The 107,589-nt window shown below is 46.4% G+C and overlaps 1 protein-coding gene across 2 annotated transcripts; it reads right to left on the reverse strand.

The window, feature by feature from the left end:
* Positions 1-29,538: 29,538 nt before the first annotated feature.
* LOC138663612 (zinc finger protein 84-like) lies at positions 29,539-88,908 on the reverse strand. Of its 2 annotated transcripts, XM_069749881.1 has the most exons (7): positions 88,862-88,908; positions 58,226-58,375; positions 57,917-58,096; positions 57,719-57,842; positions 57,540-57,637; positions 33,773-33,863; positions 29,539-31,716 (listed from the first exon to the last, which is right to left on the reverse strand). In XM_069749881.1, the coding sequence occupies exons 2-7, from the start codon at positions 58,301-58,303 to the stop codon at positions 30,026-30,028; spliced, it is 2,262 nt and encodes a 753-aa protein (XP_069605982.1). In that variant the 5' UTR covers positions 58,304-58,375; positions 88,862-88,908; the 3' UTR covers positions 29,539-30,025. The 2 variants fall into 2 exon arrangements, with proteins under 2 accessions (XP_069605982.1, XP_069605983.1); XM_069749882.1 differs by lacking the exon at positions 57,917-58,096 and having other exon boundaries at positions 58,154-58,375; positions 88,862-88,901.
* Between the last annotated feature and the right edge of the window lie 18,681 nt (positions 88,909-107,589).

Below are 107,589 nucleotides of genomic sequence, written 5' to 3' on the forward strand. Positions count from 1 at the left end.
CAATGCACAGTACCACTGCCCTGTATATATACACTGCACAGGACCACTCCTCCTGTATATATACACTGCACAGTACCACTCCTCCTGTATATATACACTGCACAGGACCACTCCTCCTGTATATATACACTGCACCGTACCATCACTCCCCTGTATATATACACTGCACCGTACCACTGCCCTGTATATATACAATGCACAGTACCACTGCCCCTGTATATATACACTGCACAGTACCATCACTCCCCTGTATATATACACTGCACCGTACCACTGCCCTGTATATATACACCGCACAGTACCACTCCTCCTGTATATATACACCGCACAGTACCACTCCTCCTGTATATATACACTGCACAGTACCACTCCTCCTGTATATACACACTGCACAGTACCACTCCTCCTGTATATATACACCGCACAGTACCACTCCTCCTGTATATATACACTGCACAGTACCACTCCTCCTGTATATATACACCGCACAGTACCACTCCTCCTGTCCTGTATATATACATTGCACAGTACCACTCCTCCTGTATATATACACCGCACAGTACCACTCCTCCTGTATATATACACTGCACAGTACCACTCCTCCTGTATATATACACCGCACAGTACCACTCCTCCTGTATATATACACCGCACAGTACCACTCCTCCTGTATATATACACTGCACAGTACCACTCCTCCTGTATATATACACTGCACAGTACCACTCCTCCTGTATATATACACTGCACAGTACCACTCCTCCTGTATATATACACTGCACAGTACCACTCCTCCTGTATATATACACTGCACAGTACCACTCCTCCTGTATATATACACTGCACAGTACCACTCCTCCTGTATATATACACTGCACAGTACCACTCCTCCTGTATGTATACACTGCACAGTACCACTCCTCCTGTCCTGTATATATACACTGTAGAATTTACAATAGCTGTCACTCATATAAGAAGTGAAATCTGGCATTGGACTATACCTAGATTTCTCTGCCGTATCTGGGCATCATGAATCGTGGTATGTGTTAAAGGGGGGGGGGGGGGACCCACTGAGACTCTTTTGCCCGGGGCCCTCAAAAACCTGGAGCCGGCCCTGGGGGTGGGTCACCGGGCTGCGGCCGGCGCTGCAGCTGTTTAACGCTATTGACGTGTGGGCCCGCGCCCGCACGTCAATAGTTAACAGCCGCCAGCCAATCTGAGGCTGGCAGCTGACGTCAGTCCCAGTGTGCATGTCGCCGGCGTCTGACATCATTGTCAGTCGCCGGCGAGTGCACGTTTCAGCTGCATGGAGAGAGCAGGAGCGCGGTCAGGTAAGCAGAACTTGGTTATTTTTGCAGTCCCGATCATGTGATGGTAACATTCACCGGCGAAACAATTAAAGTTCTACATCTGAGGTCTTATTCCTGCGGGGGGGGGGGGGGGGGGGGCGCCAAGCTCGGGACCAGCCCCGGGCGGCAAAAGCTCTAGCTACGCCTCTGCCTGATCCTCCTTCCTCCCACCATGCTGAGTGCCCTGAGACAACTGATCCCACACTGGGACACTCCGAAGAGCTGTTCTCTTTTCCATTGAAATATTCCAGACTCTCGGCAGGTCAATTTGAAGTGGAGCAAGATGAGATCGCATATGGTGATGGCCAAAGAATTGAGCAGCCACAGTCACATGAAGGCGATGGTGGGAAAGTGTCACAAGAGGTGGATGATGATGAGACACAATTGGCAGAAAGTTAGGAGGATGAGCAGGGTGCGGACGTGGAAGATGAGGTGGTGGATGACATAGTAACTGACCCGTTGTAGTGTAGGTGCCAGGAGAAAAATAGTCCAATATTAATTATAGTAGAAACTCCGGCACTCAATGAAAGAGAGAATTTTCACTTATTCATGAATTTTTATTTCAAAGAAAAATATTAATGTTTGTGGGATTCCACATGCAAATTCTCTGTAGACTTTTTAATAAACAGTTTATGCACAATTTTCATTAGTGTACAATTCTCAACGTTTCGGCTTGTTTTAAAGCCTTTCTCAAGAGATTTCTGTCTGCAATATATACAAATACAAAGATATATAAATGAAAAAAATGTACAATTGAGATATACAAATAAACAATACAAAAGATGATATATGATATATAATATGAGATACTATAGTGCACCCTAAAATCAAGGATGTGCTGAATGTGCTCTATTTCATAACTGTAGGCACTTTTTGGATCCGCCAACTTATATCATATCAGAAGGCTGCAAAAATAAACTCAAAAATTGGTTATAATAGTAATAAAGGTAAAAAATGAAACGACATAACTCCTCATTAATATCAAGAGAAGCGAAAAATGGATTTCCACATGACCTCAAATGAAAAAAGAAAATACAAAAAGAAAAAATAAAAATAAAAATTCTCACAGGCCAGAATCCGGAAAAGAGACATACAGTTCAAAAAGAGCAATATCAAAGAGACATTTCTCCATTAGTGTCGGGGAATATCTAGTCCCGTAAATCTAATGACGCTAATAAGTGCGAAATAACTAATAAGTACGCTACCGCAGAGATATACTGTTATAATGACACAAAGGCCATATAATGAATTCCCATACCTCGATGGAAAGTGCAAATGCCCACTTCTAACCATGAATATTAACACCACATAGTGTGCGAACGAAAAGAAAAAAGGGGGGACATTACTTATCAGCATATGGAACAGGGGTGGAACTCCCACTGTAAAAGATAAAGAGGGGACATGTAATAACACCTTAGCTTGAAAAAAACAAAGGAGGAAGCTAGTGAGAGGTATACCTTCAAGACAGACGCCGCAAAAGTATCCGGTGTGGAGGTCCGGGAGGCTGTGACCGCTTGATATGGAGGTAAGTGATACCTGGTGTGTTGTCGGCTTTTTATCCGGTGCAGTGAGCGTGCGAGTCTAGGTACTTCCGGGTGAAGAAATGACCCCATTGTGCGGAGCGCAAGAGAGAGAGTGAGTGTGTCCCGGCTCGGAAAGAGCCGAATACCGCCGAACAAAGCCGAAAGCCAAAGGACCGCGCATGCGCAGATGTAGTGGTGCTCTAGTTTTAGTTCCTGCCTGTATGCTGCAAGAAAAAAGAAAAGGAGAAGAAAATATAAGATACATTTGTGCAAATTATAGAATTAATGATTATTAACTATCTCATTGCGGTAGAGCTATAGATGTACCAATAAAAGAGAATTAAGAATAAATGACCAATGGAGCATATGTATAGAGCCTAATTATATACTAGAAAATGTTAGTTTCTAGGATTAACAGACCCAATATTAGTCAATGAATACCTATGAACAGGGTAATGGGATTATCCACTACAGACAATAAAAAATGTTAAAGGTATATTTAAGGTGTATTTAATAATCCAAACTACAGGTTACACATTATTCAATGGTATATTGGGAACATGTTGAATAAATTGAATATATGGAATATATATATTTTATACATTGAATATATGAGGATCCGGACCGGGGAAAAGGGATTTAGTATGAGACCTCATAATCTCTGTTCTGCCCTAATGGAGTGAGAGTTTGGAGAGTATGAATCGAAAAGGATTCCCTCTCTTTCAATCTCTTAATCCTATCACCACCCCTTCTAGCCAATGGAACATGTTCTATGATCTGATATCTCAATTGGGCTACAGTATGATTGTTTTGTGCAAAGTGAGCTGGGATAGGTAGTAAGGTCTTACCACACCTTATGGTTGATTTGTGCTGTGAAATGCGATCTCGGATATGCTGGGTGGTCTCGCCCACATATCCGAGACCGCATGGGCATTGTATCAGATATACAACAAATGTAGAATTGCAAGTAAAATGGCCCTTAATTGGAAACCTTTTGCCAGAGCGAGGATGTGTAACGGAATCCCCTTTAGTTATATTAGAACATTGGTGACAGCTTAAACAGGGAAAAGTCCCATTACGGGGTGTAGAAAAAACTCTTTGTGATGATTATCTCACCGAGGGGCCCACATCTGCTCTAACTAACTGATCTCTTATGTTCGGACATCTTTTGTTGCTGATTGGTTTAAAGGTAAACTCTTTGACCTGAGGGTAAGCGTTTCTGAGAATATCCCAATGTTGGGTCACACATGAATTAATTAAATGATTAAACGGATGATAAGTATTCACAAATGCTATCCGGGGTACATTCTGCCCTGCACGAGATCGTGTCCCATTCCATTGTGTGCGTAAAATGTGAGTTGGGTAGCCCCTAATTGTGGGCATTTGCACTTTCCATCAAGGTATGGGAATTCATTATATGGCCTTTGTGTCATTATAACAGTATATCTCTGCGGTAGCGTACTTATTAGTTATTTCGCACTTATTAGCGTCATTAGATTTACAGGACTAGATATTCCCCGAGACTAATGGAGAAATGTCTCTTTGGTATTGCTCTTTTTGAACTGTATGTCTCTTTTCCGGATTCTGGCCTGTGAGAATTTTTATTTTTATTTTTTCTTTTGTATTTTCTTTTTTCGTTTGAGAACATGTGGAAATCCATTTTTCGCTTCTCTTGATATTAATGAGGAGTTATGTTGTTTCACTTTTTACCTTTATTACTATTATAACCAATTTTATTTTCGCAGCCTTCTGATATGATATTATAAGTTGGCGGATCCAAAAAGTGCCTACAGTTATGAAATAGAGCACATTCAGCACATCCTTGATTTTAGGGTGCACTATAGTATCTCATATTATATATCATATATCATCTTTTGTATTGTTTATTTGTATATCTCAATTGTACATTTTTTTCATTTATATATCTTTGTATTTGTAGATATTGCAGACAGAAATCTCTTGAGAAAGGCTTTAAAACAAGCCGAAACGTTGAGAATTGTACACTAATGAAAATTGTACATAAACTGTTTATTAAAAAGTCTACAGAGAATTTGCATGTGGAATCCCACCAACATTAATATTTTTCTTTGAAATAAAAATTCATGAATAAGTGAATAATCTCTCTTTCATTGAGTGCCGGAGTTTCTACTATAATTAATAGTAACTGACCCAACCTGGCAGGAGGACATGCAGAGCGAGGACAGCAGCACACATGGGGAAGGAGGCATAGCACCCCAACAGGCAGGAAGAAGCAGTGTGGTGGACGCAGACAGAAGGCGTGCATCCGTTCCCCGTAACACCAACATGATGGAAGTTGCCATTCCAACTGTTAGATCTTCCCGAGTCTGGTAATTTTTTTTAAAGACTCTGATGATAACTCCAAACAGGCCATTTGCATCACCTGCCATTGCCCGCATCAGCAGGGATAGCAAAACTACCAGCCTGAGAACCACCAGCATGATCAGACACATGGCAGCAAAGCACCCGACTTTTTGGGCCGAACCCAAGGCTCCAGGAACACTGTCTGCAGGTGACCACTGCTTCTTCCACTGTTTTGCATACAAGCCAATTCCCAGTCCACGGTGCATGTGAAAATGCCTCGTGCCCTGCACCTGTTGTTGCCCACAGTCAACTAGCACCATCATCAAGCCCGTCCACATCCTTGTCCCAGTGTAGCCTTCAGTTGTCTATACCCCAGTCATTGGAATGCAAGCAGAAATACGCAGTCAACGCCCCACAGGCCACAGTAGTAAATTCTCGCATTTCTCATCTGTGCTCGAAATGTTGCCTTTTAGGCTCGTTGAGACAGAAGCTTTCTGCAACCTGATGGTTTTGTTCGCCCCAAGGTACTCGGTCACCAGTCGCCACTAGGGTTGAGCGAAACGGATCAGACAAATTTAAAAAATCGCCGACTTTTGTCAAAGTCGGGTTTCGTGAAACCCGAACCGATCCTAGTGTGGGATCGGCCATGAGGTCAGCGATCATCGCGCCAAAGTCGCGTTTCATATGATGTTTTCAGTGCCATTTCTCAGCCAATGAAGGCGGATGCAGAGTGTGGGCAGCGTGATGACATAGGTCTCGGACCCCACCATCTTAGAGAAGGGCATTACAGTGATTGTCTTGCTTTCTGCGGCGTCACAGGGGCTATAAAGGGGCGTGCACGCCGACCGCCATCTTCTGTCGATCTTAGCATAGGGAGAGGTTGCTGCAGCTGCATCAGAAGAAGGGATATAGTTAGGGAGGGAAGATTATGCCCCGAAACTGCTTGTACTGTAGCGATTTCCACAGTCCAACACCACCTTTTCCTTGCAGGGACAGTGGAGTTTATATTTTTCTGCATCAGCTCTGTAGCTTATTAGGCTGCCCTTTAAGGCTCCCTGATAGCTGCATTGCTGTTTGTACGCCGCTATGCAAACCAATTGCTTTTTTAAAAGCAAAAATCCTGTTGCTCCTTTCTGCACAGTTATCTTGTTTATTTGTCCACACTTTTGTGTGCTGCAGTCCTTTTTATTGCTGCCTGCCATACTTGTCCTGAGATCATTGTAGGGAGATTGAAATTGTAGTACAGTCCTTGTATTTTTTATTCCAGCCACGTTCTGCCACTTACATTGTGTAGTGTAATACACTGGGCCTGAGTTTAGTTGCAGTCTCCTCCCCAAAAAAGGGAGATTTAAATTGCCACTAAGTGGATCTACGTCAGTTCTGTTTGTCGTATATCTTCCAGCCACGTTCTGCCACTTACATTGTGTAGTGTAATCCACTGGGCCTGAGTTTTGGTGCAGTCTGCCCCCAAAAAAAGGGAGATTTGAATTGCCACAAAGTGTATGTACGTCAGTTTTGTTTGTCGTATATCTTCCAGCCACATTCTGCCACTTACATTGTGTAGTGTAATACACTGGACCTGAGTTTAGTTGCAGTTTCCCCCCCAAAAAAGGGAGATTTGAATTGCCACTAACTGGATCAACGTCAGCTCTGTTTGTCGTACATCTTCCAGCCACGTTCTGCCACTTACATTGTGTAGTGTAATACACTGGGCCTGAGTTTTGTTGCTGTCTGCCCCCAAAAAAAGGGAGATTTCAATTGGCACTAAGTGGACCTACATCAGTTCTGTTTGTCGTATATCTTCCAGCCACGTTCTGCCACTTACATTGTGTAGTTGTAGTGTAATACACTGGGCCTGAGTTTTGGTACAGTCTCCCCCCCAAAAAAAAAAAAATGGTAGATTTAAATTCTCAACAAGTTTATATACACCTTCTACCTTGTTTTACAGTAACATATAATGGTTGTTATTTTGGTTACATTTTCCCAAAAATGAGGAAGTCTGGTGGAAGAGGCCGTGGGCGGGTGTTGCCAGCTGGTAATGATGGTGGTGGTGGAGCATATGGTGGTAGTGGGAAAAGCAAAATAGCACCTAAGGCTCGAGGTGTTGAGCCAGCGTCATCGTCTGGCTACAAAAGGCCTCGAAGGCTCCCTTATCTGGGAGTAGGAAAACCGCTTTTAAAGCCGGAGCAGCAGGAAAAAGTTTTGGCTTTCCTTGCTGACTCAACCTCTAGCTCTTTCGCCTCCTCTTCAGAAAGTTCGAAATATAAAAGCAGCGAGTCGTCAGTGGATGCACCCGGTCAGGAACAAGTCGCTTCCTTGTGTCCTTCACCCAAACCAAAAGTGAAGGATGCGGCAGGCGACACTACAGGTTACTCCATGTAGCTCTTTACACATACCGTGCCTGGGTTAGAAAGGGATATTGTAAACTGCCCATTACAAGAAGAATCGGACATGGAGTGCACAGATGCACAGCCACAGCTAGATTACTATGCTGTTCCATTGACTCAGATCACTACATTGCCCTCGCAGTGTACTGAGCCAGAATCTGACCCTGATGAGACTATGGTGCCCCGTCCCGAACACTATAGCACATTACACGGTGACACAGAGGAAGGTGCACATGACATTGAAGAGGAGGTGATAGATGACCCAGTTGTTGACCCAGATTGGCAGCCATTGGGGGAAGAGGTTGCCGCTGCCAATAGCTCAGAAGCGGAGGAGGATGATCCGCAGCAGCCATCTACATCGCAACAGCTTTCATCTGGCAGGCCCGTACCTGGCCAAAAACGTTTGTCAAAACCAAAAACACTTTAGGACACCGGTGAAAGTAGCACAGCGTGCAATGCAAGAAAAGTTGGAAGAGTGCAGTGTGGGAATTTTTTAACCAAGCTCCGAATGATCAGTGCAAAGTTATCTGTAAGAAATGCTCAAAGACCTTTAGCAGAGGGAAGAATCTCCAAAATTTAAATACAATGTGCATGCTTAGACATTTAACCAGCATGCACTTGCACTGGACTAACTACCAAACGTCCCGCTCATAATGAAGGTAGTCTGCAATGCTACATTGCTTCCCTCACTGTAAGCCCACCGGTTAGGACTCCACCAACAGCAAATGTGGAGGTATCGTCGCAAGGCCAAAGCAGTCAGGGAATCACAAGTTTCTTGGTAGGAAACACTGTATGTAGGCCAACATCAAGAATACAAACACCAACCCGCTCTCAATCTGCCATGTCCACCACCACCCCCGCTAGTTCCACCATATGCAGCTCTCCAGTCCAGCTCACCCTACAAGAGACTCTCGTTAGGAAAAGGAAGTACTCATCTGCGTACACAGGGTTTGAACACCCACATTGCTAGACTAATCTCGTTAGAGATGATGGCCTACCGGTTGGTTGAAAGTGAAGCTTTCAAAGCCCTGATGGCTGACGCAGTACCACGCTATGACCTACCCAGTCGACACTTCTTTGCAAGAAAAGCCATCCCAGCCCACCACCAGCATGTCAAAGACCGCATTGTCCATGCACTGAGGCAATCAGTCAGTGGAAAGGTGCACCTCACAACAGATGCATGGACCAGTAGGCATGGCCAGGGATGTTACGTGTCCATCACGGCACACTGGGTTAATGTGGTGGATGCAGGGTCCACAGGGGACAGCCATATTGGGACAGTTCTGCCTAGCCCACTGTCTAGGAAACAGTTGGCTGTAGGCGTTCGCCACCCCTCCTCCTCCTCCAGAAGCGAAAGCTCGTCCACAGAGCGCAGTCACATGACCATTCCATCCGCAGCTGCCAGTGTTGCACACGAGGTGTCCCATTATGGAACAGCTAGTGGTAAGCGTCAGCAGGCTGTGTTGGAAATGAAGTGTTTGGGCGACAACAGACACACCGCGGAAGTACTGGCCGAGTACTTGCAGCAAGAAACTCAGTCATGGCTGGGCAGTGTACATCTTGAGGCAGGCAAGGTAGTCAGTGATAACGGAAGGAATTTTATGGCTGCCATAGCCCTTTCAGAACTGAAACACATACCTTGCCTGGCTCACACCTTGAACCTGGTGGTGCAGTGCTTCCTGAAAAATTATCCAGGGTTACCAGCCCTGCTCCTGAAGGTGCAAAGACTTTGCTCGCACATCCGCCGGTCACCCGTACACTCCAGCCGTATGCTGAACCATCAGCGATCACTGAACCTTCCCCAGCACCGCTTAATAATCGACGTTGCAACAAGGTGGAACTCTACACTGCACATGCTTCAGAGGCTGTGCGAACAGAGGCGTGCTGTTATGTATTTGTGGGAGGATACACATACATGGGCAGGCAGTTGGATGGGCAGACATGGAATTGTCTGGTGTGCAGTGGTCGAAGCTACAAGACCTCTGTCAAGTCCTTCAGTGTTTTGAGGAATGCACATGGCTGGTAAGTTCAGACAACGCCATCATAAGCATGAGCATCCCACTAATGCGTCTGCTGATGCAAAGTTTGACGCACATTAAGGAGCAGGCGTCTGCAGCCGAGGAGGAGGGAAGCCTTGATGACAGTCAGCCATTGTCTGCTCACGGAACTCTCCTGGACGAGGTGGTGGACGAAGAGGAGGAGGAGGATGATGGGGATGAATATTTATGGGAGGAGGATGCTTGTCGGGGCAATAGGAACCGGTGGCATTGCAAGGTCAGGTACAGGGTTTTTGCGGGACACAAGTGATGTTGATTTGCAAGAAAGTGCTCCTCAACCCAGCACAAGCAGTGAATTGACCTGTCAACCTGGAACATTGGCCCACATGGCTGAGTATGCCTTGCGTATCCTAAAAAGGGACCCCTGCATTATCAAAATGATAACCGATGACGATTACTGGTTGGCCTGCCTCCTGGATCCACAATATAAAGGAAAATTACAAAATATCATGCCACACGAGAACCTTGAGCAAATATTGGCTGCCAAACAAGCAACTCTTGTAGACCATTTGGTTCAGGCATTCCCAGCACACAGCGGCAGTGATGGTTCTCACACGAGCTGTAGGGGGCAACATGGCAGAGGTGTTAGAGGTGCACAAATCCGAAGTGGCGTTGGACAGAAGGGTTTTATGACCTGGTTGTGGAGTGATTTCGCAATGACCGCAGACATGACAGGTAGTGCTGCATCGATTCAAAGTGACAGGAGACTGCATTTGTCCAGTATGGTTACGAAGTATTTTTCCTCACTTATCGATGTTGTCCCTCACAGGTAATTCCCCTTTGATTACTGGGCATCTAAAATAGACACCTGGCCTGAATTGGCAGAATATGCATTACAGCAGCTCGCTTGCCAAGCTGCTAGTGTGCTATCAGAAAGAGTCTTCAGTGCTGCTGGTTCAATACTGACCGAAAAAGGACACGTCTGGCTACCCGAAATGTTGATGATCTAACCTTCATTAAAATGAACCAATCATGGATTTCAAATTATTTTGCCCCACCTTCCCCTGCTGACACGTAGCTTGCCTGAAAAATGTCTTGCTTTTGGCCTCCTCTTACTGACTGCTCCAATTCCTCCATTTGCAGCTGCTGAATGTCCACCATAAGCCATTTTTATACCTCCCTAAATGGGCTGACTCCCCCCACAGGGCTGTGGTCACCACTTGGCGCAAGCACCCGTGCGAGTGCCATTTGACTGGACAGGTGGGTGTGCCCACTCTTGGTCGACGGCACTGGCACAGGGTCCCTCATAGTACAATGAAGTGTCTCTGATGGTGGTGGTGCACAACCAACGTCAGACACACCGTCGTAATATGAGGGGCCCTGTGCCAGTACCGCCGCCCACGAGAGAGTGTTCCCCCAACTGGAACAGTGCTCTACCACTTGCTATACTTACCTCTCCCTGCTCCACCACTGTGTGGTATGTGCTGTTAAATCCTTCAATGCCACTGCCAATACAAATTTGTTGAAATGATAGATGATAGTAAAAATATACAAGGGCCCTGGCCTCCATTTAGACCAGTTAATACTTTGCGCCAACTACCACTGTCTGCTACTCAACAGAGGAGCCCACCCCTGTACCTAGCTATGCCACCTGTTTATTTATGAACATTTTTTGGGCAGACATTTAGCCCACTTTATTATTTTGGCCTACTAACTGTGTCAGCCACTCCTTACAGTTGTCCTCCACTGAACAAAGCTAAGCCGCCTGTGTACTCCTGTTACCAATTTTGAACTGCATATAGCCTACTTAACATAGTAACATAGTTAGTAAGGCCGAAAAAAGACATTTGTCCATCCAGTTCAGCCTATATTCCATCATACTAAATCCCCAGATCTACGTCCTTCTACAGAACCTAATAATTGTATGATACAATATTGTTCTGCTCCAGGAAGACATCCAGGCCTCTCTTGAACCCCGCGACTGAGTTCGCCATCACCACCTCCTCAGGCAAGCAATTCCAGATTCTTACCGCCCTAACAGTAAAGAATCCTCTTTTATGTTGGTGGACAAACCTTCTCTCCTCCAGACGCAAAGAATGCCCTCTTGTGCCCGTCACCTTCCTTGGTATAAACAGATCCTCAGCGAGATATTTGTATTGTCCCCTTATATACTTATACATGGTTATTGGATCGCTCCTCAGTCGTCTTTTTTCTAGACTAAATAATCCTAATTTCGCTAATCTATCTGGGTATTGTAGTTCTCCCATCCCCTTTATTAATTTTGTTGCCCTCCTTTGTACTCTCTCTAGTTCCATTATATCCTTCCTGAGCACCGGTGCCCAAAACTGGACACAGTACTCCATGTGCGGTCTAACTAGGGATTTGTACAGAGGCAGTATAATGCTCTCATCATGTGTATCCAGACCTCTTTTAATGCACCCCATGATCCTGTTTGCCCTGGCAGCTGCTGCCTGGCACTGGCTGCTCCAGGTAAGTTTATCATTAACTAGGATCCCCAAGTCCTTCTCCCTGTCAGATTTACCCAGTGGTTTCCCATTCAGTGTGTAATGGTGATATTGATTCCTTCTTCCCATGTGTATAACCTTACATTTATCATTGTTAAACCTCATCTGCCACCTTTCAGCCCAAGTTTCCAACTTATCCAGATCCATCTGTAGCAGAATACTATCTTCTCTTGTATTAACTGCTTTACATAGTTTTGTATCATCTGCAAATATCGATATTTTACTGTGTAAACCTTCTACCAGATCATTAATGAATATGTTGAAGAGAACAGGTCCCAATACCGACCCCTGCGGTACCCCACTGGTCACAGCGACCCAGTTAGAGACTATACCATTTATAACCACCCTCTGCTTTCTATCAGTAAGCCAGTTACTAACCCATTTACACACATTTTCCCCCAGACCAAGCATTCTCATTTTGTGTACCAACGTCTTGTGCGGCACGGTATCAAACGCTTTGGAAAAATCGAGATATACCACGTCCAATGACTCACCGTGGTCCAGCCTATAGCTTACCTCTTCATAAAAACTGATTAGATTGGTTTGACAGGAGCGATTTCTCATAAACCCATGCTGATATGGAGTTAAACAGTTATTCTCATTGAGATAATCCAGAATAACATCCTTCAGAAACCCTTCAAATATTTTACCAACAATAGAGGTTAGACTTACTGGCCTATAATTTCCAGGTTCACTTTTAGAGCCCTTTTTGAATATTGGCACCACATTTGCTATGCGCCAGTCCTGCGGAACAGACCCTGTCGCTATAGAGTCGCTAAAAATAAGAAATAATGGTTTATCTATTACATTACTTAGTTCTCTTAGTACTCGTGGGTGTATGCCATCCGGACCCGTAGATTTATCTATTTTAATCTTATTTAGCCGGTTTCGCACCACTTCTTGGGTTAGATTTGTGACCCTTAATATAGGGTTTTCATTGTTTCTTGGGATTTCACCTAGCATTTCATTTTCCACCGTGAATACCGTGGAGAAGAAGGTGTTTAATATGTTAGCTTTTTCTTCGTCATCTACAACCATTCTTTCCTCACTATTTTTTAAGGGGCCTACATTTTCAGTTTTCATTCTTTTACTATTGATATAGTTGAAGAACAGTTTGGGATTAGTTTTACACTCCTTAGCAATGTGCTTCTCTGTTTCCTTTTTGGCAGCTTTACTTACTTATTTGGACCTAGTAACTAGGTCAGCCAGTGCTTACAGTTGCCCTCCACTGAACAAAGCTATGCCACCTGTGTACTCCTGTTACAAATTTTGAACTGCATTTAGCCTACTTACTTAGTTGGGCCTAGTAACTAGGTCAGCTAGTGCTTACAGTTGCCCTCCATTGAACAAAGCTATGCCGCCTGCGTACTCCTGTTACAAATTGTTAACTGCATTTAGCCTACTTTTTTATTTTAGGCCTACTACCTGTTTCTGTCTGCACCACTCCTTACAGTTGTCCTCCACTGAACAAAGCTATGCCGCCTGTGTACTCTTGTTCCCAATTTTGAACTGCATTTAGCCTACTTACTTATTTGGGCCTAGTAACTAGGTCAGCCAGTGCTTACAGTTGCCCTCCACTGAACAAAGCTATGCCGCCTGTGTACTCCTGTTACCAATTTTGAACTGCATTTAGCCTACTTACTTATTTGGGCCTAGTAACTAGGTCAGTCAGTGCTTACAGTTGCCCTCCATTGAACAAAGCTATGCCGCCTGTGTACTCTTGTTACAAATTTTGAACTGCATTTAGCCTACTTTTTTATTTTAGGCCTACTACCTGTGTCTGTCTGCGCCACTCTTTACAGCTGTCCTCCACTCAACAAAGCTATGCCGCCTGTGTACTCTTGTTCCCAATTTTGAACTGCATTTAGCCTCCTTACTTATTTGGGCCTAGTAACTAGGTCAGCCAGTGCTTACAGTTTCCCTCCACTGAACAAAGCTATGCCGCCTGTGTACTCCTGCTACCAATTTTGAACTGCATTTAGCCTACTTATTTATTTGGGCCTAGTTGCTAGGTCAGCCAGTGCTTACAGTTGCCCTCCTCTGAACAAAGCTATGCCGCCTGTGTACTCCCGTTACAAAGTTTGAACTGCATTTAGCCTACTTTTTTATTTTAGGCCTACTACCTGTGTCTGTCTGCGCCACTCATTACAGTTGTCCTCCACTCAACAAAGCTATGCTGCCTGTTTAGTCCTGTTACCAATTTTGAACTGCTTTTAGCCTTTTCTATTTTGGGTCTATATCTGTGTTTCCTCCTCATCCTGCCCATTGCCCAGCCATTGCTAGATGAGTCTGCTGGTAACTTGACCCAGACCACTACGTTCCCCTTGCACTCTACCCAGCCAGAATCTGACCCTGCTGAAAGTCAGGTTCTCCTTCCTGCATACTATACCACCTTACACGTGGACAAAGAGGAAGGTGCAGATGAAAGTGCAGGTTCCTTCATCAGGTGGGGGGGGGCATACTCGTTGGCACTGGCACAGGGCCCCTCATAGTACGCTAAAGTGTCTCTGGCAGTTGGAGGCGCCGCCTGCCGTCAAACACACCGCCGTACTATGAGGGGCCCTGTGCCAGTGCCAACTAGTGGGCCCCCCTGCTTGCTCAGGGTCACAGCACTTGCAAAGTTGAAATACTTACCTCTCCCTGCTCCACCGCCGTGACGTATTCCCCGTTTCCTGGGCCCACGAAAATATTGAGCCAGCCCTACCCCCCCAGAACTTTAGCCAAATGACCCCCTGTTTTCATTGCCTAACTATTATTCTAAAGTAAATTAAGATTGACAAGCTTCAGTAATACGAATTGATATTTTTGGCATTAAAATGGGCACTGTAGGTGTTTTCATGTCCTCCACTCACTGCCGACTTTGATTCCCCATTGACTTGCATTGGGTTTCGCGTTTCAGTCGGCCCCCCGACTTTTCGCAATAATCGGCCGATTTCACCTGACCCGACTTTTGAGAAAGTCGGGTATCGCGAAACCCGACTCAATCCTAAAAAAGGAAAAGTCGCTCAACTCTAGTCGCCACTATTTCTCCTGGTGTGCCGTAGCGGCATTACACTAGTACCTGTCCCACATTACCCGTGCCCTCAACAATGCTGCTACTGGGAAAGTCCACCTAACCACGGACACGTGCACAAGTGCTTGTGGGCAGGGAAGGTACATCTCACTGATGGCACACTAGGTAACATAGTGGAAGCCGGGACCCAGTCGGAAATTGGGATGGAACACATCCTCCCAACGCTAAGAATTCCAGGCCATACATCAATCAGGGTTGCCCCCACAGTCTACAGCTCCTGCACCTCTTCAGCCTCCATCTCTGAAATGAGCACATCAGTCAGAAGCTGGTAGCACTGCAGCACTGCCTCTGCCAAGCGGCAACAGGCTGTGCTGAAGCTAATCTGCTTAGGCGACAAACCGCACAATGCTGAAGAGTTGTGGACAGCGCTGAACCTACTGCCAGGCATGGTCGTGTGTGACAATGGCCGGAAACTGGTGGCAGCTCTGAGGCATAGTGAGCTCACACACGTACCATACCTGGCCCATGTGCTTAACCTCATCGTTCAACATATTCTCAAAAGCTACCTGGAGCTGCCGGATCTGCTAATGAAAGTACGCCGCCTGTCTGACCATTTTAGAAAGTCAGCTACAGCTTTAGCTGCCCTTGCCATGCTTCAGCAGCATTTGCAGCTTCCGGCTCACCGACTGGTGTGTGATGTCCCCTCGCGTTGGAACTCTACACTGCATATGTTGGAAAGGAATTGTGAGCAGAAGAGGCAGTTATTGACTACCAGCATCAACAAGGTCGTCGGTATTCTGACTCCACACATATGACCTCAGGAGTGGACATGGATGTCAGACATATGTACCATCCTTCAAAACTTTGAGGACTGAACCAAGATGGTGAGCGGCAATGATGCCATAATTAGCATCACCGTTCCGCTTCTCTGCTTTCTGAAAACCTCTCTGCTCACAATTAAAGAGGATGCATTGCAGGCGGAGCATGAGGACATGGAGCAAGGAACCATACAAGGTGATTACACACAGACCAGCCTTATGTCATCCCAACGTGGATTTGTAGACAATGAGGAAGAGGAGGAACAGGAGCTACTTTCATGCGCTCTAGATGGTACTACAAGCACAACTGTCATACCGTCTGTTCAGGGTGGATGGCCTGAGGACAGAGAGGAGGAGGTGGAGGACAGCATGGTCAGTCATCCTGTTGGTGAGTACATGGAAGTCTTGCCTGTTAGCAGTCTGGCACGCATGGCTTACTTTATGCTGTGCTGCGTTTCCTGTGACCCTCGCATTATTAAAACTTTCAGTCACACTCATTACTGGTTGGTGACACTTCTAGACCCACGCTACAAGGAGAACTTTCAATCTCTTCTTCCAGATGCAGAGAGGTGTACTAAAATGGTGCAGTACCAGAGGGCCCTTGTAGTGGAATTACATAGTTAGTAAGGCCGAAAAAAGACATTTGTCCATCCAGTTCAGCCTATATTCCATCATAATAAATCCCCAGATCTACGTCCTTCTACAGAACCTAATTGTATGATACAATATTGTTCTGCTCCAGGAAGACATCCAGGCCTCTCTTGAACCCCCCGACTGAGTTCGCCATCACCACCTCCTCAGGCAAGCAATTCCAGATTCTCACTGCCCTAACAGTAAAGAATCCTCTTCTATGTTGGTGGAAAAACCTTCTCTCCTCCAGACGCAAAGAATGCCCCCTTGTGCCCGTCACCTTCCTTGGTATAAACAGATCCTCAGCGAGATATTTGTATTGTCCCCTTATATACTTATACATGGTTATTAGATCGCCCCTCAGTCGTCTTTTTTCTAGACTAAATAATCCTAATTTCGCTAATCTATCTGGGTATTGTAGTTCTCCCATCCCCTTTATTAATTTTGTTGCCCTCCTTTGTACTCTCTCTAGTTCCATTATATCCTTCCTGAGCACCGGTGCCCAAAACTGGACACAGTACTCCATGTGCGGTCTAACTAGGGATTTGTACAGAGGCAGTATAATGCTCTCATCATGTGTATCCAGACCTCTTTTAATGCACCCCATGATCCTGTTTGCCTTGGCAGCTGCTGCCTGGCACTGGCTGCTCCAGGTAAGTTTATCATTAACTAGGATCCCCAAGTCCTTCTCCCTGTCAGATTTACCCAGTGGTTTCCCATTCAGTGTGTAATGGTGACATTGATTCCTTCTTCCCATGTGTATAACCTTACATTTATCATTGTTAAACCTCATCTGCCACCTTTCAGCCCAAGTTTCTAACTTATCCAGATCCATCTGTAGCAGAATACTATCTTCTCTTGTATTAACTGCTTTACATAGTTTTGTATCATCTGCAAATATCGATATTTTACTGTGTAAACCTTCTACCAGATCATTAATGAATATGTTGAAGAGAACTGGTCCCAATACCGACCCCTGCGGTACCCCACTGGTCACAGCGACCCAGTTAGAGACTATACCATTTATAACCACCCTCTGCTTTCTATCACTAAGCCAGTTACTAACCCATTTACACACATTTTCCCCCAGACCAAGCATTCTCATTTTGTGTACCAACCTCTTGTGCGGCACGGTATCAAACGCTTTGGAAAAATCGAGATATACCACGTCCAATGACTCACCGTGGTCCAGCCTATAGCTTACTTCTTCATAAAAACTGATTAGATTGGTTTGACAGGAGCGATTTCTCATAAACCCATGCTGATATGGAGTTAAACAGTTATTCTCATTGAGATAATCCAGAATAACATCCCTCAGAAACCCTTCAAATATTTTACCAACAATAGAGGTTAGACTTACTGGCCTATAATTTCCAGGTTCACTTTTAGAGCCCTTTTTGAATATTGGCACCACATTTGCTATGCGCCAATCCTGCGGAACAGACCCTGTCGCTATAGAGTCCGGTATTAAATATAGATTACGGTATTAAAAAAATTCCCATCTGACAACGCTGGCAGCAGACATCAGAGTTTGTTGTACAATAAGGGAGTACAGGCGAGAGAGACAGAAGTACAATCCAGCACAAGCAGGGGAACAATGGCAAAGTTCTGAGACAGTTTTCACAGAGGCAAGGGGTGCTGTCACAAGAAGTGCAATGTTTGGGAAGATGCTGAGGGAGTACCTTGCTGATCGTACAAACGTCCTCTGTGCCATGTAATTATTGGGTATCCAAGCTGGACACGTGGCATGAACTGGCTCTTTACGTCTTGGAGGTCCTGGCCTGCGCTGCTGCTAGCGTTCTGTCAGAGCGGGTTTTTATTGCCGCTGGCAGAATTATAATTGATAAGTGCATCCGCCTGTCACCTGAAAATGATGACAGGCCGTATTGGGCAAGACTTCTGTACACCATCGAATTAGGGAGGTGTATTCTCATGCACCTCTTCACAACTACACATGGGTATACACTTCCTGATTTTGTCTATTTGGTGTTATCCTCCTCCTTATCCTCATCATCCACAACCACTATAACACTAGGGTGAACGTATTCCGTTATGCAAAAGTTACTCAATTTTATGATGCCCATTACTAATTTGAAACAAAAAAAGTTTACTCCCCCAGGAGGAAATGTTTGGCAGCCAATACACTTAGTGTATGGGCATTCAAAATGTAGGATACCCACTCCTTTAAATTGGGAATAGAGACATATGAAACATCCTCCACGTCTCTTCAGGCACCACCACTAGAACATGAGGGTGAACGGATTCCGTGATGCTATAGTCACTGAATTTTTGGGCAAGGGTGTTATGATGCCTATAAATACTTACCAAAAATTAAAATTTTGTAAGGGCAGCACGGTGATGCAGTGGTTAGCACTGCAGCCTTGCAGCGCTGGGGTCCTGGGTTCTAATCCCACCCAGTACAACATCTGCAAAGAGTTTGTATGTTCTCTCCGTGTTTGCGTGGGTTTCCTCCGGGTACTCCGGTTTCCTCCCACATTCCAAAGACATACTGATAGGGAATTTAGGTTGGGAGCCCCATCGGGGATAGTGATGATAATATGTGCAAACTGTAAAGCGCTGTGGAATATGTTAGCGCTATATAAAAATAAAGATTATTATTATTACCCCATCATTTGGGGTGGAGATGTATTTACCGTACCAGATTTCATTCTTTTCTTTCAATGTTCTTTTTATTGAAAACATGTTTATACAAACATTTTCAGTGAGTTAACGAAAACATAAAACAACTTTAGAATATAGAGTATAATACAAGAATATTGCTTGTTACAAATTCCTTAAGTGCTATTTGTCAGGTATATATATACATTCAAACATATATATAGTGTCATTTTGTCTAATCTAGTATACTCTATTCTTGGTTTAAATTTAACCGAAATTCTTGTAAGAAGAGTCAACTTGTACATTCGAAGACAGGAAGGGTTAAAAGAAGAAAGGGAATGCAGGGGGGGGAGGGGGGTTGGCACCTGGGATGATAGTATAATGGCTTAAGGTGTTGTTTCTGCTATCTTCGAGAGGAAAGCTTGTTGTGTCCTATAGAGGGTCCAAGGTTTCCAAACTTGGTTAAAGTTTACTAAATTATGATTGACTCTGGCAGCCAGTTCCTCGATATGATATAGTTGTTCTATTTTAAGATGAAGTTGGGTGGCTGTGGGTATTGTCTTGGTGTTCCAGTGCAATGGTATCAAGGATTTCCCAGCTGCTATGATGAATTGAGCTAATTTGTCAGCTGCTCTGTCATTTGTCCAAATTGGAACGTGCAGGAAAATATTTTCGGGTTTACATGTAGTGCACTTATTTAGTAGTTTATATATCATAGAGTTAACCTCTTTCCAGAGGGGGGCTAAAGACGGGCAGGACCACCATATGTGTAAGTAGTTGCCTTCTTCAATGCCACATCTCCAGCAGATAGCGGACGCAGCACGATGCCATCTTTGGATCAGCTTGGGCGTGATATACCATCTAGTGACTAGTTTAAAAGAATTTTCTTGGATTCTTACACATTTTGAATGACCGTGTGAGTTCCTATAAATGTGTTTGATTTGTGAGTCAGAAAAGGTGCAACCCAAGTCCTTTTCCCATCTGGCCAGGTAGGTGCGCTTCAATGTTATGTCTATTTTAATTAGAGACTGATATAAAGTTGACAGAACCTTGGTAGGAGGTCTCAGTCCTGCACATAGACTTTCGTAGGCGGTTAATGGTCTGTTGAGATCGGCTTGTCGGTTATATTGATTTGTTATATGAGAGTTTTCTGTGTTGCAGGAAAGTTAGGCCAGAAAGACCTGGGATTTTGTGTAAATTTTCCAATGGTATGGGGACTCCGTCTTCCAGTATGCGCTCTAATGGAATTTGTGTAGCTTGTTTTGGGAGGGAATCCAACAAGTCTGAGATTTTTGCTAAGGGGGATAAAGGTGGAGCTAAATTATGGCGATATTTTTCCCATATTTTAATTGTGGCTAAGGTGTGGATGTTTTTTATTTTTGTTGGGGCAAGGTCATCATTTTGTCCAAGTAGTATAGATCGTAAAGGGAGAGGTGACATTTCTTCTTCTATATTTAGCCATTGTTTGCTTTCAGTGTTTCTGATCCAGTTAATTGTTCTTGAAATGTGTGCTGCATGATAGTATTTTATTATGTCCGGAGCGCTCATTCCTCCCATCTCCCTTGGCAATGTTAGGGTTTTTTAATTAATCCGCGGTTTACTTTTCCGCCAGATATAACCAAAAAAGAGGGAGTGCACTTTAGAAAGGAAGGATGAGGGGATTTGGATTGGAAGCATGTTAAATACGTATAGAAATTTTGGCAAGATTATGCTTTTTAGTATGTTTTTTCTGCCTACCCATGACAGATGTGTATCCTTCCAAGAATGAAGGGTTTCAGTTGTGTTTCTCAGTAGTTGATTGAAATTTAGTTCAAATAAATCTTTGTCTGACGCGCACAACCGTATACCCAAGTATTTAAGGCTTTTCGGTTGCCAAGGGAATGAATATGTTAGTTTAAGCTTATTTACTACATGTATTGGCAGACCTAAATTTAAGAATTTGGATTTTGTTTCATTTATTTTGAAGTTTGAAAACTCACTAAACCTTTCCAAGATAGCTAGTATGGCTGGGATACTCCTCAGTGGTCTAGAGATTACCAACAAGAGGTCGTCCGCAAACGCTGCAGTTTTATAGTGGGTTCCCTGTATTTGTAGGCCTGTTATTTCATTACATTGTTGGATGGCCTGTAGGAGTGGTTCGATTGATAGTACAAATAACAATGGGGATAAGGGGCAGCCCTGCCTCGTGCCATTGTGGATCTGAAACGAGTCTGTCAATGATCCATTAAGTTTAATTTTAGCTGAGGGGCATGAATACATTCCCATGATGGCAGATATTGCCGATGGGGGAAAGCCAAATTGTGATAGTGTTTCTTGCAGGAAAACCCAGTCGACCCTATCAAATGCCTTCTCGGCATCAATACCCATCAGTGCGATTGGTAGCTTTTTTAGTTTAGCAAATTGCATTAAATGTAAGATTTTGTAAGTATTGTCTTTCCCCTCTCTTCCTTTGACAAATCTAGATTGGTTCGGGGAGATTAATTGAGGGAGCACCGCCGCAACCCTGTCTGCCATCATTCTCGCATATATCCTCAGATCCGTATTTAACAATGATATTTGTCTATAACTGCCACATTGTTCCGGATCTTTCCCTTCTTTGTAGATCAGTGAGATTCTGGCTTCAAGCAGCTGCCGCGGTGCCACCCCCCCCCTCCCGAAGACCATTACACATGTTGAGTAAATAGGGGAGCAAGATCTCAGAATTGGTGCTGTAATAATAAGACGAGAAGCCGTCTGGGCCTGGTGGACACTTCGACAGGGCCGACCGGAGCTCCGCAAGTGTGAATGGCTTTACTAATTGTACTTGTTGAGGTTTAGATAGGGTTGGGAGTTTTAAGCGTTTTAAGAAGGATTGGATATCTTGTTTCTTTTGTTTTTTTTCTTTTTCTCCTTCTTCCGGGTGTAATTGATATAGTGATTTATAGTAGGATAAGAATTCTTTCTCTATCTCGGAGTAATTCTGAGTCTTTAAACCTGATTTTGTTTTAATAAGATGAATGAATGTGCGGGCCTGTCTTTTTTTTATTAGTGATATAGTTAGTTTTGAGGCCTTATCACCATGCACAAATATACGATTTTTCCAAGAGGCAAAGAATTTAGCTGATTGCTCCCTTAAAATGTCTTTTAGTCTTTGCCTCCTGGCTGTGAGTTCTGTCAGGGTTTGTGGCAGTAAGGTTCTCTTATGTTGGGATTCTAAGTGTCCTATCTCTTCGTAAAGAGAGTCAATCTCCTTGCCTTTCATTTTATTCAAATAGGATGCTATTGATATAAATTCTCCTCTAATCACCGACTTATGTGCCTCCCAAATTATTAGCGGTGATGTTTCCGCATTATTATTTATCTCAAAATATGTTTTTAAGGCTTTTTGGATACGTATTTTGTTTGCAACACTATCAAGTAAGGAATCATTTAGTTGCCAAGTTCTACAAGGGGAAAATTGCTTGGATAGTATTAGTTCAGTTGTTACATATGAGTGGTCAGAAAATAGGGAAGGGACTATCTCCACATGTTTAATTTTGGGTAATAAGGTTCTTGGCGTGAATATGTAATCAATATGATGGTATGAGCCATGCGGGTGAGAATAAAAGGTATAGTCACGTGTTGATGGGTTCATGTAGCGCCAAATGTCTATTAGGTTTAAGGAGTGTAAGGACTGCTTCAATCTGGCTAAGTCTCTTAAGGAGATCGCACTTTTTTTTTTTGTAGTGTCTATACTTGGTTCTAGGGCTAGGTTGAAGTCACCTCCCAGTATGAGGATGCCTTCTCTAAAGTCTCTTATTTTTTTGAATATGGCTAACAGCCATTTCAGCTGTTTCTTGTTCGGGGCATAAACATTACATATGGTTACAACCACTCCCGCTAGAATCCCCTTCACAAGTAAGTAGCGGCCATTTGTATCTATCATCTGATCATGGAGTTGAAAAGGAATATCCTTGGCTATGGCCACCGATACCCCCTCTTGACTTTTTTTGTGGCGAGGTGGCATGGTACCACCTGTCGTAGTGTGCTTTACTAAATGAAGGGACTTTATTGTCAGTAAAGTGAGTTTCTTGTAGAAGGAGTAAATCGATACCTTTCTTCTTGAAGTGCGAGAGAGTTTGGCCTCTAGATATCGGAGAGTTGAATCCTTTGGTGTTGAACGTGAGCAGTTTGAATATCTTCTGTTTATCAGCCATCTGGGTATTTCATTACTCGAAGGAGATCATCCCAAGGTGCCTGGGGAGATGAAGAGGGGGGAGGGACCAGAGTGGGGGAGGAGGGGAAAAGTATAGAAAAAAAGAAAAGTTGAGACAACATAAAGGAATTTAGGACAATCACGCACTCGTTTGAGTGCAACATTTTAGAATATTTGTTTGAAAGTAGCGACATACTGTCAGCTAGATTGGAGGAAAATTAACAAAACATAACTGTGTTTGATAACCATAACTAAAATATTGTTTTAGAACAGTGCTTTAAACTAGTGCGCAATAGGTGCACAATTGGTGATGAGTCAGGAACCTAATCTCAGGGAAAGTCATAAGAACCAGGATTATTAAAGTTATCCATTTAACTTGAAGTTCTCCTCAGGTGTCCTGGTCTTTAGTAGGAGTCGTTTTGAGTCCTTTGCGCTTTGTCTTCTGAGATTTGGGTGTGGAAACAGATTGCCATGGTGCCGGAGTTGGAAGGGGTTGTAGTAAGGAGGCTGCATGAAAGGATTCAATGTCCGGGTACTGGTTCAGGGTAATGTTCAGCTCTTTGCATATTTTCCTGATGTCTACCGATGTTCTGGCTTGAAGTCTTTTGTCGTCCGTCATGACTTGTATCCCGAATGGGTAGAGCCAGCGGTACTGCAATTTTTTCTGGATGAGAGCTCTGGATGAGCTTAAGGCCGCTATTGAAGCATCCTGGGCCTCCATAACATCTCAGCAGTGTCACAGGCTGATTGCCTCCATGCCACGCCGCATTGAAGCAGTCATTTCTGCCAAAGGATTCCCGACCAAGTATTGAGTGCATAACTGAACATTATTATTTGATGTTTTCTTTGTTTGTTATTAAAAACCACTTTTATTTGATTGGATGGGTGAAATATGCTAATTTATTGAGACAGGTTTTTTGGGTTATCAGGAGTTGTATGCCAAAATCATCAGTATTAAAACAATAAAAGACCTGACAAATTTCAGTTGGTGGATAATGAATCTATAATATATGAAAGTTTAATTGTAATCATTACATTATGGTAAATAATGAAATTTAACACTATATGCTAATTTTTTGAGAAGGACCTGTATTTCTCTGGAATTTGGGTTCTAAGGTGAGGGCAGTGATCGTTTGCAGTTTGATTTATATTGCCCTTGTTTACCCTATCCTATGTACACTCCGTCCCCAGGCCTTCTATAGTGTTTGGTCAGGAAGAGAAATATATCTTAGGTTTTTAATTCCACCACTAGATGGCGTAGTAGTACCACAAGTTTCTCCTTTATTGTTGGCTCTCAAGGGAAGCCTTCCTCACAATCAATATGCAAGGTGAATTGTGGTAGTAGGTGTCGCTTTCGTTTCAGATTTGAGTCTATGTGGAAAGTCCAGAAAAAAAAAACAATAAAAGGGAAAAAGAAAAAGCAAAAACTGAATAAAATAAAATTATATTTAAGGATGGCCTGAGCACAGGGGGCCAAAGACAAGGGGTTGTGAGTCTCAGGATGATTAGTTGTGACTTTCAAATGTGTAATGGTGAGCTGATCAAATAATCATGGTTGCTCGCATGAGATGGGGGGGGGGGCACCTTCTAAGGGGTCTCTCTCTCCCAGGCAACACAGTGTTGCTAATATCTTGTCCACTGTGGTAAACACTTCTGTTTGTAAGGACGAGGAGGGCAGAGCCTATCCCCCAAGTGGCCAAGGCAGGATTGGGGTGATTGCTGCAATAAAGATGTCCCCACGATCATCACCCCTCACCCCCAGTCAGTAACAAGAGAGGGGGACCCACATGAGGCAGTAAAGTTGAAGCGGTCCTTGCCTGGTTGGTAAGGGTCTTTCCCTGCGACCCGTGAGGGATTCAAGATGGCGCCAGGCTCGGCGGGAAATCCCCAGGTCCGTCTCCTCACCTTCAAGATGCGCTGTCACGCCGTGGCAGCCGCTGGGTCGGGAAGGCCTCAGAGCGCCGCCGTGGACGGTAAGCCCACCCAGCGACAGATCCGACAGGCGCGCCCGGGCAATTCAGCCGGTACTCCGGGTAGAGTGCAGCGCTGGGTCACAGCAATGACGGATCCACACTCCGTAGAGGATCGCTGCACACACCGGACCACAGGGATCTTCAGCGCTTGGAGCGGTAAGCTGTAGGAGCGCCGATCTGGGGCGAGGAAGTGTGTCCGGGGAACGAACAGCCCGCACCCCTCCTCAGCCGCCGAGGTACTCCGCACACCCGGTCTGTAAGCTGCTCAAGATGGCGGAGCCTCACTCTTCTCTCCCCTCAACCTCCGGGGTCCACGGGTCTCCCGCTAGGGTGAGGTGCACCACCCGACGTTTCTTTCTTCTGGGGACAGTCACAGTGCTATAAACCGTCCAAGGAGCTGTTATTGACTCCGTGGGGCTAGGGGAATCGGTGTATATACCAAGGCAGGCAGGAGCTCCGGAGACATGCGACCGTTCCCTCTTGCAGCTAGGCCACGCCCATTGTACCAGATTTCATTCGATACATTGATTCTAATGATCTTAATTTGAAATTTACCCATGTTGGTTGTCACCATATTTCATTTTTAGATTTAAAACTATCTGGTGTACATGATCAAAAAATGTCTACACAGACTTACTCTAAACCCATGAGTGGAAGCACAATTCTTCAGGCTAAAAGCAGTCATCCTAAACATACAATTAGATCTATACCTGTGGGTGAGTTCACCAGGAAAAAAAAAGGAACTGTAGTGATACCCAGAACTTACATGACGAACTTAACCCCTTCAAGACCTTGCCCTTTTCCGTTTTTGCGTTCTCGTTTTTCGCTCCCCTCCTTCCCAGAGCCATAACTTTTTTATTTTTCCGTCAATATGGCCATGTGAGGGCTTGTTTTTTGCGGGACAAGTTGCACTTTTGAATGACATCATTGGTTTTAGCATGTCGTGTACTAGAAAATGGGAAAAAAGTGCGGTGTAATTGCAAAAAAAAAGTGCAATCCCACACTTTTTTTTGTTTGGCTTTTTTGCTAGGTTCACTAAATGCTAAAACTGACCTGCCATTATGATTCTCCAGGTCATTATGAGATCATATACATCAAACATGTCTAGGTTAGGTTTTATCTAAGTGGTAAAAAATATTTCTAAAAATTGCTAAAAAAAAAAAAAAATTGCGCCATTTTCCGATACCAGTAGCATCTCCATTTTTCATTATCTGGGGTCGGGTGAGGGCTTATTTTTTGCGCTCTGAGCTGACACTTTTAATTATACCATTTTAGTGCATATACAATCTTTTGATCGCCCGTTACTGCATTTTATTGCAATGTCGCGGCGATTAAAAAAACGTAATTCTGGCGTTTCTAATTTTTTTTTCTCGCTACACCGTTTAGCGATCAGGTTAATGCTTTTATTTTGTTGATAGATCGGGCGATTCTAAAGGCGGTGATACCAAATATGTGTAGGTTTGATTTTTTTAATTGTTTTATTTTGAATGGGGCGAAAGGGGGGTGATTTTAATATTTTTTTCATATTTTGTTAAACTTTTTTTTTTTTTTTAAACTTTTGCCATGCTTCAATAGCCTCCATAGGAAGCTAGCAGCTGGCATAGCCTGATCAGCTCTGCTACATAGCAGCAATCATCGGATCGCTCCTATGTAGCTGAATTAAAGGCTTGCTATGAGCGCCGACCACAGGGTGGCGCTCACAGCAAGCTGGCATCAAGGAGACCTCTGGTTGCTATGCAGAAGCATCGCTGACCCCTGATCATGTGACGGGGTCGGCGATGCGCTCATTTCCGTCCCAATGGCCGGAAGCACAGGTTAAATGCCGCTGTCAGCATTTGACAGCGGCATTTAACTTGTTAATAGCAGCGGGTGAATCGCGATTTCACCCGCCGCTATTGCGGGCACATGTCAGCTGTTCAAGACAGCTGACATGTCCTGGCTTTGATGCGGGCTCACCGCCAGAGCCCACATCAAAGCAAGGGATCCGACCTCTGCAGTAATAGTATGGCGGAGGTCGGTAAGGGGTTAAACATTGCTGCAAATTTTTTTTAAAAAAGAGACTATCCCGATTGGATGCTAAATAGGGCTCTAAATAAAATTTCATCGAAGCATCATCAGGATTTGATTTCCCCTCGTAACACAAATTCTTCATCAAGGGACTCTACTGTTCGCAAACCATTTTTATGCTTACAGTACAGTCCTTAATTTTATCATATAAAAAGAATTATTAACACAATTTTACCTATATTACACGAAGACACTCGCATCCATATTGCAGGATAGTTGCAATATAGTCGCAGGGAAAGCACCCACTTTAGGGAATATTTTATCCCCAAGTTTGTTTGTATCTCATGTTCCACAGGAAACATGGTTAATATAAATGTAGAACAACGAATTGTAAGACGTGCAAACAAATTACCAACACTAATTTTTTTTACAATCATGTCTCAAATATTCTACATTAGAAATTTTATTAATTGTAATACCAAACAAGTTGAATATAAAATTGATTGCATTATTTGCAAATTGCCATATGTGGGATGCACATCTAGGAAATTATTGCTGAACATTTAAATGACATTTCCAAGGGTATTAATATCAATTTTAACAGCAACATATCCTCTGTGGCCAAACACTTCATTCAGTAACATGCATGTGACATTTTTTTCTTGTGATTGTGTGGATTGGAAAAAGTAAGAAACCTATGAGGGGTGGAGATGTCAGATGCCGGTTTGTTGACTCGTGAAGTGTACTAGATATATTATCTTGATACCAGGTTTCCAAAAGGATTGAACAGACGCAATGAAATCATGTTTCATTATTAATGTATTTATTTTTATTCACTTTCTGTTTTTTATTTATTGATTTTTTTTTCTGCATTTCGTTTTTAAATTTGTTTTTGTTCTATTCAGGTGTTTGCTTTTCTGTGATTTTTTTCTTTTCAGGACCTTATGTTTGTCATGTGACACAACGTTTTTTATTTGATTGGATCAGTTCCTATATATAACCATGCACATGTCCTGATCCTAGCAGCTTTGATAAAGATCGATGGTGCGATCGAAACGTGTCCCTGGTTGTCCATTTGTGCAGCATTGGTGTGGTCTTGGAGCATGTTCATTGCTATATTTTAATTACACGAATAAAATTTGAAGAGGTTTTATCCAAGGAGCTTGAACACAGTCCTTGTTTTTTCTGGAGCACATCGTCCCATCGGGACGAAGTTCCTTTGCACCTGGAAGTTCGGTGAGCTGGCTTTTCTTTCTTTTTTTTCTCTCTATAAGGCTGGTTTCATACGTCAGTGGCTCCGGTACGTGAGGTGACAGTTTCCTCACGTACCGGAGACACTGACTCACGTAGACACATTAAAATCAATGTGGCTCTGCACATGTCAGCGTGTTTTCACGGACAGTGTGTCCGTTTGAAAAACACGGAGACATGTCAGTGTTCGTGGGAGCGCACGGATCACACGGACCCATTAAAGTCAATGGGTCCGTGTAAAACACGTACCGCACACGGATGCTGTCCGTGTGCAGTCCGTGTGCCGTACAGGAGACAGCGGTACAGTAAGCGCTGTCCCCCCAGCTTGTGGTGCTGAAGCACCATTCATTTCTTCTCTCCAGCAGCGTTCGCTGGAGAAAAGGAATGAAAAATCATTTTTTTTTGTTAAAATAAAGTTTCCGGTAATCTCCCCCCTCCCTCCCCCTGTGCGCCCGCCGGCATTAAAATACTTACCCAGCTCCCTCGATGCTTCCATCCTCTCAGCTCTTCCTGTATGAGCGGTCACGTGGTGCCGCACATTACAGTGATGAATATGCGGCTCCACCTCCCATAGGGGTGGAGCCGCATATTCATCACTGTAATAAGTGGCACCACATGACCGCTCATACAGGAAGAGCTGCGACGCTAAGAGGAAGCATGGGGGGAGCTGGGTAAGTATTTTAATGCCAGCGGGCGGGCGCACAGGGGGAGGGAGGGGTTGAGATTACCTGGAACTTTATTTTAACAACAAAAAAAAAAAAAGATTTTTCATTCCTTCTCTCCAGCGAACGCTGCTGGGAAGAAAATAAGTATTTCATACACTGTCGAATTTGCAAGTTTTCCCACCTACAAAGAATGGAGAGGTCCTTAATTTTTATCGTATGTACACTTCACATGAGAGAGATGGAATCTGAGAAAAAAAATCCAGAAAATGACATTGTATGATTTTTACATAATTAATTTGCTTTTTATTGCTTGGAATAAGTATTTGTTACAATAGAAAAACAGAACTTAATATTTGGTACAGAAACCTTTATTTGCAATTACAGACGTCAGACATTTCCCATAGTTATTGACCAAGTTTACACACACTGCAGCAGGGATTTTGGCCCACTCCTCCATACAGATCTCCAGATATTTCAGGTGTGTTGCTGGGCAAAATTAAGTTTCAGATCCGTCCAAAGATTTTCTGGAGACTGGCTAGGCCACTCCAGGACTTTGAAATGCTTCTTACGGAGCCACTTTTCAGTTGCCCAGGCTGTGTTTCAGGTCAATGTTGCGCTGGAAAACCTATCCTAGTAGTAGGCAACTGTCTTAAAAAGTTACAATTTTAGCTTAAAATATTTCCAACATACTAAGCATGAAAAAGGCTTCTGCACTGTGCAACTTCTCTGATGCTTATTAAAGAGCTGAATTCCATGTAAAACACTTCCCACACTAGGAACAGGTAAAAGGTTTCTCCCCTGTGTGAATTCTTCGGTGAGTAAGAAGAGATAATTTCTTCACAAAACATATTCCACATTCTGAACATGAAAAAGGCTTCTCCCCTGTATGGGTTCTTTGGTGCCTAAAAATATCTGATTTCCGATTAAAACATTTCCCACATTCTGAACAGGAAAAAGGCTTCTCTCCAGTGTGTGTTTTCTGGTGTGTAACCAAAGCTGATTTCAGTTTAAAACACTTCCCACATTCTGAACATGAAAAAGGCTTCTCACCTGTGTGGGTTCTCTGGTGCCTAACAAAATCTGATTTCTGGCTAAAACATTTCTCACATTCAGAACATGAAAAAGGCTTCTCCCCTGTATGGGTTCTTTGGTGCCTAACAATATTTGATTTCCGATGAAAACATTTCCCACATTCTAAACAGGAAAAAGGCTTCTCCCCTGTGTGGGTTTTCTGGTGTGTAACCAAAGTGGATTTCAGTTTAAAACACTTCCCACATTCTGAACATGAAAAAGGCTTCTCACCTGTGTGGGTTTTCTGGTGTGTAACCAAAGTGGATTTCAGTTTAAAACACTTCCCACATTCTGAACATGAAAAAGGCTTCTCACTTGTGTGGGTTATCTGGTGCCTAAGAAAATCTGATTTCTGATTAAAACATTTCCCACATTCTGAACAGGAAAAAGGCTTCTCCCCTGTGTGGGTTTTCTGGTGTCTAACAAAATCTGATTTCTGGTTAAAACATTTCTCACATTCAGAACATGAAAAATGCTTCTCCCCTGTATGGGTTCTTTGGTGCCTAACAATATCTGATTTCCGATTAAAACATTTCCCACATTCTGAACATGAAAAAGGCTTCTCCCCTGTATGGGTTCTTTGGTGCCAAACAATATCCGATTTCTGGTTAAAACATTTCCCACATTCTGAACATGAAAAAGGCTTCTCCCCTGTGTGAATTCTCTGGTGCTTAACAAAATTTGATTTGTGTGTAAAATATTTCCCACATTCTGAACATGTAAATGGCTTCTCCCCTGTGTGAATTCTCTGGTGACTAACAAGATGCACTTTCTGGATAAAACATTTTCCGCATTCTAAACAGGAAAAAGGCTTCTCCCCAGTGTGGGTTCTCTGGTGCTTAACAAAATTTGATTTGTGTGTAAAATATTTCCCACATTCTGAACATGAAAATGGCTTCTCCCCTGTGTGAATTCTCTGGTGACTAACAAGATGCACTTTCTGGATAAAACATTTTCCGCATTCTAAACAGGAAAAAGGCTTCTCCCCTCTGTGACTTCTCTGGTGACTAACAAGATTTCTTTTCTGGTTAAAAGATTTCCCACACTTGGAACAAGAAAATCTATTCTCCGCTGTGTGAATTTTTTGATGCTTAAGAAAAGATTTTTCAAGGGGAAAACTATTTCTATATTCTAAAAGTAAAATTGGCTTCTTTACTTCAGGAACAATTTGTTTTTTAATGCTTTGTTTGTGACTTTGATTTTCCTTTGTAGTCGGTAATGGATCAGAAGACCGGACCTGTTTCAAAAGATCATATGATAGATCTTTGCTGTGAAGGGATGATGGTATATCCGAAGTAATGGCATTCACTACAATTGTATCCTGTGCTATCTCAAGATTATCTGATTTAAAAACTGAAGATGTCAGCCGTCCCTCTGATCTGGTGCAGTTATCTGTTAAAAATAAAACCAGTTATTTTTTCATAAAAAATCCTTGAATTTTACATATTTTAACATTTCTACTTAAACTGTCCATAACATGACAAGTTATGGAAAATACGTAATTATTCACCAAGACAATGATTGTTCACAGACTTATAGAAAACCTCATAGGATGAACCAGTGGAGCGTGGTGTTCAACTGTTTGTTCATTCTGCCTCCCAAATATGGAATAAAAAGCCACAACAATGTTATGTTGGCGAAAATTATACCAATAAACCTTCTAATCATCTCACAAAAACCAAATCCCCACACAGGTCCAACATCTGTCAGTCGAAAAACAGAGGTTTCCACATTATAAGTGGCTCAAAGGCTCTTGAAAAGCAACATGGCTTCGATAAACCAAAACAGGAATATCTGCTATTCCAAAGTCAAACCTCCCCCTCACTTCTGAGCTTTGCTATATGCCCTAATCACATTTAGCCTCCATGTATTAGACATTATTATAGTAAGAGCCCACATGATTTATGGTGTGTGTCTCCTGGAGCACAATCTGGGCACTATGTGTTGGGCAATAAAATGTAGTATTTGTAATTTTCACTCTCCAACATCCACTGTGTGCCAATTTCTGGAGAATGGCTATGGGGTCAACATAGTCACTACTCAATACATTAATCCCGAGGGTTATAATTTCCAAAATGAAGTCAATTTATGGGGATATACACTGCTCTGCTTTTCTGCCATTTTCCCATATTAGGGCTTCTGAAAAGGTGTGTTCCGCCTCCTCTGAGATCTGCTCCTGTGACATCCGCTTCAGTCACCAGGCGCGACTTTATTCATTCTACAGACAGCGCTGGTAATTGGAAGAGACATCGAAACAAGAAGCTCTGGGCGGCACAGGCTCTGTCCAGCTACCAAGATTAGGGTGATGGGATTTGTAGTACCATCCACTCTGGCAGTATGGGTGTGTAGGTTGTCCAGCTCTTTGCTCCAGCGAATTGGAAAGCACCACACCCTACTAAAGTTCGAAGCATATTTCCGGAAGCTGACAGATACAGCCTTGTTCTCCTCTGGTCAATTCCTCTGTGCTCAGCTCCCAGCTTGTATATTTGTTTCCTGTTGTGGCCCCGGCCCATATACTGACTACTCTTGCATCCTCGAATTTTGTATTTTCTCTGCTCTCCTGATACTGACCCGGTTACCTGACTATTCTTGCCACGTCTCGAATCACAGAATGTAAGGTAACACCATGGGCAAAGCCTATGGGTCTCTGTGTAAGTCCAGATTCATGTAGAAGGGTTAAAATATGATGAACAAGGCAATCCCTGGGATCTGTAAAATGGAGTAGATAGGGCCAAGCCTGTTCATGGTAGCCATCTTTTGAGTTGCCAGGTGACCACAAACAGTGCCCCCAATATATTGGGTTTGCAAACTATTCCAGCAAAATCTGCATTCAAATAGCTAAATGGTGCTCCTTCCCTTCTTAACATTGCCATGTGCCTAAACAGCAGTGTACAACTGTATATAGGGTATTGTCGGATTCAAGAGAAGATGATAAATAATATGTAAGGTTCAAAGTTATCACCACAAAGTGACATGTCTGATTTGAAAAATGGGGCCTGATTAGGAACACAAAACTGGCTGCGGGAAGAGGTTAAATCAGAGCATTTTTTGCACTAATTACTGTAGTCAAAAACTGTGACTAAAGACAATAACACGTCTACTGAAATGATGAAACTCAACAGTCTTCATCAGTAAAAAATTAGTAACTAGTGGTGAAAGCTCTCTGGGGTAATTAGAATATGGGGCTCAGAGGCTCTTTCAATCTAAACGATTGGCCCTTACAATGTCAGACATCAGATGAGTTTCAAGAAGAAATATTAAACATTCAAAGAAATTGTTTTTATAATAGTGCAGAGTTGAGGTGTCAACGTTTTGGATGGAGGAGAATGTTGAGGACTAGAGTCAAAATGGTGATCACACGATTGTGATATGACCAGACTACACCCCAAATAAAGCAGCCATGGCCAGTGACTGAGAAGAATCTGTGTAATTAGAGGTCACTACTCACCTGGGTAGTCATATGTAGGAATCTCCTCTTTACACCGCTCATCACCCCTCACATATGTCTCTGTAGTATTAATATGGGTCAGATCTTCACACTGAAACAAATATTGTAAAATTTTCAGAAAAAAATGGAAAAGTCACATCTATGATCAGCTCTAATCGTGCCATCAGAGCCGCCATCAGGGCATTATTGCAATAACTGGCATATGGGGCCCGGAGAGCCTCGCCTCTGCTCAGCGGGCCCCGGAGGCAGCATTCTGACGGTTCAACTGATCATACACGGGCACAGTCAGTTAAAATCTGTTGCCTTGCAGGAAATTCCTCCCATACGGCAACAATTATCAGCCGCCAGCCAATCACAGCTGATACATTGCCAGCTTATTAAAGGGAATCCGTCACCCCATTTTTGGTCTGTAATGCTGTAGATAAGCCCCCGATGTAACCTGAAAGATAAGAAAAACAAGTTAGACTATACTCACCCAGGGGCGGGGCGGTGCGGTCCAATGGGCGTCGCAGATTGGCGCCGCCCATCTTCATGTGATGACATCCTCTTCTTTGCTTCCTGTCATGGCTCCTGCGCAGGCGCCATTCTCTGCCCTGTCGAGGGCAGAGCAAAGTACTGCAGTGCGCAGGCGCCGGGAAAGGTCAGAGAGGCCCGGATCCTGTGCACTGCAGTACTTTGCTGTGCCCTCAACAGGGCAGATAAAGTACGCCTGCGCAGGAGCCGCGACAGGAAACAAAGAAGAGGAAGTCATCGCATGAAGATAGGAGGCGCCGGACCCAGACCGCAATGCCCATTGGACCAGATCGCACCAGGACCGCCCCTGGGTGAGTATAATCTAAATTGTTTTTCTTATCTTTCAGGTTACATAGGGGGCTTATCTACAGCATTACAGAATGCTGTAGATAAGCCCCTGATGGCGGTGGCTGCAGTTTATAGGCCAAAAATGGGGTAACAGATTCCCTTTAAATCACTGTGATACGACGGTATGCGCCTCAGATGTATTGAGCGGAGGACACCACTGGACCTTAGCCATGTAAGGAGAAACTTTTTTTTTGTCAAGTATGGGGTTGCAATATCCTACTATGGGGGTGCATTATACTATGAAGTGCATTATGCCACTATGGGTGTGCATTATACCATGGTGCTGCAGTATACTACTATGGAATGCATTATACCACTATGGGGGTGCATTATTCTACTATATATGACTATGGGGTGCATTACACTACTATGGAGATGCATTATACTGTTATATATGAATAAGGGGTGCATTATACCACTATGGGGTTGAATTATACTGCTATGGGGATGCAATATACTGTGTTCCACATTATTTTTATCAAATGAGATTTTTCTCGGATTTTCCTAAATGGTCGGAGCAAATGACAGTCAGTCTAATCAAAGTCATCACCCATTAGATTATACATCGAATTATATTGAAGAAACCTCCCAATGATAACAGTATAATCTCCAAAATAAATAAAAACTCAAAATGCACTGTTCCAAATTATTAGGCACAGTAGAATTTCTATACATTTGATACGTTTTAAAGAACTGAAAATGCTCATTTGTGGAATTTGCAGCATTAGGAGGTCACATTCACTGAACAAAACAGCTATTTAACTCCAAAACCTCCCAACAGGCCAAGTTACATGTTAACATAGGACCCCTTCTTTGATATCACCTTCACAATTCTTGCATCCATTGAACTTGTGAGTTTTTGGAGAGTTTCTGCTTGTATTTCTTTGCATGAAGTCAGAATAGCCTCCCAGAGCCGCTGTTTTGATGTGAACTGCCTCCCACCCTCATAGATCTTTTGCTTGATGATACTCCAAAGGTTCTCTGTACGATTGAGGTCAGGTGAAGATGGTGGCCACATTATGAGTTTATCTCTTTTTATGCCCACAGCAGCCAATGACTCAGAGGTATTCTTTGCAGCATGAGATGGTGCATTGTCATGCATGAAGATGATTTTGCCCCTGAAGGCATGTTTCTGCTTTTTAGACCATGGAAGAAAGTTGTCAGTCAGAAACTCTACATACTTTGCAGAGGTCATTTTTACACCTTCAGGAACCTTAAAGGGCCCTACCAGCTATTTCCCCATGATTCCGGCCCCAAATCATGACTCCTCCACATCCTTGCTGACGTCGCAGCATTGTTGGGACATTGTGAACACTGTGAAGGATTTGAAGGATCCTACACCTTGAGATTCGAGGGACTTCGCTGGTTTGTAACGGCTTTTTAGCAACTGGTCTCTTAATTGATGAACTTGCCTGTCAGAAACCTTCCTCATTCTGCCTTTATCAGCACAAACATGTCTGAGCTCAGATTCAGTCACAAATCTCTTAACAGTACGATGATCACGCTTAAGTTTTCGGGAAATATCTCATGTTTTCATCCCTTGACCAAGGCATTGCACTAGTTGATGCTTTTCAGCAGCAGAGAGATCCTTTTTCTTCCCCATGTTACTTAAAAACTGTGGCCTGCTTAATAATGTGGAACATCATTTATAAGTAGTTTTCCTTTAATTAGAATCACCTGGAAAACTAATCACGTGTTTAAGATTGATTTCAGTGATCCATTGAGCCCTGACACACAATAACATCCACGAGTGTTACGTGTTATGGAACCACTCAGCACCCAGAATATGTTGTGCAGTTATATGTATGTATAATAGGTTCCATGTGAGATGCATGGCCCTAATGCATCAGCCCACAGGCTGCGCCCCTGGGCAGAGGGGACACGATATTCCCCTTTTGTCCTCTCCCCACCTTTGTAATTCCCACAGTAAATATCGGCAGGCTCCGGCCACTTGCGGCTATTGTAATGTATGTCTGGCCTGCTGCTTTTCTATTGGCCTGCCCTCTGTATCTGTGAGATATATTCTGTGTCCTGTGAGTAAAGTTTTTGTCAGACTGGAAATACGTGGAGAAGCAGTGATCTTTTATATGCGCCCATGTAACCAACCAATTCCAGCCAGCGTTCTTCATTCAGACTCCAGCCAAAGCAGTAACCAACCAATTCCAGCCAGCGTTCTTCATTCAGACTCCAGCCAAAGCAGAGTGGACCTCCTGAAACACGGGGTGGTACTGAAAGAGGTACCCCAGCTTAGTAGACCCCGTTACAACGAGTTTATTTGAAAAACAAAAAAATTAAATCCTTATGAAACTTAAATCCAATTTGCATAATAATTTGGAACACCGTGTATACTGCTATGGGGATGCATTATACTGCTATGCAGATGCATTATACTGCCATGCAGATGCATTATACTGTTATGGAGATGAATTATACGGCTATGGTGATGCATTATACTGTTATGGAGATGAATTATACGGCTATGGAGATGCATTATACTGCTATGGAGATGCATTATACTGCTATGGAGATGCATTATACTGCTATGGACATGCATTATACTGCTATGGAGATGCATTATACTGCTATGGAGATGCATTATACTGCTATGGAGATGCATTATACTGCTATGGAGATGCATTATACTGCTATGGAGATGCATTATACTGCTATAAAGATGCATTATACTGCTATGGAGATGCATTATACTGCTATACTGTATATGACTATGAGGTGCATTATACTACCATGGGGCTGCATCATAATACTATACACGACTATGGGATGCATTATATAATTATTGATGACTATGGGGGCAATATGGAGAGACATGGGGCAAAAATCGAAGCTGAAATTTCTTACTAAATTTAATTCAATAACATAAGCACTTTTCTAATATACTTCAATTATAAAAATTCTACCATTCCCTTTCTACTCTAACTTCCTGTTTGCTTGGTTTTTGTTGTTTTGTTTTCTTACTTCCAATTACATCTTTTTGAGAATAGGGGGGCAGAGGCTGCTGTCACTGCCACAACTGCTTTCCCCACCTTTAATTGAAGCATCATCTGTTGCAGAGACAGACTAATCCCTGCCAGCTCATCTCTTCTCCTTAGAGCCAGCAAGGGAGCTAACGATCACTGTGCATTCAAAGAAATATCCAAGAAGTATCGTTTCTCCTTGTGGAGATTGACATGCTAAGCATGCCGAGATGAGGAGACTTAAAGCCGCAATGCTCCTCTGGGTAACATGCTAATTGTGCAAATTGTCTCTTCAGAGAGGAAGAGAGCTAGGACTCTAGTGCCACGTATTGGAAGGTAGCAATCCTACAAGTCAATATTGACCCTTTATCGAGCCTTGTCACATGACTTAGGATAATAGCCATACCAGAATCTCAATTTGCAGACACTGTGTTTTGGGGTACTGCCCCTCGTCAGTGCAAAGCGGAGATCTGGTTTGGCTGTGTGAGACACGTTTGACCGATACCCAAGAAGTATTGTTTCTCCTTGCGCAGATCGACATGCTAACCATGCCAAAATGAGGAGACTTAAAGCCGCAATGCTCCTCTGAGTAATATGCTAATTATGCAAATTGTCTCTTCAGACAACCTTGAGATTCTGGTTTGGCTATTATCCTAAGTCATGTGACAAGGCTCGTTAAAGGGTCAACATTGACTTGTAGGATTGCTACCTTCCAATAGGTGGAACTAGAGTTCTAGCTCTCTTCCTCTCTGAAGAGACAATTTGCATAATTAGCATGTTACCCAGAGGAGCATTGCGGCTTTAAGTCTCCTCATCTCGGCATGCTTAACATGTCGATCTCTGCAAGGAGAAACGATACTTCTTGGATAATGGTCTGACGCCTCTCACACAGCAAAACCAGATGTGCACTTTGCACTGACGAGGGGCAGTGCCCCGAAACACAGTGTCTGCAAATTGAGATTCTGGTATGGCTATTATCGTAAGGCTCGTTAAAGGGTCAACATTGACATGTAGGATTGCTACCTTCCAATAGGTGGCACTAGAGTTCTAGCGCTCTTCCTCTCATTCCAGATCCAGATTCCATTCCAGATCCAGGAAAACATACTCAGAAGGGAGGTAAGAACATTTCTAAAACAATCCACAGTGAGGAGATTGGAACAAAACAAAATCCTCTAAACTGCATGCTCGCAAACGCCAGAAGCCTGACAAACAAGATGGAAGAACTAGAAGCAGAAATATCTACAGGTAACTTTGACATAGTGGGAATAACCGAGACATGGTTAGATGAAAGCTATGACTGGGCAGTTAACTTACAGGGTTACAGTCTGTTTAGAAAGGATCGTAAAAATCGGAGAGGAGGAGGGGTTTGTCTCTATGTAAAGTCTTGTCTAAAGTCCACTTTAAGGGAGGATATTAGCGAAGGGAATGAGGATGTCGAGTCCATATGGGTTGAAATTCATGGAGGGAAAAATGGTAACAAAATTCTCATTGGGGTCTGTTACAAACCCCCAAATATAACAGAAAGCATGGAAAGTCTACTTCTAAAGCAGATAGATGAAGCTGCAACCCATAATGAGGTCCTCGTTATGGGGGACTTTAACTACCCGGATATTAACTGGGAAACAGAAACCTGTGAAACCCATAAAGGCAACAGGTTTCTGCTAATAACCAAGAAAAATTATCTTTCACAATTGGTGCAGAATCCAACCAGAGGAGCAGCACTTTTAGACCTAATACTATCTAATAGACCTGACAGAATAACAAATCTGCAGGTGGTTGGGCATTTAGGAAATAGCGACCACAATATTGTGCAGTTTCTCCTGTCTTTCACTAGGGGGACTTGTCAGGGAGTCACAAAAACATTGAACTTTAGGAAGGCAAAGTTTGAACAGCTTAGAGATGCCCTTAATCTGGTAGACTGGGACAATATCCTCAGAAATGAGAATACAGATGATAAATGGGAAATGTTTAAGAACATCCTAAATAGGCAGTGTAAGCGGTTTATACCTTGTGGGAATAAAAGGACTAGAAATAGGAAAAACCCAATGTGGCTAAACAAAGAAGTAAGACAGGCAATTAACAGTAAAAAGAAAGCATTTGCACTACTAAAGCAGGATGGCACCATTGAAGCTCTAAAAAACTATAGGGAGAAAAATACTTTATCTAAAAAACTAATTAAAGCTGCCAAAAAGGAAACAGAGAAGCACATTGCTAAGGAGAGTAAAACTAATCCCAAACTGTTCTTCAACTATATCAATAGTAAAAGAATAAAAACTGAAAATGTAGGCCCCTTAAAAAATAGTGAGGAAAGAATGGTTGTAGATGACGAGGAAAAATCTAACATATTAAACACCTTCTTCTCCACGGTATTCACGGTGGAAAATGAAATGCTAGGTGAAATCCCAAGAAACAATGAAAACCCTATATTAAGGGTCACCAATCTAACCCAAGAAGAGGTGCGAAACCGGCTAAATAAGATTAAAATAGATAAATCTCCGGGTCCAGATGGCATACACCCACGAGTACTAAGAGAACTAAGTAATGTAATAGATAAACCATTATTTCTTATTTTTAGTGACTCTATAGAGACAGGGTCTGTTCCGCAGGATTGGCGCATAGCAAATGTGGTGCCAATATTCAAAAAGGGCTCTAAAAGTGAACCTGGAAATTATAGGCCAGTAAGTCTAACCTCTATTGTTGGTAAAATATTTGAAGGGTTTCTGAGGGATGTTATTCTGGATTATCTCAATGAGAATAACTGTTTAACTCCATATCAGCATGGGTTTATGAGAAATCGCTCCTGTCAAACCAATCTAATCAGTTTTTATGAAGAGGTAAGCTATAGACTGGACCACGGTGAGTCATTGGACGTGGTATATCTCGATTTTTCCAAAGCGTTTGATACCGTGCCGCACAAGAGGTTGGTACACAAAATGAGAATGCTTGGTCTGGGGGAAAATGTGTGTAAATGGGTTAGTAACTGGCTTAGTGATAGAAAGCAGAGGGTGGTTATAAATGGTATAGTCTCTAACTGGGTCGCTGTGACCAGTGGGGTACCGCAGGGGTCAGTATTGGGACCTGTTCTCTTCAACATATTCATTAATGATCTGGTAGAAGGTTTACACAGTAAAATATCGATATTTGCAGATGATACAAAACTATGTAAAGCAGTTAATACAAGAGAAGATAGTATTCTGCTACAGATGGATCTGGATAAGTTGGAAACTTGGGCTGAAAGGTGGCAGATGAGGTTTAACAATGATAAATGTAAGGTTATACACATGGGAAGAGGGAATCAATATCACCATTACACACTGAACGGGAAACCACTGGGTAAATCTGACAGGGAGAAGGACTTGGGGATCCTAGTTAATGATAAACTTACCTGGAGCAGCCAGTGCCAGGCAGCAGCTGCCAAGGCAAACAGGATCATGGGGTGCATTAAAAGAGGTCTGGATACACATGATGAGAGCATTATACTGCCTCTGTACAAATCCCTAGTTAGACCGCACATGGAGTACTGTGTCCAGTTTTGGGCACCGGTGCTCAGGAAGGATATAATGGAACTAGAGAGAGTACAAAGGAGGGCAACAAAATTAATAAAGGGGATGGGAGAACTACAATACCCAGATAGATTAGCGAAATTAGGATTATTTAGTCTAGAAAAAAGACGACTGAGGGGCGATCTAATAACCATGTATAAGTATATAAGGGGACAATACAAATATCTCGCTGAGGATCTGTTTATACCAAGGAAGGTGACGGGCACAAGGGGGCATTCTTTGCGTCTGGAGGAGAGAAGGTTTTTCCACCAACATAGAAGAGGATTCTTTACTGTTAGGGCAGTGAGAATCTGGAATTGCTTGCCTGAGGAGGTGGTGATGGCGAACTCAGTCGAGGGGTTCAAGAGAGGCCTGGATGTCTTCCTGGAGCAGAACAATATTGTATCATACAATTATTAGGTTCTGTAGAAGGACGTAGATCTGGGTATTTATTATGATGGAATATAGGCTGAACTGGATGGACAAATGTCTTTTTTCGGCCTTACTAACTAACTATTCAAAGGAATATAGCACAGATAGTTCATACTGAGTATAGGTCAGAAATTACAACAGACACATTATCAGGTGAGCAGGACTAGCCGAGCCTCCAAAACAGACAATCACTAATGGCGCCCCATTTCAGAGAGGGTGCAAAGGCTGCGGCAGTAACCGCAGCTCCAACCCCCTGAAGATGGATGTAGAGGGTACATTAGGGAATTTTTCATTGAAGTATATTAGAAAACGAGATTAGATTATTACACTGAATAGATATACATTTAATATGAAATTCACCTTTGTTTTCGGACTGCAACTTTAAGTTGAGCATATTTGTATGGCTCTCCACAGCAGTGCCAGTTTCTCATGCGGCACTTTGGGAAAATTAAATTCCCTCCCCAGCTATATACTGTATATTATATAGAGCTCCATTGTATGTCTCCAGTGATCCCTGTATAAGGCCGGGGTCACACTAGACCGTAATACGGACGAGTGCAATGCGCTAAAAAAAAAAAAACCGCATTGCGCTCGTCCCAATGTTAATCTATGGTGCAACTCCCATCATCCGATTTATTCTCGGCCGTATTCCGGATCCGAGTGAAATCGCAGCATGCTGCGATTGTCAGCGCATCTCGGCTGAGAATCGCCAATGCAAGTCGATGGGTGCGAGAAAAAAATCGGATTACATACGGACCATGCGTGTGCATTGCGAGAAATACGGAAGACTTCTCCAGGTGACAGGAAATTGAATCATCCATTATCAGGAAGCTTTGGCATGCTAATTTCTGGCCCACGCTGGATTGCAAAGCAGGAAGCACGCCTCCACGGAGTGTACTGTGTAGCAGCATGGCCAGGCATATAAATGTGGAGATGCTGATTGCTCTGGTCCATGATAGACCAGAATCATGGGACCAACGCGACGCACATTATGCGGACCGTACACGTAAAGACGCAGCATGGAGGTCAATCTGTCGCCACATGTTCCCCGATTTTGATGAGCGACCTCAAGAGGTTCAGCAAGAAATTTGTAAGTACCATCCTTTAACAAAAAAATGGGGTTTTATATTGGGTTCCTGATAAAAATAAGCATGAACACATCATATGTGGTGTGTTTATGAGTGAAGTAAATGATCCAAGCTCTTGGTTGAGGATGCAAAAACATTACCAAGACACACAAATATGGATGAAATGTAGTAGCTATAGTCCTTTAATATTGGCCCAAAGGAATTTTAGGTCCCCCTAGGCTCCAGGGCCCGTGTGTGATTGCAAACCCTGTAACGGTTTGAGTTATGTGCTTGATATTTACAAAAAAAATTTGTGATCTTTGCAGTCAATGATGTCACTAGACGCTGGCGGAGTTGCCGGGACCAATACCGGCGTGAACGTCAAGTTTCTGGGCGGAGTGGTGCTGCAGCAACAAAAAAAAGAATATATCTTTATTAAGATCGGCTTAATTTTCTTGCACCGGTGATGGAGCTCAGACCGTAAGTACATGCATGTCTCAAAATATTTAACACATCTTATTAAGTGAATATGTATATAATTTAAAAAAAAAAAATTTATTTGTGAAATCCAGAACAGAGTCCAATCTAACAGAAAGGGAGACTGCATCTGACTCTGAGTTGGTGATTGACCCCGAGTTGGTGATTGACCCCGTTGGTGAAGGTGCCGAAATGGCTGGACCATCTGGCCAAGCAACAGGCAGCAACCAACCACCACCACCACAACCAGCAGCAGCGTCTTCTGCCACTCAGGAGGCAAATCCAGAGGTGGAGGAAGGACCCCAGAGCAGCAGTCCAACCTTGGCTCTGGATACATCACCACAGACTACTACAAGACCAAACCGTGGTCGGCGCAGAAGGGTGGCTTCTAACATTGGCACCAGGAGGCAAGTGGATACAGGGGTGTTGGACTATTTGTCCAGGGCTGCCCATGACGATGGGGAGGAAGCGTACTTCCGCAGTCTTGCCTGCTATTTACGGCCCATTCCACGCTCGCTCAGGCTGCGGACCAGAGGTTGTATCCAAATTGTTCTAGATGCGGCCACACCCCCAAACAACCCGACTCATGTTTTTAATTACCTCGAACGGTGGCAAATGTCAGCTACCAACCTTCTGGCGGTGCAAGACCTTCCACAGGACCAAACCCAAACAGTCGCAGCACCACCCCCGCCACGTATAGCTCCACAACAACAGCCTGCCCAAAGCACCCAACAACCCCAAAACAGGCCAATTTATGATTATCTTGCAACTGCCCAATATGACCACTTGAACAGACACATGTTTGGAGGCTGGTCCCAACATGTGTCTGCTCGACATGGCCATATTGGGGGGTCTGACCAAATGGGACAATCCAGTACCCAGGACTTGATGCCCTTCTACCCTCAACATCAAGTTTTACCTCAGACACAGGATAGAAACTTGCCACAACACCCTCCATATATATCAGCAATACCACAGGTTGACAGTCTGGTTGGTCAACCACCTAGGCCAAGTTCCGCACATGCTGGACACCCGCCATCACCATCACCACCCCCAACCTACCAGAACCTGTAAGTTTGTTTGGACATTTTTTTTGGCCTGTCATTTCGGCTTTTGTATGGGCTAAGTTATTTGTGACCTTGGCATGTTCATCTGTCTGGTTTCCTCTGGTTTATATGGCTCAAATTACATATGCTGAGAATATGTTTTTTGTAAATATATATATATGCTTTGAGCAGTAAAAATTGGTTAACAAATCTGAGTGTTATGTATTGGTCCAACTACATACATGATGTGACAACTTTACACACTTAGCTTGTTTCTCCTTCAGAAATTTACTACACAATTCAAACAGGAAAATGATGGTATTTATTAACTTACAATATAACTAAACTTTAAAGCAAAACAGCATTGTCTTGCCAAACAGTCGATCCCTCTGGTGACACAAAAAAATTCGTTAAAACATCACGAACTTTTAGGCCTGAGGGACGTGAAGGAAGAACACGTGTAGTTGACAAGACAGTATTTGCAGAATCAATTTCATCTGCAGCAGATGATGGGCAATCATGGTATCTTGTAAAGTTGTGAAGAACAACACATGCTTTTATCACGCCATTGACATTGCCTTCACTCAGTTGGATTGCAGACTGAAGTACCCGCCATTTTGCACTGAGAATGCCGAATGAACACTCTACCAGACGGCGGGCACGGGAAAGACGGAAAATTAAAAATTCTGCGCCGGTAGTCCAGGCCTCTCCGTGGATAGGGCCTCATGACGTTCCTTGATAATTGAAATGCCTCATCTGCTACCATCATGTAAGGCACCGAATCCAAATTAGCCCCTGGTATGTGACTTGGGGGTGGGAGATCCAATTCATTGTTGCGCAGCCGCCGACCCATAATAGAAGAACTGAAGACTCTAGAGGCTCAAGTTCTCCCATAGGCCCCAATATCTACAATTATAAACCTGTAGTTGCTGTCGACTAGGGCCAACAGCACTACAGAGAAAAACTGTTTATAATTATAGAATTGGGTTCCTGAACCTGGTGGCTTATGCACACGGATGTGCTTTCCGTCAAGAGCCCCAATACAGTGCGGAAACTGGCAGGTGTCCTGAAATCCTTGTGCAATACGTAACCAGTCTGCCATTTTGGGTTCAGGCATCACCTGTTGATGGAGTCTTCTCCAGATTTCTGTGCATGTATCCCGCACAATTCCAGAAATTGTAGATTTTCTCAGTAAAAACTCTAAATGCAGTGCCGCATATGATAGGCCAGTGGCAAGGAAGCTAAAAGAAAACAGAGTATTATTTAAAAATATAAAATGAACACAATACAGTGTTATATGGGCCAAAAAAAAAAATATCTAACTAAGATGGCATGATTAGTAAAACATTAAGGACATGCCATGGGTGAGGATTCTTCGTGCTTCTCTTTGTTCTTTTGAGGGGAGTCAGATACCTGCAATTCTCGCATCTCCGTCTGCCTTTCTTCTTTCACATACTGCCAAACTAAATGGTCTAGGAGTGGTTCATCAGTCAGGTTGAGATATTCTTCCTCTACCTCGTCGGCAGCCATAGAAGAAAATTCCTCAGACGAATTTTGTGTTGTCACGTTAGATTTTCCAACGGCATCCACTGTCCTCTTCTTTCTTCTTCTTGGCTTTGCCGCTAGCAGATGCTTACATAGACGATTCGTCCTTTTCCTTGTTGTTATCGGAAACTTTAGGGACTTCTTGCCCGGGATCCTCAGTCTGGGGGCTTAGTACAAGTAATTCTTCTCCATAGCTCCCCCTCTCTTTGACAGGAGCATTCTCATCGAAACTAGAATCAGATGAATTAAGACCATGCAGGCCGGACTCTTCGTCATCTGCGTTGGGCTCTGCGGGCATACTTCCCAGGGCTTCTCAGCCAAACTCCCTGTCTCACACAGCTGTTCTATTTCCTCTGTCCGATCAGAAACTTGTGAGCTGAAAGCCAGCACACTCTTCACCTCAGGGGACGACATCGGTGGTTCCTCCTTCTCATCGACTAGGACCTTGAAAATGAGCTTCGCAGGAACACTTGGCACTTTCTCCCCTTCTCCTGGACATCCGACATTGTGGTACTGTCTTGCTCTAGGTGGGGCTCTTCTCTTCCTGCCGTACCACTCCCTCCAGGGGCGAGGTTCCCTCCAGTTAGCAGGACCCTCAGAGGGGTGAGCGGATCTCTGCCACTGCTCTTCTCGGGTAGGGCAATTTCTGGTCATGTGTCCCACCCTTCTGCACGACCAGCACTCACGTCTGCGTCTGTCTGGAGGGCGCTTCAGTCTGGATCGTCAACCTTGGCGGGAGACATCTCATCTGCGGTTGCTCTTCACCCCAGGATACGGAGTTACACTCTGGGGCCACCACTGAAGCCTTCTTCATGCTACGCACCTCTCCGCTATCTCTTTCTGGCTGCTTCAGCACATTACCTCGGGGTATGTCGCTGGTTCCCAAAACGGCAGTCAGGGCTTTCCCCAGACACTCAATCTCTTCCCAGATTCTTTTTATCTTCAACCGGGAATCCTGGGTCCATGTCATATCCTCCTCATTCTGACTGGGTGCTCCGCAATTGTAGCATGTCGGCAGTCTTCTTCGCCGAGCGGCACTAGTCTTACTTTGGGGGGCGGTCTCTCTTGCTCGCACCGGAGGGCTGTACTCTGCAGCAGGGGTCTTATATTCAGCCACTTCCTCACGGACCCGCTTAACCGCCTTCTTCAAGTCTTCTACCCATTGAGGGGCTGTTACCTCCCTGCTCCATACCTTCCCCACTGGCACTACCACCCATTGCTCTTGCTAACGTGTGCGTGCCTCACTCCCGACCTGTTATGACCTGGTGGTCAGGACAATAATGGACCTGGTGGTTAAGAGCACACGGAATGACCTGATAGTTACTGATAATAAAGGACGAGCTCTGGGACGTGGGAACTCTGCTGACCGCAATCCCTAAACCTATCAACCACACTAGAAATAGCCGTGGATTGCTCCTAACGCTCCCTATGCAACTCGGCACAGCCTAAGAAACTAGCTTGCCCTGAAGATAGAAAAATAAAGCCTACCTTGCCTCAAAGAAATTCCCCAAAGGAAAAGGCAGCCCCCCACATATAATGACTGTGAGTAAAGATGAAAATACAAACACAGAGATGAAATAGATTAAGCAAAGTGAGGCCCGACTTACTGAACAGACCGAGGATAGGAAAGGTTACTTTGCGGTCAGCACAAAAACCTACAAAAAGACCACGCAGAGGGCGCAAAAAGACCCTCCGCACCGACTCACGGTGCGGAGGCGCTCCCTCTGCGTCCCAGAGCTTCCAGCAAGCAAGACAACAAATTAAATAGCAAGCTGGACAGAAAAAATAGCAAACCAAAGAAATACAAGCTGGAACTTATCTTCTGATGGGAAGACAGGTCACAAGAACGATCCAGGAGTGAACTAGACCAATACTGGAACATTGACAGGTGGCATGGAGCAAAGATCTAAGTGGAGTTAAATAGAGCAGCAGCTAACGAATTAAAGGGAACCTGTCACCTGAATTTGGCGGGACTGGTTTTGGGTCATATGGGCCGAGGTTTTGGGTGTTTGATTCACCCTTTCCTTACCCGCTGGCTGCATGCTGGCTGCAATATTGGATTGAAGTTCATTCTTTGTCCTCCATAGTACACGACTGCACAAGGCAAGATTGCCTTGCGCAGGCGTGTACTATGGAGGACAGAGAATTAACTTCAATCCAATATTGCAGCCAGCATGCAGCCAGCGGGTAAGGAAAGGGTGAATCAAACACCCGAAAACTCCGCCCATATGACCCAAAACCAGTCCCGCCAAATTCAGGTGACAGAGTTCCTTTAACCTCGTCACCTGTGGAAGGAAACTCAGAAACACCCACCAGAGGAAGTCCATGGACAGAACCAGCCGAAGTACCATTCGTGACCACAGGAGGGAGCCCGACAACAGAATTCACAACAGTACCCCCCCCCCCTTGAGGAGGGGTCACCGAACCCTCACCAGAGCCCCCAGGCCGACCAGGATGAGCCAAATGAAAGGCACGAACCAGATCGGCAGCATGAACATCAGAGGCAAAAACCCAGGAATTATCTTCCTGACCATAACCCTTCCACTTGACCAGGTACTGGAGTTTCCGTCTCGAAACACGAGAATCCAAAATCTTCTCCACCACATACTCCAACTCCCCCTCGACCAACACCGGGGCTGGAGGATCAACGGATGGAACCACAGGCGCCACATATCTCCGCAATAACGACCTATGGAACACATTATGGATGGCAAAAGAAGCAGGAAGGGCCAAACGAAATGATACAGGATTGATAACCTCAGAAATCTTATACGGACCAATGAAACGAGGCTTAAACTTAGGAGAGGAAACCTTCATAGGAACATAACGAGACTACAACCAAACCAAATCCCCAACACGAAGTCGGGGACCCACACAGCACCGGCGGTTAGCGAAACGTTGAGCCTTCTCCTGGGACAATGTCAAATTGTCCACCACATGAGTCCAAATCTGCTGCAACCTATCCACCACAGTATCTACACCAGGACAGTCTGAAGACTCAACCTGCCCTGAAGAGAAACGAGGATGGAAACCAGAATTGCAGAAAAACGGCGAAACCAAAGTAGCCGAGCTGGCCCGATTATTAAGGGCGAACTCAGCCAACGCCAAAAAGGACACCCAATCATCCTGATCAGCAGAAACAAAGCATCTCAGATATGTTTCCAAAGTTTGATTAGTTCGTTCGGTTTGGCCATTTGTCTGAGGATGGAAAGCCGAGGAAAAAGACAAATCAATGCCCATCCTAGCACAAAAGGATCGCCAAAACCTTGAAACAAACTGGGAACCTCTGTCAGAAACGATGTTCTCCGGGATACCATGTAAACGAACCACATGCTGGAAAAATAATGGCACCAAATCAGAGGAGGAAAGCAATTTAGACAAAAGGTACCAAATGGACAATCTTAGAAAAGCGATCACAAACCACCCAAATGACCGACTTCTTTTGAGAGACGGGGAGATCCGAAATAAAATCCATAGAAATATGCGTCCAGGGCCTCTTCGGGACCGGCAAGGGCAAAAGCAACCCACTGGCATGAGAACAGCAGGGCTTAGCCCGAGCACAAGTCCCACAGGACTGCACAAAAGAACGCACATCCCGCGACAAAGACGGCCACCAGAAGGATCTAGCCACCAAATCTCTGGTACCAAAGATTCCAGGATGCCCAGCCAACACTGAACAATGAATCTCAGAGATAACTCTACTAGTCCATCTATCATCAGGGACAAACAGTTTCTCCGCTGGGCAACGGTCAGGTCTATCAGCCTGGAATTTTTGCAGCACCTGCCGCAAATCAGGGGAGATGGCAGACAAAATTACCCCCTCTTTGAGAATACCCGCCGGCTCAGGAATACCCGGAGAGTCAGGCACAAAACTCCTTGACAGGGCATCAGCCTTCACATTCTTAGAGCCCGGAAGGTACGAAACCACAAAATCAAAACGGGAGAAAAATAACGACCATCGAGCCTGTCTCGGATTCAACCGTTTGTGTTATGTTTGCTAATGACAGGTGTTATGAAGGCAATCCAGAAACACAGTGTGCTTAGCGATCAGAGCGCACACAGTGATCTGACAAATACCCAAAAATACAAGAACGAGCTCTGAGACGTGGAAACTCTGTAGACTGCACACCTGATCCTATCCTAAACACAACTAAAAGCGGCTGTGGATTGCGCCTAACAACTACCTAGGCAACTCGGCACAGCCTAAGAAACTAGCTAGCCTGAAGATAGAAAAATAGGCCTGACTTGCCCCAGAGAAATTCCCCAAAGGAAAAGGCAGCCCCCCACATATAATGACTGTGAGTAAGATGAAAAGACAAAACGTAGGGATGAAATAGATTCAGCAAAGTGGGGCCCGATATTCTAGGACAGAGCGAGGACAGTAAAGCGAACTTTGCAGTCTACAAAAAACCCTAAAGCAAAACCACGCAAAGGGGGCAAAAAAAACCCACCGTGCCGAACTAACGGCACGGCGGTACACCCTTTGCGTCTCAGAGCTTCCAGCAAAACAAAAGACAAGCTGGACAGAAAAAAAGCAATAAAAAAGCAAAAAGCACTTAGCTATACAGAGCAGCAGGGCACAGGAACAATCAGGAGAAGCTCAGATCCAACACTGAAACATTGACAAGGAGCAAGGATAGCAGCATCAGGCGGAGTTAAGTAATGAAGCAGTTAACGAGCTCACCAGAACACCTGAGGGAGGAAGCTCAGAAGCTGCAGTACCACTTGTGACCACAGGAGTGAATTCAGCCACAGAATTCACAACACGTTTGGCAGACTCAAGATAAGTCAAATTCTTGTGATCTGTCAAGACCACCACGCGATGCTTGGCTCCTTCCAGCCAATGACGCCACTCCTCGAATGCCCACTTCATGGCCAACAATTCACGATTACCAACATCATAGTTACGCTCAGCAGGCGAAAACTTTCTAGAAAAGAAAGCACATGGCTTCATCACCGAGCCATCAGAACTTCTTTGCGACAAAACAGCCCCTGCTCCAATCTCAGAAGCATCAACCTCAACCTGAAACGGAAGCGAAACATCTGGCTGGCACAACACAGGGGCAGAAGAAAAACGACGCTTCAACTCCTGAAAAGCCTCTACAGCCGCAGAAGACCAATTGACCACATCAGCACCCTTCTTGGTCAAATCAGTCAACGGTTTAGCAACAGTAGAAAAATTAGCGATGAAGCGCCGATAAAAATTAGCAAAGCCCAGGAACTTTTGCAGGCTCTTCACAGATGTCGGCTGAGTCCAATCGTAAATGGCCTGGATTTTAACAGGGTCCATCTCGATAGAAGGGGAAAAAAATGAACCCCAAAAATGAAACCTTCTGAACTCCAAAGAGACACTTTGACCCCTTCACAAACAAGGAATTCGCACGAAGGACCTGGAACACCATTCTGACCTGCTTCACATGAGACTCCCAATCATCCGAAAAGACCAAAACATCATCCAAATACACAATCAGGAATTTATCCAGGTACTCTCGGAAGATGTCATGCATAAAGGACTGAAATACTGATGGAGCATTGGAAAGCCCGAATGGCATAACCAGGTACTCAAAATGGCCCTCGGGCGTATTAAATGCTGTTTTCCATTCTTCGCCTTGTTTAATACGCACAAGATTATACGCCCCTCGAAGATCTATCTTGGTGAACCAACTAGCACCTTTAATACGAGCAAACAAATCAGACAGCAACGGCAAAGGATACTGAAATTTGACTGTAATATTATTAAGAAGGCGGTAATCAATACAAGGTCTCAAAGAACCATCCTTCTTGGCCACAAAAAAGAACCCTGCTCCTAACGGTGATGACGACGGGCGAATATGGCCTTTCTCCAAGGATTCCTTTATATAACTCAGCATAGCGGCGTGTTCTGGCACAGATAAATTGAACAATCGGCCCTTAGGAAACTTACTACCAGGAATCAAATTAATTGCACAATTGCAATCCCTATGAGGAGGTAGGGCACTGGCTTTGGGCTCATCAAATACATCCCGATAATCCGACAAAAACTCTGGAACTTCAGAAGGAGTGGAAGACGAAATAGACAAAAATGGAACATCACCATGTACCCCCTGGCAACCCCAGCTGGACACAGACATAGATTTCCAGTCCAATACTGGATTATGAACCTGTAGCCATGGCAACCCCAAAACGACCACATCATGCAGATTATGCAACACCAGAAAGCGGATATCCTGCTGATGTGCAGGAGCCATGCACATGGTCAATTGGGTCCAATACTGAGGCTTATTCTTGGCCAAAGGCGTAGCATCAATTCTTCTCAATGGAATAGGATACTGCAAGGGCTCCAAGAAAAAAACCACAGCGCCTAGCATACTCCAAGTCCATCAAATTCAGGGCAGCGCCTGAATCCACAAATGCCATAACAGAATAGGATGACAAAGAGCAAATCAGAGTAACAGACAATAGAAATTTAGACTGTACCGTACCAATGGTGGCAGACCTAGCGAACCGCTTAGTGCGCTTATGACAATCGGAGATAGCATGAGTGGAATCACCACAGTAAAAACATAGCCCATTCCGACGTCTGTGTTCTTGCCGTTCAGCTCTGGTCAAAGTCCTATCACATTGCATAGGCTCAGGCCCATGCTCAGATAGTACCGCCAAATGGTGCACAGCTTTACGCTCACGCAAGCATCGATCGATCTGAATGGCCAAGGACATAGACTCATTCAGACCAGCAGGCATGGGAAACCCCACCATGACATCCTTAAGGGCTTCAGAGAGACCCTTTCTGAAGGTTGCTGCCAGGGCACATTCATTCCACTGAGTGAGCACAGACCACTTTCTAAACTTCTGACAATATATCTCCGCTTCATCCTGACCCTGACACAGAGCCAGCAAGATTTTCTCTGCCTGATCCACTGAATTAGGGTCGTCATAAAGCAATCCAAGTGCCAGGAAAAACGCATCAACATCACGCAATGCCGGATCTCCTGGCGCAAGGGAAAATGCCCAGTCTTGAGGGTCACCACGTAACAAAGAAATAATGATCTTTACTTGTTGAACAGGGTCACCTGAGGAGCGAGGTTTCAAGGCAAGGAACAATTTACAATTATTTTTGAAATTCAAGAACTTAGATCTATCACCAAAAAACAAATCAGGAATAGGAATCCTAGGCTCTGACATCGGATTCTGAACCACAAAATCTTGAATGTTTTGTATCCTTGTAGTGAGATTATCCATCCAAGAGGACAGACCTTGAATGTCCATGTTTACACCAGTGTCCTGAACCACCCAGAGGTAAAGGGGAAAATTGAGACAAAACACACTGCAAAGAAAAAAAAATGGTCTCAGAACTTTTCTTATCCCTCTATTGAGATGCATTAGTACTTTGGGCCACCTGTACTGTTATGACCTGGTGGTCAGGACAATAATGGACCTGGTGGTTAAGAGCACACGGAATGACCTGATAGTTACTGATAATAAAGGACGAGCTCTGAGACGTGGGAACTCTGCTGACCGCAATCCCTAAACCTATCAACCACACTAGAAATAGCCGTGGATTGCGCCTAACGCTCCCTATGCAACTCGGCACAGCCTAAGAAACTAGCTAGCTCTGAAGATAGAAAAATAAAGCCTACCTTGCCTCAAATTAATTCCCCAAAGGAAAAGGCAGCCCCCCACATAGAATGACTGTGAGTAAAGATGAAAATACAAACACAGAGATGAAATAGATTAAGCAAAGTGAGGCCCGACTTACTGAACAGACCGAGGATAGGAAAGGTTACTTTGCGGTCAGCACAAAAACCTACAAAAAGACCACGCAGAGGGCGCAAAAAGACCCTCCACACCGACTCACGGTGCGGAGGCGCTCCCTCTGCGTCCCAGAGCTTCCAGCAAGCAAGACAACAAATTAAATAGCAAGCTGGACAGAAAAATAGCAAACCAAAGAAATACAAGCTGGAACTTATCTTCTGATGGGAAGACAGGTCACAAGAACGATCCAGGAGTGAACTAGACCAATACTGGAACATTGACAGGTGGCATGGAGCAAAGATCTAAGTGGAGTTAAATAGAGCAGCAGCTAACGAATTAACCTTGTCACCTGTGGAAGGAAACTCAGAAACACCCACCAGAGGAAGTCCATGGACAGAACCAGCCGAAGTACCATTCATGACCACAGGAGGGAGCCCGACAACAGAATTCACAACACCGACCACAGAGAAGGTCATATCTGGCTTTACGCGCATGCGCTCTCACAGGGCCTGTTTCATCAACACATCTCGCAAGCCTGTCACCAGTTGGTCTCGCAGCACAACGTCAATTGATTCCACACCTAGGCCGTACTTCCGTATAATGGCAGTATGAAGTGCATTCATATATAGCGTCACGGTCTCCCCCTCTTTGTACCTGGCGAAACAGTCGCATGTGCAGCTCCCCTACGTCAGTGGGGTCCTCATGCGCCTCCTCAAGTTTACATAATACTTTGTCTAGGGTATCTCTCGCCTGGGGGGGTCTGAGCATAACAGAGTCCCGTGCATCCCCCTCTAGGGCCATCACAGCTATTTCCACCTGCAGAGCTGGCGTCATAGGATGCATCCGAATCATCCCTCGGATGCGCTCCGTCCAACTCCACAACATGACATTGCTCCCCGAGAATTTTGGCAGGTTAACTAACATGGCTCCCAGGGAGATGCTAGACCTGGGGCCTCCCCCAACTGCTTGGTCTGCCTTTTCCACGCTACCGTGTGACATCCTACCGACTACACCAAGTGTAATAGAGTGCAGGGTTGAGTATGTCACCACGGAACAGACAGACCAACTGTAGAGGGGAATTTATTAACAGGAGTAAGATTCTCCTCGCAGGGAGTAAACAGGGGGTTAATAGAGATAAAGCAAACAGTAATCAGTTTAATGGAATCAAAAGGGTTAATGAGTGTTCTTGTAACTTATCAGTCCAGGGAGGTCCTGACTGGAGGGTCCTTATTCCAACGTGGGTACAGTCACCAGCAGCGCTTGAGATCCTGAAGTCTCTCCTCTGTCTCCTGGGAACTGGAGACTCCAGGGTTAAGTCTTTTCAGTCTTTTCTCCCAGTGAAGCTGGAAGCAGGAAGTAACTCAGCCACTCTGCTGCGAGTCTCTGTATATTAAGCTGGCAGTCTCTCTCTGCAGCAGCAATGCTACACACACACACTGAGCAGTTTACTTGCCACACTCAGGGGTCCTGGCTTGTCACTGTGGTCACCGGGGCTGCGCGCTCAGGTCACTGTCAGGAGATACGTCTTCTCTGATTACGGAGGCTTCCAAGTCCACACTCTCCCATCCAGTCTTCACTACGGCTGGTATCTCAGCCTCAGTGCCCTCACGGGGAGCACGCTCTCTAAGGGGAGCTAGGCGCTGCAGCCTGCTTTCTCTCTGGGGTGCTGTCCCCTCCGTCTCGCGCGCTCTGCTCTCCCGCTCTTGTCTGACCACACCCCTCTCTCTTCCTCTCTGCCCCCAGCAATCACATGGTCCGTTCTGTCCAGGGCAGAAAGACTTCCCCCCAACAACCCAGCAGTCTGACTAAGTGGTTCCAGGTAAGGAGCAGGGAAAGCAACCTCCTTACACCTGTATTACCTGTACACTATGCACAGAACTTCTGTGTAGAATGTCACCAGTGATAACTGTATTACCTGTATATTGACACTATATACAGAGCTCATGTGTAGAATGTCACTGGTGATCACTGTATTACCTGTACATTATACACTATATACAGAGCTTCTGTGTATGTCACTGGTGATCACTGTATTACGTGTATATTGACACTCCTGACTCTATACACTGTGTACTATATACAAAGCTCATGGTAAATATAGTATTGTGTTTTTTTTTTTATTAATGATCGGTGATTCGATCACTATGTGGTTGTAATATGTGGTTCGTCCATGGTGTGTCCATATTTGTACCTTGTATGTAGTATTATTCGGTAACTATGTGGTGGCAATATGTGGTCTGGTCATGTTGTGACAGTATTTGTCCCTTATAAGTGGTATTCTTGTTTATTTAAAAAAATTTATGTGACACATTCCCTTAAAAAAAACTAAAAAAAAATATACCTAAAAAGAGTATTGGATAATTATATTTAACTAGATGGTGGCCCAATTCTAACTCATCGGGTATTCTAGAATATGCATGTCCACGTAGTATATTGCACAGCCACGAAGTATATTGCACAGCCACGAACTATATTGCCCATCGACGTAATATATTGCCCAGCCACGTAGTATATTGCCCAGCCACGTAGTATATTGCCCAGCCACGTAGTATATTGCCCAGCCACGTAGTATATTGCCCAGCCACGTAGTATACAGCAGAGGCACGTAGTATATTGCACAGCCACGTAGTATATTGTAGAGCGAGGTAGTATATTGTTCAGCCACGTAGTATATTGCCCAGCCACGTAGTATATTGCCCATTTACGTAGTATATTGCCAAGCCACATAGTATATTGCAGAGCGACGTAGTATATTGCCCAGCGACGTAGTATACAGCACAGAGCCACGTAGGATATTGCACAGTGACGTACTATATTACCGAGCCACGTATGTCACAGGTTCAAAAAATAAAAAATAAACACTCACCTAACGATCCGAGGGCCCCTTGTAGTTTAACATACTCACCATTCTCGTTGCTGCTCCTCAGCGTCCCATCTCTCCGCTTCCTGGGATCCAACGGCGCTGTGCAGATGAGCGCGCGGCTACCGCCATCTTGCATTCCCAGGATGCTCTGCAAAATTACCCATATGACTTAGCGGTCTCGCGAGACCGCTAGGTCTTATGGGTAATTTCGCAAAGCATCCTGGGAATGCAAGATGGCGGCGGGCGCCAGCGGCTCAGCAGACAACGGAGGGTGAGTATAGCAGTTTTTTGTTTTTGTACTATTTTTAACATTACTTTCTTTTACTATTGATGCCGCATAGGCAGCATCAATAGTAAAAGATTGGGGACATACAGGGTTAATAGCGGCGGTAACGGAATGCGTTACCGCCGGCATTAACCCTGTGTTAGCGGTGACCGGAGGGGAGTATGGAGCGTGCGGGGAGCGGAGCGCCGGGGACACAGTGCGGGGAGCAGAGCGCCGGGGACACTGACTACGGAGAGTGGGCGCCGGCCACTGACTGTGGGGAGCGGAGCGCAGGGGACAGTGACTGCGGGGAGCGGAGCGCAGGGGACAGTGACTGCGGGGAGCGGAGCGCAGGGGACAGTGACTGCGGGGAGCGGGCGCCGGCCACTGACTGCGGGGAGTATGGAGCGGCCATTTTCTTCCGGACTGTGCCCGTCGCTGATTGGTCGTGGCTGTTTTGCGGCGACCAATCAGCGACTTGGATTTCCATGATAGACAGAGGCCAGGACCAATGAATATCCGTGACAGAAGGACAGACCGACAAACGGAAGTACCCCTTAGATAATTATGTATATAGATAGGTTAGAGTAGAGTAGGGACCTGCCAAAAGAGTCTACCTTGTCGTGGTGGCAGCTTAAAAAAAAATATATATATTTTAGCCAAAACAAAAGCTGCTGGCTATGTATGTGATCTGTTGTTAGATGGGAACTGAATGTGTGATTGGTGAGGACATAGTACAGATGTGGAATTTTTCTATGAGTGGGCAGAGGGACTGTGGAAGGTTCGAGGGTTGAAAGCGGAGCTGGGGGGTGTAGCCTGGTGGCAGTCCTGCCTGCCATCTACACAGTTCTCATTACACAGGTATAAAACATAGGCTGGTGGATAAAACAAGACTGAAGACAAGATCTTCACAGCCACCTACATATCAAAGGGTATATCTCATGACACCTTCTCTTCATCTACCTGATGATCATGAGGAACATTGGAATTTTCTTGTTTACAGTCCTGTGGAAGAAGAGGACGGGGACATCTCTCTGGTGTTGTCCTCTTACTGGATAGATCTGGAGGAAACACATACAGGGACTGAATTCATTCTTTACATACAAAATTATAGGCCATGTATATTTAGTCCTGTCTATTACCTGATGATGTGAGAGACTGGGGAAGCTCCATCGTGACGTCCTTGTACACATGTTTGTGACCTTCTAAATACTCCCACTCCTCCATGGAGAAATAGACAGCGACATCCTGACACCTTATAGGAACCTGATACATACAATGAAACAGTCATCCCCCTAATCCTTTCATAGTGTTACTGTATAATGTCCCAGCAGTGTCACCTCTCCAGTCAGCAGCTCAATCATCTTGTAGATTAGTTCTAGGATCTTCTGGTCATTGATGTCCTCATGTATCAGGGGGGTAGATGGAGGCCCTGTGATTGAGCTCAGGGTTCCACGCCATCCCTCAGACACAGAGTCGCGACAGCGTTCACTAGAGGTCTTCTTCACCACTGTGTAATCCTGGTTATGGAGAGACACATTAATAAATCTCACTACAGACATTTCCAGAGTCCTCACCTCTCCAGTTCTGTCCATCTGTTATTCCCATAGATAAGAATGATGTAATGTGACGTCATCAGAATCTCTCACCTCTCCAGTAAGCCGGAAGAGGATCTCTAGGGTGAGGTGTAATATCCTCCGCGCTATCTTGTCTCTGTCCATATCCATCTTTGATGGGCAATTCAGGAAAATTCTCTTCTATAGAAGATCTTCACTGAGAGGATCCGATATTGTAAAGACCTGGATGAGAAAATGAGCCGATGTAACATCATAAAAATTCCATGTAATAATACAATTACTGGATCTAATAAGGGCAAGATATCAGAACATTTCATTATTTTACAGTATTTAGTTTTCTTCTTTACATCTGCTAATAAAACCTATATATTTTAGGCCACAGACAACAAGCAGTTTCTTCCTCGGAGTCGGCAGCTGAATACGTCTCTCATAGACTCATCTTTCATAACGCTAATTCTCGTCTCATTTACCGACACTGGAATCGGCATTAGCAATACTGCAGGAGATATTCATTACACGTGGCAGGAGAAATAACTACTTCATGATGAGGACGACATCTTCATCTTCTGCTACAGCTCTAGAAACATATTTGGCCAGAGTCCGTCACTGACTCCATCACCACCAGCCGTCTATATGAAAGTTTCCCGTCTTCCCCGCACTGGAATCTTCTATCACGTTAGATCTCAGGTCTGATTCACACACAGAACTTTGAAGCTTTTATGAAATGTGTTTGGTTCCACAAACATCGAGGACAGAAATTATCTGATTCCTAAGTCTCCATGTACAGTGTTTTATGGGGTTTATTTCTGTCCTAGGTGTCTTTTGCTCCAGTCCCTGACAGCAAGCAGCCTGAATGGTATCCGAGTCATTCTATCTTCGTCATTAAATCCTGCATATATCTATATTTGTTATCCATCTTAGTATGCAATTGTTTTTTTTTATTGATACTTCTCATGCAGAGAGATCACATACACGTTTCAAAGCGGTTTATGATCCATGTAGACCTGGACATTTGTTTATCTGTTCACTACATTTATTGTGTCCTGCTCTGTCAACTGAGTTAGATTGATTGCTAACAAGCTTTAAAAAAAAAAAAAAAAAAAAAAAAAAAGTGAGATCTAAGAGCTAGCCTTCTATAAATGTAGACATACTTTGGGGATGCATTCGTGCACTATTATTCGTGTACATTTATTCAAAGTACTTTTTCTAAGTGCTGGCAGTTATAACATGGCACTTAGACAGGGCAGGAGACAGGTAAGACAATCTAAATCTATTCCCTGTTCATTTGGAACAGAACAAATATTCACCATATGTATTTGTATATTCTATATCCTGGCTGCCGCATTCACTCACATTCACCGCCCTTGCATTAACTCTCTACACTCCATCTATATCGGCCCCTCTGTCCTTGCCTCTCCTATGTATAGCATTCATGCTCTGTTCACATTGCTCAACAGCACAGATCCATTCAGTCCCACCATACAACACAAGAGACGCTCTCACAAATCACTTAACCATCTGCTCACACTTTCTATCCTCCTTCTCCTAGTCGCTGGAGACATCTCTCCCAACCCCGGCCCCCCATGTTATAGCCAGTCAAACCTCCCAACTGCTACACTCAGAAACCCCTCTAACCTTATTAATATTCCATGCATGCCTTCTGTCTTTTTCAATTGTGCCCTTTGGAATTCTCGCTCTGTGTGTAATAAACTCTCCTTCATCCATGACTTCTTCCTTTCTAATTCTCTTAATCTCCTGGCCCTTACTCAAACCTGGATCCAGCAGTCAGACACCACCGCTGCTGTTCTTTCATATGGTGGACTACATTTCTCTCATACCCCAAGATCGGACAACAGAGCAGGTGGAGGCGTTGGTCTGCTCCTTTCACCCAAATGTACCTTCCAAGTTATCCCCCAAGTACCCTCACTTGTCTTCCCTCCTTTGAGGTCCATGCTGTCAGACTCTACATCCCCTTCTCCATGCGAGTGGTGGTGTATCATCCTCCCAAACCCCTCTCATCAGTTCCTGGATCACTTTGCCACCTGGCTTCCACACTTTCTCTCCTGTGACACCCCCATCCTCATCATGGGTGACTTCAACATCCCCATTGCTTCTCCCCTCTTCCCATCTACTTCTCACCTTTTATCTCTAACCTCCTCTTTCGGCCTCTCGCAGCATACTAACTCTCCATCGCATGAAGATGGAAACTCCCTCGACTTGGTCTTCTCCTGGCTTTGCTCAGTGGATGATTTCACAAACTCCCTCCTCCCGCTCTCTGACCACAACCTTTTTTCATTCGCTAACAAGAGCTGCCATCCCGCTCAGGTCACCCCCACTTTCCATACTTATAGAAACATACAGGCCATTAACACCCAGAAACATATGAAGAACTTGCTGTCCTCATTGGCCCCAATCTCCTCCATCTCATGTCTGATTCTGCTCTGAAGCATTACAATGAAACCCTGCAAAGTGCCCTGGATGAAGCTGCTCCTCCTATACATAAAACAACTCAGCACAGATGGCGACAACCGTGGCACACGCTGCAAACACGTATCCTGCAGCGGTGCTCCAGGTGCGCCGAACCTCTGTGGAGAAAATCTAATCTACCCGAAGATTTCATCCATTATAAGTTCATGCTAAAAACATACAACTCTGCCCTTCACCTCTCCAAACAAACCTATTTCAACACCCTCATCACCTCGCTGTTCAATAACCGTAAACGTCTCTTTGACACTTTCCAGTCCCTACTCAACCCAAGAGTGCAGGCCCCAACCACAGATCTCCGCGCTGACGATCTAGCCAATTACTTCAAAGAAAAAATTGCCACATTCGACAGGAAATCATCTCCCAATCTCTTCATACCATGCACTGTCCTCCCTCCCCCACTGCATCTAGTTCACTCTCTGACTTTGAACCAGTTACAGAAGAAGAAGTAATCAGGCTCCTTGCATCTTCTCGCCCAACCACTTGCACCAGTGACCCCATTCCATCACATCTCCTCCAGTCCCTTTCCCCGGCTGTCACCTCTCACCTAACAAAAATATTCAACCTTTCTCTTTTCCGGTATTTTTCCATCCTCATTTAAGCATGCCATCATACATCCATTACTTAAAAAACCATCCCTCGATCAAAACTTTGCCGCTAATTATAGACCTGTCTCTAATCTTCCCTTCATCTCTAAACTCCTCGAGCGCCTGGTCCACTCCTGTCTTACCCGCTATCTCTCAGATAACTCTCTTCTAGACCCTCTTCAATCTGGTTTCCGCTCTTTACACTCTACTGAAACTGCCCTCACTAAAGTCTCTAATGATCTACTAACAGCTAAATCCAATTGTCACTACTCCATGCTAATTCTCTTGGATCTCTCCGCAGCATTCGACACTGTGGATCATCAGCTCCTCCTCACTATTCTCCGCTGCATCAGCCTCAAGGACACCGTTCTCTCCTGGTTCTCCTCCTATCTCTCTGACCACTCCTTTACTGTATCTTTTGCTGGTTCCTCCTCCTCTCACCTTCCCCTTACTGTTGGAGTTCCTCAAGGATCAGTCCTAGGCCTCCTCCTCTTCTCTTTGTATTCTGCCCCTATTGGACAAACAATCAGTAGATTTGGTTTCCAGTACTATCTCTATGCTGACGACACCCAATTATACACTTCTTCTCCTGTTATCACGCCAATCTTTTTAGTAAACACCAGTGATTGTCTTACCGCTGTCTCTAACATCATTTCCTTCCTCTATCTGAAACTGAACCTGTCAAAAACTGAACTCCTCATGTTTTCTCCCTCTATTAACCTACCTTTGCCTGACATTGCCATCTCCTTGTGCGGGTCCATCATTACTCCAAAGAAACATGCCCGCTGCCTTGGGGTCATACTTGATTCCGAGCTTTCATTCACCCCCCACATCCGATCACTGGCTCGCTCTTCTTATCTGCATCTCAAAAACATTTCTAGAATTCGCCCTTTTCTTACTTTCCACTCTGCAAAAACTCTTACAGTTTCACTTATTCATTCTCGTCTGGACTATTGTAACTCTCTACTAATCGGCCTCCCTCTTACCAAACTCTCCCCGCTCCAATCTGTCCTGAATGCTGAAGCCAGGATCATATTCCTCACCAACCGTTACACCGATGCCTCTACCTTGTGCCAGTCATTACACTGGTTACCCATCCACTCAAGAATCCAGTACAAAACTACTACCCTCATCCACAAAGCGCTCCATGGCTCAGCACCACCCTACATATCCTCTCTGGTCTCAGTCTACCACCCTACCCGTGCCCTCCGCTCCACTAATGACCTCAGGTTAGCAACCTCAATAATCAGAAGTTCCCACTCCCGTCTCCAAGACTTTACACGTGCTGCGCCGATTCTTTGGAATGCACTACCTAGGTTAATATGATTAATGCCCAATCCCCACAGTTTTAAGCGTGCCCTAAAAACTCATTTGTTCAGACTGGCCTACCGCCTCAACGCATTAACCTAACTATCCCTGTGTGGCCCATTCAAAAAAACAAAAACATAATTGGGTTCCTCGCATCATGTTCTCATACACTTTATGCAGTTAATAGCCTCTGTCTCTATACTGCTACATACTTAGGCAGTTAACTGGTTCATGCAGCTTTACATGAACACCTGAGCCTTACACTATGGCTGGTCCGACTAACTAAAGCAATTGTTACCATCCAACTCTCGTGTCTCCCCTTTTCCTCATAGTTTGTAAGCTTGCAAGCAGGGCCCTCATGCCTCTTGGTATCTATTTTGAACTGTGATTTCTGTTATGCTGTAATGTCTATTGTCTGTACAAGTCCCCTCTATAATTTGTAAAGCGCTGCAGAATATGTTGGCGCTATATAAATAAAATTTATATTTAATATTTAAAATTATTATATTATTATTTCCTATGTTACAAGAAAAACACCAGACAAAAAGCAGACAAAATGTTTGAAAAGAAAATTTACTCCAACAATTCTTGTAAAAAAAAAAAAAAAAGAAAAACACATGAAAAAAGCAGAAGACACATTGTTATTTTTTTTTAACACATTTAACATTTGTTTTCAATTTTTTTGTACTCTTTTGGGCACCAAAACATAGATGTACACCGAAGGGACGGCACAGGGGTGGCTGCAACAACAATTCTGGCAGTTTAACCAGTTGCTGCTGTCAAAAGCAAACATGGCATCTAAGAAGGTGTGACAGTTCGACTGAATGCCCCTTCGCCACCAAGTACTCGATAGTATGGGGCAGCCTAGTTACTATGATACTTACATGCCTAATAATGGTGTCCGGGCCTGCAATGTACGAAGGTCTATTAGGCCGGGCCGGAGGCAGCGTCCAATAGGACAACCCTTCTTGATTAATATTTTTGGCCCTGATTATAATAATAAGTCTATACTCACCTCCCGTGCTGGCACCGTTCCCGCTGTGTCTACACTCGCTGTCACCAGGGTTCTTGTATGGTGTTGTAACACATGATGGCCAGCGCCCAATCAGCACTGGCATCACTGTCTCCACCTTCAGACAAATGGAAAATGAATAGGAAGTCCGGTTCTTGCTCGATTTGTCCGAAAGCGGAGATAGCGATGCCAGCGCTGATACGGGACGTGTCACAACAACAGCATGTGAGACCCGGGAAAACTAGTGCCAACAATGTGGGAGCAGTGTCGGCACAGGAGGGGAGTACAGGTTTTATTACTTTTTGGGGGTATGAGAAGAAGCTGGCCAAGTAGTGGACAACTTCTGTAGTGTTTTACAGGAGTTAAATGACTTTGGGCCACTGATCTCACATCACCAATACATACATAGTGATGGCCAGCATCAAATTCAGGCCACATCAGCCTGTAATGCTTGTGTGAGATCAGTGGCCCAAAGTCATTTAACCCTTTCAATAATTCCCTTCAGTGCTCATTTTAATGGACATTTTTGTGCCAGATTTTTTATTTTGTAGCTGTTTTTAAGTGGATTCACATCAGCGCACCTCGCTGCATTGTATTTTATTATTGGAATTTTTCTATTTTTGTCTGACGAAAAAGAAACCAATTTCAGCCCTGAATAAGAAACTGGACAAATAAGAAACCAACTTCAGCATCGTAACCAGCAACAGCGTAGCTACCAGGGAGAAGGCAGAGGGGGCGGTCACTCCGAGCTCTGAGAGGTGCATCTGAAGCTACGCTATAGTTAACTATACTGGTGTGTATCGGAATGCTGTATACTATATGGAGGACTATGGGCTGTGCAGTATACTATATGGAGGCCTATGGGGATGTATTATACCATACAGAGGAAAATTGGGTGACATTATATGGAAGTCTATGGGGAATGCATTATACTGTATGGATGCCTATGAGGAATGTATTATACTATTTGGAGGAAATTGAGGTGTGCACTATACTGTATGGAGGTCTATGGGGAGTGTATTATGCTATATAGAGGCCTATGAGGAGTGTATTATACTGTATGGAGGCCTATGGAGAGTGAACTATACCATACAGAGGTCTATAAGGAGTGCAGTATACTATATGGAGGACTATAAAATGCATTATGCTATATGGGGACTATTTAGAGGGCCATCATACAGTGAGGGGGCCATCATACAGTGTTAGGGCCATTATACCATTTGGGAACTACTTAGGGGTCAATATGTAAGGGGGTACTATACAGAGAGGGGACATAATACTGTGTATAAGAGAGCATCATGCTGTGGAGAGGGGAGCTGTACAGGGGGAGACTCGGAACATTATTAAATGTTAAGTGGCCACTTATTGTTATAGGGCCACTAGAGCATTATTACTTTCTAGTGGAGAAGAGGGCATTACTATATGCTAGAGCAGACCTGGGCAAAGTGCGGGCCCGTGGCCACATCTGGCCCTCTGGCTGTCTCAGTCCAGCCCGCGGACCGAGACAGCCATGGGGCTAGAAACCAGAGATCCACGGGCTGTACCATGCCCGCCCAATCTCCAGACCTGACCCCCATTGAAAACCTCTGGAATATAATCAAGAGCATGACTGATAGTCACAAGCCATCAAACAAAAAAAAACTGCTTACATTTTTGCCCCAGAAGCAGTGTGAAAGACTGGTGGAAAGCATGCCAAGATGCATGAGAGCTGTGATTAAAAATCATGGTTATTCCACAAAATATTAATTTCTGAACTCTTCCTGAATTAAAACATTAGTATTGTTGTTTGTAAATGATTATAAACTTGTTTTCTTTGCATTATTTGAGGTCTGAAAGCACTGGGTTCATTTTTTTTTTTATTTTGACCATTTTCCTTTGTCAGAAAAATAATAAATTTATTGCTTGGAAATTCGGAGACATGTCAGAAGTTTATAGAATAAATGAACAATTTACATTTTACTCAACAATATACCTATAAAGAGAAAAATCAGACAAACTGAACATTTTGCACTGGTCTCTTAATTTTTGCCAGAGCTGCATAGGGAGGCTGTGTGGGGCTCATGCAGTATATAGGGAGGCTGTGTGGGGCTCATGCCGTATATATACGGAGGATGTGTGGGACTTAAGCAGTATAAATAGGAAGGCTGTGTGGGGCTCATGCCGTATACAGTGGGGAAAAAGTAGTTAGTCAAATACAGATTATGCAAGTTTTCCCACTTAAAAAGATGAGCGAGGCCTGTAATTATTGACATCATAGGTAGACCACAACTATGAGAGTCAAAATAAGAAAACAAATACAGAAAATCAACTTGTATGATTTTGCAAGATTTATTTTGCAAATTATGGTGGAAAATAAATATTTGGTCATTAATAAAAGTTCATCTCAATATTTTGTTATACATCATTTGTTGGCAATGACAGAGGTCAAACGTTTTCTGTAAAGGTACCTTCACACTGAGCAACTTTACAACGAGAACGAGAACGATCCGTGACGTTGCAGCGTCCTGGATAGCGATCTCGTTGTGTTTGACACGCAGCAGCGATCAGGATCCTGCTGTGACATCGCTGGTCGTAGCTGAAAGTCCGGAACTTTATTTGGTCGTCAGGTCGGCGTGTATCGTCATGTTTGACAGCAAAAGCAACAATGCCTGCAATGTTTTTTCACAGAGCTAACAATAAAGGGAACCTGTCACCCCGTTTTTTCAAGAAGAGCTAAAAATAGCGTTAAATAGGGGCAGAGCTGGGCTGTACATTAGTGTATTTTGGAGCCTTTATTCCCCACCTATGCTACCGAAATACCTTTGTAAAGTCGCCGTTTTGGGCTGTCACTCACGCTGGTCAGGTCATATGGGCGTGGTGACAGCGCTGTTTCTCCCCAAGATCTCCGTTGGAGGCGTAGTGGTGTGCGCATGTCCAAGTGGCGAATCCACTGCAGATGGCGATCTTGGCGGCCATTTTCCTGAAGCCGAGTTCGCATCTCGGCTGCAGGAAAATGGCCGCCGCGATCTCCATCTGCGCACGCGCGGCATCCCGCGGCCATTTTCCTGAAGCCCCGGGAAGCCGAGAAGAACCATCTGCGCATGCGCGGCCTCACAAAGATGGCAGCGCCCACCGATAAACGGCTGAATAGCGCAGATCGCGCTATTTTCCTTCAAGCTGCGCAGTGGATTCGCCACTTGGACATGCGCACACCACTACGCCACCAACGGACATCTTGGGGAGAACCAGCGCTGTCACCACGCCCATATGACCTGACCAGCGTTGAGTGACAGCCCAAAACGGCGACTTTACAAAGGTATTTCGGCAGCATAGGTGGGGAATAAAGGCTCACAAAATACACTAATGTAAAGCACAGCTCTGCCCCTATTTAACGCTATTTTTAGCTCTTCTTGAAAAAACGGGGTGACAGGTTCCCTTCAAGTACGTCACCTGCATCGTTCTGGAGTTGCTGTGTTTAACATCTCTACAGCGACCTAACAGCGACGCTCCAGCGATCTAGTTTAGGTCAGATCGTTGTCTATATCGCTGGAGCGTCGCTAAATGTGACGGTACCTTAAGTCTTCACAAGGTTGGCACACATGGTTAGTGGTATGTTGGCCCATTCCTTCATGCAGATCTCCTCTAGAGCAGTGATGTTTTGGACCTGTCGCTGGGCAACATGGACTTTCAACTCCCTCCAAAGGTTTTCTATGGGGTTGATATCTGGAGACTGGCTAGGCCACTCCATGACCTTCAAATGCTTCTTACCATGCCATTCTTTCATTGCCCTGGCGGTGTGTGCTTGGGATCATTATCATGCGGAAAGACCCATTCACGTTTCATCTTCAATGCCCTTGCTGATGGAAGGAGGTTTGCACTCAAAATCTCACGATACATGGCCCCATTAATTATTTCATGTACACGGATCAGTCGTCCTTGTCCCTTTGCAGAGAAAGCATGATGTTGCTACCCCCATGCTTCACAGTAGGTATGATGTTATTTGGATGCAACTCAGGGTTCGGTCTCCTCCAAACACAACGTTTTGTTTCTACCAAACAGTTCTACTTTGGTTTCATCAGATCATATGACATTCTCCTAATACTCTTCTGGATCATCCAAATATTCTCTAGCAAACTTCAGAAGGACAGGGACATGTACAGGCTTAAGCAGGGGCACACATGTGGCACTGCAGGATCTGAGTCCCTGGTGGCATAGTGTGTTACTGATGGTAGCCTGTTATGGTGGTCTCAACTCTATGCAGATATTTCACTAGGTCCCCCCGTGTGGTTCTGGGATTTTTGCTCATCGTTCTTGTGATCATTTCAACCCCACGGGGTGAGATCTTGCATGGAGCCCCAGACCTCGGGAGTTTATCAGTGGTCTTGTATGTCTTCCATTTTCTTATTATTGCTCCCACAGTTGATTTCATCACAACAAGCTGCTTGCTTATTGCAGATTCAGTCATTTCAGTCTGGTGCAGGGCTACAATTTTGTTTCTGGTGTCCTTTGACAGCTCTTTGGTCTTCACTATAGTGGAGTTTGGAGTGTGACTATTTGAGGTTGAGGACAGGTGTATTTTATACTGATAAGTTCAAACAAGTGCCATTACTACAGGTAATGAGTGGAGGACAGAGGAGCCTCTTAAAGAAGAATTTACAGGTCTATGAGAGCCAGAAATCTTGCATGTTTTTAGGTGACCAAATACTTATTTTCCACCACATTTTGCAAAATAAATCTTGCCAAATCAGGCAAGGTCATTTTATGGATTTGTGATCTCATTTTGACTCTCATAGTTGTTTTCTACCTATGATGTCAAATACTGTCTTAATTTTTTTAAAGTGGGAGAACTTGCACAATTGTTCGCTGACTAAATACTTTTTTTCCCCCACTGTATAGAGGGAGGCTGAGTGGGGCTCATGCAGTGTATATAGGGAATTGTGTGGGGCTCATGCTGTATATGAGGAGGCTCTAGGGCTCATGCCGCATATGGGGGAGGCTATGTGGGACTCCGTATATAAGAGGCTGTTGGGGTGCTCATACGATATACAGAAGGGACTGTACTTTGGTTGAAAAGCTATATAGGGGGATGTGAGCATACTTAATTCTGCTCAATATTAACCCCTTTCTGACATTGGATGTACTATCCCGTCGAGGTGGGGTGGGCCCCTATGACCACGGACGGGATAGTACGTCCAGCGCGATCGGCGGCGCTCACGGGAGGAGCGCGGCCGATCGCGGCCGGGTGTCAGCTGCCTATCGTAGCTGACATCCGGCACTATGTGCCAGGAGCGGTCACGGACCGCCCCCGGCACATTAACCCCTGGCACACCGCGATCAAAGATGATCGCGATGTGCCGGCGGTATAGGGAAGCTTCCCGCAGGGAGGGGGCTCCCTGCGGGCTTCCCTGAGCCCCCCGCAGCAACGCGATGTGATCGCGTTGCTGCGAGGGTCTTACCTCCCTCCCTGCTTGCTCCAGGCCTGGATCCAAGATGGCCGCGGATCCGGGTCCTGCAGGGAGGGAGGTGGCTTCACAGAGCCTGCTCAGAGCAGGCACTGTGAAGGCTGCAGCGCTGCATGTCAGATCAGTGATCTGACAGAGTGCTATGCAAACTGTCAGAGATCATTGATCTGTGATGTCCCCACCTGGGACAAAGTAAAAAAGTTTAAAATTTTTTTTTCCAAATTTGTAAAAAAAAAAAAAAAAAAAAAAAAAAAAATTATTCCTAAATAATGAAAAAAAATATATATATTATTCCCATAAATACATTTCTTTATCTAAATAAATTAAAAAAAAACAATAAAATTATACATATTTAGTATCGCCGCGTCCGAACCGGCCCGACCTATAAAACTGGCCCACTAGTTAACCCCTTCAGTAAACACCGTAAGAAAAAAAAAAAAAAAACACACGAGGCAAAAAACAACGCTTTATTATCATACCGCCGAACAAAAAGTGGAATAACACGGACTTTAGACTGTGTTCCGCTATGTGGAAGATGGATTGGGTTACCTCCATCAGAGCTCGACACCTGGTTCCCCCTTGGTGATTTAGATATGCAACCACTACCTGGTTGTCCGAAAAGACTTTTACATGATAACCGTGAAGGAGATATAGAAAGTGTGTTAGGGCCAGTTTTACCGCTAGCAGTTCTTTCATGTTGGAAGAGTCTAGCTCTTGACTTTTGATCCAACTCCCCTGTGCCACTTGATCGCCTATATGTGCTCCCCAGCCCCAGGGGCTTGCATCCGTCGTTAGAATCTTCTCCGTCGGTAGCGCCCAAGGAACCCCTTTGGTTAGATTCCCTGGGTCTGCCCACCATGCTAGGGAGTGTATCGTGTTTGGAGAAATACTTAACTGCCCGTCTAAATTTCCATGCCGAGATATGCCTAAATTTAAAGTCTCCCATTGTAGATCCCGGGAATGAAGTTGTGCCCACTGAACTGCCGGAATGCAGGCAGTCATAGAGCCCAGGAGGGACATTGCTCTCCTCGGAGTGGTGACTGGGGATACCGTCAGCTGTAACACTGCCTGTGTCATTTTTTGTACTTTCTCCTGAGGAAGATAGCATGTCTGCGTGATCGAGTCTAGGACTATCCCCAAGTACTCCTGTACCTGGGATGGCACCATTTTGGACTTGGGTATGTTTAGCAGCCACCCTAGACTCGACAGAGAGGCTATGACCAGATTCAACTGTTGTTCGCAGTGTTGAAATGAGTTCCCTACCACGAGTAGGTCGTCTAGATAGGGAACTATTAAGATATTCTGTTCCCGTATGTGAGCCATTACCTCTGACATTATTTTTGTGAATACCCGAGGAGCGATAGCTATCCCGAAGGGGAGAGCCCGGAATTGGAAGTGTTTTACTTCCCCCTGGATATTTACTGCCAGTCTGAGATATTTTTGGTAATCTCTGTGGATGGGCACATGGTAATATGCGTCTCGTAAATCTAGAACAGTCATGAAACACAAAGGAAAGAGTATTCTCACGCAAGATTTTATTGTCTCCATTTTGAAATGTTGTATCTCCAGGAAACTGTTTAGTTTTTTGAGATTTATGATCGTTCTGTATGATCCGTCCGGTTTTTTTCGGAGGAAGAGAGGAGAATAGAACCCTGTGCCTCTTTCCTGGTATGGAACTTCTTGCAATACATCTTTCTGGACTAGGCTCAGAATCTCCTTCCGGAGAGCTGACTGTTCGAGTGATTGTTTTTGAGGCGTTACCATGAAGGAGTTGCCGGGAGGAACCCGAAATTTGAATTTGAGGCCTTCTCGTATAATACCTAGAATCCAAGGACTGTCTGAAATTCTTTCCCAGGCTGGAAGAAACTCGGCTAGTCTCCCTCCGACCCGGGGAGTACCTTCATTGGGATTTTTTATTATCTGGAGGGGGGGGGGTTTGTTGAACAAGAAGCCCCTGTTTTTGTTTCTTCTGTCTTCCCATCCGTCTTTATTTCCTTTTGGAGGTCTTCTGCGCATGAACTTTCTGTTCCGAAAGGAGCGCCTATATGACTGGTTGGGGAACCCGGGAAAAGATTTCTTTTTATCTCCTGCTTTGTCGAGGATGTCGTCCAACGTTGACCCAAACAGGAATTCACCTTCGCAAGGTATTGAGCAAAGCTTGGTCTTTGTCTGCAGGTCCCCCGGCCAGCACTTTAGCCACAGGGCGCGTCTTGCGGCGTTTGAGAAAGAAGCCGACCTGGCTGATAATCTTGCTGAGTCCACCGAAGCGTCCGCCAGAAAAGCTGCTGCCCCTTTCATCATGGACACTGACTTTTGTATTGTTTCTCTTGGGACTTTCTCTTTTAGTTGCGAATCCAAATGTTCAAGCCATACCATTAGAGCACGGGCCGTGCAGGTGGCTGCGATGGCTGGCTTTAGTCCTCCTCCTGCCGCTTCCCAGGAGTTTTTTAAGAAGGTGTCTGCCTTTTTGTCCATTGGATCCTTTAAAGTGCCCATGTCCTCGAAGGGCAGAGCGAACTTTTTAGAGGCCTTTGCTATGGCCACATCAAGTTTGGGTGCCTTGCTCCAGGATGAGCAGGCTGGGTCATCGAACGGGTATTTTCTCTTGGGGGTCAAGAGAACTTTTTTATCCGGTTTCTTCCATTCTTTCTTAATCAAAGAATGAATTTTCTCATTTATTGGAAATACTCTTCTTTTCTTTTGTTCTAGTCCGCTGAACATTATGTCCTGTGCTGTTCTTTTAGGGCGTTCGTCTATCAGACCCATAGTTGTTCTGATGGCCTTTACCAATGCGTCTGTCTCCTCGATGGGGAAGCAACTGCGTCCCCCCTCCGATGATAGTGAGGAGGTCTCGGATGTCGATGAATCATTAGAGTCAGATGTCTCGTTTTCTGATTCGTCTATACTGGCGTATTACATTATTACTTTCACGTAGATCACTCACCCCTTACGACTAAGAGATACCGTCTCTGGCCTCGGGACTGTATCCACTGGATTCGTCGCCGGCCGTGTATTCCCACGAAGAATCTTCAGGTACGTCGCTGTAGGTTCCCCGTCAGGGACAGGAAACCAACTGATGTGGGAGAGAGGTACGCCCTTTTTCATCTGTAGGTTTCCTGTCCCTGGGGGCGGACCCCTCTCTCCGTGGTGCCATCATGGGGATAGAGAAATAGTGCTGATGTAAAGTAGACATGTGGGAAATGTTACTTATTAAAGGGAACCTGTCACCCCGAAAATCGCGGGTGAGGTAAGCCCACCGGCATCAGGGGCTTATCTACAGCATTCTGTAATGCTGTAGATAAGCCCCCGATGTTACCTGAAAAAGGAGAAAAAGACGTTATATTATACTCACCCAGGGGCGGTCCCGCTGCTGGTCAGGTCAGATGGGCGTCTCCGGTCCGCTGCGGCGCCTCCTATCTTCTTTCCATGACGTCCTCTTCTGATCTTCAGCCACGGCTCCACCGTCTTTTTCTCCTTTTTCAGGTAACATCAGGGGCTTATCTACAGCATTACAGAATGCTGTAGATAAGCCCCTGATGCCGGTGGGCTTACCTCACCCGTGATTTTCGGGGTGACAGGTTCCTTTTAAGTATTTTGTGTGACATATCTCTGTGATTTAATTGCATAAAAATTCAAAGTTGGAAAATTGCGAAATTTTCATAATTTTCGCCAAATTTCAGTTTTTTTCACAAATAAACGCAGGTACTATCAAAGAATTTTTACCATTGTCATGAAGTACAATATGTCACGAGAAAACAGTGTCAGATTCATTGGGATCCGTTGAAGCGTTCCAGAGTTATAACCTCATAAAGGGACAGTGGTCAGAATTGTAAAAATTGGCCCGGTCATTAATGTGCAAACCACCCTTGGGGGTAAAGGGGTTAAGTTAATATTAATAGAATTATAATATATCAATAATAATCGTGAATATAATTAATTTTGGCCTATTGGATCGGCTCTCCACAACAGTCATGGTCTCTCATGTGGACCCTTAGGAAAATTAATTGCCCACTCCTATTCTAGAGGTTTGTTTTACCATCTAGAGCGCACACTGCACCACACAGCAGGCGCAGTAATCTATATACATAATTGTCTAAGGGGTACTTCCGTCTGTCTGTCCTTCTGTAATGGTTATTTGTTCGCTGATTGGTCTCGGCAGCTGCCTGTCATGGCTGCCGCGACCAATCAGCGAAGCGCACAGTCCGGAAGAAAATGGCCGCTCCTTAATCCCCGCACTCACTGCCCGGCGCCCGCATACTCCCCTCCGGTCTGCCCTCACACAGGGTTAATGGCAGCAGTAACGGACCGCGGTGTAATGCAGTCCGTTACCGCTGCTATTAACCCTGTGTGACCACTTTTTTTTTACTATTGACGCAGCGTCAATAGTAAAAACATCGAATGTTAAAAATAAAAAAAATAAAAAAATAATTATATACTCACCTACGCCGCCTTTCCCGCTCCTCGCGATGCAACCGGCACGCTCCGGTCGCACGGGTGGTGTGGCAGAAGGATCTGCCATGACGTCACGGTCATGTGACCGCGACGTCATCACAAGTCCTGTGCGCATGCGCGAAAAGGACCTGCCGTGACGTCACGGTCATGTGACCGCGACGTCACGGCAGGTCCTGCACAACAAGGACCTGCCGTGACGTCACGGTCGTGTGACCGCGACGTCAGAACACCCTCAGACCGGAAGATGCCGCCTGCACCCCACAGAGGCGACAGTGCTACAACGCGCCTGCGGAAGGCGAGTATGTGTTTATTTTTTATTTTTTTAACCTGTGTCATACGTGGCTGGGCAATATACTACATGGGCTGTGCAATATGCTACGTGGCTCTGTGCTGTAGGCAATATACTACGTGGCTGGGCAATATACTACGTGGCTGGGCAATATACTATGTGGACATACATATTCTAGTATACCCGATGCGTGAGAATCGGGCCACCATCTAGTAGGTACATATATATGGCAGCAGCATCTCAGTATTGTGGTATCGGCAGGATCAGGAGATTGTACAGGTTGGGAATATATGGGGATGGGGCTGGAAATGTGAGAAGTGAAATGTGTCTGGTGTAATCTCTGCAGAGGAGTCCTGGCTGGAGAAGTTGTCATGTCGGTCTGGGACAGATGGAAAAGACGTCAACAGTAAATCACCATCTTTAACTGTGCTGTAATCTCATATGTGTTCTGCAGGGCTGAGATCTATCACTATATGCTATATGTCACCATATGGCGGTAATACCAGGCTGGTCTTTGTATAGAGATTATTTTCAGTAACAGTGCGGTCATCTGCTGAGGTTCTCCTCCACTATTTGGTCAGAGTCACACTACTGTATAACACGATCGGGGGATAAAACCAAACACAGCACTCGGCCCCGTGTTACTCTATGGGGCAGCGAAGATCTGGGATTGGCAGCGTCACTCGGCTCACTCACCCCCATACAAGTCTACGGTGTCACCCAAGTGCAATGCGACGTACACCAACACCGACAGCAGAGGAGATGGAGACATTACAACTGTGCTCCGATCCTGTCATGTGAGAGAATCAGAGCATCGAGCACGGACACAGAGATCACAGCAGAGCAGGAGCCGAGGGCATCAGCATCTCACATCCGATGCCATACACTGGTGTGACTCCAGCCTGAGGGGGGCGCCACCATAGTGTAATCAGAGTTAACTGGTGATGGGGCCACTCAGAAGGCTCTCCCTGATCCAAACCCACTAGATGCCCCTAGTAATGGGGAATCTCCAGCACATCCCTCCACCTGCAGAGCCGCACTGCACACAGAGAATAATGGAGCCTCCAGCACCGACCTCCACCCACAGAGCCGCACTCCACATAGAGAATAATGGAGCCTCCAGTACCGACCTCCACCCACAGAGCCGCACTCCACATAGAGAATAATGGGGCCTCCAGCACCGACCTCCAGCCGCAGAGCCACACTCCATATAGAAAACAATGGAGCCTCCAGTACCGACCTCCACCCGCAGAGCCGCACTCCACATAGATAATAATGGAGCCTCCAGCACCGACCTCCACCCGCAGAACCGCACTCCACATAGAGAATAATGGAGCCTCCAGCACCGACCTCCACCTGCAGAGCCGCACTCCACATAGAGAATAATGGAGCATCCAGTACCGACCTCCACCGCAGAGCAGCACTCCACATAGAGAATAATGGAGCCTCCAGCACCGACCTCCACCCGCAGAGCCGCACTCCACATAGAGAATAATGGAGCCTCCAGCACCGACCTCCACCCACAGAGCCGCACTCCACATAGAGAATGATGGAGCCTCCAGCACCGACCTCCACCCGCAGAGCCGCACTCCACATAGATAATAATGGAGCCTCCAGCACCTACCTCCACCCACAGAGCCGCACTCCACATAGAGAATAATGGAGCCTCCAGCACCGACCTCCACCCCCGCAGAGCCGCACTCAACATAGAGAATGATGGAGCCTCCAGCACCGACCTCCACCCGCAGAGCCGCACTCCACATAGATAATAATGGAGCCTCCAGCACCGACCTCCACCCGCAGAGCCACACTCCACATAGAGAATAATGGAGCCTCCAGCACCGACCTCCACCGCAGAGCCGCACTCCACATAGAGAATAATGGAGCCTCCAGCACCGACCTCCACCCGCAGAGCCGCACTCCACATAGATAATAATGGAGCCTCCAGCACCGACCTCCACCCGCAGAGCCGCACTCCACATAGAGAATAATGGAGCCTCCAGCACCGACCTCCACCAGCAGAGCCGCACTCCACATAGATAATAATGGAGCCTCCAGCACCTACCTCCACCCACAGAGCAGCACTCCTCATAGAGAATAATGGAGCCTCCAGCACCGACCTCCACCCGCACTCCACATAGATAATAATGGAGCCTCCAGCACCGACCTCCAGCCGCAGAGCCGCACTCCACATAGAGAATAATGGAGCCTGCAGCACCGACCTCCACCCGCAGAGCCGCACTCCACATAGAGAATAATGGAGCCTCCAGCACCGACCTCCACCCGCAGAGCCACACTCCACATAGAGAATAATGGGGCCTCCAGCACCGACCTCCACCCGCAGAGCTGCACTCCACATGGACAATAATGGGGCCTCCAGCACCAACCTCCACCCGCAGAGCCGCAAGCCACATAGAGAATGGGGCCTCCAGCACCGACCTCCACCCGCAGAGCCGCACTCCACATAGAGAATAATGGGGCCTCCAGCACCGACCTCCACCCGCAGAGCCGCACTCCACATAGAGAATAATGGAGCCTCCAGCACCGACCTCCACCGCAGAGCCGCACTCCACATAGAGAATAATGGAGCCTCCAGCACCGACCTCCACCCGCAGAGCCGCACTCCACATAGATAATAATGGAGCCTCCAGCACCTACCTCCACCCACAGAGCCGCACTCCACAAAGAGAATAATGGAGCCTCCAGCACCGACCTCCACCCGCAGAGCCGCACTCCACATAGAGAATAATGGAGCCTCCAGCACCTACCTCCACCCGCAGAGCCGCACTCCACATAGAGAATAATGGAGCCTCCAGCACCGACCTCCACCCACAGAGCCGCACTCCACATAGAGAATGATGGAGCCTCCAGCACCGACCTCCACCCGCAGAGCCACACTCCACATAGAGAATAATGGAGCCTCCAGCACCGACCTCCACCCGCAGAGCCGCACTCCACATAGATAATAATGGAGCCTCCAGCACCTACCTCCACCCGCAGAGCCGCACTCCACATAGAGAATGGAGCCTCCAGCACCGACCTCCACCCGCAGAGCCGCACTCCACATAGAGAATAATGGAGCCTCCAGCAACGACCTCCACCCGCAGAGCCGCACTCCACATAGAGAATAATGGAGCCTCCAGCACCGACCTCCACCCACAGAGCCGCACTCCACATAGAGAATGATGGAGCCTCCAGCACCGACCTCCACCCGCAGAGCCACACTCCACATAGAGAATAATGGAGCCTCCAGCACCGACCTCCACCCGCAGAGCCGCACTCCACATAGAGAATAATGGAACCTCCAGCACCGACCTCCACCTGCAGAGCCACACTCCACATAGAGAATAATGGAGCCTCCAGTACCGACCTCCACCCGCAGAGCCGCACTCCACATAGATAATAATGGGGCCTCCAGTACCGACCTCCACCCGCAGAGCCACACTCCACATAGAGAATAATGGAGCCTCCAGTACCGACCTCCACCCGCAGAGCCGCACTCCACATAGAGAATAATGGGGCCTCCAGTACCGACCTCCACCCGCAGAGCCACACTCCACATAGAGAATAATGGGGCCTCCAGTACCGACCTCCACCCGCAGAGCCACACTCCACATAGAGAATAATGGAGCCTCCAGTACCGACCTCCACCCGCAGAGCCGCACTCCACATAGATAATAATGGAGCCTCCAGCACCGACCTCCACCCGCAGAACCGCACTCCACATAGAGAATAATGGAGCCTCCAGCACCGACCTCCACCTGCAGAGCCGCACTCCACATAGAGAATAATGGAGCATCCAGTACCGACCTCCACCGCAGAGCAGCACTCCACATAGAGAATAATGGAGCCTCCAGCACCGACCTCCACCCGCAGAGCCGCACTCCACATAGAGAATAATGGAGCCTCCAGCACCGACCTCCACCCACAGAGCCGCACTCCACATAGAGAATGATGGAGCCTCCAGCACCGACCTCCACCCGCAGAGCCGCACTCCACATAGATAATAATGGAGCCTCCAGCACCTACCTCCACCCACAGAGCCGCACTCCACATAGAGAATAATGGAGCCTCCAGCACCGACCTCCACCCCCGCAGAGCCGCACTCAACATAGAGAATGATGGAGCCTCCAGCACCGACCTCCACCCGCAGAGCCGCACTCCACATAGATAATAATGGAGCCTCCAGCACCGACCTCCACCCGCAGAGCCACACTCCACATAGAGAATAATGGAGCCTCCAGCACCGACCTCCACCGCAGAGCCGCACTCCACATAGAGAATAATGGAGCCTCCAGCACCGACCTCCACCCGCAGAGCCGCACTCCACATAGATAATAATGGAGCCTCCAGCACCGACCTCCACCCGCAGAGCCGCACTCCACATAGAGAATAATGGAGCCTCCAGCACCGACCTCCACCAGCAGAGCCGCACTCCACATAGATAATAATGGAGCCTCCAGCACCTACCTCCACCCACAGAGCAGCACTCCTCATAGAGAATAATGGAGCCTCCAGCACCGACCTCCACCCGCACTCCACATAGATAATAATGGAGCCTCCAGCACCGACCTCCAGCCGCAGAGCCGCACTCCACATAGAGAATAATGGAGCCTGCAGCACCGACCTCCACCCGCAGAGCCGCACTCCACATAGAGAATAATGGAGCCTCCAGCACCGACCTCCACCCGCAGAGCCACACTCCACATAGAGAATAATGGGGCCTCCAGCACCGACCTCCACCCGCAGAGCTGCACTCCACATGGACAATAATGGGGCCTCCAGCACCAACCTCCACCCGCAGAGCCGCAAGCCACATAGAGAATGGGGCCTCCAGCACCGACCTCCACCCGCAGAGCCGCACTCCACATAGAGAATAATGGGGCCTCCAGCACCGACCTCCACCCGCAGAGCCGCACTCCACATAGAGAATAATGGAGCCTCCAGCACCGACCTCCACCGCAGAGCCGCACTCCACATAGAGAATAATGGAGCCTCCAGCACCGACCTCCACCCGCAGAGCCGCACTCCACATAGATAATAATGGAGCCTCCAGCACCTACCTCCACCCACAGAGCCGCACTCCACAAAGAGAATAATGGAGCCTCCAGCACCGACCTCCACCCGCAGAGCCGCACTCCACATAGAGAATAATGGAGCCTCCAGCACCTACCTCCACCCGCAGAGCCGCACTCCACATAGAGAATAATGGAGCCTCCAGCACCGACCTCCACCCACAGAGCCGCACTCCACATAGAGAATGATGGAGCCTCCAGCACCGACCTCCACCCGCAGAGCCACACTCCACATAGAGAATAATGGAGCCTCCAGCACCGACCTCCACCCGCAGAGCCGCACTCCACATAGATAATAATGGAGCCTCCAGCACCTACCTCCACCCGCAGAGCCGCACTCCACATAGAGAATAATGGAGCCTCCAGCACCGACCTCCACCCGCAGAGCCGCACTCCACATAGAGAATAATGGAGCCTCCAGCAACGACCTCCACCCGCAGAGCCGCACTCCACATAGAGAATAATGGAGCCTCCAGCACCGACCTCCACCCACAGAGCCGCACTCCACATAGAGAATGATGGAGCCTCCAGCACCGACCTCCACCCGCAGAGCCACACTCCACATAGAGAATAATGGAGCCTCCAGCACCGACCTCCACCCGCAGAGCCGCACTCCACATAGATAATAATGGAGCCTCCAGCACCTACCTCCACCCGCAGAGCCGCACTCCACATAGAGAATAATGGAGCCTCCAGCACCGACCTCCACCCGCAGAGCCACACTCCACATAGAGAATAATGGAGCCTCCAGCACCGACCTCCACCCGCAGAGCCGCACTCCACATAGATAATAATGGAGCCTCCAGCACCTACCTCCACCCGCAGAGCCGCACTCCACATAGAGAATAATGGAGCCTCCAGCACCGACCTCCACCCCCGCAGAGCCGCACTCAACATAGAGAATAATGGAGCCTCCAGCAACGACCTCCACCCGCAGAGCCGCACTCCACATAGAGAATAATGGAGCCTCCAGCACCGACCTCCACCCGCAGAGCCGCACTCCACATAGATAATAATGGAGCCTCCAGCACCGACCTCCAGCCGCAGAGCCGCACTCCACATAGAGAATAATGGAGCCTGCAGCACCGACCTCCACCCGCAGAGCCGCACTCCACATAGAGAATAATGGAGCCTCCAGCACCGACCTCCACCCGCAGAGCCACACTCCACATAGAGAATAATGGAGCCTCCAGCACCGACCTCCACCCGCAGAGCCACACTCCACATAGAGAATAATGGAGCCTCCAGCACCGACCTCCACCGCAGAGCCGCACTCCACATAGAGAATAATGGAGCCTCCAGCACCGACCTCCACCCGCAGAGCCGCACTCCACATAGATAATAATGGAGCCTCCAGCACCGACCTCCACCAGCAGAGCCGCACTCCACATAGATAATAATGGAGCCTCCAGCACCTACCTCCACCCACAGAGCCGCACTCCACATAGATAATAATGGAGCCTCCAGCACCGACCTCCAGCCGCAGAGCCGCACTCCACATAGAGAATAATGGAGCCTCCAGCACCGACCTCCACCCGGAGAGCCACACTCCACATAGAGAATAATGGAGCCTCCAGCCCCGACCTCCACCCGCAGAGCCACACTCCACATAGATAATAATGGAGCCTCCAGCACCGACCTCCAGCCGCAGAGCCGCACTCCACATAGAGAATAATGGAGCCTCCAGCACCGACCTCCACCCGCAGAGCCACACTCCACATAGAGAATAATGGAGCCTCCAGCACCGACCTCCACCCGCAGAGCCACACTCCACATAGAGAATAATGGAGCCTCCAGCACCGACCTCCACCCGCAGAGCCACACTCCACATAGAGAATAATGGAGCCTCCAGCACCGACCTCCACCCGCAGAGCCGCACTCCACATAGATAATAATGGAGCCTCCAGCACCGACCTCCACCCACAGAGCCGCACTCCACATAGAGAATAATGGAGCCTCCAGCACCGACCTCCACCCACAGAGCCGCACTCCACATAGAGAATAATGGGGCCTCCAGCACCGACCTCCACCCGCAGAGCCGCACTCCACATAGATAATAATGGAGCCTCCAGCACCTACCTCCACCCACAGAGCCGCACTCCACATAGAGAATAATGGAGCCTCCAGCACCGACCTTCAGCCGCAGAGCCGCACTCCACATAGAGAATAATGGAGCCTGCAGCACCGACCTCCACCCGCAGAGCCACACTCCACATAGAGAATAATGGAGCCTCCAGCACCGACCTCCACCCGCAGAGCCACACTCCACATAGAGAATAATGGAGCCTCGAGCACCGACCTCCACCCGCAGAGCCGCACTCCACATAGATAATAATGGAGCTTCCAGCACCGACCTCCACCCGCAGAGCCGCACTCCACATAGATAATAATGGAGCCTCCAGCACCTACCTCCACCCACAGAGCCGCACTCCACATAGAGAATAATGGAGCCTCCAGCACCGACCTCCACCCGCAGAGCCACACTCCACATAGAGAATAATGGAGCCTCCAGCACCGACCTCCATCGCAGAGCCGCACTCCACATAGAGAATAATGGAGCCTCCAGCACCGACCTCCACCCGCAGAGCCGCACTCCACATAGAGAATAATGGGGCCTCCAGCACCGACCTCCACCCGCAGAGCCGCACTCCACATAGAGAATAATGGAGCCTCCAGCACCTACCTCCACCCGCAGAGCCGCACTCCACATAGAGAATAATGGAGGCTCCAGCACAGACCTCCACCCGCAGAGCCGCAAGCCACATAGAGAATGGGGCCTCCAGCACCGACCTCCACCCGCAGAGCAGCACTCCTCATAGAGAATAATGGAGCCTCCAGCACCGACCTCCACCCGCACTCCACATAGATAATAATGGAGCCTCCAGCACCGACCTCCAGCCGCAGAGCCGCACTCCACATAGAGAATAATGGAGCCTGCAGCACCGACCTCCACCCGCAGAGCCGCTCTCCACATAGAGAATAATGGAGCCTCCAGCACCGACCTCCACCCGCAGAGCCGCACTCCACATAGAGAATAATGGAGCCTCCAGCACCGACCTCCACCCGCAGAGCCACACTCCACATAGAGAATAATGGGGCCTCCAGCACCGACCTCCACCCGCAGAGCTGCACTCCACATGGACAATAATGGGGCCTCCAGCACCAACCTCCACCCGCAGAGCCGCAAGCCACATAGAGAATGGGGCCTCCAGCACCGACCTCCACCCGCAGAGCCGCACTCCACATAGAGAATAATGGGGCCTCCAGCACCGACCTCCACCCGCAGAGCCGCACTCCACATAGAGAATAATGGAGCCTCCAGCACCGACCTCCACCGCAGAGCCGCACTCCACATAGAGAATAATGGAGCCTCCAGCACCGACCTCCACCCGCAGAGCCGCACTCCACATAGATAATAATGGAGCCTCCAGCACCTACCTCCACCCACAGAGCCGCACTCCACAAAGAGAATAATGGAGCCTCCAGCACCGACCTCCACCCGCAGAGCCGCACTCCACATAGAGAATAATGGAGCCTCCAGCACCTACCTCCACCCGCAGAGCCGCACTCCACATAGAGAATAATGGAGCCTCCAGCACCGACCTCCACCCACAGAGCCGCACTCCACATAGAGAATGATGGAGCCTCCAGCACCGACCTCCACCCGCAGAGCCACACTCCACATAGAGAATAATGGAGCCTCCAGCACCGACCTCCACCCGCAGAGCCGCACTCCACATAGATAATAATGGAGCCTCCAGCACCTACCTCCACCCGCAGAGCCGCACTCCACATAGAGAATAATGGAGCCTCCAGCACCGACCTCCACCCGCAGAGCCACACTCCACATAGAGAATAATGGAGCCTCCAGCACCGACCTCCACCCGCAGAGCCGCACTCCACATAGATAATAATGGAGCCTCCAGCACCTACCTCCACCCGCAGAGCCGCACTCCACATAGAGAATAATGGAGCCTCCAGCACCGACCTCCACCCCCGCAGAGCCGCACTCAACATAGAGAATAATGGAGCCTCCAGCAACGACCTCCACCCGCAGAGCCGCACTCCACATAGAGAATAATGGAGCCTCCAGCACCGACCTCCACCCGCAGAGCCGCACTCCACATAGATAATAATGGAGCCTCCAGCACCGACCTCCAGCCGCAGAGCCGCACTCCACATAGAGAATAATGGAGCCTGCAGCACCGACCTCCACCCGCAGAGCCGCACTCCACATAGAGAATAATGGAGCCTCCAGCACCGACCTCCACCCGCAGAGCCACACTCCACATAGAGAATAATGGAGCCTCCAGCACCGACCTCCACCCGCAGAGCCACACTCCACATAGAGAATAATGGAGCCTCCAGCACCGACCTCCACCGCAGAGCCGCACTCCACATAGAGAATAATGGAGCCTCCAGCACCGACCTCCACCCGCAGAGCCGCACTCCACATAGATAATAATGGAGCCTCCAGCACCGACCTCCACCAGCAGAGCCGCACTCCACATAGATAATAATGGAGCCTCCAGCACCTACCTCCACCCACAGAGCCGCACTCCACATAGATAATAATGGAGCCTCCAGCACCGACCTCCAGCCGCAGAGCCGCACTCCACATAGAGAATAATGGAGCCTCCAGCACCGACCTCCAGCCGCAGAGCCGCACTCCACATAGAGAATAATGGAGCCTCCAGCACCGACCTCCAGCCGCAGAGCCACACTCCACATAGATAATAATGGAGCCTCCAGCACCGACCTCCAGCCGCAGAGCCGCACTCCACATAGAGAATAATGGAGCCTCCAGCACCGACCTCCACCCGCAGAGCCACACTCCACATAGAGAATAATGGAGCCTCCAGCACCGACCTCCACCCGCAGAGCCACACTCCACATAGAGAATAATGGAGCCTCCAGCACCGACCTCCACCCGCAGAGCCACACTCCACATAGAGAATAATGGAGCCTCCAGCACCGACCTCCACCCGCAGAGCCGCACTCCACATAGATAATAATGGAGCCTCCAGCACCGACCTCCACCCACAGAGCCGCACTCCACATAGAGAATAATGGAGCCTCCAGCACCGACCTCCACCCACAGAGCCGCACTCCACATAGAGAATAATGGGGCCTCCAGCACCGACCTCCACCCGCAGAGCCGCACTCCACATAGATAATAATGGAGCCTCCAGCACCTACCTCCACCCACAGAGCCGCACTCCACATAGAGAATAATGGAGCCTCCAGCACCGACCTCCACCCGCAGAGCCACACTCCACATAGAGAATAATGGAGCCTCCAGCACCGACCTCCATCGCAGAGCCGCACTCCACATAGAGAATAATGGAGCCTCCAGCACCGACCTCCACCCGCAGAGCCGCACTCCACATAGAGAATAATGGGGCCTCCAGCACCGACCTCCACCCGCAGAGCCGCACTCCACATAGAGAATAATGGGGCCTCCAGCACCTACCTCCACCCGCAGAGCCGCACTCCACATAGAGAATAATGGAGGCTCCAGCACAGACCTCCACCCGCAGAGCCGCAAGCCACATAGAGAATGGGGCCTCCAGCACCGACCTCCACCCGCAGAGCCGCACTCCACATAGAGAATAATGGGGCCTCCAGCACCGACCTCCACCCGCAGAGCCGCACTCCACATAGAGAATAATGGAGCCTCCAGCACCTACCTCCACCCGCAGAGCCGCACTCCACATAGAAAATAATGGAGGCTCCAGCACAGACCTCCACCCGCAGAGCCGCACGCCACATAGAGAATGGGGCCTCCAGCACCGACCTCCACCCGCAGAGCCGCACTCCACATAGAGAATAATGGGGCCTCCAGCACCAACCTCCACCCGCAGAGCCGCACTCCACATAGAGAATAATGAAGCCTCCAGCACCGACCTCCACCCACAGAGCCGCACTCCACATAGAGAATAATGGAGCCTCCAGCACCTACCTCCACCTGCAGAGCCGCACTCCACATAGAGAATAATGGGACCTCCAGCACCGACCTCCAGCCGCAGAGCCGCACTCCACATAGAGAATAATGGAGCCTGCAGCACCGACCTCCACCCGCAGAGACGCACTCCACATAGATAATAATGGAGCCTCCAGCACCGACCACCACCCGCAGAGCCGCACTCCACATAGAGAATAATGGAGCCTCCAGCACCGACCTCCACCCGCAGAGCCGCACTCCACATAGAGAATAATGGAGCCTCCAGCACCGACCTCCACCCGCAGAGCCGCACTCCACATAGAGAATAATGGAGCCTCCAGCACCGACCTCCACCCGCAGAGCCGCACTCCACATAGAGAATAATGGAGCCTCCAGCACCGACCTCCACCCGCAGAGCCACACTCCACATAGAGAATAATGGAGCCTCCAGCACAGACCTCCACCCACAGAGCCACATTCCACATAGAGAATAATGGAGCCTCCAGCACCGACCTCCACCCGCAGAGCCACACTCCACATAGAGAATAATGGAGCCTCCAGCACCGACCTCCACCCACAGAGCCACATTTCACATAGAGAATAATGGAGCCTCAAGCACCGACCTCCACCCGCAGAGCCACACTCCACATAGAGAATAATGGAGCTTCCAGCACCGACCTCCACCCACAGAGCCACACTCCACATAGAGAATAATGGAGCCTCCAGCACCGACCTCCACCCACACTCCACATAGAGAATAATGGAGCCTCCAGCACCGACCTCCACCCACAGAGCCGCACTCCACATAGAGAATAATGGAGCCTCCAGCACCGACCTTCACCCGCAGAGCCTCACTGCACAGAGAATAATGGAGCCTCCAGCACCGACCTCCACCCGCAGAGCCGCACTCCACATAGAGAATAATGAAGCCTCCAGCACCGACCTCCACCCGCAGAGCCGCACTCCACATAGAGAATAATGGGGCCTCCAGCACCTACCTCCACCCGCAGAGCCGCACTCCACATAGAGAATAATGGAGCCTCCAGCACCGACCTCCACCCGCAGAGCCGCACTCCACATAGAGAATAATGGAGCCTCCAGCACCGACCTCCACCCACAGAGCCGCACTCCACATAGAGAATAATGGAGCCTCCAGCACCGACCTCCACCCGCAGAGCCACACTTCACATAGAGAATAATGGAGCCTCCAGCACCGACCTCCACCCGCAGAGCCACACTTCACATAGAGAATAATGGAGCCTCTAGCACCGACCTCCACCCGCAGAGCCACACTCCACACAGAGAATAATGGAGCCTCCAGCACCGACCTCCACCCGCAGTCGCACTCCACATAGATTATAATGGAGCCTCCAGCACCGACCTCCACCCGCAGAGCCACACTCCACATAGAGAATAATGGAGCCTCCAGCACCGACCTCCACCCGCAGAACCGCACTCCACATAGAGAATAATGGAGCCTCCAGCACCGACCTCCACCCACAGAGCCGCAATCCACATAGAGAATAATGGAGCCTCCAGCACCGACCTCCACCCGCAGAGCCGCACTCCACATAGAGAATAATGGAGCCTCCAGCACCGACCTCCACCCGCAGAGCCACACTCCACATAGAGAATAATGGAGTCTCCAGCACCGACCTCCACCCGCAGAGCCGCACTCCACATAGAGAATAATGGAGTCTCCAGCACCGACCTCCACCCGCAGAGCCGCACTCCACATAGAGAATAATGGAGCCTCCAGCACCGACCTCCACCCACAGAGCCACATTTCACATAGAGAATAATGGAGCCTCAAGCACCGACCTCCACCCGCAGAGCCACACTCCACATAGAGAATAATGGAGCTTCCAGCACCGACCTCCACCCACAGAGCCACACTCCACATAGAGAATAATGGAGCCTCCAGCACCGACCTCCACCCACACTCCACATAGAGAATAATGGAGCCTCCAGCACCGACCTCCACCCACAGAGCAGCACTCCACATAGAGAATAATGGAGCCTCCAGCACCGACCTTCACCCGCAGAGCCTCACTGCACAGAGAATAATGGAGCCTCCAGCACCGACCTCCACCCGCAGAGCCGCACTCCACATAGAGAATAATGAAGCCTTCAGCACCAACCTCCACCCGCAGAGCCGCACTCCACATAGAGAATAATGGGGCCTCCAGCACCTACCTCCACCCGCAGAGCCGCACTCCACATAGAGAATAATGGAGCCTCCAGCACCGACCTCCACCCGCAGAGCCACACTTCACATAGAGAATAATGGAGCCTCCAGCACCGACCTCCACCCGCAGAGCCACACTTCACATAGAGAATAATGGAGCCTCCAGCACCGACCTCCACCCGCAGAGCCACACTCCACACAGAGAATAATGGAGCCTCCAGCACCGACCTCCACCCGCAGTCGCACTCCACATAGAGAATAATGGAGCCTCCAGCACCGACCTCCACCCGCAGAGCCACACTCCACATAGAGAATAACGGGGCCTCCAGCACCGACCTCCACCCGCAGAGCCGCACTCCACATAGAGAATAACGGAGCCTCCAGCACCGACCTCCACCCACAGAGCCGCACTCCACATAGAGAATAACGGAGCCTCCAGCACCGACCTCCACCCACAGAGCCGCACTCCACATAGAGAATAATGGATCCTCCAGCACCGACCTCCACCCACAGAGCCACACTCCACATAGAGAATAACGGAGCCTCCAGCACCGACCTCCACCCACAGAGCCGCACTCCACATAGAGAATAATGGATCCTCCAGCACCGACCTCCACCCACAGAGCCACACTCCACATAGAGAATAATGGAGCCTTCAGCACCGACCTCCACCCACAGAGCCGCACTCCACATAGAGAATAATGGAGCCTCCAGCACCGACCTCCACCCACAGAGCCGCACTCCACATAGAGAATAATGGGGCCTCCAGCACCGACCTCCACCCGCAGAGCCGCACTCCACATAGAGAATAATGGAGCCTCCAGCACCGACCTCCACCCGCAGAGCCGCACTCCACATAGAGAATAATGGAGCCTCCAGCACCGACCTCCACCCACAGAGCCGCACTCCACATAGAGAATAATGGAGCCTCCAGCACCGACCTCCACCCGCAGAGCCGCACTCCACATAGAGAATAATGGAGCCTCCAGCACCGACCTCCACCCACAGAGCCGCACTCCACATAGAGAATAATGGAGCCTCCAGCACCGACCTCCACCCGCAGAGCCGCACTCCACATAGAGAATAATGGAGCCTTCAGCACCGACCTCCACCCGCAGAGCCGCACTCCACATAGAGAATAATGGAGCCTCCAGCACCGACCTCCACCCGCAGAGCCGCACTCCACATAGAGAATAATGGAGCCTCCAGCACCGACCTCCACCCGCAGAGCCGCACTCCACATAGAGAATAATGGAGCCTCCAGCACCGACCTCCACCCGCAGAGCCACACTCCACATAGAGAATAATGGAGCCTCCAGCACCGACCTCCACCCGCAGAGCCGCACTCCACATAGAGAATAATGGAGCCTCCAGCACCGACCTCCACCCGCAGAGCTGCACTCCACATAGAGAATAATGGAGCCTCCAGCACCGACCTCCACCCGCAGAGCCGCACTCCACATAGAGAATAATGGAGCCTCCAGCACCGACCTCCACCCGCAGCGCTGTACTCCACATAGAGAATAATGGAGCCTCCAGCACCGACCTCCACCCGCAGAGCCGCACTCCACATAGAGAATAATGGAGCCTCCAGCACCGACCTCCACCCGCAGAGCCGCACTCCACATAGAGAATAATGGAGCCTCCAGCACCGACCTCCACCCTCAGAGCCGCACTCCACATAGAGAATAATGGAGCCTCCAGCACCGACCTCCACCCGCAGAGCCACACTCCACATAGAGAATGGAGCCTCCAGCACCGACCTCCACCCGCAGAGCCGCACTCCACATAGAGAATAATGGAGCCTCCAGCACCGACCTCCACCCGCAGAGCCGCACTCCACATAGAGAATAATGGAGCCTCCAGCACCGACCTCCACCCGCAGAGCCACACTCCACATAGAGAATAATGGAGCCTCCAGCACTTACCTCCACCACCCACACTCCACATATATGGCGCTCTGTGTGCACAGGACCTGTGATGAGGTCACAGGAGGGGAGGAGTCAGGGGTCACATGATCAGGGGCCTCAGTGTATGCAGGACCCTGCTGTGCTGGTTGTCATGGTGCTGCATGAGGGGAACTTTGTGAGATCAAGTGGGGTTTACAGTGAGGATGTAGGAGAGCCGCATGTGTAAGAGGTGTGTGTAAGGAGCGGAGCTGTGTGTGTACGAGGTGTACGGAGCTAAACGAGTGTGATCGACAATACTGAAGTCGTTCGCTTGTTTCCTAGCCTCTTTACACCAACTGAGAAAGAATGATGGGGACAGAACAATCACAATTAGATCAATCTGTCCCCATACAGTATCATGTTATCAGCAGCACATCTGCAGCTTACACCGGGCGATATGCTGCTGAGAACAAGGATTTCTGTTGAACACGTGATAATTAGTTTTCCAGGTGATTCTAATTAAAGGAAAACTACTTAAAGGGACTCTGTCACCTGAATTTGGAGGGAACAATCTTCAGCCATGGAGGCGGGGTTTTTGGGTGTTTGATTCACCCTTTCCTTACCCGCTGGCTGCATGCTGGCTGCAATATTGGATTGAAGTTCATTCTCTGTCCTCCATAGTATACGCCGGCGCAAGGCAAGGCAAGATTGCTTTGCGCAGGCGTGTACTATGGAGGACAGAGAATGAACTTCAATCCAATATTGCAGCCAGCGGGTAAAGAAAGGGTGAATCAAACACCCGAAAACTCCGCCCATATGACCCAAAACCAGTCCCGCCAAATTCAGGTGACAGAGTCCCTTTAAAATTGATGTTCCACATTATTAAGGAGGCCACAGGTTTCAAGCAATATGGGAAATAGCAAGGATCTCTCTGCTGCTGAAAAGCGTTAAATAGTGCAATGCCTTGGACAAGGTATGAAAACATTAGATATTTCACGAAAACGTAAGAGTGATCATCATACTGTGAAGAGATTTGCGAATGAAACAGAGCTCAGACAGAGTTCATGCAGATAAAGGCATAATGATAACGTTTCTGCCACACAAATTCATTGGATTAAGAGAGCAGCCTCCAAAATACCATTACAAAGCAGCAAACCGTTAGTTGAAGCTGCTGGTGCCTCTGGAGTCCCTCAAACATCAAGGTGTAGGATCCTTCAAAGGCTTGCTGTGGTGCATAAACCTACTATTCAGCCACCCCTTAACTGTGTTCACAAGCAGAAACGGTTGCCGTGGGCCCAGATATACATGAAGACTAATTTCCAAACAGTGCTGTTTACTGATGAGTGTCGAGCAACCCTGGATGGTCCAGATGGATGGAGAAGTGGATGGTTGGTGGAGGCCACAATGTCCCAACAAGGCTGCCAGCAAGGAGGAGGAGGAGTCACGTTTTGGGCCAGAATCATGGGAAAACAGCTGGTAGGGCCGTTTAAGGTTTCTGAAGGTGTGAAAATGACCTCTGCAAAGCTTATATAGTTTCTGACAATTTTCTTCCATGGTATAAAAAGCAGAAACGTGCCTTCAGGAGCAAAATCATCTACATGCATGACAATGCCCCATCTCATGCTGCAAAGAATACCTCTGAGTCATTGGCTGCTATGGGCATAAAAGGAGATAAACTCATGGAGTGGCCACCATCTTCCCCTGACCTCAACCCTATAGAGAACCTTTGGAGCATCATCAAGCAAAAGATCTATGAGGGTGGGAGGCAGTTCACAACAAAACAGCAGCTCTGGGAGGCTATTCTGACTTCATGCAAAGAAATACAAGCAAAAACTCTCCAAAAACTCACAAGTTCAATGGATGCAAGAATTGTGAAGGTGATATCAAAGAAGGGGTCCTATGTTAACATGTAACTTGGCCTGTTAAGATGTTGTGGAGTTAAATAGCTATTTTGTTCAATGAATGTGACCTCCTAATCCGTCAAATTCCACAAATGAGCGTTTTCAGTTCTTTAAAACATAGCAAATGTTTAGAAATGCTACTGTGCTTAATTGTTTGGAACAGTGCATTTTGAGTTTTTATTCATTTTGGAGATTATACTGTTATCATTGGGTGGTTTCTTCAATAAAATTCGATGTATAATCTAACGGGTGATGATTTTTATTAGACTGACTGTCATTTGCACCGACCATTTAGGAAAATACGAGAAAAATATAATTTGCATAATAATTTGGAACATGGTGTAGTATAATACACTCCTCATAGTCCTCCATATATTAAACTACACTCCTCAGTCCTCCATATAGTACAATACATTCCTCAGTCCTCCATATAGTATAATATACTCCTCATAGTCCTCCATATATTAAAATACACTGCTCAGTCCTCCATATAGTGTAATACACTCCTCATAGTGCTCCACAAAGTATAATGCACCGCCATAGTCATCCATGTAGTATAATTCACTTCCCATAGTATAATGCACCCCATAGTTCTTCATATAGTATAATGTATTCCCCATAGTACTCGATATAGTATAATGCAGCCCACATATAGTATAATGCTGCCACCCCATAGAATATATGGTAACCCCCTCATAACGAAGCCCCCATAGAATATAATGTAGCCCCTCCATAGAATACAATGTAGCCCTCCTCATATAGTATAATGTAGCCCCCTTATAGAGTATGATGCAATCCCCCTCATAGAATATAATAAATGTAATACATAGAATAAATTTAATGCATAGAATATAATGTAGCCCCCATAGAATATGATACAACCCACCTCCCCATAGAATATAATGTAGCCTCATAAAAGAGTATGATGCAATCCTCCCTCATAGAATATAATACAGCCACCCATATAATATAATGTAGCCCCACAGAGAATATAATACAGCCCCCCATATAATATTATGTAGTGCCCAGAGAATATAATACAGCCCCCATAGAATATAATGTAGCCCTCAGAGAATATAATATAGCCCCACATAGAATATAATGTAGCCCCCCAGAGAATATAATACAGCCCACCTCCCCATAGAATATAATGTAGCCCCATCAAAGAGTATGATGCAATCCTCCCCCATAGAATATAATACAGCACCCCATAGAATGTAATACAGCCCCCCATAGAATATAATACAGCCCCCAATAGAGTGTAATACAGCCCCCCATAGAATGTAATACAGCCCCCCATAGAATATAATACAGCACCCCATAGAATGTAATACAGCCCCCTATAGAATATAATACAGTTCCCATAGAATGTGATACAGCCCCCCATAGAATATAATATAGCCCCCCATAGAATGTAATACAGCCCCCCCATAGAATATAATACAGCACCTCATAGAATGTAATACAGCCCCACATAGAATATAATACAGCCCCAATAGAATAGAATACAGCCCCCATAGAAATAATACAGCCCCCCATAGAATGTAATACAGCCCACCCATAGAATATAATGCAGCCCCCCATAGAATATAATACAGCCCCCATAGAATGTAATACAGCCACCCCATAGAATGTAATACAGCCCCCCATAGAATGTAATACAGCCCCCCATAGATATAATATAGCACCCCATAGAATATAATACAGCCCCCCATAGAATATAATACAGCACCCCATAGAATGTAATTGTTACGGATCTGCAACACAGGACTAAGGTAGAAGGGGAAAACTGACCCTGCTTTATGACTTGGCTGAAGCCATATGATGAAGTGGGCGACCCATTCCTTGCAAATAGACCCACCGACAATCCTAGGTTAATCTCAAGCGAAGACCTATAGATTAGGGGTAGGGGACGCCTAAAACAACTAAGGACTGGGTACAAAACGGGTCACCTCCTAGTAGAAAACAGAGAAGGCTGCAAAAACCAATAGAAAACAGAAACTAAGGCTAGCAGAATCAGAGGTACCAGCACTGCACAAATAACACACAGAGAACACAAAGCAAAGCACCAAGCTAGAGCTCAAGCAGATTAACACTGTTGTCCAGCAAAGAATGGGAGGCAGGTGCTGGTTAATAAAGAGTGATACAAACACCTGACCCAAGACAAACCCAACACCAGAGGAAAAAGACCAGCAGCCAGAACTCCACAAGAAAATGGCGGATAACCACAAACTAAACAGATTCTAACAGTAATACAGTCCCCCATAGAATATAATACAGCCCACCATCGAATATAATACAGTACCCCATAGAATGTAATACAGCCCCCATAAAATATAATACAGTCCCCATAGAATGTAATACAGCCCCCATAGAATGTTATACAGCCCCCATATATCATCCAGCCCCCCATAGAATGTAATACAGCCCCTCATAGAATGTAATACAGCCCCTATAAAATATAATACAGCCCCCCCATAGAATATAATACAGCCCACTAAAGAATGTAATACAGCACTCCATAGAATGTAATACAGTCCCACATAGAATGTGTGATGCAGTGACCCCTGTTACAGCTAGTGGGCGCTGTAGGTGCTCCTCAGGATGCACATGGAGGCGTATCTGTGATTATGATTATGAAACAGTGACTGGCAGGATTGGAAATGGCCGGTATGTGTCGCAGAGGGAGTCTGCGCTGTAAGCCAGTAATGTAATGAACACTGTAGTCCTTCAAGTGTTTGTATAGTTTGTAAAGGGAGGCTTGCAGGGTTAGCTGGAGAGCTGGCGGGTCTGGCTAACCACACACACCACCCATCTATGGGAGTGGTAACAACTACATAATGTGACCAGGGTGTGGTCACATGGTCTCTGTAATGGAGAGTGTGTAGATCCTGGACGGCTTGTGTGTTGGGAGGTCCTGTGTGTGGGCAGGATCCCTGAATAGCGCACTGAGAGACTGGTGTGTTGGATGGCCCCAGGAGGGGACGAACGTCCTGAACAGCACACAGAGTGGCCTGTGTTGGACGGTCCCAGGTGGGAATGGAGTCCTGAAGAGCACCCGGAAAGGCCAAATGTGCAGTCTGTGAAGGCACTGCGCTGGGGAGCTACTAACCTTTGTAGGGTCTGGACTGTTGGGAGTGCTGTTATGGCTGGCAATCAGGCAACACAGCGTGCAGTAATCAGCGCACATACAGAGATCTGGCAATAACCAAAAACAATAGGACGAGCTCTGAGACGTGGAATCTCTGTAGACTGCAGTACCTGATCTATCCTCACACAACTGTAAGCAGCAGTGGATTGCGCCTATCAACTACCTATGCAACTCGGCACTGCCTGAGGAGCTGACTAGCCTGAAGATAGAAATACAAGCCTGACTTACCTCAGAGAAATACCCCAAAGGAATAGGCAGCCCCCCACATATAATGACTGTTAGCAAGATGAAAAGACAAACGTAGGAATGAAATAGATTCAGCAAAGTGAGGCCCGATATTCTAGACAGAGCGAGGATAGCAAAGAGAACTATGCAGTCTACAAAAAACCCTAAAACGAAAACCACGCAAAGGGGCAAAAAGACCCACCGTGCCGAACTAACAGCACGGCGGTGCACCCCCTTGCTTCTCAGAGCTTCCAGCAAAAGTTAATAGCAAGCTGGACAGAAAAAACAGTAAACAAACTAGAAGCACTTATCTAGCAGAGCAGCAGGCCCAAGGAAAGATGCAGTAGCTCAGATCCAACACTGGAACATTGACAAGGAGCAAGGAAGACAGACTCAGGTGGAGCTAAATAGCAAGGCAGCCAACGAGCTCACCAAAACACCTGAGGGAGGAAGCCCAGAGACTGCAATACCACTTGTGACCACAGAAGTGAACTCAGCCACAGAATTCACAACAGTACCCCCCCTTGAGGAGGGGTCACCGAACCCTCACCAGAACCCCCAGGCCGACCAGGATGAGCCACATGAAAGGCACGAACAAGATCTGGGGCATGGACATCAGAGGCAAAAACCCAGGAATTATCTTCCTGAGCATAACCCTTCCATTTGACCAGATACTGGAGTTTCCGTCTAGAGACACGAGAATCCAAAATCTTCTCCAATTCCCCCTCCACCAAAACAGGGGCAGGAGGCTCCACAGATGGAACCATAGGTGCCACGTATCTCCTCAACAACGACCTATGGAATACATTATGTATGGAAAAGGAGTCTGGGAGGGTCAGACGAAAAGACACCGGATTGAGAATCTCAGAAATCCTATACGGACCAATAAAACGAGGTTTAAATTTAGGAGAGGAAACCTTCATAGGAATATGACGAGAAGATAACCAAACCAGATCCCCAACACGAAGTCGGGGTCCCACACGGCGTCTGCGATTAGCGAAAAGCTGAGCCTTCTCCTGGGACAAGGTCAAATTGTCCACTACCTGAGTCCAGATCTGCTGCAACCTGTCCACCACATAATCCACACCAGGACAGTCCGAAGACTCAACCTGTCCTGAAGAGAAACGAGGATGGAACCCAGAATTGCAGAAAAATGGAGAGACCAAGGTAGCCGAGCTGGCCCGATTATTAAGGGCGAACTCAGCCAACGGCAAAAATGACACCCAATCATCCTGGTCAGCGGAAACAAAACATCTCAGATATGTTTCCAAGGTCTGATTGGTTCGTTCGGTCTGGCCATTAGTCTGAGGATGGAAGGCCGAGGAAAAAGATAGGTCAATGCCCATCCTACCACAAAAGGCTCGCCAGAACCTCGAGACAAACTGGGAACCTCTGTCAGAAACAATATTCTCAGGAATGCCATGTAAACGAACCACATGCTGGAAGAACAAAGGCACCAAATCAGAGGAGGAAGGCAATTTAACCAAGGGCACCAGATGGACCATTTTAGAAAAGCGATCACAGACCACCCAAATGACCGACATTTTTTGAGAAACGGGAAGGTCAGAAATGAAATCCATCGAAATATGTGTCCAAGGCCTCTTCGGGATCGGCAAGGGCAAAAGCAACCCACTGGCACGTGAACAGCAGGGCTTAGCCCTAGCACAAATTCCACAGGACTGCACAAAAGCACGCACATCCCGTGACAGAGATGGCCACCAGAAGGATCTAGCAACCAACTCCCTGGTACCAAAGATTCCTGGATGACCGGCCAGCACCGAACAATGAAGTTCAGAGATAACTTTACTAGTCCACCTATCAGGGACGAACAGTTTCTCGGCCGGACAACGATCAGGTTTATTAGCCTGAAATTTCTGCAACACTCTCCGCAAATCAGGGGAGATGGCAGACACAATGACTCCTTCCTTGAGGATACTCGCCGGCTCAGATAACCCCGGAGAGTCGGGCACAAAACTCCTAGACAGAGCATCCGCCTTCACATTTTTAGAGCCCGGAAGGTATGAAATCACAAAATCAAAACGAGCAAAAAATAACGACCAACGGGCCTGTCTAGGATTCAAGCGCTTGGCAGACTCAAGATAAGTAAGGTTCTTATGATCAGTCAAAACCACCACGCGATGCTTAGCACCCTCAAGCCAATGACGCCACTCCTCGAATGCCCACTTCATGGCCAGCAACTCTCGGTTGCCCACATCATAATTACGCTCAGCAGCAGAAAATTTCCTGGAAAAGAAAGCACATGGTTTGAACACTGAGCAACCAGAACCTCTCTGTGACAAAACCGCCCCTGCACCAATCTCAGAAGCATCAACCTCGACCTGGAACGGAAGAGAAACATCAGGTTGACACAACACAGGGGCACAGCAAAAACGACGCTTCAACTCCTGAAAAGCTTCCACGGCAGCAGAAGACCAATTAACCAAATCAGCACCCTTCTTGGTCAAATCGGTCAATGGTCTGGCAATGCTAGAAAAATTACAGATGAAGCGACGATAAAAATTAGCAAAGCCCAGGAATTTCTGCAGACTTTTTAGAGATGTCGGCTGAGTCCAATCCTGGATGGCCTGAACCTTAACCGGATCCATCTCGATAGTAGAAGGGGAAAAGATGAACCCCAAAAATGAAACTTTCTGCACACCGAAGAGACACTTTGATCCCTTCACGAACAAGGAATTAGCACGCAGTACCTGGAAAACCATTCTGACTTGCTTCACATGAGACTCCCAATCATCTGAGAAGATCAAAATGTCATCCAAGTAAACAATCAAGAATTTATCCAGATACTCACGGAAAATGTCATGCATAAAAGACTGAAAAACAGATGGAGCATTGGCAAGTCCGAACGGCATCACCAGATACTCAAAATGACCCTCGGGCGTATTAAATGCCGTTTTCCATTCATCTCCCTGCCTGATTCTCACCAGATTATACGCACCACGAAGATCAATCTTAGTAAACCAACTAGCCCCCTTAATCCGAGCAAACAAGTCAGAAATCAATGGCAAGGGATACTGAAACTTAACAGTGATCTTATTAAGAAGGCGGTAATCAATACACGGTCTTAGCGAACCATCCTTCTTGGCTACAAAAAAGAACCCTGCTCCCAATGGTGACGACGATGGGCGAATATGTCCCTTCTCCAGGGACTCCTTCACATAACTGCGCATAGCGGTGTGTTCAGGTACGGACAAATTAAATAAACGACCCTTAGGGAATTTACTACCAGGAATCAAATCGATAGCACAATCACAATTCCTATGCGGAGGTAGGGCATCAGACTTGGACTCTTCAAATACATCCTGAAAGTCCGACAAGAACTCTGGGATGTCAGAAGGAATGGATGACGAAATAGACAAAAATGGAACATCACCATGTACTCCCTGACAACCCCAGCTGGTTACCGACATAGAGTTCCAATCCAATACTGGATTATGGGTTTGTAGCCATGGCAACCCCAACACGACCACATCATGCAAATTATGCAGTACCAAAAAGCGAATAACTTCCTGATGTGCAGGAGCCATGCACATGGTCAGCTGGGCCCAGTACTGAGGCTTATTCTTGGCCAAAGGTGTAGCATCAATTCCTCTCAACGGAATAGGACACCGCAAAGGCTCCAAGAAAAATCCACAACGTTTAGCATAATCCAAATCCATCAGATTCAGGGCAGCGCCTGAATCCACAAACGCCATGACAGAATATGATGACAAAGAGCACATTAAGGTAATGGACAAAAGGAATTTGGACTGTACAGTACCAATAACGGCAGAGCTATCGAACCGCCTAGTGCGTTTAGGACAATTAGAAATAGCATGAGTAGAATCACCACAATAGAAACACAGTCTGTTCAGACGTCTGTGTTCGTGCCGTTCTACTTTAGTCATAGTCCTGTCGCACTGCATAGGCTCAGGCTTACTCTCAGACAATACCGCCAGATGGTGCACAGATTTACGCTCGCGCAAGCGACGACCGATCTGAATGGCCAAGGACATAGACTCATTCAAACCAGCAGGCATAGGAAATCCCACCATTACATCCTTAAGAGCTTCAGAGAGACCCTTTCTGAACAAAGCCGCTAGTGCAGATTCATTCCACAGAGTGAGTACTGACCATTTCCTAAATTTCTGACAATATACTTCTACATCATCCTGACCCTGGCATAAAGCCAGCAGATTTTTCTCAGCTTGATCCACTGAATTAGGCTCATCGTAAAGCAATCCCAGCGCCTGGAAAAATGCATCAACATTACTCAATGCAGAATCTCCTGGTGCAAGAGAAAACGCCCAGTCCTGTGGGTCGCCGCGCAAAAAAGAAATAATAATCAAAACCTGTTGAATAGGATTACCAGAAGAATGAGGTTTCAAGGCCAAAAATAGCTTACAATTATTTCTGAAGCTCAGGAACTTAGTTCTGTCACCAAAAAACAAATCAGGAATCGGAATTCTTGGTTCTAGCATCGATTTCTGATCAATAGTATCTTGAATCTTTTGTACATTTACAACGAGATTATCCATTGAGGAGCACAGAGCCTGAATATCCATGTCCACAGCTGTGTCCTGAAGCACTCTAATGTCTAGGGGAAAAAAAAGACTGAAGACAGAGCTAAGAAAAAAAAATGATGTCAGGATTTCTTTTTTCCCTCTATTGGAAATCATTGGATGGCTCCTTGTACTGTTATGGCTGGCAATCAGGCAACACAGCGTGCAGTAATCAGCGCACATACAGAGATCTGGCAATAACCAAAAACAATAGGACGAGCTCTGAGACGTGGAATCTCTGTAGACTGCAGTACCTGATCTATCCTCACACAACTGTAAGCAGCAGTGGATTGCGCCTATCAACTACCTATGCAACTCGGCACTGCCTGAGGAGCTGACTAGCCTGAAGATAGAAATACAAGCCTGACTTACCTCAGAGAAATACCCCAAAGGAATAGGCAGCCCCCCACATATAATGACTGTTAGCAAGATGAAAAGACAAACGTAGGAATGAAATAGATTCAGCAAAGTGAGGCCCGATATTCTAGACAGAGCGAGGATAGCAAAGAGAACTATGCAGTCTACAAAAAACCCTAAAACGAAAACCACGCAAAGGGGCAAAAAGACCCACCGTGCCGAACTAACAGCACGGCGGTGCACCCCCTTGCTTCTCAGAGCTTCCAGCAAAAGTTAATAGCAAGCTGGACAGAAAAAACAGTAAACAAACTAGAAGCACTTATCTAGCAGAGCAGCAGGCCCAAGGAAAGATGCAGTAGCTCAGATCCAACACTGGAACATTGACAAGGAGCAAGGAAGACAGACTCAGGTGGAGCTAAATAGCAAGGCAGCCAACGAGCTCACCAAAACACCTGAGGGAGGAAGCCCAGAGACTGCAATACCACTTGTGACCACAGAAGTGAACTCAGCCACAGAATTCACAACAGAGTGCCCTGGGCACAAGGACATGACCCCTGTAAGGCAGCTCCCCCAGGAGAGAGGACTGAAAGAAGGTCAGTGTGTGGAGAAGGAGCTCCAGAAAGCTAACACCTAGAAAGGCAGCTATTATAACTGCAGAGAAGAATCTGCCAGTGGAACAGACTGTTGGTGCTTGTAGTGTTCCATGGACATTGATGAACTGTTCGGCGTACTTTCACCCATGGTAACTGGACAAAATGAGAAGCCCGTCATGTTTAGTGACTGTGAATTAAAGCCATATAAAATGTATATAATTAACTGTGCATGGCCCGGTTTATGCTGCATAAAATAAACCGGATAGACTGTTTTTTGAGGAAAACCGTGCCTGTCTGCGTTGATCCCGGTGCCAAGCGAGTGTCCCCAACACATGCGGTAAGCGCTATCTTACAAATGTAATACAGCCCCCATAGAATATAATACAGCGCCCTCATAGAATATAATGTAGCAGACCCCCCACACCCCACCAAGAGAATGGCCACACAGTCCAGTTCTCACTCATTGATAGATTTAAAAAAACACACACAATTCTCACCACTCCTCATGCCCCATGCTGCTCCCGGCTCTGGTCTCAGCAGCTGCAGTCTGCCCGGGACACAGCAGGTATGCGATAAAGTGAAGTCATCGCGCACCCGCAGTGTCAGAGGCAGAGAGGAATGATGGGAGAAGGAGCATCAGCTGACGCTCTCTCCTCCATCATTGCATTGAACTGTACTGGCATCATAGACGCCGGTATAGTTGAATGCGTTGGTGCTGGCGTGGGGCTGTCAGCGCTGGCATTGGGGGGGAGTCATCCTGAAATCAGAGAGTCACCCGGTCATGGCAGTGGAGGAGGGTGACTCTGATTTCAGGATCTAACATGTCCTCTGCAGCCCCATTCTCCCCTTTCTCTTTTTTGATTTTGGACTAATTTGACCTCCCTCATTGAACTATTTTTAGGGAGAGTTCTGGGTTTTGGGCACTATCACATTCTTTGTTATTTGTCAGCCTGTTTTTTATCTTTTTTTATCCTGTTTAAACTTTATTTGTCTCTAATACTATTTATTTTGTGCATATATTGTATTTGCCCATTCGGGCATATTGCATCCTGTTGAGTCTTTTTAAGATTTATATGTAAGATCTTCCTGTCCAGCAGTCTAGTTTACCATAATATACAGTATTTCCAGTACATTTAGTGGAGGTAGGTGCCTTCCTTGGGGGGCACCTACAAGGCCCCCTATGGTTGTTAATCTTATGGTTTTTTAATTGTTTTTAATTGTTTGGGTTGCCTTTTGTTGATGTTTCAATAAATGTATATATACCTTTTTGCTATACTAATTTTGGTGATCCTTCCTTATATACGCTACCTTTTTTTTCTCCTTTTGGTAACATACTGTACATGTTTCTAGCATGTGGTCAGTGATCCCATATCTAATTATTAGTAGTGCCTTCAGGTCCCACCTTTTTTCCCACATTGTAATTTTGTGGCGATGATATGAAGCTTTCTGCAGACCTCATGCATATTAAAGAAAAATGTTTTTCTGTTTCAAAACGTGATACAGCCCATTGTATATCACGTTGTAATTTTGTGGCGGTGATATGAAGCTTTATACAGACCTAACACACATTAAAAAAAGTTTTAGTGTTGCAATACATGATACAGCCCACCGTATTCCATGTTGTAATTTTATTGTGGTGATATGAAGCTGTCTGAAAACCTCATGCACATAAAAATATTTTTCTGTTGCAAAACGTAATACAGCCCACCATATCCCATGTTGTAATTTTGTGGCGGTGAAGTTAAGCTATAAAATCACTATTGAATCCAAAAATATAATGTGCTAAACACATGCATATATATCAAACTCATCCGTAACACTCTAATCCCTCTCCACTGGGGAAGTGAACGGACAAAGCACATCTCACCACAATTAGAAATGAAACACTATGTTTATTACAAATATCTAAAAATTAACTCAATAATAAAATACAAATCAAGACCTCAGATGTGAGGCATATGGCTAGAGAATCCTTTATACACATATAATCTCATGTTGCTAAAATAGCATTGCAGTAAGTCAATGAGAGGGATAAATACAAACAATACCTGCAACCCCTAAGCTAATGCTATGTCAGATGAACTGTCCTAAGTGAATTGGTTAAATATCAGGACCATATGTGAATGTGCTTGGACAATTAATGTTCTTGCTTGCTATCACACTCGATGTGCCTTTATCAATGAACATCTAAGTGGCAAATACATAAGCAAGATCTGTATGATGAGTCTCTCTCATTAAATTACTTACTTAATGTGTGGATCCGATGCCGTGTCCCTCCACCCCAACGCGAGTTTCGTACACACTTCTTCAGGGGGCGTATGAAATGGAGCTGTCTGAAAACCTCATGCACATTAAAGATGCTTTTCTGTTGCAAAACGTGATACAGCCTGTCGTAACCTATGTTGTAATTTTGTAGCGGTGATATGAAGTTTTGTACAGACCTCACACGCATGAAAACAAAATGTTTTTATGTTGCAAAGCATGATATAGCCCACCATATCCCATGTTGTAATTTTGTGTTGGTGATATGAAGCTGTCTGCAGACCTCACCACATTAAAAAAAAAATGTTTGTCTGTTGCAAAATGTGATACAACCCGCCGTTTCCCTCGTTGTAATTTTGTTGCGGTAATACGAGGTTTTGTGCAGACCTCAGCACATTAAAAAAAGTTTTTCTGTTGCAAAACGTGATACAATCTGCCGTTTCACACCTTGCAAATTTGTTTCTGTGATATGAGGTTTTGTACAGACCTCAGCACATTAAAAAAATGTTTTTCTGTTGCAAAACGTGATACAGCCTGCCATATCCAATGTTGTAATTTTGTGGCTCTGTCTGCAGACCTCATGCACATTAAAAAAAAAAAATGTTCTCTTGCAAAACATGATTTAACTTGCCATATCCCATGTTGTAATTTTGTGGAGGTGATATGAAGTGTTGCACAGATCTCACACACATTAAAAACAATGTTTTTCTGTTGCAAAACTTGATACAGCCAGCCATATCCCAAGTTGTAGTTTTGTGGCAGTGATATGAAATTGTCTGCAGACCTCATGCATATTAAAAAATGTTCTTCTGTTGCAAAACGTGATACAGCCCACTTTATCCAACGTAATTTTGTAGCAGTGATATGAAGTTTGTACAGACCTCACGCACATTAAAACGGCCGACAACTGACGCCACTCTCTGGATCATCTAACCTGCTGATATATTTTATGCTTGCGCCTATTCTTGTGCTTTAGGCCTTTATTCCATCAGTACATGTGGGTGTACGCATTCCCACATGTCTCTTATATCACCTTATAGGCTCACTTCTTTGCTGTTGTGGTAGCGCTGCCTATTGATTAACAGACGCTCCTTTTTATACTTGTTCCTTGGAGCATTATACCCATCTCTCATTGTTTCCTAGTAGCCTTATTGGGGCCCCATAGTTAGTATTTGCCCTTTTATATATATAAGGGCAAACTATTTAATACATGGTTTTCTGGGGACACCCAGACTTGTCTTGTTTATCCATATTTGTAGAATATAATTTCTTGTTTATATTAGAATTGAGCTGATTAGTGGTGCATTTTTGTCGTTTTGCCATATATTATTGTCATCCGAGTCGTCTATATAATTATTCACCATGGGACCAGTAGTGTGTTAGTTGTCTTTTAACATGTTTTTATTTATTATGTGTTTACTGTCTTGCCTTCAATAAATAAATTTTTGTACTTTTGTAACTTTATGGTAATTTTTTAGGGTGTGCGCCATGTTTGCATAGTCCTTTTTCTAGCTTTTCTTACACGATTCCTCGCTATGCATAGAGTGGCACCCCTGATTACATTTCTTGCCTTTGGTATTATTGGTTCTCTGCCCAGTTGTGATGCTCCCTGGCCTAAACCCTTCTCATACTTTTGAATGGACAGAACACTCCCCGCTTGGCATCAACCGATGCCACACACAGCTCTTTTGGCGAAAACAGTAAGAAAAGTTCCGCAACTGGTCTGAGGAATTAAACGAATGAGGGCACAAACAAGTGAGTTCCAAGTTGAGAACCTGTTGAAACGGTGGGATTTGAGGTGATTGTCTTTAGTCACCGTACGTAGAACGGACACCTAAGGATGGATTTCCTCATCTGCCTCTGGATCTACCAGTTCAAAGGTGTTTGACTCGTCAATGTATGGCGTCGAACGGCATAAGAATGTAGGGCCAGTAAACCAGGTTGTGTCCTTAAGGTGTCTTGCTTCAACGGATCTGGTTGTGTGGTCCGCAGGATTGTGGTGTGTGGACACATAATGCCACTGTTTAGGGTCGGTGGATCTCCTGATCCTTAGCACCCGATTGCTGACATAGACATAAAAGCGACGAGTTTCATTGCAAATGTACCCCAGCAATACCTTGCTGTCAGTGTAGAACTCGACTTCTTTGATGTCCAGGTCCATTTCTGTCTAGATAAGTTCAGCTAACTCTACCGCTAGCACCACTGCACAGAGTTCCAGTCTGGGTACTGTGTGTTCATAACAAGCCTTACATGGCATTGTTCATTGATGTCGGTAGTTTTCAAATACGCTACTGCTGCAATTGCTTTGGTTGAGGCATCGCAGAAGATACAAAGCCTTTGCATCTTGACTTCTGTTGATGGCACGGAAGCATATGGTCGTGCCACGTAGAGACTTGACAGGGCTTCTAAAGAGTTCTTCCATCTTACCCACAAGTCCCTTTTGTCGCTGGGAAGTGGATCATCCCAATCGGACGTCTCTTGGGTGAAGTCTCTCAACATCATTTTACCTTGGATAGTTACAGGAGTTACAAATCCCAGAGGATCGTACAAGCTGTTTACTACGGACAGGATGCCTCTGCGCGTGAAGGGTTTCTCTTCTTCGCTGATCTGGAAGGTGAATGCATCCTTTTTCAAATCCCAGAGTAAACCAAAGCTCCGTTGCATAGGAAGGGAGTCCATGCTTAAATCCAAGTCTTTTAAATCGGTTGAGTAATCTTGAGAGGGAAAGGCTGCCATTAGTTTTTGGCTGTTGGAAGCAATTTTGTGCAACCTCAAATTGGACGAAGCGAGCATTTCTTGTGCCCTTCTTAGGAGACTGACTGCCGACCCATCTGTGGGTGTGGATTTCAGCCAGTCATCTACGTAGAAATCCTTTTCCACAAACGATCTTACATCTGATCCATACTTTGCTTCACCCTCTCTGGCTGAATGTCTAAGGCCATATGTACCTTCATACGATATTCCACGATGTCCTTGTAGGGGTCATTATCGCGGTACCAGAAGAACCTCAAGTAGTTTCTGTGTTCTTCCTTAACAAGGAAGCAGTGGAACATCTGTTGTATGTCGGCCATAAATGCTATTGCATCTTTTCAGAAACTAAGAAGTACTCCCAGAAGTCTGTTGTTGAGGTCTGGACAAGACAGGAAGACGTTGTTTAAAGAAACACCTTCGTATCTGGCACTTGAGTCAAATACCACTCTTATCTGACCTGGTTTCTTTGGATGATACATGCCAAAAATAGGTAAGTACCAACATTCCTCAGAATCTTGAAGTACAGGTGCAATTTCCGTGTGGCCACTCTGGAATATTCTCTCCATGAAGGTAAAGAAGTGTTCTTTTGTTTCTGGTGTCTTCTGCAGTTTGCGTGTAAGGGAGACAAATCGACTGTAGACAAGTTCTCTGTTGTTGGGTAAGCGTTGCCTCTGTGGTTTGAATGGTAAAGGTGCGACCCAACTCTTTGATTCATCTCTTACTATCTCTCGCTCCATGATGTCCAAGAACAGTCTGTCCTCTATGGATATTGCTACCTGGTTGTCTTCTCTTGTCCTGTGGAAAACTGTGCACCCTATATGATCTTCCTCACCGTCGCATCCATGGTCTTCACAGGAAGGATCAGCTAATGGACAAGGTGGAGGGGCGTTGTGTGGCAATTCTTTAATCAGGAAACTGCTCTCGCATGGTTGGAAGAGAGACGAACGTCCATTTTCGAGAGTATTGGTGAGCATGTTGTTGACTGATGTCGGCCTGTGTGCTCCACCCAAACAGACGTCTCCCAAGATGACCAGGTCAAGTCTCTGAGCATATGGGGTGTTTTTTGGGCCGTTAATCTGTCCTCTAGCCTTGTGGACCTGTAGTATGTCTCTTCCGAGGAGTAAGATGATTGGAGCTCCTTGGTCCAGTTCCGGTATCAGGTGAGCTATACATTTCAAGTGGGTATGATGAGGGGGCAGTGTTTGCTGAGATCCTGAGGTTTGTCCTCTTCTGTAGAGGACTTACTTGCCCTGTAAGGAAAACCTGTGGAGGTAACATTTTTGTGGACTGCCACTGGTGTTTTACTGGGTTTTACACCAGTGGCAGTGGTACATGGCATAGTGAAATCGAAACTGGGGTAATTTCTAACTTTAGCCTGCTGAGCAACACAGTCTACAAACACCCTGAAAGGAGGAAATGGTACCTTATGAGCCTGTTTGTAACGGGACCCGTGACTGACCCACTTTTCTTGTAAGTTGTAAGGGAGTTTTTGGACAATTGGGTTGACACCTCTGGCGGTGTCCAGGAATGCCAACCCTGGTAGGTCACCTTCTGCCTGAGCAGCATGTACCTCCATTAACAAGTTGCTCAGTTCCCTGAGCTTTTGATAACCCGTATTTGCTATCTTGGGAAAATCATCAATTCTATTGACCTATGACATTCTTCGAGTCTCTCCCACACCATACGAAGTCCTGTGTGTGGGTACTTTATGTTAATGTTCCTGATTTTTTTGGCATGTTCAGCTGACTCGTTCCCAGGCCACTTTACCAGTAAATCTAACTTTTCACTACTGGAAAGTTCCAAGTCTCTGATGGCGTTCTGGAAGGAGGATCGCCATGCTCTGTAGCTTTCAGCTCGATCAGTGAACTTTACAAGTCCCTTGGTCACCAGCTCCAGGCGGGTAAAGAACCTTGCAAAGTTCATAGTGGCTGAGTCAGTGCCAACATGAGCTGGTGTGCTGTTGTCATGTGGTGTGTGTTGGGCGTCCTCATACCTGGTAGGAGCTTCTGGCTTAGGAAAGTCTGTATAAAACCGTTCCGAAGCAAAGGGTGTCCCTGTCAGTCTGGGAGGAGGCCGTACCTTCTGCTCTGTAAGTCATGTACAGCACCATGGAATCAATGGTGCTATATAAATAAATAATAATAATAATAATAATAATAAGACGGTCATGGTGGTCTACGTCGTTTCGCAGTATACCTTCCTGCTTCCAGTACGGCATTTTGAGGAAGGATCTCTGGTAATCTGTATAGGCTGGTTGGTGTAACGGATCAGGGTTATCATCTATTTTAGGATGTTGGTGGACATATTCTGAGACGCGTTGGGCTGGGTCTTGTCAATCAAGGTCTGGTCCACGTACGTCGCTGTCTCGCTCAGATTCAGGAAACTCCACGGCTTCTAACAACTCAGCTTTGGCTATTGCAGCTGCTGCTTCTTTTTCAGCGGAAAGTCTTTCCAAAGTCGCTCGCAGGCGTGCTGTATCTGCGTCTCTATCGGCTTGCAAGCGGGCTCTTTCTGCCTCTTGTTCTGCTTGCAGACGGGCTCTTTCTGCTTCTCTATCTGCTTGCAGGCGAGCTCTTTCTGCTTCTTGCTCTCCTTGTCTTAACTTTAACTGCATCTCCTGTGCAGCGAAGGAGGATCTTGCTTTCGCCGCCTCAGCTTCTGCACGGGCGAGGGTGACAGACCTTTTCGAGGAAGACTTGCTAGAGCGGCTTGTTTGGGACCTCGTCCCGAGTGAAGATGCTCGACTTGCAGACATTTCGTGTCCGTTTGCAAGCTGTAGGACGTCTCAGAGCAGGTAGAAATGAACTTCAGCGTGGACTGAGATGTGTCGCGCTTGGTGGGCTGTATTCTTGGTACTTGTGGCTGTATGGCGGCCGCTGCGGTATCTGCAGGCAGTGTGGTGTGGTACAAGTGGCTGCGTAAGTGGTCTTTGCTATTCCTGGCGTCTAGCATCCGTTTTACTGTTCTC

The sequence above is a fragment of the Ranitomeya imitator genome, chromosome 2 (assembly GCF_032444005.1).
Source record: "Ranitomeya imitator isolate aRanImi1 chromosome 2, aRanImi1.pri, whole genome shotgun sequence".
Classification (NCBI taxonomy): Eukaryota; Metazoa; Chordata; class Amphibia; order Anura; family Dendrobatidae; genus Ranitomeya; species Ranitomeya imitator.

Excerpts from the sequence above, each read along its gene's own strand:
- LOC138663612 (XM_069749881.1), bottom strand. The coding sequence starts at position 58,303 with ATGGATATGGACAGAGACAAGATAGCGCGGAGGATATTACACCTCACC. Across the intron at positions 58,097-58,225 it reads TCTTCCGGCTTACTGGAGAG|GATTACACAGTGGTGAAGAA; the intron begins GTGAGAGATTCT and ends CTCCATAACCAG. Across the intron at positions 57,638-57,718 it reads CCAGTCTCTCACATCATCAG|ATCTATCCAGTAAGAGGACA; the intron begins GTAATAGACAGG and ends TGTTTCCTCCAG.